Here is a 137596-nt window from a genome sequence, read left to right as displayed (position 1 = left end):
TACATTTAGTCTACGCTCGTAAAATGAATTAATCAATTTCCTAAAGTGGACCAACATGAATTAATTATTAGGTTTCTAAATAAAAAGTAAAACATTTTTGTTGCATTTTTAGTAATTTTTTCAGTATTCTGAATTTCATGTATTTATTTTGTTACATCTGACAAAAGTAGTAAAAGTATTTACAGTAATTTCAAATTTTAATGAAATAGTGTATTAATAAACAGTACCTTAACTTAAATTTTGAAAGAATAAAAAATTGTAATTTTGGACATTACGTATAGGCAACCAGTAATACACGTTACAATTTAACTTTTTCATGGTTTCCAAAATTCGTATGTAATTTGAGAATCAGATAATGAATGAAAATAATAACGACTAGAAACATTGCTTTACTCTCAATACGTGCCTTTAATCAAAACAAAAAAAAAACGAATTCACAAATAAATACTTTAACCAAACTCCAGCAGCTAATTTGCGCGTATTAAATTTCACTTGTTTCATTGACTTGCGACTTTTGGAAAACGCATGTTTAAACATGTCCAGATAATTTCTAACTTCTTTGATGGCTCAGTAGAAAGATTTTCATAGTCGCCGCCAGTTGTCAAATAAAAACCAATAGCTGTGTTATTGTTATTATTATTATTATCATTGGTGAGGGCAGCAATTCACTGCCTGAGGCTACTGATGTCATGCTCACCCAATAGGATCGGTCCAGAAGCCAGACACCCCTTCCACGAGGTACGCTACTTTTTAGCGCCAAAGTGGCATTTTTCAATGTGATCTGGTGGTGATGTGTCGTGATTTACCAATTAATTAAACATTTAACGAATTAACGAAATTGTGCATTCAGAAGGCTGTTTACTTTTACTGATGATTTGCAAAGGCCGTGGAGTCAAAATTTTCCAAAGATCTTTCCGAAAGAGACGCCGCTTTGAGAAAAAAACGTTTTTTCCAAGGTAAGACTCCAGTTTTCTCTTTGTTTAAACGCTAATTTCATCCCTGAAAACGCTTTTCTTCAATTCAGTTGTTGCTAATTGCCGGTTAATCCCATTTTCTACGCGTTTCCGGAAAAACGAAAAACTCTGCATTTCTCTTCATGTTTGCTTTTTGGACCACATCCGAAATGAAGTTGCATTTAAGTGATCTACCGAATATTGAACGTGTTTCTAATCAAAACAAAGAAGGTGTAGATTCACAAACACCTAACCAATCTCCAGAAACTAATTTGCGCGTATTAAATTTCACTGGTTGTCTTGACTTGAGATTTTTTGAAAATGCTTGCTTAAGCATGTCCAGATAATTTCTAACTTCTTTGATGGCTCAGTAGAAAGATTTTCATAATGGCCGCCATTTGTCAAATAAAATCCAGTAACAGTATCATACTTATTAATATTATTATTATGAGGGCGTTAATTCACTACCTGACGCTACTTGACGTCATGATTATCCAATAGGATCGGTCCAGGAGCCAGACACCCCTTCCACTAGGTACGCGCTTTTAAGCGCCAAAGTGGCATTTTTTAAGGTGATCTGGTCGTGATGTGTCGTGATTTACCAATTAATTAAATAATTAACGAAATTGTGCAGTGACATTCATTAAGAAAGCTGTTTACTCTTGTTGACGATCCGCAAAGACCGAGGAGTCAAAATTTTGCAAAGATCTTTTCGAAAGCGACGCTACTTTAAGAAAAAACAGGTTTTCTTTAAGGTAAGAGTCGTTTTCTTATTGCTTAAACGCTAATTTCATCCCAGAAAACGCTTTTCTTCAATTCAATTGTTGCTAATTGCCGGTTTTCCTATTTCCTACGCGCTTCCGGAAAAACGAAAAACTCTGCATGTCTCTTCATGTTTGCCTTTTGGACCACATCCGAAATAAAGTCGCATTTAATTGATCTGTGCCGAATATTAATACAATTGCTCTAAAAGCAATGATTGATTCCACGAATTGAGCGAGCACTTCCGGCGTATCCAGACATTCTGGAGGTAAAAAAACTGGTTTCTATGTGCGAGACAAGTCGATTTGCGATGAAATTTGCTCAAAGCTAGATTATTTCAAATTAACCGAAAAACGTCTCTGGAAAATTTTCCGTGATTGGATTAATTGTGCTTTTCCTTGTTGGCAGTTTTGTCTGAAGGAATGAAATGGACAGAAATTTCTTTGATTTCCAAAATGTGGATGAAAAAACATCGAAGGGAACAACAAACTCTCAAGGTGGGACTTGAAGCTTTAGCAGTAAAAACGACGAGTTTTCCTTCCAGAAAAGTCTTTGTAGGAAAATTCTAAGCATTCTTTCGTGGGGGTAGTTTTGTTTAAATTTTACAAAGTGTGCTCCAAGTGTGTTAAAAGTTGTTAGTGGTTCCTCATTGTAAGTTTGGAGATGGTCCTTCTGTTCCTGTCCTAAGACGACGCAGCGGAGGGTCGGGATTTGAAGGGTAGGTTCTGAATTTTCTCATAATTATTAAATTATATCTTTTGTATTACAGCAGATTAGTACCTTTGAAAAAGATGTCAACGGTGGACTTCGAGGGATATCAAGAAAACCGGCAAGACGCAAAGTGTTTGTGCAGTGCTCGAAAATGTCTCCAAAAGTGTCAGTTCTCTGCGCTTGTTGTGTAAAAATAATAATTAGTGCCGTTAAATCAAAGTTCTGTGCACACTTGAAGTTGAATCCTGAAGTACATTCCATGAGAATATTGCCGATGGGTAAGCAATTTAACTTATACAGTTTCCCATCATTCTAAGTTAGTCTGATTCCAGTGCGGCGGTGTATTGTTGGTTGCATAAGATGGTATCGCCACGCACACCAATCCAAAGAAAATTGGAAATCTCTTCAGCTTCTTTATAATGTTCAACTCAAAAAGTGAAGAAATTCCATCAGAAATGTTTCATCCAACTTAGCTTTTCTGTCGGCTTTCAACAGTTCCTCTGAGAATGAAAAATTCGTTGATATGCTGGAGACGACAAGAAGAAAACTGGTAATTTTTTCTTTTCAGAATACTCTTCATAACTCGCGTTCGTGGGGTGTTTTTAAAAACGAAAAGTTTCGGAAAGTTTTATGTGTCTTTTAGTGCGGGCAGTTTTTTCAAGTTTTCTACAAAGTAATTTCAAAGTGATTTACAAATAATAATTAATACAGTCGTAAATAATTCAAAGTTGTGAGTGGTTTGTTGGTGAGTGTCTGTTTGGAAATGGTTCCTGTTCCATGACGATACAGCGAAGGGCCGGGATTTAAAGGGTAGGTAATCTTTGTTTTGAATGTTGACATTTACTAATTCGGGTTTTCCTTGTTGCAGTTTGTTCGTATCTTCGAAAAAGATGGCAACGCTGGACCTCTAAGGATATGAAGAACATCATCAAAAAGGTTTGAGATTTTTTTCTGCGCATTTCGAAATTTTCTCAAAGTCGGTTTCGCTTGCGCACTCTGTGTTTAGTGAATTTGTGGAAAATAATGAATTTTAATGGAAAAACAAATTGGTAAGTCTTAAATAGGTAAGTTTTCAAAAATAAAATACTTAACCAAGTACTGCTGAGAAAAAGTGTATAGTGGAGTCGCTAATTATTTTTTTCTGGGAGGAGATGGTTTCTGTCTCATGATGTTACAGCGGAGGGTCGGGATTTAAAAGGTAGATCATCCTCCAAATTGGCAGATGGTAACTTTGGACTTCGAGGGAGATGAAGAAAATCGACCAGAAGCAAAGTGCGTTTATGCAGTGCTATGCTAAATGTCTTAAAAAGTGTCGAATGTGTCAGTGCTGAGTGCGGGTTTTTTAAATTAGTGTGGTGGAAATCTGTGCTTGTGTAAAAATAATCATTAGTGCCGTTAAATCAAAGTTTTGTGTTGGTGTCTGTGTACGCTTGGAGCTGAATCCTGGATTACTTTGATCATATTGTGCAAAGTGCGAAATTCAAGTTGGGGAAGTAGTTGAATGTTTACAATTTTTCAATCATTCTCCAAATTTTTCTTGATTCTAGTTTGGCGCAAAATGGATTGTTGGTTGCCTAAGAATTTATCTCTACGGATATCATCCAACAGAAGATTGGAAATGTCTTCAGCTTCTTCATAATGTTCAACTCAAAAAGTGAAGAAATTCTATCAGAAATACTTCATCCAACTTAGCTTTTCTGGCGGAGTTCAACAGTTCCTCTGAGAATGAAAAATTCGTGGATATGCTGGAGACGACAAGAAGAAAACTGGTAATTTTTTCTTTTCAGAATACTCTTCATAACTCGCGTTCGTGGGGTGTTTTTAAAAACGAAAAGTTTCGGAAAGTTTTATGTGTCTTTTAGTGCGGGCAGTTTTTTCAAGTTTTCTACAAAGTAATTTCAAAGTGATTTACAAATAATAATTAATACAGTCGTAAATAATTCAAAGTTGTGAGTGGTTTGTTTGTGAGTGTCTGTTTGGAAATGATTCCTGTTCCATGACGATTCAGCGAAGGGCCGGGATTTAAAGGGTAGGTTACACTCCTTTTCAATTTTGCCATTTATTAATTTGGGTTTTCCTTATTGCAGTTTGTTCGTATCTTGAAAAAAGATGGCAACGCTGGACCTCTAAGGAAATGAAGAACATCATCAAAAAGGTTTGAGATTTTTTTCTGCGCATTTTGAAATATTCTCAAAGTTGGTTTCGCTTGCGCACTCTGTGTTTAGTGAATTTGTGGGAAATAATGAATTTTAATGGAAGAACAAATTGGTAAGTCTTAAATAGGTAAGTTTTCAAAAATAAAATACTTGACCAAGTAAGTACTCCTGAGAAAAAGTGTATAGTGGAGTCGCTAATTATTTTTTTCTGGTAGGAGATGGTTTCTGTCTCATGATGTTACAGCGAAGGGTCGGGATTTAAAAGGTAGATCATCCTCAATCTGAATTTTATCATATAACAAATTGGCAGATGGCAACCGTGGACTTCGAGGGAGATGAAGAAAATCGACCAGAAGCAAAGTGCGTTTATGCAGTGCTAGAAAATGTCTTAAAAGTGTCGAATGTGTTAGTGCTGAGTGCGGGTTTTTTATATTAGTGTGGTGGAAATCTGTGCTTGTGTAAAAATAATTATTAGTGCCGTTAAATCAAAGTTTTGTTGCCTAAAAATTTATCTCTGCGGATATCATCCAACAGAAGATTGGAAATGTCTTCAGCTTCTTCATAATGTTCAACTCAAAAAGTGAAGAAATTCTATCAGAAATACTTCATCCAACTTAGCTTTTCTGGCGGAGTTCAACAGTTCCTCTGAGAATCAAGAATTCATGGATACGCTGGAGGCGACAACAAGAAAACTGGTAATTTTATCTTTTCAGAATACTCTTCATAGCTCGCGTTCGTGGGGTGTTTTTAAAAACGAAAAGTTTCGGAAAGTTTTATGTATCTTTTAGTGCGGGCAGTTTTTTTAAGTTTTCTACAACGTAATTTCAAAGTGCTTTACAAACAATAATTAATACAGTCGTAAATAATTCAAAGTTGTGAGTGGTTTGTTTGTGAGTGTCTGTTTGGAAATGGTTCCTGTTCCATGACGATTCAGCGAAGGGCTGGGATTTAAAGGGTAGGTAATCTTCGTTTTGAATGTTGACATTTACTAATTTGGGTTTTCCTTTTTGCAGTTTGTTCGTATCTTGGAAAAAGATGGCAACGCTGGACCTCTAAGGAAATGAAGAGCATCATCAAAAAGGTTTGAGATTTTTTTCTGCGCATTTCGAAATATTTTCAAAGTCGGTTTCGCTTCCGCACTCTGTGTTTAGTGAATTTGTGGAAAATAATGAATTTTAATGGAAGAACAAATTGGTAAGTCTTAAATAGGTAAGTTTTCAAAAATAAAACACTTGACCAAGTAAGTACTGCTGAGAAAAAGTGTAAAGTGGAGTCGCTAATTATTTTTTTCTGGTAGGAGATGGTTTCTGTCTCATGATGTTATAGCGAAGGCTCGGGATTTAAAAGGTAGATCATCCTTAATCTGAATTTTAACATATAACAAATTGGCAGATGGCAACAGTGGACTTCGAGGGAGATGAAAAAAATCGACCAGAAGCAAAGTGCGTTTATGCAGTGCTATGCTAAATGTCTTAAAAAGTGTCGAATGTGTCAGTGCTGAGTGCGGGTTTTTTAAATTAGTGCGGTGGAAATCTGTGCTTGTGTAAAAATAATCATTAGTGCCGTTAAATCAAAGTTTTGTGTTGGTGTCTGTGTACGCTTGGAGCTGAATCCTGGATTACTTTGACCATATTGTGCAAAGTGCGAAATTCAAGTTGGGGAAGTAGTTGAATGTTTACAATTTTTCAATCATTCTCCAAATTTTTCTTGATTCTAGTTCGGCGCAAAATGGATTGTTGGTTGCCTAAGAATTTATCTCTACGGATATCATCCAACAGAAGATTGGAAATGTCTTCAGCTTCTTCATAATGTTCAACTCAAAAAGTGAAGAAATTCTATCAGAAACACTTCATCCAACTTAGCTTTTCTGGCGGGGTTCAACAGTTCCTCTGAGAATTAAAAATTCGTGGATATGCTGGAGACGACAAGAAGAAAACTGGTAATTTTTTCTTTTCAGAATACTCTTCATAATTCGCGTTCGTGGGGTGTTTTTAAAAACGAAAAGTTTCGGAAAGTTTTATGTGTCTTTTAGTGCGGGCAGTTTTTTCAAGTTTTCTACAAAGTAATTTCAAAGTGATTTACAAATAATAATTAATACAGTCGTAAATAACTCAAAGTTGTGAGTGGTTTGTTTGTGAGTGTCTGCTTGGAAATGGTTCCTGTTCCATGACGATACAGCGAAGGGCCGGGATTTAAAGGGTAGGTAATCTTCGTTTTGAATGTTGACATTTACTAATTTGGGTTTTCCTTGTTGCAGTTTGTTCGTATCTTCGAAAAAGATGGCAACGCTGGACCTCTAAGGATATGAAGAACATCATCAAAAAGGTTTGAGATTTTTTATGCGCATTTCGAAATATTGGAAAGTCGGTTTCGCTCGTGCACTCTGTGTTTAGTGAATTTGTGGAAAATAATGAATTTTAATGGAAGAACAAATTGGTAAGTCTTAAATAGGTAAGTTTTCAAATATAAAATACTTGACCAAGTAAGTACTCCTGAGAAAAAGTGTATAGTGGAGTCGCTAATTATTTTTTTCTGGTAGGAGATGGTTTCTGTCTCATGATGTTACAGCGGAGGGTCGGGATTTAAAAGGTAGATCATCCTCATTCTGAATTTTACCATATAACAAATTGGCAGATGGTAACTTTGGTCTTCGAGGGAGATGAAGAAAATCGACCAGAAGCAAAGTGCGTTTATGCAGTGCTAGAAAATGTCTTAAAAAGTGTCGAATGTCAGTGCTGAGTGCGGGTTTTTTAAATTAGTGTGGTGGAATTCTGTGCTTGTGTAAAAATAATCATTAGTGCCGTTAAATCAAAGTTTTGTGTTGGTGCCTGTGTACGCTTGGAGCTGAATCCTGGATTACTTTGACCATATTGTGCAAAGTGCGAAATTCAAGTTGGGGAAGTAGTTGAATGTTAACAATTTTTCAATCATTTTCCAAATTTTTCTTGATTCTAGTGTGGCGCAAAATGGATTGTTGGTTGCCTAAGGATTTATCTCTACGGATAGCATCCAACAGAAGATTGGAAATCTCTTCAGCTTCTTCACGATGTTCAACTCAAAAAGTGAAGAAATTCGATCAGAAATGTTTCATCCAACTTAGCTTTTCTGTCGGCTTTCAACAGTTCCTCTGAAAATTAAAAATTCGTGGATATGCTGGAGACGATAACAAGAAAACTGGTAATTTTTTCTTTTCAGAATACTCTTCATAACTCGCGTTCGTGGGGTGTTTTTAAAAACGAAGAGTTTCGGACAGTTTTATGTATCTTTTAGTGCGGACAGTTTTTTTAAGTTTTCTACAAAGTAATTTCAAAGTGATTTGCAAATAATAATAATTAATACAGTCGTAAATAATTCAAAGTTGTGAGTGGTTTGTTTGTGAGTGTCTGTTTGGAAATGGTTCCTGTTCCATGACGATACAGCGAAGGGCCGGGATTTAAAGGGTAGGTAATCTTTGTTTTGAATGCTGACATTTACTAATTTGGGTTTTCCTTGTTGCAGTTTGTTCGTATCTTTGAAAAAGATGGCAACGCTGGACTTCTAAGGATATGAAGAACATCATCAAAAAGGTTTGAGATTTTTTTCTGCGCATTTCGAAATATTTTCAAAGTCGGTTTCGCTTCCGCACTCTGTGTTTAGTGAATTGGTGGAAAATAATGAATTTTAATGGAAAAACAAATTGGTAAGTCTTAAATAGGTAAGTTTTCAAATATAAAATACTTAAACAAGTAAGTACTGTTGAGAAAAAGTGTATAGTGGAGTCGCTAATTATGTTTTTCTGGGAGGAGATGGTTTCTGTCTCATGATGTTACAGCGGAGGGTCGGAATTTAAAAGAATTTTACCATATAACAAATTGGCAGACGGCAACTTTGGACTTCGAGGGAGATGAAGAAAATCGACCAGAAGCAAAGTGCGTTTATGCAGTGCTAGAAAATGTCTTAAAAAGTGTCGAATGTGTCAGTGCTGAGTGCGGGTTTTTTAAATTAGTGTGGTGGAAATCTGTGCTTGTGTAAAAATAATTATTAGTGCCGTTAAATCAAAGTTTTGTGTTGGTGTCTGTGTACGCTTGGAGCTGAATCCTGGATTACTTTGACCATATTGTGCAAAGTGCGAAATTCAAGTTGGGGAAGTAGTTGAATGTTTACAATTTTTCAATCATTTTCCAAATTTTTCTTGATTCTAGTTTGGCGCAAAATGGATTGTTGGTTGCCTAAGAATTTATCTCTACGGATATCATCCAACAGAAGATTGGAAATCTCTTCAGCTTCTTCATAATGTTCAACTCAAAAAGTGAAGAAATTCTATCAGAAATACTTCATCCAACTTAGCTTTTCTGGCGCAGTTCAACAGTTCCTCTAAGAATCAAGAATTCTTGGCTTCGCTGGAGACGACAAGAAGAAAACTGGTAATTTTTTCTTTTCAGAATACTCTGCATAACTCGCGTTCGTGGGGTGTTTTTAAAAACGAAAAGTTTCGGAAAGTTTTATGTATCTTTTAGTGCGGGCAGTTTTTTTAAGTTTTCTACAAAGTAATTTCAAAGTGCTTTACAAATAATAATTAATACAGTCGTAAATAATTCAAAGTTGTGAGTGGTTTGTTGGTGAGTGTCTGTTTGGAAATGGTTCCTGTTCCATGACGATACAGCGAAGGGCCGGGATTTAAAGGGTAGGTAATCTTTGTTTTGAATGTTGACATTTACTAATTCGGGTTTTCCTTGTTGCAGTTTGTTCGTATCTTCGAAAAAGATGGCAACGCTGGACCTCTAAGGATATGAAGAACATCATCAAAAAGGTTTGAGATTTTTTTCTGCGCATTTCGAAATTTTCTCAAAGTCGGTTTCGCTTGCGCACTCTGTGTTTAGTGAATTTGTGGAAAATAATGAATTTTAATGGAAAAACAAATTGGTAAGTCTTAAATAGGTAAGTTTTCAAAAATAAAATACTTAACCAAGTACTGCTGAGAAAAAGTGTATAGTGGAGTCGCTAATTATTTTTTTCTGGGAGGAGATGGTTTCTGTCTCATGATGTTACAGCGGAGGGTCGGGATTTAAAAGGTAGATCATCCTCCAAATTGGCAGATGGTAACTTTGGACTTCGAGGGAGATGAAGAAAATCGACCAGAAGCAAAGTGCGTTTATGCAGTGCTAGAAAATGTCTTAAAAAATGTCGAATGTGTCAGTGCTGAGTGCGGGTTTTTTAAATTAGTGTGGTGGAAATCTGCGCTTGTGTAAAAATAATCATTAGTGCCGTTAAATCAAAGTTTTGTGTTGGTGCCTGTGTACGCTTGGAGCTGAATCCTGGATTACTTTGACCATATTGTGCAAAGTGCGAAATTCAAGTTGGGGAAGTAGTTGAATGTTTACAATTTTTCAATCATTCTCCAAATTTTTCTTGATTCTAGTTCGGCGCAAAATGGATTGTTGGTTGCCTAAGAATTTATCTCTACGGATATCATCCAACAGAAGATTGGAAATGTCTTCAGCTTCTTCATAATGTTCAACTCAAAAAGTGAAGAAATTCTATCAGAAACACTTCATCCAACTTAGCTTTTCTGGCGGGGTTCAACAGTTCCTCTGAGAATTAAAAATTCGTGGATATGCTGGAGACGACAAGAAGAAAACTGGTAATTTTTTCTTTTCAGAATACTCTTCATAATTCGCGTTCGTGGGGTGTTTTTAAAAACGAAAAGTTTCGGAAAGTTTTATGTGTCTTTTAGTGCGGGCAGTTTTTTCAAGTTTTCTACAAAGTAATTTCAAAGTGATTTACAAATAATAATTAATACAGTCGTAAATAACTCAAAGTTGTGAGTGGTTTGTTTGTGAGTGTCTGCTTGGAAATGGTTCCTGTTCCATGACGATACAGCGAAGGGCCGGGATTTAAAGGGTAGGTAATCTTCGTTTTGAATGTTGACATTTACTAATTTGGGTTTTCCTTGTTGCAGTTTGTTCGTATCTTCGAAAAAGATGGCAACGCTGGACCTCTAAGGATATGAAGAACATCATCAAAAAGGTTTGAGATTTTTTATGCGCATTTCGAAATATTGGAAAGTCGGTTTCGCTCGCGCACTCTGTGTTTAGTGAATTTGTGGAAAATATTGAATTTTAATGGAAGAACAAATTGGTAAGTCTTAAATAGGTAAGTTTTCAAATATAAAATACTTGACCAAGTAAGTACTCCTGAGAAAAAGTGTATAGTGGAGTCGCTAATTATTTTTTTCTGGTAGGAGATGGTTTCTGTCTCATGATGTTACAGCGGAGGGTCGGGATTTAAAAGGTAGATCATCCTCATTCTGAATTTTACCATATAACAAATTGGCAGATGGTAACTTTGGTCTTCGAGGGAGATGAAGAAAATCGACCAGAAGCAAAGTGCGTTTATGCAGTGCTAGAAAATGTCTTAAAAAGTGTCGAATGTCAGTGCTGAGTGCGGGTTTTTTAAATTAGTGTGGTGGAAATCTGTGCTTGTGTAAAAATAATCATTAGTGCCGTTAAATCAAAGTTTTGTGTTGGTGCCTGTGTACGCTTGGAGCTGAATCCAGGATTACTTTGACCATATTGTGCAAAGTGCGAAATTCAAGTTGGGGAAGTAGTTGAATGTTTACAATTTTTCAATCATTTTCCAAATTTTTCTTGATTCTAGTGTGGCGCAAAATGGATTGTTGGTTGCCTAAGGATTTATCTCTACGGATAGCATCCAACAGAAGATTGGAAATCTCTTCAGCTTCTTCACGATGTTCAACTCAAAAATTGAAGAAATTCTATCAGAAATACTTCCACCCAACTTAGCTTTTCTGGCGGGGTTCGACAGTTCCTCTGAGAATTAAAAATTCGTGGATATGCTAGAGACGACAAGAAGAAAACTGGTAATTTTTTTTTTTCAGAATACTCTTCATAACTCGCGTTCGTGGGGTGTTTTTAAAAACGAAAAGTTTCGGAAAGTTTTATGTGTCTTTTAGTGCGGGCAGTTTTTTTAAGTTTTTTACAAAGTAATTTCAAAGTGATTTTCAAATAATAATTAATACCGTCGTAAATAATTCAAAGTTGTGAGTGGTTTGTTTGTGAGTGTCTGTTTGGAAATGGTTTCTGTTCCATGACGATACAGCGAAGGGCCGGGATTTAAAGGGTAGGTAATCTTCGTTTTGAATGTTGGCATTTACTAATTTGGGTTTTCCTTGTTGCAGTTTGTTCGTATCTTCGAAAAAGATGGCAACGCTGGACCTCTAAGGATATGAAGAACATCATCAAAAAGGTTTGAGATTTTTTTCTGCGCATTTTGAAATATTCTCAAAGTCGGTTTCGCTTGCGCACTCTGTGTTTAGTGAATTTGTGGAAAATAATGAATTTGAATGGAAGATCAAATTGGTAAGTCTTAAATAGGTAAGTTTACAAATATAAAATACTTGACCAAGTAAGTACTGCTGAGAAAAAGTGTATTGTGGAGTCGCTAATTAATTTTTTCTGGTAGGAGATGGTTTCTATCTCGTGATGTTACAGCGGAGGGTCGGGATTTAAAAGGTAGATCATTTTCATTCAAAATTTTACCATATAACAAATTTGTTTTGTTACGGCAGTTTGTCCATATCTTCGAAACAGATGGCAACTGTGGACTTCGAGGGAGATGAAGAAAATCGACCAGAAGCAAAGTGCGTTTATGCAGTGCTATGCTAAATGTCTTAAAAAGTGTCGAATGTGTCAGTGCTGAGTGCGGGTTTTTTAAATTAGTGCGGTGGAAATCTGTGCTTGTGTAAAAATAATCATTAGTGCCGTTAAATCAAAGTTTTGTGTTGGTGCCTGTGTACGCTTGGAGCTGAATCCTGGATTACTTTGATCATATTGTGCAAAGTGCGAAATTCAAGTTGGGAAAGTAGTTGAATGTTTACAATTTTTCAATCATTCTTCAAATTTTTCTTGATTCTAGTTTGTGGAAATTGGAAATCTCTTCAGCTTCTTCACGATGTTCAACTCAAAAAGTGAAGAAATTCTATCAGAAATACTTCATCCAACTTAGCTTTTCTGGCGGGGTTCAACAGTTCCTCTGAGAAATAAAAATTCGTGGATATGCTAGAGACGACAAGAAGAAAACTGGTAATTTTTTTTTTCAGAATACTCTTCATAACTCGCGTTCGTGGGGTGTTTTTAAAAACGAAAAGTTTCGGAAAGTTTTATGTGTCTTTTAGTGCGGGCAGTTTTTTTAAGTTTTCTACAAAGTAATTTCAAAGTGATTTACAAATAATAATTAATACAGTCGTAAATAATTCAAAGTTGTGAGTGGTTTGTTTGTGAGTGTCTGTTTGGAAATGGTTCCTGTTCCATGACGATACAGCGAAGGGCTGGGATTTAAAGGGTAGGTAATCTTCGTTTTGAATGTTGACATTTACTAATTTGGGTTTTCCTTGTTGCAGTTTGTTCGTAACTTCGAAAAAGATGGCAACGCTGGACCTCTAAGGATATGTAGAACATCATCAAAAAGGTTTGAGATTTTTTATGCGCATTTCGAAATATTCGAAAGTCGGTTTCGCTCGCGCACTCTGTGTTTAGTGAATTTGTGGAAAATAATGAATTTTAATGGAAGAACAAATTGGTAAGTCTTAAATAGGTAAGTTTTCAAATATAAAATACTTGACCAAGTAAGTACTCCTGAGAAAAAGTGTATAGTGAAGTCGCTAATTATTTTTTTCTGGTAGGAGATAGTTTCTGTCTCATGATGTTACAGCGGAGGGTCGGGATTTAAAAGGTAGATCATCCTCAATCTGAATTTTACCATATAACAAATTGGCAGATGGCAACTGTGGACTTCGAGGGAGATGAAGAAAATCGACCAGAAGCAAAGTGCGTTTATGCAGTGCTAGAAAATGTCTTAAAAGTGTCGAATGTGTTAGTGCTGAGTGTGGGTTTTTTAAAATTAGTGTGGTGGAAATCTGTGCTTGTGTAAAAATAATCATTAGTGCCGTTAAATCAAAGTTTTGTGTTGGTGCCTGTGTACGCTTGGAGCTGAATCCTGGATTACTTTGATCATATTGTGCAAAGTGCGAAATTCAAGTTGGGGAAGTAGTTGAATGTTTACAATTTTTCAATCATTTTCCAAATTTTTCTTGATTCTAGTTTGGCGCAAAATGGATTGTTGGTTGCTTAAAAATTTATCTCTACGGATAGCATCCAACAGAAGATTGGAAATCTCTTCAGCTTCTTCACGATGTTCAACTCAAAAAGTGAAGAAATTCGATCAGAAATGTTTTATCCAACTTAGCTTTTCTGTCGGCTTTCAACAGTTCCTCTGAGAATTAAAAATTCGTGGATATGCTGGAGACGACAAGAAGAAAACTGGTAATTTTTTCTTTTCAGAATACTCTTCATAACTCGCGTTCGTGGGGTGTTTTTAAAAACGAAAAGTTTCGGAAAGTTTTATGTGTCTTTTAGTGCGGGCAGTTTTTTTAAGTTTTCTACAAAGTAATTTCAAAGTGCTTTACAAATAATAATTAATACAGTCGTAAATAATTCAAAGTTGTGAGTGGTTTGTTTGTGAGTGTCCGTTTGGAAATGGTTCCTGTTCCATGACGATACAGCGAAGGGCCGGGTTTTAAAGGGTAAGTAATCTTCGTTTTGAATGTTGACATATACTAATTTGGGTTTTCCTTGTTGTAGTTTGTTCGTATCTTTGAAAAAGATGGCAACGCTGGACTTCTAAGGATATGAAGAACATCATCAAAAAGGTTTGAGATTTTTTTCTGCGCATTTCGAAATTTTCTCAAAGTCGGTTTCGCTTGCGCTCTCTGTGTTTAGTGAATCTTTGGAATTGAATGAATTTGAATGGAAGAACAAATTGTTAAGTTTTAAATAGGTAAGTTTACAAATATAAAATACTTGACCAAGTAAGTGCTGTTGAGAAAAAGTGTATTGTGGAGTCCCTAATTATTTTTTAGGAGATGGTTCGTGTCTTGTGACGTTACAGCGGAGGGTCGGAAAGATGGCAACTTTGGACTTCGAGGGAGATGAAGAAAATCGACCAGAAGCAAAGTGCGTTTATGCAGTGCTAGAAAATGTCTTAAAAAGTGTCGAATGTGTTAGTGCTGAGTGCGGGTTATTTAAATTAGTGCTGTGGAAATCTGTGCTTGTGGTAAAAATAATGATTTGTGCCGTTAAATTAAAGATGTGTGTTGAAGTTAGTGTAACCTTGGATTAAATCCTGGATTACTTACCATGACCATGTTGCGGAGGGTGCGGAATTCAAGATGGGTTAAGTAGTTTTATTTTTGCAGTTTTTCAATCATTTTAATTTATTCTTATTTCAACCCGCTAACATGCATTGAAGAATGAAGAATATACATCCCGGACATTAATCAAAAATTTGGAAATATCTTCGGCATTCTTGATGATGTTCAACTCTAAAAGCGAAGCCATTCTGCTAGAAATGATCCATAAAACTCAATTTGCCAATCAACTTTCAACAGTTTGGTGTCTGTTTCGTTTGAAAAGTGCTAACGTTGACGTGTATAATATGTTTTGTGGGATTTACAGGGTAAGTTATCATCGTTTTGAATTTTGATATTTAATAATTTAATTTTTTCTTATTGCAGTTTCTTTGTATTTCCGAAAAAGATGGCAACGGTGGACTTCGAGGGAAATGAAGAAAATCGACCAAAAGCAAAATGCGTTTGTGCAGTGCAGTGAGATAAAGAAAATCCACCAGAAGCAAAGTGTTGGTGCAGTGCTCGAAAATCTCTCAAAATGGGTCGAATGTGTTAGTGCTGAGTGCGCGTTTTTTAAATTAGTGTGGTGGAAATCTGTGCTTGTGGTAAAAATTATGATTAGTGCCGTTAAATCAAAGTTTTGTATTGGTGTTTGTGTACGCTTAAAGCTGAATCCTGGATTACTTTGATCGCATTGTGCAGGGTGGAAAATTTAAGATGTGTAGGAAGTTTAATGTTTACAATTTTTCGATCCTTATTCAAATTTTTCTTGATTCTAGTGCGGCGCAGAGTAGATTTTTGGTTGCCTAAGAATTTATCTCAACGGACATTTTCCAAAAGAAGATTGGATGGAAATCTCTTCAGCAGTCTTCTTAGTGAAGCCATTCAACCAAAAATGATCCATCCATATCAACTTTACTCTCAGCTCTCAACATTTTCTCCAAGAATTAGTTTGTATGTCTCCTTCGAAATGTGCAAGCGTTTGCCGTCCGCAATGTGAATTGCTTCAAATGTAAGTTTTCTAATTAAAAAAAACTTAATTACTAATTTTATTTTTTGTCAGTAATGATGAAAGAACATCTCATGGACGGACCATCAACAAGAAGAACACTGGTAATTCCTTTTTTTCAGATAACTTCATCATAACTCGGTTTCGTGTTCGTGGGGTGTTTTTAAATAAATCGCTGGAAATGTTTTAAAGAGTTTTTCGCATTTTTTAGTGCGGACAGTTTTTTAGTTTTTCTAGAAAATAATTTCAAGTGGTTTAAAAATAATAATGAATTCGAATTTAATTCAAAGTTGTGAGTGGTTCCTGTGTGAGTGTCCGTTTAGAGATGGTTCCTGTTTCATGACGATACAGCGGAGGGTCGGGATTTAAAGGGTAGGTTACTCCCGTTTTGAATTTTACTATTTGCTAATTTGGTTTTATTGCAGTTTGTTCGTGTCTTCGAAAAAGATGGCAACGCTGGATTTCTAAGGAGATGAAGAAGATCATCAAAAAGGTTAGAGATTTTTTTCTGCGCAGTTCAAAATTTCCGAAAATCGGTTTTGTTTACCCAATCTGTGTTTAGTGATTTTGTGAAAAATAGTGAATTTGAATGAAAGATAAAACTGGTAAATCTTAAGCAGGTAAGTTTTTGAAAATACTCGACTACAGTAAGTAAGTAGTATTGAAATAAAGTTTTTGATTGCGCTTTTATTAATTTTTAGTGAGTCCTTAATTAATTGAAAGTTGGAAATGGTTTTAAATAATCTGGATATGCTTGAAACTTCCACATGAAGATTCGGAGAAGGAAGATTTTTAACTCATAAATTATATCGAGCATTTATCTTTCTTTTCTTCCAGTAAGATTGAATGGTTGATGAATATCCAAAGAAGGGACTTCCAAGGACAAGAGAAATTCTTTCAAGGATTCGACGAAAAACCACGGACACCAGACAAGAAGGACTTTAGATTTTTTTCCAGAAAATTCTTCATAACTCAGTTTCGCGTTTGTGGAGTGTTTTTAAATACGTCGCTGAAAAAGTAACGGAAAGTTTTTCGTATTTTTTAGTGCGAGGAGTTTCGTTTACCTTTTTACAATCTAAATTCCTAGTGTTTTAAAGATTTATTCGATAGAGTCGCTTTTAATTTAAACTAGTGAGTAGTGACAGGTTTCTAGTTAGAGATGGTTCCTGTTCCATGACGATACAGCGGAGGGTCGGGATTTAAAGGGTAGGTTACCCCCGTTTTGAATTTTACTATTTTCTATTTTGTTTTTTTTTTATTGTAGTTTGTTCGTGTCTTCGAAAAAGATGGCAACGCTGGATTTCTAAGGAGATGAAGAAGATCATCAAAAAGGTTAGATTTTTTCTGCGCATTTCAAAATTTCAGAAAATCGGTTTTGTTCACCCAATCTGTGTTTAGTGAATCTGTGAAAAATAGTGAATTTCAACGCAAGATGAAACTGGTAAATCTTAAGCAGGTAAGCAATTCTTGAAGAGATGAGATGCTGAAGGATGCTAATCGTTTTTCTTTTTAGAATATTGCTGTTTTCTGAAATGTAAAATGTAATTTCAGATTCAGATGAAAATCATTGATGATTTTTGGGTTCCTTGATTCGAAAATTTCCCGGAAATACCTCGGCGACAGGTTTGAGTTTCTAACAGTTTCTCTTTTAGGTTTGTCCAGTGCTAGCACCCATATGGATCCTTTTTTTTTTAATTTTTGTTGATTTGTTTTTTGTTTCGGTGTGCTGTTTGTTTCAGATAGCAGAGTTCTGCAGAGTTCCCTTGGTCACTTGTGGAGCGCTTGCGCCCACTACACCAGGACCGGCCCGTTTCACTAAGTTAAGTTATTTCCAGAGCAGAAATGGCAGAAGAGCAGTAATCAAAGGAACCGTTCTTGAAGAGACATGATACACAACGATGGTAATACTTTTTCTTTCTATGTGTGCAAACATGATTGTCTCAAACAAATTTGTCCAAGTCAGTCTTGTTCGTAAGGTGAATTTTATCACTTGTGAAAATGGTGGATGCGCCGGGATTTTTTTTAGAATAGAAATCGTTGTGACATCTCCATCAAACATACATAACTTATGTAAGAACAACACAGAGGTCGCCATCATCGACCAATCCTAAAAATCACCTTTGAAGTGCTCACCCCACTTAGACGAAAAAAGAAAGTCTATCTTTGTCTATGCCTCCCCATGATTGTGGAGTTATGTCACTTGTCATGTCTGCTCAAGGTCGTTGGGCAATCTAAAAAAAAATTGAGTGTCGTCATCTAGAAATATGAATCTTTTGAACACAGGCGGGAAATATTTTTGTCCAGAATTTTTATTTATTATTCATTTACCATATGACATGACATGAATCTCCGAAACTCTTAAGACATTAAATTCAGTGCGCTTTTATTTACTCTAAAACTTTCAAGTTCTTTTCTATTTGCAATGCGAAAGCCCAGTTAAAGTACCAACAGATATGACATTACGCAACAGTGTAGACTACGCCAGATTGTAATTTAAGGTTTGGATTGAATTTTTTTAATCCAATAATGAAAAATGTGGCTGGTTGTTTTATGTCATTTTGAATATGGCGCTTCGTTCGCTCAAGGCCATCTTGCTCCATCCATCTTTCTCATTGACATTTGTTTTCAACCAATACCCGTTGAGAAATTCCAGACCAAGGCTGAAGTGTCAAAGTTGAAAGTGATGTATGCCTCTGAGTAAAAATCTAAATAAAAGTGTTACTCATTAGTATCAGTGAAAATGAGCAAAACGGCAGAGTTCGAAATCGCTCCATTGAGATCTTTGGACGATTTCCTTTTAGAATCAGCCCGTTTTCAAATACCAAATGTAAACGACTTGGAAAAATGGGGTAAACGCGTCGCCAGTAATTTGTTGTATTATCAAAGCAACTATTTCTTAATGGCATTCACGATTTTCGTCATCGTGGGGTAAGATTGAATTGATCTCCCAAAACTAGACTAAAAAAGTTATTTCAGTGTGATTCACCCTGTGAAAATGGCATGTGGATTCCTCGTTACAGCTATTATTTTTATGGTATTTTCGTACATCACCAACGAACGTTTCGCAGCTGCTCAATTTAAGAAAAAGCATCCTATTATATCATTGTTGCTCATCATAGCAGGGTGCTACTTTGTGGCTTACATGCTAAAGTCTCTCTTAGTATTTTTATTTGGCATTTTGTTGCCAATGTCGGCCACTTTTATCCACTCTTCTTTACGGCTCAGAAACATCAAAAATAAACTGGTCAACAGAGTTGAAAACCTGGGCCTAACCAGGACCCCAATGGGGATTTTTCTTGAGGAACTGGGATGGGACCAAGAAGGTTTCTAACTACCACTGTAACTTCCTCCACTTCTTGAAAAAGCTTCTATGCAAATTGAAGATACTCATTAAGTTATCAAGTCAAAAAGCACCAAAGTGATGTTTTTTTGCTAGTCTATTGTTATGCATGCTTCAATTAACCTTAGATATAATCAGTATTTGATAGTGTGACCTTTGTCAAAGTTTAATTACATATATTTTTTACAACTCGAACTTATTATATTTATGTAAAATGATTGAATAAAGTACGTAAAAACGTTTATTTAGAAAAATATAAATAATTTGTGAAGTTACAAAGAATGCGACCTGACCTGACTAGACACTTCTCGTAAAAAGACGCTATAAATTATTTGGTTTGATTCCGTTCTTCTCTAGTTCCACGACATGGTCTTCAGACTTTTGAATGAACTTCTTCACTACGTTATAATAATGATGAGTATTATAGCTCCTGATGAAAGATTTTATATGTTCCACGAGGTCAATCTCACAAACGGGGTGGTTCTTCACTAGAACATCCCCATTTGCCATCTCATGGGTGTCGTAATATTTACTCTCGCCCTAAAGAATTTTAAACTTAAAAATCATCCACCAGCGTGTGAAATAACTTACGTCAACTTCATTTAAAAATATTCTGATCAGGCACAAATACAGTTTTTCCAACCCCGTGCACTCCCCAGAAAAAGGCGCTTCTAAACTAATCTGGCAGTCGTTAATCCTGTCATCCTTCTGTGTTAACGAATATTCTATCATTTTACAGATCGCCAATGTTCTACAAACGTATTAAACGTATTAAATATTTCGGTGCTAAAACCTAACTTACATGATGCTCTTTTCGAATTTCTCACAATGGAGCATGTGCATTTGCCACTTGTTGAGGAAGTAAGATAATGCGCTTCGTCCATCAGGTCCAGGAATCCCCGATAAAAAATTGATAATACTCTCAGTCTGCCACATAAACATATATGCAAAAATAAAGCAGTAACTTTTGACTGGTTCTCGTCTTTCTGTTCGTTGTAAGGCACTTAAAAGTGCCTTAAGTATCGCTTCAATGCATGGTTGTATATGTTCAGGTAAAGTTAGAATACTGATGACACATAAACGTCCGAATTTTGACGGGCACACAGTTTCTTGCGGGTAAGGTTCTAACAATTTAAACAGTACGTCAGGTACATATTCTGCTAAAAGCTTGCCTTTGATATCTCTCAACGTTTTTATTTGGTATGACGCTTTCATTAGAATATTGCTAATGAAGATGGTGGCCACCTAAAAAAAACTCACAATCTGTGATAACAAATCGTAAACATACCTCCATTAAACTGCTATCTATAAAATCCAGTATACAGCTACAGGCTGCAAGAAATCCCTGAAGAACCACATTATTGTCTATCGTTTCCGGGTAAAATTTAACAACAGTATTCAGTAAATCAAAGCCTCTTTCAGGAACATCCACTTTCAAATTCAACGGACTCGGGCAGTTTTTATAAATCAACTTAATGGTAAATGGAATAAAACTATTTTGAACTATATCTTTACATCCTGGGATCACCACAATCTTGCTCAAGAGAAATTTCACTTCTTTGATAACACTCGCGTTGGAAATATGTTGCAGAAGCGAATCAATAACCACTTGCATGATTCTCTGGGAGTTCCGACCGGCATTCTCAGGCGAGTGCTAAAAATAACATTGAAAACTAACATTAAACACCAAGAAATTACCTCAAAGAAGTGAGCCATTGCTTCTAAACAAAGGATCGACATGACCGGTGAAAATATAGAAATACTAAATAAACACTCGCTCATATCTCCGAGCATGTTCGACAACACCATTCGATTGGGGTTCACTTTAAGAGTCAATAGATGTCCACGCATTGCACTGAAAAATTCGCTCATAAAAAGGATAATTGAGCAGCAAACTCACTTACTCAAGACACGCGATCCTCAATGAATTATTCTGCGAGTTATAATTAGCCAAGATGCAATTCACATGGTGACTTAACGTCACTGGAGTCAGAAATACGCTGAATTTGCTTCCCAGCCACAGTAACCTGCCTAGAAGTAACCAATGCGGTGGTTGCTGGTTTACTAACATGGAAGACCAGTGTTCTATGTAATAAAGAAAAATTGGTTCCGGTTCCTCGAAAACGTAGCTCAGCAAACCAGTTCCATACATTAAGGCTTCTAAAATTCTATAGTAATAAAGGTCGGAGTTGGCTCGAGCTAGATTGGCTTCAGTTATGTGCTTTTGGAGCACGTTGTGGAACGCGGTGCAGAATTTAGAGTAGTCGCATCTATCCATGAAAACCTACAAAAAATGAATGAAGATAATGGTAAAAAAAGTGGTCGTTACCAGAAGCGTGTGGCTGCAGCGTCCTCTTAACGTGTAGTCGATTTCAGGACTAACATCTATACTATCCTCAGTAAATAAGGTTTCTTCAACATTATTATAAACACACATGAGAATAAACAGTAAATACATAAAGTCGTTTAGGCCGTCAGTTAAAAGTGAGGAATAGTTTGGCAGTACAAAAATATTATTGATCAAGATAAGTATATTCATGATCAACTGATTGAAGTTCTCAAGCTCAGTTTCATGGGCATCTCTAGGTGTCTGTTTATGACCCATCACTATCTCCTTATATTCTAAACAACAATTGAACATGATCTGACCGATTGCCGGTAAACAGCACGTCACAAGTTCTAGAGCTCCATCTGATAATGAAATGACAGCGTGTGAAATCTGGACAATGATTTCACCTCTGAGTTTAAAATCATTTGAGCAACTATAAGGCTCACTGAGCAGTTTTTGGAAAACTTCAATCACTCGGACGTTCGTCGCAGTGAAAAGTGGCGTCTTCTTACAACTTATTAGAATATGGATCATACAGGAGATGGTGTCTGAGCGCAAATCCATGGGGAAGTTCTACGGAAAAACGTAAGAATAGTTAAGAAAACTTCACTGAAATTACCTCGTTCTGCAGGACGTTTAATAAAGGTTCTATGTACTCAGGTGAGAAGTACATGTTCTCATTACAAAACAGTTTGTGGTTGTACCCTAAGCCCTTCATAAATTGTATAGCCCCAGTAACTTCCAAAAGGTTCTCACTCAGTAAAAATGACATGATCTTGTTGTTGATGACACTGAACAAATTTGGGTACTCATTGACCACCAACAGCTGAAGAGAGGAGAGTATCATCTGTCTGATAACATCTTTCTCATGTGATAACAGCTCAACCAATGCCAAGCTCAATTTCTGTCTTAAATTACGACTTAACGCAACGTATTCTTTAGAGCCGTAACTGTCCACGATGTAATTTTTCAAAAATGTTGCTGCCATTAGTTTCTCAGCATATGCTTCTTCTTTGCTGTGGATTATCTCCAAGAGAATGAAGGGATAATCTACAAATTTAATTTGAAGACAATTAATTAGACAGTGGACGTACCTTCGGTCATTTCGAGGGCCTTTTTCCGTTCTTCTGTTAACCTCTGAATCTCGGAATGGGGCTGTAGAGCACAGCTCAAAATCTGTGTGATTGCATTTTTTAAAGCAGGCTTTTGTGGTGACATCTGTTAAAACTTGAAATGTAAACATGCCCCAACAACTATTGACACAGACTTACCTTTCATAATCCTGTTTTTTCTAAAGTTCCCGATATTTTTCTTATCAAAATTGATCCACATTCACGTGCCTTGATGAATTTTCAAAATAAACATAACAGTGTCAAAGCTGTCAAATTTTATTACTGCCAACCTAAGAACATGAAAATCCCAAAGTGGCGGTAAATTTAAAGTTTTCGAAAATGAAGCTCCGGTTTTAATAAACACAGTGAGATAAACAAAGTGACGTTTTGGTAATTGGAATCTTTTTTAACGGTACAGTATGAGTGAAACGAACTGGAATTTATATGAATCATAATAATCTTTGGTTAGATTGTGAATGCAAAATATTGATATTGATAAAAAAATTCCGTTCATAACGCGGTTATCATTCCACCTTGACTCGTCTAGTTCCAGTTATTTATTTAAAGACGAAACGTGAAAACGTGCAATTAACGTCCAACAGAGGTAAGAATTATTATAATGTTTTATATTTTCGGGTGTGATAATTACGACGAAGATAATGTCTTATATAAGGGAATTGATAAGATTAGATTTACTCTAAATCCTTTCAAATAGTAGTGCTTCTTGATTTCTTAAAAAAAAATTCAATTAATTTTGATTCAAAAGGATTGCAATGAATTATTTAACAAGGACGTTCTCACCAAATGTGGGTCAGAAAAATAACTTTTTATTAATTTGCCAAATGACTAATTGTTCGTCGATTTATTTTAAAAATATGAAGGAATTCCTCTTAAAATTGGTTTGCATAAAAATTTTGATTAACATTTGCGTATTAACGGCATTGGGATTATGCAATTCACGTGAACTATTGCATATTTTCATTTTTTTACATTTATTAAAAGAAATAACTCGAATAAAGGAATCCAATGAGGTTTTATTGAAAAAATGCTATGCAAATTAGCTACACAATGAGTAGTAACTTGAATACAAAAAGTGAGTCATAAATATCATATTAATTTAGTAATAATAAACTAAGACAACATCACTACTGATAAATATTTTTGTTTTTAATTAAACTAGCTCAGTTTTATCTGAAATTCATTATACAGCCTGTAATACGATAGCTGTATTATTCGTTGCATAACTGGCTGTATTTTTTTAACACGATACTTATTATCATATACTATTACATGGAATATTACGTATATGTGTTTTACACTCCAGTCCATCATGTCGATTGCTCCCGAACCCAATTTCGAGGAAATCGAAGCATATTTAAAATGCTTCAAAGGTGGAGATATCGTGTTATCAAACAAATACTTTGACAGAGGCTTGGCTGTGATCTACTTCAACAATCCTGGAAAAAAGAATGCCATCAGCGGTAAAACTCGAACTTCTTACCACTTAAAATTCAAACTTTGATCTAGGTACGATGATGGTACAATTACGTAAATGTGTCCTCCAACTAGAGCAATGGAAAGAAGGAAAAGCCGTCCTTCTATGTGGTTTAGGAGGAAACTTTTGTTCCGGGGGTGATTTAGCCTTCGCAAAGGCTTCAGGCACCCAAAAAGAAGCCCTCCAGATGAGCAACTGGATGCATGACACTTTAAAACGTTTACAGAATCTCCCTATGTTCAGCGTGTGTTTGATCCAAGGACCCACTCTTGGAGGAGGAGCGGAAATCACGACGTTTTGCGATTTTATTGTTGCAGCAGACGATGTTAAATACGGTTTTGTTCAAGGAAAAATGGGAATAATAACAGCCTGGGGTGGAACAACGCGGTAATAAACTAACACGCTTTTACGAAAGTAAAACATTTTTTCCAGACTCGTGCAAAAAATCGGGCCAAAGAGAGCACTGAATTTGTTTTTAACATCACAGATTCTTACAGCCCAAGATTGTATTGCTAATGAAATTGCTGACTACATTGTTCCTGCTCAAGACGCCTTCCCGAAGACATTGGAATGGATTGATTTTCGCCTCCAGCATCATTATCGAATCGTTCGATCTTTCAAGAACGTGGTGAATAATGCTGTTAAAGATTCTTTCGAAAATTCTCTAGACTACGAGAAGATTCTGTTTTCGGTTACTTGGGGTAGCGATCTCAATAAGGAAGCGTTGTCGAAGAACTTAAAACATGTCGTCAATGGGACCAACTCCAAGATTTAACCTCAAGATTATAGAAATATTTATACTTATTTTTTTCGGGGATTTATACAAGAAAGACTTTTTGAATATTTTATTAGCAGTATCAAAATCATTAGAGTAATATACATAAAACGCTTATATTAATGTAGTCTTTGGAATATAACTGAGAATAAATTGCTCAAGCAACTCTATCACGCGGTTTTTTGGCAACGCGACGTCCAATGTGTAGAAGCACTTGGCCTTGACGGATTTGTTTAAAAACATTGATAGCTTCTTGGTGGGAAGCTCCATGGAGGGGTTTACTGTTAACAGCCAAAATTTCGTCGCCTGAAAAGAAAATTTCACTGAGAAAATTAAACAATTACAGTAGTGTAGTTATGCGATGGAAGAATATATCGCGCTAATTGTCCGTTGCCTAGTTTAATTCTATTTTTTCTTCGATCGCACGATCCTAATCTACTACATGTTTCCCCACGAATAAAAACAATGGTCACAGTAAGGTTGGTTAGTGTGTTAATTGACAACCGTTAACCAGACAACGATTGTCACTTATCTGTCCATTTGTCAATTAGTCAAAATTGCTTGTAAACAAAAAATGCCAACCAACCTTCTTTCAAAGTTCCGCTATCCGCAGCCTGACCGTTAGGAAAAATCGTCTTCACGTAAATTCCCATGCTGCCTTTTGGCGAGTCTCTTCCGCCAACGATGCTAAAGCCTAGGGCTTTATATCCGGGGCCTTTTTGGAAAACGACTTGTCGAATCGTAAATGTGCTGCCGCCTCCTCGAGGTAAGGTACAGAATTTACTTTCTTCTTCCTCTTCGATTTCCTCGAGTTCTTCAATCCAGTCCTGGGAGGAAATAATTGTTTATATTTAGCTTTGGAAAGGCAAGACGTACTAAGTATTATTTTTATTTTTACGTCATTGTTTTGCCGGCTTTTACTGTTGTGTAATAGGAGCTAAGAATTGTTAAGTACGTACCTGTTTATGTTCGCTACTCATCCGTTCACATTCACCATTCTGGGCAACTTCCGGTCTTTGTTTACCACTCATAAGTTCGTAATGGCTTTTAGAGGTAACTACTTTTGAATTAAAATTTTTGTGGTCCGATTCGATTTTAACAGGTTTCGTTTGGTATTTGTTCTTACTGGGAGAATGCGACCTTGCTCTCTCAAAATGCTTGTGATTGAGCTTCGTCTTCGGAATTTTAATATTTACATTTTCTAACTTAATTACGTTCTTCGTTTTGTTATTATCTTTATGTAAAATACTCCCAACAACAGACCATCTTCTTGTCGTTGTGCTGTCATCCAAATCATAATCGGGCGGCGGTTCATATGGCAATGAATCATAACCTTGACTTTCACTATGATAGCCATAATCCTGTGAGGTACTCAAAACCGACGTCACACTATTTCTTTGGCGAGATCGACCCCTTCTCGTCTCCGATCCCACATCGATTAGGGGTAGCGAACTCGATCCCGAATCGGGAGAAACGGGAGACGGGACATAGAAAGTCGGTTGAGGGGGTTGCGGGGGCTGCTCATGAGTCGGGCTATGGAAGAATTCTTGAACGGACAAAGCTCTTCGTTTTCTTAATCCCACGTGGATTCTACTTAATTTCGCACGGAGCACATCTTGAACACTGTTCTTTTTTGCTCCGGGCAAACGAAGAGAAGAAGTTGCATGAGGGGTACTGACTAGAATTCGAGGACTAGGAGTATTCAGGAGAGAGTCTCGAGATGCTTCGGGGCTGCTCTGAGTACTGAGACCTCTCAGGGAGGCGCAGCAATTACGTAACCGACGCCATTTCTGAGAGATGCTGCCGTTTAGGTCTGAAAAAAAAATTGAAAATAATTAAAAGTGTTTACAAAATCCTGGAAACCACTTTAACAATTTTAATAAGAAGAATTGAAAAATACACACAGCCGTACCCTTTAAAGCCTTATTTGGAGTTGTAAATTGGTTGCACATTTTAACACGATCAACCAACGCGACTACAATACTACTGATAAAGAGAGTGTCATTAGTCTGCAGAAGATGGTCGTCAACAACGACGTCATCTCTTGCGGTTAATTGCTTAATACCACCGCCTCATATACTTAACATTTAACATACTACTGAACCTGTCGTTCGTGTCTGTGGAAGATTCACGAATTATTCTTCAGAAGTTAAAACACGTTGTTATTACCATCGTTGATGCGGATGTAATTAAAAAAATACGATAAAGCGGAATAATGCATTCATCATGTTAGAAACAAGAAAATAGTTCAACAACCGGCAATTGAGATATGAATCGCCACCAAACATGGAAATTAAGTATTGAAAAAAAAATTTTTACTTAGCTCAAACATAAACCAGATGTCTAAGTAGTCTAAGCTTTTTCTAATCCAAAAAGGAAACAGTTTCTTCTGAGACCAAGACTTTTGCATAGAAAGTGTGAAAGGGAAACAATTCTGTGAGTTTTATCATTGAAGATTCTTTGTCATTCCGAGTCTATTATTATATCGTGCAAAACAATTGCGGCGTCTTCTCAGATACATAAAATTAGATATCAGTGCTAACGCCCGAGATTCAGTGGTGTAAACTATTGATACCTAACCAGAAATGTGTCATATTTAATAACAGCGAAATTAGGAAATTTGATGTTGCACGTATTTGTGTCGAGGATAAGGTTAACAACAAATTCCGCAGATAATATCGGCGGTAATAATAATAATCATCATTAGCGTTTTTGTGCATAAGAACTAACAATTGTTTTTAGAATTAGTCCTAGGTACTGTTATTGGTGACTAATTGTAAAAAATATCAATACAAAAGTAGGCACGTCATTGTTACTCTGACAAAATATGCAAATACCTCATTATAAAGTTATAGAAACGTAGTTACTGCAAAACAGTATAAACCCACACCTACAATTTCACCAGAAAGGATAAGGTCACTCCAATATTTATGATTTTTAAACTTACAACAATAACAAAGTTATCTTTCTAGCTTATTATGATAACTCACCGAAATCGGGAAAATCATTGAAAAGCGCTTTGGAACACATAAATACCGACGCATTCACGTTGCTGACTATTTGTCGAAATACGCAGGAGACTCATGGATACGCCTGTTGAGCGTGAACAGTAACTCAGGACCGTACCAAGACAATTGTACAACCAGTACCTACTCAATTTAAATATCTGACAATGTCAGTTTTGAAATGACACTACTAGAAACTTATTAGTATGGCGACGTGGTAAAAACTTTTGCAAATGCTCTGAGTTGCGGAACTTGAAGAACCTTGAAGAAAGGAAATGGATCTGTCACTGACCCTACACATTACAGTGGCGCAAATAAAGAACTAGACTGAATTTAATCATCCTTAACTCGCAACATTTCAAACAAATTGAATATTTGCATTTCTACCCTTTGACCTCATGTGAAATCAAGGAACAAAGACGTGAGTTAAATAAAGTTATTAAGTGAAATTTACGACACAACCAAATTTGGTATGACGCCTTTGATTCTTCTGATATAGCGACGTGGAGAAAATTCCTACATAAATATGATAACACTTTAACAAATGTTATCAAAGGACTCAACTATTTCATATATAAAGTCCATCACCCGGAAAACGTTGGTAATCTTGTTGACTTTAATCAAATATTGACACTGCATCGATCATAAAGTAGTTCAACACCTATGACTACAATGATAAAAAATCTTGTTTATTAATATTCCCACCTTTGTGGCAATAAATTGATCTAATAGTCATATTATGCAAATACACATGACGTCATTAATTAGTCCCCGCTAGGAGAATACCATAACAAAACTGCCAACTCTAATTGATTCTACAACAAAGCTCAAAAGTTATTACATTAAACAGTAAACTAAAATTGTAATTTTATTGGTGTGCTATTGCTATTACTGTTCACTTTATTGTCCCACCTGGTATAAACAAACGAGACATTATTGAAATCGGCACAACTTCCTTGTCGGATTTCCGGTCAGGTCAAAATGTACCTACTAAAAGGTGATAAGCGCACTGATAAATAAAAAAATTGATTAAATGAGGTTTATGACTCGGGTTCGGATATTTATTTATTTAATACGTGAAATGTTTATAATTTAAGCTAATGGCTTTTCGTTGTTTAAATAAATAAAATTAGTAAAGCTCAGACGCGTTGCCCTAAAATTGCATTTTTTTCTCGTTTTATGTGAAGATTTGTTCGTTCTCTCGAAAGTTAAGTATTATGTTGAAGCAAAGAAAATCTAAAGAAAATTTATGCGCAATCTAGAGAAAATCCAAGGAGAATATAGAAAATTTAAACAGCACCGGAAAATTGTCTAGAGAATCTGAGACTAAAGCTGCAGAGAAGCTAAAATTAGAGGGAATTTAATAAAGGAATCTCAGAAAAAAAATTCTGAAAAATAAAATATCAGTGCAGAAATTCTGAATCGAAAAAAGGGCTAAACAGAAAATTTGGAGATTCTAATGCGAATGAAGATGAAATGTACAATAAAAAATAATGATCGAATGAAAAAAAATTTCTAGAGAAAATCTAGATTTTAATTAAATGTATCTATTAACACTGAATCATCTAGAGAAAAACGAAAGAACTAAGAGAGAACTTAAAAATTTTAATGAAATAATCTAATGAAATAAATGAATAAATTTGCAGAATTGAAAGAGTATAAAAATAGAATTAAAAAATTCAAAGAAGCCAGAAGACATCGAAAGAACTATTTAGAGAATTTAAAGAGGATGTAGAAAGAAGATAAAAAGAATCTGAAGAAAACACAAGGAAAATCCAGAAAATATAAACAATCAAGACAATTAAGACGGAACCTAAAAATTACAATGTGCCTAAAACAATAAAATCTTTCGAATTTGAACAGTCCAAAAACTTTAAGAAATAGGAAACCCAAAAGCTTGTTCGAGAAACCTCAAGTATTACAAATATTTTGCCTAATCTGAACTTTATATATCAATTTTTTATTGGAAATCTTCCGTATTTGAGTAATGACACACCTTCTCGGAATATCGAAACTATTTATCAAAATCCACACCTTGGCTCTTTCAAATTTTATAACCATCGTAAATCGATTAAAAATTTGTCCAGTTGAAGTACCGAAAAGATTTTTCACCCACAGAAGTGTTGCCTGAAGTTTGTAAATAATACCCACTTTCTACATTTTTCAGGTAAAAGACAGGTAATGACCTTTATTTCACAGGTACAAAAATTACCTTACAGACGTAAACAAACAAGTTAGTGGGAGGTGTTAAATAATGGCCACACAAAAAGACAAAACTAAAAACTCGTCTTGGAAATTAGCGCAATGTTCATCAAAGACTATAAAATTGCTATAATTAGCAGACACGAATTTGGTTTGCTTAACTTTGCACAGGTGGACTTGATTCTACTTTAATGATTGGCAATTCATGATTTTTAGAAGTAGCGTAAGTGCATGTGTGGGCACTTTTGCCTTACCTTTTTCCACAAAAGCAGCTTGTGAAATTATCTGTAACCCTGAAGTAATAGAGAAGCACTGGACCTTGGAATTGGAGGTAATGCAATTTGTTGTCTCGCAAAAATGTAGGAAAAGTGCTGATTTGCTATTCGACGCCTCTTCTCCGAATAGTCGTCTTGGATAATTACCCAGCTACTTTATACTACACCTTAATATTTTAATTAGTGGTCATTTTCAGTATATAGTGACTCATAAATTACATTACTCATTTGATACCTACATGATTATAACAATAAATTTTCTTAAATAACCCAAGTGCGATTTTAATTGTCTAATTGCTCGCAAACTGACTGATTAATTAACCGCCTTTTTCATTGCAAAATAGCACTCGAAGTAAGCAAACCTCTAAAATACTTGAAATCGCGATCGCCATCTGATACGGATGCCTGACCAGTATCATTAATAATATGGAAAACATTCCTGTGGTTAATCACAAATACTGATTACCTGGAAACATCAACCAGAATTTACGATTTCAAGTAATAAAATTTAATTTACACAAAAGAAAAACGAGTCGTCCATATTTTGACTTTGCAGGAAACGCATGAATTTTTTTCTATGAAATTAAAAGTAATGGAAGTGGATCTATAAAACATGATTTGATTGTTATTGAGCTCACTAACAGTAACGAGATTTTAATTCGCCGTTTTAAAGTTTATGATGCCAACAACACGACAAACGAGTTGGTAGACAGCCGCTCGGGAAATTTTTAAAAGCTCGAATTTTTCTATACAAAGCAACTAGTTCTCATAGGGATGTTTTCCTGACGTCAGAACATGTGGTGGGACAAAAAAGATTGCATTTATTAAAAAAACAAGACAACTTTTACCAGATGGAACACAGGAAGTATCGTTGTTACATTACCTTCAATTAATTACTGAGTAATTAGAAATAATTCCACATGAGTCTATAAAGCGAAAGTGTTATTTTCATTATCCGCAATTACTGAAAATTTAAGTGCAATTGGAGTTAATTTTAATTCGCATTCGCAATGATTTGCACAATATTTGGAATATTTAGAGGCGAATTGCAACAGTCGTTTCATAAATCACTGCATAAAAATGTAAACCCACTTAGTAAGCGCCTTTTTTAAGAATTATAATGTGTTACGTGATGACAGAATGAACACCGGAAACTTGGTCTCCTTGATTCACTACTTCCCATTTAAGCGTAAGTTTGTTTAACTGAAAGAAGCCGCCCACATCAAAGAATATTTCAATGAATTAAAGTTTGTTTATTGCGAGCGAAAAGGACCTGTGAATTTACCTCAAAACAGCCCTTGAATTAATTTCATTTCACCGTTTTTGGACGACACTTGTAATATAATTTTCTGACCCTGACTAAAAGCGCCCCAAATAATTTAATTTTGTCCCCTCAATTGTTGGCATGTTTACACCGATTCGCTCGTTTTCTACATTTCGAAGAACCACTAAAGGAATTATTTATTGGGAGTAATAAAAAAGGCAGAAACCCTAACAAGGGCAGGTAGTTTTGAGAGGGTGGTTTTCTATGCAAACTATCAAAGCTACACGGGCTTATTGGCTATTTGTCACTTCAAAAGAATTTCACTCAAAGAGCTTTTTTACAAACAAAACCGTGGAAATGGAAGTGGAGATGATAACTTTTATTGAACAGTTTGCTTGTTTTATGCTCGTGTCAAATATCAGAGCAGATTTTCTAACAACGTTTGATGAAAACCGCGCAATGGTGTCAAATTTCGCTGATATGTTCTTTGATTTAATGCGAAAATAAGTGGCGGAATTTCATTACTCTGACATAATTTGGTTTTAAGTACATAAAAAATTTCTTAATGAATTTTAATTTGGTGAGTTTAACACACTCTAATTGCGCTGGAGTTACATCATTTCTGATAAAATGATAAAACTATATTTAGTGTAGTAATATGCATTTTCCACAATGACTCGGCTTTACATATAGACACTTCTGATTTACACATCTGACGGGATAATACCTACAGACATAATATGCAAATTAAATAATATCGATCCTCAATGCAGGCGCCTCAGATATTAAATTCCTCTCTCAAGAAACCCAAAATTATTTGCAGCTTCGCTAAACACCGCTAAGTCCAAAATTAGATCAGAAATATGGTTCTAAATTTACTCTGAAAATTATGTAAATATTTCCCTAATAACAAACTTAACTTATCGTGGTGGGTACAAGAATTTAATAGCCGAGCGCCTATTAATGGATGTTAATCGAGTTAGAAACCCATCAGTTTTAAATTTTCTGACCTGAAGTAAACAACAATAACCAGATTCGGCTCAAGCTAAAAGAACGCAACAAATTCAATCAATTTAATGGATTTACAAAATAGAATTATCGAACCTTATAAAATTGGCCGTAGTGTTTATACCCTTTATCGATTCGTGGAGTGGTTGAATAAAAAGGGCAATATTGTCAATGGGACTTAAGGGGTGGTGAGTGCTGTGTAATCCTTTCAAAAATATTTTTTATCCTAAGCAGGCTTTGGAGGTTGAAATATGGTGGCAGCTTTGCTTGTTGACACTTCAAGATCCAAAGATCGAACGAAAAAAAAAATTCAAGGCTTAGTAGAGTGTCGTTTCATGCGTTATTTACAGTACACGAATTTGATAATGATTATCTTGTCAATAGTGACGCCATTAAAACTTTCGTTTTTGAATATTATCCTATAAAAGTACATGTTGCTCTTGATAATAAAAACAAGAAAAAGAGATTGGGTTAGAAAGGGTCTCTGAAGGAAAAAAAATAGAGTGGTTTGAGAACATGTTTTTGAACTTTGACCTTCCAATCAATCACATCAGTGTCTGGCGTAATTAATACATGAAAATTAATATTAATCTGTGCCCGAGAATACTAATTTAACTGAAGTACTGAAATGAACAGCAGCTTTGTGTGGAATTGAAGAACAAAAACTGTCGAATTTATCCGAAAAAGTTTACATCGTAAATGTTACAGCTTTCAACATGATGGTACTAATTTTATTGACCATTAAGGCACGAAACGAATCTTCAATTAAACAATTTGGGGTCTAATGACATGAAAATACAAAGCCGATCCAAATTATTTCTGTTAGACGGAAAAGGGGTGAAGTCCTGTTTGTGTTAAGAGCGCAATTAAACTAACAAACGGCAATGAAAAGCAAGTTTTTATCTATAAAATGTATTAATTACAGCAACAACTGGGACATCGTTTTATGATAATGTGTGCAAAAGTAAGAGTTAATTTGTCTTCTCAGAAAATTCCGTTAGTGTGGGAACCACGGAAAATAAGTAGGTGAAATATCCCAATCGTGCACAATTTTTTTATTCAAATCCGCAGATAACGGTGGTTTGACATTTAGGCAAAAGTTGGACAAAAGTAGGAAACGGCCTGCGAGGCCAAGATGCGTTCATTCTTTGAACTGAATTTAATTACTATTGAGAAACGATTTTACAATTTCTGTAGCAAAATTAACTTTATTTTCAATTATAGTCAACTGATTTCAATCAATTTGAAGTTTGAGTCATTGAGATTACAGAAATTCATTATTATAGAAGTGGTCATTAAAAGGAATTTCTTTGTTCTTTACCTTAAAAACAAGCGTGACTAAAGAAATTTGATTTTAGGGGGAGTTTCAATTTTTTTACCATTTCATTTTCGCACCTAGTTGAAGTTCACTGTCACTAACGGACTTTTACTGAAATGTTGTTTATAACGTGATTAAACGGACATCCGCTTCCCTTAGATGGCCCGTTAACTGTTTTAAAAACAACAAATTTGGAATTTCGCGAAAAAAAAATCGAAGTAAAATCCAGAACCAATTAGAAGAAGATTAAAAGAATTCCAGCGTTATACAATATTTAAATTATGTTTGCACATTAATAATAAAAATGTTTACTTGTTTATTTGCAATTTTGTTATGTCTAACCTATTAATAAACCGTGACATATTTATAAAAGGACTGGATGTAAATACGTTTGAAAAATTATCAAATAAATAATATGAAAGACTTTTGTGCTTAATGCAATATTGTTTGTTGTTTTTCTGCTTACCTTTATTGAATGTTTTTCCGGCGCTGTCATGGTCCGCTTTGAGAAGGCAGTTATCGTCCAAATTCTGAGTCGGGGATGGGATAGTGATTAACGAGGAAACATTTTCAGTATCGGTCGCACCCTCGGCACTAAGCATGTTATGTGCAGACTCCGAATGTCGGAAAAGTACCATGATAAAATTTAAGTTCGTATTCAGGTAAAACGAATCGCACTATTCCACACAAGAACCATCCACATCGTGACTTAACTCGCCGACACGACGACGGCCAATGCGCACATGCTCCCACAATTGCAGATGAATGATGCTGCACATCGCACTGGAGAAGGAGGGATATGGAATAAAAGACTCCCGAAATAAGCGACGGGGAGAGTTTTAAGGGGCGCAAACATTTTTATTTCCGACTCTGTCTTGTTTTGATTCACGGGGGGAACGTATGTCGGCGCTCGTTTGCCAGATCCAAAGGGGAACGGATATTAGGGTGTGGATAAAGGATGTCTACCCTCGTATAGAGACAATGATATCTCCTCGTATGTAATCCAGGAATCGAATTTCCGAAGCGCATTTAAATTTTACCCGGGACAACACCCACAATTTTCTAAAAGAGCGGCTTTTTCACTCAAAAATTCAGTTTTTTAAAGTCATAAATCTTATGTGTTGGCACTAACTAAAAACTCGATCGATAGTTTTTTCTGTTGTCCTCTCCCTAATACGTCAACGGGCATACAGATTTATATTGTTTTTGCAGCAATAACAAATATTTTAATTAAAATAACAGTAATGGGGCCATCGCAATTATAGGGGACTGTAACCGTTATGAGCACCCATTTTAGCTGGAGCAGATAAACAATGCGGGTGATAGAATGTAAAAAGTCGAAAATGTGGTCTCTCTCTTCCTCTTCCTCTATCGGTTTCCTTTTAAAATGAAAATCTTTCACCCCTCAAAGACCTCTTGAAAACCTATTTTAGTCAATATCTTGTTAGCTTGTGAAGGAAACTTTGACCAATTTGACGCAAAATTTCACGCAGAATCCAAAACTGTGCCAATTTTTCTCGTACCTCAAAGAAATGACCGAGTTATGCCCGATCAAAGTTTCGGATAGTTGATTTTCATTTTTCAAATATCTTGTAAATTATTACAGATATAAAGAAACGGTTTGCGCCATCGTTTTTTTGCTAAGAATTCGCTCTTAGATTTTCCAAAAGTCGAAAGTTGCAGTTTTTCGCGAAAATTCATGACTAAAACTATGCCAAATTATTATTTTTAGAGTAAACTTAAGTTATTATACATCAGTCTACGCAGAATTTTCCGCAGATTCCAAATCTGGGATTGAAATTCAGATGCGACCACAAATAACTGAGTTATCGCCGATCAAAATTTTGGATAGTTGATTTTCGTTTTTCCTAATTTTTCCTAATTTTTAAAGTGAAATATCTCCGAAACTATTTGAGATATGGAAATACGGTTTGCGCCATTGTTTTTCTCGGCTCATTTTACGTTGGAAAATGTTCTCAAAAGCCCATAATTCAATAGTCGATTTTTCGCGAAAAAAAAATCCGACTCAAACGATAAAAATTTTTCAATTTTTTGTTTTTTAGCGATAACTCATAAACTATTTGTCTGATCGATCTCCATTTTGGCCAGTAGATAGATTTTGAACTACTCTTTCGATTGATGTAAACACAAAGGTATTAAACGCCGTTTTCACCTTGAAAACAGTGATTGAAAATCACCCAAAAATGACCTCTTTAAAACAGTTTTTGGCCAATGCCTCCTTTATTTATTAAGCAAACTTAACAAATTTGGGTCTCATTTTACGCAGAATGTCACGCTGAATCCAAAAACATGAGAATTTTTGAATTTTCGTCAATAAATAACTGAGTTATGGCCGATTGAATTTTTGGATTGTCGCCAGAGGGCCAAATTTGTGAAGGTTCAAAACAGTTCGTGCTCGATATCTCGGAAACTATTTCAGATATTGAGATGCGGTTTGCGCCATCGTTTTTCTAGCGATTTTTTATATAAGAAATAGTTCTTTGATTTCTATACAGTCGAAATTTGCAAATTTTCGCAAAAATTCATGGCTAAAACTATGCCAAACGTCTCATATCAATATCTCGCTTATTTTTTAGAGTAAACTTGAGTTATTATACATCAGTGTACGCAGAATTTTCCGCAGATTCCAAATCTGGGACTTAAATTCAGATCCGACAACAGATAACCGAGTCATGGCCGATCAAAGTTTTGAAATGTTGATTTTCATTTTTTCTCATTTTTCTCAATTTTTGAAGTCAAATATCTCGGAAACTATTAGAGATATTGAGATGCGGTTTGCGCCATCGTTTTTCTCGGCTCATTTTACGTTAGAAAAAGTGCTTAAAAGCCCAAAATTCGATAGTCGATTTTTCGCGAAAAAAAATTACGACTCAAACGATGAAAATTTTTCATTTTTTTTATTTTTGGCCATAGCTTGTAAACTATTTGTCCGATCGATCTCAAATTTAGCCAGTAGATAGATTTTGAGCTCCTCTTTCGACTGATGTATAATTCAATGCTATTAAACGTCATTTTCATTGTGAAAACATTGATTGAAAATCACCCTAAAATGATGTTTTCAAAACAGTTTTTGGCCAATATCTCGTTTCTTTATTAAGCAAACTCAACAAGTTTGGGTCTCATTTTACGCAGAATTTCACGCTGAATCCAAAAACATGATAATTTTTTAATATTTGTCAATAAATAACCGAGTTATGGCCGTTTGAAATTTTGGGTTGTCGCCAGAGGGTCAAATTTTCGAAGGTTCGAAACAATTCATGCTCGATATCTCGGAAACTATTTCAGATATTGAGATTCGGTTTGCGCCATTGTTTTTCTCGCGATTTTTTACATAAGAAATAGTTTTTAGACTTTCCAATAGTCGAAAGTTACAAATTTTTGCTAAAATTCATGACTAAAACTATGGCCAAACTTCTCATATCGATATCTCGCTTATTTTTTAGAGTAAACTTGAGTTATTATACATCAGTGTACGCAGAATTTTCCGCAGATTCCAAATCTGGGATTTAAATTCAGATTCGACTACAAATAACCGAGTTATGGCTGATTAAAGTTTTGAAAAGTTGATTTTCATTTTTTCTCGTTTTTCCCAATTTTTAAAGTTAAATATCTTGGAAACTATTAGAGATATTGAGATGCGGTTTGCGCCATCGTTTTTCTCGGCTCATTTTACGTTAGAAAAAGTGCTTAAAAGCCCAAAATTCGATAGTCGATTTTTTGCAAAAAAAAAATCCGACTCAAACGATAAAAAATTTTCATTTTTTTTATTTTTGACCATAACTCGTAAACTATTTGTCTGATCGATCTCAAATTTGGCCAGTAAATAGACCTCGAGCTCCTCTTTCGAATGATATATAATACAAAGGTATTAAACGTCGTTTTTACATTGAAAACAGTGATTGAAAATTACCCCAAAATGTCCACTTCCAGACAGTTTTTGGTCAATGCCTTGTTTATTTCTTAGGCAAACTCAACAAATTTCGACTCATTTTACGCAGAATGTCACGCTGAATCCAAATCTGGCATTGAAATTCAAATCCGACAACAAATAACTGAGTTATGGCCGTTTGAATTTTTGGGTTGTCGCCAGAGGGCCAAATTTTTGAAGGTTTGAAACAATCTGGGCTCAATATCTCGGAAACTACGACAAATCGAAACACACGGTTTTCGCCATCGTTTTTCTCGCGATTTTTTAACTAAGAATTTGTTCTTAGATTTTTTAAAAGTCGAAAGTTAGAGTTTTTCGCAAAAATTCATGACTAAAACTGTCCAACTTTTGCGGCCGATATTTCGTTAATTTTTAGAGCAAACTTACGTTATTAGGGCTCAATTTACGCAGAATTTCCAAATCTGGGCTCAAAATCCGATCTGAGATTTGACGAGACATCGAGTTTGCAATTTAGCAAGAGAAAATTTTTCGTACAAATTTATTGTTACGAGAAGATTCTGGAAGCTTCGAGCGCCAGCGCTGGAATGTTCCGTGCGTTTCGAGAATCGCCGTTTCTAGAAGGTCGCTGAGTCATAGGCGGAACTCCCGAATATTCTCGCAGCGCTCCAGCATTAGGCTAGTAGTAGGGGAATATCTGTATATAGGGGAGTAGCGATAGGATTGTAGATAGTCTAGTATTTGGAAGTCCTGTAAAGTGAATAATTGTGAAGTACGAGAGTGTTCATAGTGCACAATAAAATTGTTATTGTTACAAGCGAGACTTTTGATTTTTCGGCCAACGTGACAACTGGTGTCAGAAAGTGGGATCCCGTCCAGCATTGTGATCGAGAAAATTCTGGAATTTTCGATCGGAAAATTCGTGACATTACCGGACTGTGACATTGTTACCTGATTGTGGACAATTTTTATGCCTGTTCAAACCAGACAGCAAGCCGCAGAAATGGAGGGGCTACAAGAATTGATGACCACTATGATGGCAAAATTGGAGACAAATTTAGAAGAAAGAAGACAAAGAGAGAAACTAGAAGAAGAAGAAAGAAGACAAAGAGAAAAACTGGAAGAAGAAGAAAGAAGACAAAAAGAAGAAGAAAGAAGACAAACAGAGAATGCAGCAATCCTGAACCAGCTTAAAGACATGGAACAAAACATGAACGTAACCATTATGGTTAAGGTCGATGAAATTCAAAAAGAAGTAGAAGAGTGCATAGGAGGCGTTAAAGAAGAACTGCAAAGCGTCAAAGACGAAGTGCAAGTACATGTCAAAGATCTGGAGCGATTTAAACAGCACGTGGAAAATGAGTTGCTACGCGTAAGGCGTCAAGTTCCAAATAGGACCGGCCTGACCACAACGAAAGAAATGAAACCTCCGACTTACGATGGGTCGACCTCACTGGACAATTACAAGCTGCAATTTGAAGTGGCGGCCAAACAAAATGGATGGTCGGAAGAAGAAAAGTCCTCATTTCTGATAGTTTCCTTGAGAGGGGCGGCTCTGGACCTGCTAGAGACAATTCCAGGTCGAGACAAAGAGCAGTACGACCAGCTGATGGCAGCGTTAGAGGCCAGATTTGGAAACCAACACCTGCAGCAAGTATACGTCTCAGAGCTCAAGACGCGGCGGCAGAGAACTGGAGAGTCTCTGCAGGAATTCGAGGCAAGTGTCAAGCGCCTTGTTTTGCTCGCCTACCCTTCGGCTCCGGCGAATTTTGTGGAACAACTAGCTGTGGATACGTTCCTGCAAGGGATTCGAGATCCAGAAATACAAAGAACCGTCCGACTGGGTAGCTATCACTCCGCAAAAGAAGCTCTGGTGCGCGCTCTAGAGGTGGAAGCCGTTTTCAAGAGCTCTGTGAATGTCCCCGATTACCGACGAATTCGAGGTGTGGGTATTGACGAAGAAGAGGCAACACCTACCGCTTCCGTCACGAAAGCCGAACTAAACGACATCCTCAAGGAAAACAGGGAGCTACGGATGGCACTGAAGCAGCGAACTAGCCAGACCTGCTATCGTTGCGGAAAACCAGGCCATTTTAAACGTGACTGTAGGGTTGTTCTTAGGAACGACCAGAACGGTCTCCAGTCACGTCCTCAGCAGTCGGAAAACTAAAGCCCAGCAGTGTCAAGGGGCACACACTGGCTGGGGAGAGCACAAGCCCCAAAGTTATTTCCGTTATGCGTTTGAAGAGGAATTTTGAGAGTTTGATAATTGAAGGAAGTGTGAATGGGAGAAAAGTGAAGATGACGGTCGACACCGGAGCCATGGTTTCCCTTGTGAGAAAGGACATGTTGGACAACAGGACATCTCTGGAAACAACGAGTGCTATTTTAAAAACAGTCACGGGAGATGTCGCCACAGTAAGTGCCGAGGCAGAGGTCACGGTCCAGTTGGGAGGTATGAAGTTTCGGCATCGGGTGCTGGTGGCAGGAATTGAGGATGAGATGATCCTGGGAATGGATGTTATTGGACGACATGGGATTTCCTTTAATCACAACGAGAAGATCCTCAAGATTGGAACCGAAAGCTTTGTGTTATCGACCCCAGAAGTAAAAGAAGATGGAGTGAAAGCGTTCGCCTGTGAAAATACTTGTGTGGATGGGAACAGCGAGAAAGTGATAAGTGTGCGTTTAGGAAGTAACTTTGGGAGCTGCGTTGGAATGATTGAACCGACTAGAGACATGACAAAACCAATTCTTGTTGGAAAGACACTAGTAAAAGTGACGAAAGAAATACCTGTGCGGGTGGCGAATATCAACCCTACTCCAGTCACGATCAAGAAGGGCGATCTAGTTGCTGTGTGTGTTCCGATCTCCAGAATAAGTGACGCACAGCCATCAAAGAAAAACGTGAAGACCGTGAAAAAGTTAAAGCTGGAGGTAGACACGAGTGACCTTTCTGAAGAAGAGGCTCTTAAAGCGCAGGCTTTCATCAAGAAGAATAAGGACGTGTTCGCCGTTGAGAATGAACCATTAGGAAGAACGAACATCGTTCAACACAGAATCAATACGGGCGACCATCAACCCATCAGACAGGCACCGAGAAGGTTACCGTGGGCGAAGCAAGAGCAGGCCGAACAGTTGGTAAAATCCATGCAAGAAGAAGGGATTATTGAAGAATCCAACAGTCCTTGGTCTTCGCCGGTTGTGCTCGTCACCAAGAAAGACGGTAGTACAAGATTCTGTGTGGATTACCGAAAACTCAACGATGTTACCAAGAAAGACAGTTTTCCATTACCCCGGATTGACGACACTCTCACAACTCTGTCAGGGTCGACGTGGTTCTCAACCTTAGACCTGAAGAGTGGATATTGGCAAGTGGGACTTCATCCCGAAGACAAGGAGAAGACAGCGTTTTCCACGGGAAGTGGCCTGTACCACTTTACGGTTATGCCTTTTGGGCTTTGCAGCGCACCCGCTACATTCGAAAGACTAATGGAATGTGTGTTGCGTGGATTGACGTGGAAAACTTGTCTGGTTTATTTAGACGACGTTATGGTCATGGGTAAAAGCTTCGATGAACACCTGAAGAACCTTCAAGAAGTAGTAGACCGGTTTAGGGGTGCCAATTTGAAACTTAATCCGAAAAAGTGCCATCTATTTCGGAAGAAAGTGGAGTTTCTGGGACATACGGTGTCATCTGAAGGAATCAAGACCTGTGAAGATAAGATTCAGGCGATTAAGGAATGGCCCAGACCCAAGGACAAGCACGATGTGAGGAGTTTTATTGGACTTTGCACGTATTATCGGCGGTTTGTAGAAGGTTTCTCCAACATTGCTGCACCTCTGCACAAACTAACGGAAGCAAAGGCATCATTCAACTGGACATCAGACTGCGAAAGCAGTTTCAAGCGACTGAAGTTAGCTTTGTGCACTAGCCCGATTTTGAGCTACCCCAGGACTCATGGAAAGTTCGTCTTGGACACAGATGCCAGTAACATCGGCATTGGAGCGGTGTTATCGCAGGTGCAGGATGGAGAAGAGAGAGTGATCGAGTATTACAGCAAAGTGTTGAGCAAGCAAGAGAGAAATTATTGCGCTACAAGAAAGGAATTGCTGGCCGTTGTAAAATCTGTAGAGCATTTCCACAAATACTTGTTTGGCCACGAGTTCTTGATAAGGACTGATCATGCTGCCCTCACGTGGTTACTACAGATGAAAGACGCCGAAGGACAAGTGGCTAGGTGGATTGAGCGGCTGCAGCAATACCACTTCAAAATCAAACATCGACCAGGAAAGCAACACAATAACGCTGACGCTCTCTCTAGAAGACCTTGCAAGGATTGCAAGCAGTGCGCGAAGATTGAAGGGCCATTGCCGATAAACAGGATGGTTATCGGTTGTGATGATGACTGGACTACGGAGAATCTTCGGAAGGATCAACAAGCAGACCAGGAAATTGGGCCACTGCTGGAGTGGAAAGAAACGGATAATGGAAGGCCGCGTTGGGAAGATGTCTCGGAAAAGAGTCCAGGGTTGAAGGCGATGTGGGCGCAGTGGGACTCACTGCGAGTAGAAAATGGGGTACTGAAAAGGGCTTGGGAAAGCGCAGACGGGAAGAAAGTAACCTCCCAGTTACTAGTGCCCAAGAATAGAGTCCCCCAAGTACTCAAGGAGGTCCATGACGGAACATCAGGCGCTCACTTCGGAGTGAACAAAACCTTAAGTAAGATTAGGCAGCGGTATTACTGGGTTGGCTGCCGGGAAGATGTCGAACGATGGTGTAGGAGATGTTCAGTTTGTGGGGCGAGCAAGGGACCTCGAACGCGAACTAAAGGAGGCATGAAACAATACAACGTGGGAGCCCCGTTCGAGAGAATCGCTCTAGATGTGGCCGGGCCATTTCCAAAAACTGATGACGGCAACAAGTACATCTTGGTTGTGCAGGATTATTTCAGTAAATGGCCGGAAGCGTATGCTCTTCCCAACCAAGAAGCCACAACAGTAGCTCGAGTCCTGGTGGATAATTTCTTCAGCAGGTTTGGAGTTCCACTCGAAATGCATTCCGATCAAGGAAGGAATTTTGAGTCTGGCGTTTTTCAAGAGATGTGTAAGCTGCTGGGAATTAGGAAGACTCGAACCACACCCTTGCACCCGCAATCCGACGGCATGGTCGAGAGATTCAACCAGACGATGGAGGAACATCTGTCCAAGGTAGTGGAAGAGCACCAGAGGGATTGGGATCGTCGACTGCCCTTGTTTATGATGGCCTACAGAGCTGCCATTCATGAAACCACGGGGGAAACACCAGCGAAGATTGTGTTTGGAAGAGAGCTGCGTCTCCCTTGTGATCTTCTGCTTGGTTCGCCTGGGGCCGAACGAAAGGAAGTACCGGAATTCGTCGACAATCTGAGAGAGACCCTACTGGATACACACCACCTTGTGAGGCAGAGGATCAAAATGGCTAGTGACAGAATGCGGTCCAGATATAATGTGACGGCTAATCATGAAGGATTCAACGAAGGAGACTTGGTGTGGTTATTCAACCCTCGGCGAAAGAAGGGCCTATCTCCGAAGTTGACACCTACATGGGAGGGACCGTATAAGGTGATCAAGAGGATCAACGACGTGGTGTATCGGATCCAACGCAGCGCCCGTTCAAAGATGAAAGTGGTTCATCTAAATAGACTTTGTAAATATCACGGAGAATCAGGTGCTTGGTCTGATCGGGACGATCAGAACTAAGAGGGGGGCAGTGTTACGAGAAGATTCTGGAAGCTTCGAGCGCCAGCGCTGGAATGTTCCGTGCGTTTCGAGAATCGCCGTTTCTAGAAGGTCGCTGAGTCATAGGCGGAACTCCCGAATATTCTCGCAGCGCTCCAGCATTAGGCTAGTAGTAGGGGAATATCTGTATATAGGGGAGTAGCGATAGGATTGTAGATAGTCTAGTATTTGGAAGTCCTGTAAAGTGAATAATTGTGAAGTACGAGAGTGTTCATAGTGCACAATAAAATTGTTATTGTTACAAGCGAGACTTTTGATTTTTCGGCCAACGTGACATTATTATAAAAATCGCTACGCAGGTCCACCCACACAGTGAAGATTTTCTCCCCGCTTTTAAATATTTGATTCCACTTTCACCCTGTCAGCCCTTATTTTTTATTTACATCCTTAAATGCACAGTCACACTATAAATAAAAATTTTCTGAGAATGTTACCCCAGTGAACCCACGCTAAAAATAGAATACGTAACTTTTGAATGTCATTTTCACATGAACTACTTTGATTTACGTTAGAAATGTACTTATTTAAAAGTATTGTAAATTATGCGTTTGTGGCTGAAACTGCAATTATTTATATGCGTAACAATTTATTTCGTGCCTTCCGGCTCTGTATGTGGCATTAGTTATTATATTAATAATCTGTTTATTAGACAAGATAAACATAATAAGCAATTACTAGACATACCGATAATTCATTCCTAGAAATGTGGTTTCACTTTTTGTCGGCGAACTGCATCTTCAAGTATAAAAAATTCAACTTCGTAACTCCACGAATTACATTTTCCAAGGTTACAAATTTATCCGACAGGAAATAACGGTGAAAAAGATGGACGAGCTGTTTCAAAGTTTTAATTAATTAATTGAGTTTCTAACAAAATCATAACTTTCAAGTAAAAAATGGAGAGAGGTATTCCACCCTTTCTTAATTAAATATCTAAAATTAAGAAAATTTTTCGAATGATTTTCATCTACATGAGTTTGTATACCTTCAAAAACAGGACAGAATCATTGAAATAACTGCTTTTAAAATATATCTTTAAAACAGGGGAAAATGATTAAAAAAGAAAGTGTTTTAGTAATATTTTCTTTGCCTTTAAAGTGAACATTTTAATTGAAATCCATCAAATATGGAGGAGACAAAGTAGTAGTAATTTTGCAACCTTGTCAAGTTTACGATGCTAATAATTCCTTTGATTTATTCCTCACAATATATGGAAATCATTAAAACTATTTCGCAACGGTCTGAGTTAATTGAAAACAGTCAATGATTGATTCTACCAAGTTGACTGTGTTTCCTCCGGAACTAAATCATTCTATTCCCACGACTAGATATCTTGAGTCTGAATAACACCGATAACGGACGGATATCATTTTTTCGCGTCTGATTAATTGCGGAACTGTAGTCAGCAATTTTGCACGGTGATGACGTAGAACGGAAGTAGAGCAATGACGACACTATTACGATATACATAACTGCTTCCGTTTTAAGATCATCTTTTATTTATAAACACGATGTCCTGTTGCTTGTTTATAGCTACACAACATAGTTATTATGCTAAAAATGGCTTTTTAAGATCCGGGTCGCCCATATTCGCACTCTTGTCAAAAATTGCATTATAAATGACCTCTTCTACCAAAAAAAGATTAAACACACGGAAGAAGAACCATCAGCATTAATTTCATGGTCGAATCCGTGGTAATTTAAATAAAATTAGATAGAGAGATGTGGCTTCGCCATCGTACGAATTCTCGCATTTCATGACTATATTTGATTTATCGCTTATTTTTTGGAGTAAACTTGCGATTTTTGGGCTGATTTTACGCAGAATTTCGTGCAGATTCCGAATCCGAGCTCGAAATCCACGAACGACAATAGATAACAGAGTTATGGCCGATTAAAGTTTGGGATAGTGAATTTTCAGTTCCGAAATTTTTAATGCTAAATACCTTCGAAACTACATATTTCAACAGAAATTACGATAGATTTTGCAGAAGTCAAAAATTAGTTTTTTTCGAAAAAATGTATTTGCTGAAAACTTCACAATAAAGCAGTGTCGAACTACAAATCAGACTTGAAAAAATCATTTATGGAAATTATTTTTTTTAAATTCGTAAAATAAATTTTAAAAGCGTTACTGTTACTTACGAAACGACAATTAAATGGGTTTTTGAACGACCAAAAAAAGCCATTTATGTTTATGCTAATAAGGGGCACAAATGGTGTTAATATCCAATATAACATTGAAGGGCCACTACAGCTCTTGAGGTCAACGAGATAAGTTTAAAAATTGCATCTTAATTTTGTGAAAATTTGTTAAATTCCCCAGTTCTATCATTGACTTTTAAATGTGTGTTTTCACGCTTTAATTCGTGTCTGTTGCACCAAAAAAAAAGTGTAATTAAATTCCTGTATTGATTTCCTGCTACATAATTCAAGTATGAGAGACAGGATATGCAAGCAACAATACACCCCATTATCTACCTTTATTGACAACCGCGAAATTACAAACTTCGAGCACTGCCTGACTCAAACTATTTTCATTTTCACAACAGTGACAGCTACTCTGACTAACTATTAGTTAACTTAACAAGAACACAGCTATCTTCAATCTCAACTAGCTGTTTGTGTCGTGGCAACTTGATTATTGTCCATTTGTTCAACTTCCTTCATTCTTTTCGTCATAATATCGCTCTGTCTCCTCACGAAATTCATCATCAACTTATGGTTGAATTTGATAAATTTAGTTGCACACTTCTCAGCACAATCAATCTCACTTGGTGATAACTTTCTTGAATTAGTTGATTCTATACATTTATAGAAGCAGCGTTCAGTCATTTGATTGTAGAGTTGTAGAAAATCTTTGAACTGCAACAAAAAGTTAAAAATGTTGGAAATTATGAAAGATATTTACATTTCTCAGACCAGACTCATCTAGGCTCATTTTGAGGTTATGTTGCAAAAATTGTCGAATTAAGAGCACTTGGTAAAAAAATCCAAAAGAAGATAAAAATTTTACGAAAATAAAAACTTGAAACGCCCTCCTAGTAGGAATTAGGGCATTAAATAAAAATTTGTTACCGGCAGCGGTGGTTGTAGATACGACTTTGTCGTAGTTGCCTTAATCTTCACCACCAAGTCTGTTGCACACAGGCGAAAGAACCATTTTTAGCGACTTGTTGTATAGCTGGTGGTCTAGCTCAAACGTTAAAAATGTGTGCTAACAATAATTTTTATTAATATTATAAATACACTAATATTAAGTAGCTACCTTGTGCTTTTAGGCTTTTGTTTAAATTTTTTACAAATTATCCTTGGAACTACAACAGACATAAAGTTCCGGTTTGCGCCATCGTTTTTCTCACGTTTTTTTTGCTAAGAATTCGCTCTTAGATTTCCCAATAGTCGAAAGTTGCAAATTTTCGCAAAAATTCATGACTAAAACTATGGCCAAACTTCTCACATCGATATCTCGCTTAGTTTTTAGAGTGAACTTGAGTTATTATACATCAGTGTACGCAGAATTTTATGCAGATTTCAAATCTGAGATTTAAATTCAGATCCGACGACAGATAACATAGTTATGGCCGATCAAAGTTTTGAAATGTTGATTTTCATTTTTTCTCATTTTTCTCAATTTTTGAAGTTAAATATCTCAGAAACTATTAGAGATATTAAGATGCGGTTTGCGCCATCGTTTTTCTGGGCTCATTTTACGTTAGAAAAAATGCTTAAAAGCCCAAAATTCGATAGTCGATTTTTCGCGAAAAAAAATTACGATTCAAACGATGAAAATTTTTCATTTTTTTTATTTTTGGCCATAGCTTGTAAACTATTTGTCCGATCGATCTCAAATTTAGCCAGTAGATAGATTTTGAGCTCCTCTTTCGACTGATGTATAATTCAATGCTATTAAACGTCATTTTCATTGTGAAAACATTGATTGAATATCACCCTAAAATGATGTTTTCAAAACAGTTTTTGGCCAATACCTCGTTTATTTATTAAGCAAACTCAACAAATTTGGTCTCATTTTACGTAGAATTTTACGCTGAATCCAAAAATATGATAATTTTTTAAAATTTGTCAATAAATAACCGAGTTATGGCCATTTGAAATTTTGGGTTGTCGCCAGAGGGTCAAATTTTCGAAGGTTCGAAACAATTCATGCTCGATATCTCGGAAACTATTCCAGATATTGGAATGCGGTTTGCGGCATCGTTTTTCTCGCGATTTTTTACATAAGAAATCGTTTTTAGATTTTCCAAAAGTCGAAATTTGCAAATTTTCGCGAAAATTCATGATCAAAACTATACCAAATTTCTCATATCGATATCTCGCTTATTTTTAAGAGTAAACTTGAGTTATTCTACATCAGTGAACGCAGAATTTTACGCAGATTTCAAATCTGGGATTTAAATTCAGATCCGACAACAGATAACCGAGTTATGGCCGATCAAAGTTTTGAAATGTTGATTTTCATTTTTTTCTCATTTTTCTCAATTTTTGAAGTTAAATATCTCAGAAACTATTAGAGATATTAAGATGCGGTTTGCGCCATCGTTTTTCTCGCCTCATTTTACGTTAGAAAAAGTGCTTAAAAGCCCAAAATTCGATAGTCGATTTTTCGCGAAAAAAAATTACGACTCAAACGATGAAAATTTTTCATTTTTTTTAATTTTGGCCACAGCTTGTAAACTATTTGTCCGATCGATCTCAAATTTAGCCAGTAGATAGATTTTGAGCTCCTCTTTCGACTGATGTATAATTCAATGCTATTAAACGTCATTTTCATTGTGAAAACATTGATTGAAAATCACCCTAAAATGATGTTTTCAAAACAGTTTTTGGCCAATACCTCGTTTATTTATTAAGCAAACTCAACAAATTTGGTCTCATTTTACGTAGAATTTTACGCTGAATCCAAAAATATGATAATTTTTTAAAATTTGTCAATAAATAACCGAGTTATGGCCATTTGAAATTTTGGGTTGTCGCCAGAGGGTCAAATTTTCGAAGGTTCGAAACAATTCATGCTCGATATCTCGGAAACTATTCCAGATATTGGAATGCGGTTTGCGGCATCGTTTTTCTCGCGATTTTTTACATTAGAAATCGTTTTTAGATTTTCCAAAAGTCGAAATTTGCAAATTTTCGCGAAAATTCATGATTAAAACTATACCCAATTTCTCATATCGATATCTCGCTTATTTTTAATAGTAAACTTGAGTTATTCTACATCAGTGAACGCAGAATTTTACGCAGATTTCAAATCTGGGATTTAAATTCAGATCCGACAACAGATAACATAGTTATGGCCGATCAAAGTTTTGAAATGTTGATTTTCATTTTTTTCTCATTTTTCTCAATTTTTGAAGTTAAATATCTCAGAAACTATTAGAGATATTAAGATGCGGTTTGCGCCATCGTTTTTCTCGGCTCATTTTACGTTAGAAAAAGTGCTTAAAAGCCCAAAATTCGATAGTCGATTTTTCGCGAAAAAAAATTACGACTCAAACGATGAAAATTTTTCATTTTTTTTATTTTTGGCCACAGCTTGTAAACTATTTGTCCGATCGATCTCAAATTTAGCCAGTAGATAGATTTTGAGCTCCTCTTTCGACTGATGTATAATTCAATGCTATTAAACGTCATTTTCATTGTGAAAACATTGATTGAATATCACCCTAAAATGATGTTTTCAAAACAGTTTTTGGCCAATACCTCGTTTATTTATTAAGCAAACTCAACAAATTTGGTCTCATTTTACGTAGAATTTTACGCTGAATCCAAAAATATGATAATTTTTTAAAATTTGTCAATAAATAACCGAGTTATGGCCATTTGAAATTTTGGGTTGTCGCCAGAGGGTCAAATTTTCGAAGGTTCGAAACAATTCATGCTCGATATCTCGGAAACTATTCCAGATATTGGAATGCGGTTTGCGGCATCGTTTTTCTCGCGATTTTTTACATAAGAAATCGTTTTTAGATTTTCCAAAAGTCGAAATTTGCAAATTTTCGCGAAAATTCATGATCAAAACTATACCAAATTTCTCATATCGATATCTCGCTTATTTTTAAGAGTAAACTTGAGTTATTCTACATCAGTGAACGCAGAATTTTACGCAGATTTCAAATCTGGGATTTAAATTCAGATCCGACAGCAGATAACCGAGTTATGGCCGATCAAAGTTTTGAAATGTTGATTTTCATTTTTTTCTCATTTTTCTCAATTTTTGAAGTTAAATATCTCAGAAACTATTAGAGATATTAAGATGCGGTTTGCGCCATCGTTTTTCTCGGCTCATTTTACGTTAGAAAAAGTGCTTAAAAGCCCAAAATTCGATAGTCGATTTTTCGCGAAAAAAAATTACGACTCAAACGATGAAAATTTTTCATTTTTTTTAATTTTGGCCACAGCTTGTAAACTATTTGTCCGATCGATCTCAAATTTAGCCAGTAGATAGATTTTGAGCTCCTCTTTCGACTGATGTATAATTCAATGCTATTAAACGTCATTTTCATTGTGAAAACATTGATTGAAAATCACCCTAAAATGATGTTTTCAAAACAGTTTTTGGCCAATACCTCGATTATTTATTAAGCAAACTCAACAAGTTTGGGTCTCATTTTACGCAGAATTTCACGCTGAATCCAAAAACATGATAATTTTTTAATATTTGTCAATAAATAACCGAGTTATGGCCGTTTGAAATTTTGGGTTGTCGCCAGAGGGTCAAATTTTCGAAGGTTTGAAACAATTCATGCTCGATATCTCGGAAACTATTTCAGATATTGAGATGCGGTTTGCGCCATTGTTTTTCTCGCGATTTTTTACATAAGAAATAGTTTTTAGACTTTCCAATAGTCGAAAGTTACAAATTTTCGCAAAAATTCATGACTAAAACTATGGCCAAACTTCTCACATCGATATCTCGCTTAGTTTTTAGAGTGAACTTGAGTTATTATACATCAGTGTACGCAGAATTTTATGCAGATTTCAAATCTGAGATTTAAATTCAGATCCGACGACAGATAACATAGTTATGGCCGATCAAAGTTTTGAAATGTTGATTTTCATTTTTTCTCATTTTTCTCAATTTTTGAAGTTAAATATCTCAGAAACTATTAGAGATATTAAGATGCGGTTTGCGCCATCGTTTTTCTGGGCTCATTTTACGTTAGAAAAAATGCTTAAAAGCCCAAAATTCGATAGTCGATTTTTCGCGAAAAAAAATTACGATTCAAACGATGAAAATTTTTCATTTTTTTTATTTTTGGCCATAGCTTGTAAACTATTTGTCCGATCGATCTCAAATTTAGCCAGTAGATAGATTTTGAGCTCCTCTTTCGACTGATGTATAATTCAATGCTATTAAACGTCATTTTCATTGTGAAAACATTGATTGAATATCACCCTAAAATGATGTTTTCAAAACAGTTTTTGGCCAATACCTCGTTTATTTATTAAGCAAACTCAACAAATTTGGTCTCATTTTACGTAGAATTTTACGCTGAATCCAAAAATATGATAATTTTTTAAAATTTGTCAATAAATAACCGAGTTATGGCCATTTGAAATTTTGGGTTGTCGCCAGAGGGTCAAATTTTCGAAGGTTCGAAACAATTCATGCTCGATATCTCGGAAACTATTCCAGATATTGGAATGCGGTTTGCGGCATCGTTTTTCTCGCGATTTTTTACATAAGAAATCGTTTTTAGATTTTCCAAAAGTCGAAATTTGCAAATTTTCGCGAAAATTCATGATCAAAACTATACCAAATTTCTCATATCGATATCTCGCTTATTTTTAAGAGTAAACTTGAGTTATTCTACATCAGTGAACGCAGAATTTTACGCAGATTTCAAATCTGGGATTTAAATTCAGATCCGACAACAGATAACCGAGTTATGGCCGATCAAAGTTTTGAAATGTTGATTTTCATTTTTTTCTCATTTTTCTCAATTTTTGAAGTTAAATATCTCAGAAACTATTAGAGATATTAAGATGCGGTTTGCGCCATCGTTTTTCTCGCCTCATTTTACGTTAGAAAAAGTGCTTAAAAGCCCAAAATTCGATAGTCGATTTTTCGCGAAAAAAAATTACGACTCAAACGATGAAAATTTTTCATTTTTTTTAATTTTGGCCACAGCTTGTAAACTATTTGTCCGATCGATCTCAAATTTAGCCAGTAGATAGATTTTGAGCTCCTCTTTCGACTGATGTATAATTCAATGCTATTAAACGTCATTTTCATTGTGAAAACATTGATTGAAAATCACCCTAAAATGATGTTTTCAAAACAGTTTTTGGCCAATACCTCGTTTATTTATTAAGCAAACTCAACAAATTTGGTCTCATTTTACGTAGAATTTTACGCTGAATCCAAAAATATGATAATTTTTTAAAATTTGTCAATAAATAACCGAGTTATGGCCATTTGAAATTTTGGGTTGTCGCCAGAGGGTCAAATTTTCGAAGGTTCGAAACAATTCATGCTCGATATCTCGGAAACTATTCCAGATATTGGAATGCGGTTTGCGGCATCGTTTTTCTCGCGATTTTTTACATAAGAAATCGTTTTTAGATTTTCCAAAAGTCGAAATTTGCAAATTTTCGCGAAAATTCATGATCAAAACTATACCAAATTTCTCATATCGATATCTCGCTTATTTTTAAGAGTAAACTTGAGTTATTCTACATCAGTGAACGCAGAATTTTACGCAGATTTCAAATCTGGGATTTAAATTCAGATCCGACAACAGATAACCGAGTTATGGCCGATCAAAGTTTTGAAATGTTGATTTTCATTTTTTTCTCATTTTTCTCAATTTTTGAAGTTAAATATCTCAGAAACTATTAGAGATATTAAGATGCGGTTTGCGACATCGTTTTTCTCGCCTCATTTTACGTTAGAAAAAGTGCTTAAAAGCCCAAAATTCGATAGTCGATTTTTCGCGAAAAAAAATTACGACTCAAACGATGAAAATTTTTCATTTTTTTTATTTTTGGCCACAGCTTGTAAACTATTTGTCCGATCGATCTCAAATTTAGCCAGTAGATAGATTTTGAGCTCCTCTTTCGACTGATGTATAATTCAATGCTATTAAACGTCATTTTCATTTTGAAAACATTGATTGAAAATCACCCTAAAATGATGTTTTCAAAACAGTTTTTGGCCAATACCTCGTTTATTTATTAAGCAAACTCAACAAATTTGGTCTCATTTTACGCAGAATTTTACGCTGAATCCAAAAATATGATAATTTTTTAAAATTTGTCAATAAATAACCGAGTTATGGCCATTTGAAATTTTGGGTTGTCGCCAGAGGGTCAAATTTTCGAAGGTTCGAAACAATTCATGCTCGATATCTCGGAAACTATTCCAGATATTGGAATGCGGTTTGCGGCATCGTTTTTCTCGCGATTTTTTACATTAGAAATCGTTTTTAGATTTTCTAAAGTCGAAATTTGCAAATTTTCGCGAAAATTCATGATTAAAACTATACCCAATTTCTCATATCGATATCTCGCTTATTTTTAATAGTAAACTTGAGTTATTCTACATCAGTGAACGCAGAATTTTACGCAGATTTCAAATCTGGGATTTAAATTCAGATCCGACAACAGATAACATAGTTATGGCCGATCAAAGTTTTGAAATGTTGATTTTCATTTTTTTCTCATTTTTCTCAATTTTTGAAGTTAAATATCTCAGAAACTATTAGAGATATTAAGATGCGGTTTGCGCCATCGTTTTTCTCGGCTCATTTTACGTTAGAAAAAGTGCTTAAAAGCCCAAAATTCGATAGTCGATTTTTCGCGAAAAAAAATTACGATTCAAACGATGAAAATTTTTCATTTTTTTTATTTTTGGCCATAGCTTGTAAACTATTTGTCCGATCGATCTCAAATTTAGCCAGTAGATAGATTTTGAGCTCCTCTTTCGACTGATGTATAATTCAATGCTATTAAACGTCATTTTCATTGTGAAAACATTGATTGAATATCACCCTAAAATGATGTTTTCAAAACAGTTTTTGGCCAATACCTCGTTTATTTATTAAGCAAACTCAACAAATTTGGTCTCATTTTACGTAGAATTTTACGCTGAATCCAAAAATATGATAATTTTTTAAAATTTGTCAATAAATAACCGAGTTATGGCCATTTGAAATTTTGGGTTGTCGCCAGAGGGTCAAATTTTCGAAGGTTCGAAACAATTCATGCTCGATATCTCGGAAACTATTCCAGATATTGGAATGCGGTTTGCGGCATCGTTTTTCTCGCGATTTTTTACATAAGAAATCGTTTTTAGATTTTCCAAAAGTCGAAATTTGCAAATTTTCGCGAAAATTCATGATCAAAACTATACCAAATTTCTCATATCGATATCTCGCTTATTTTTAAGAGTAAACTTGAGTTATTCTACATCAGTGAACGCAGAATTTTACGCAGATTTCAAATCTGGGATTTAAATTCAGATCCGACAACAGATAACCGAGTTATGGCCGATCAAAGTTTTGAAATGTTGATTTTCATTTTTTTCTCATTTTTCTCAATTTTTGAAGTTAAATATCTCAGAAACTATTAGAGATATTAAGATGCGGTTTGCGCCATCGTTTTTCTCGCCTCATTTTACGTTAGAAAAAGTGCTTAAAAGCCCAAAATTCGATAGTCGATTTTTCGCGAAAAAAAATTACGACTCAAACGATGAAAATTTTTCATTTTTTTTAATTTTGGCCACAGCTTGTAAACTATTTGTCCGATCGATCTCAAATTTAGCCAGTAGATAGATTTTGAGCTCCTCTTTCGACTGATGTATAATTCAATGCTATTAAACGTCATTTTCATTGTGAAAACATTGATTGAAAATCACCCTAAAATGATGTTTTCAAAACAGTTTTTGGCCAATACCTCGTTTATTTATTAAGCAAACTCAACAAATTTGGTCTCATTTTACGTAGAATTTTACGCTGAATCCAAAAATATGATAATTTTTTAAAATTTGTCAATAAATAACCGAGTTATGGCCATTTGAAATTTTGGGTTGTCGCCAGAGGGTCAAATTTTCGAAGGTTCGAAACAATTCATGCTCGATATCTCGGAAACTATTCCAGATATTGGAATGCGGTTTGCGGCATCGTTTTTCTCGCGATTTTTTACATAAGAAATCGTTTTTAGATTTTCCAAAAGTCGAAATTTGCAAATTTTCGCGAAAATTCATGATCAAAACTATACCAAATTTCTCATATCGATATCTCGCTTATTTTTAAGAGTAAACTTGAGTTATTCTACATCAGTGAACGCAGAATTTTACGCAGATTTCAAATCTGGGATTTAAATTCAGATCCGACAACAGATAACCGAGTTATGGCCGATCAAAGTTTTGAAATGTTGATTTTCATTTTTTTCTCATTTTTCTCAATTTTTGAAGTTAAATATCTCAGAAACTATTAGAGATATTAAGATGCGGTTTGCGACATCGTTTTTCTCGCCTCATTTTACGTTAGAAAAAGTGCTTAAAAGCCCAAAATTCGATAGTCGATTTTTCGCGAAAAAAAATTACGACTCAAACGATGAAAATTTTTCATTTTTTTTATTTTTGGCCACAGCTTGTAAACTATTTGTCCGATCGATCTCAAATTTAGCCAGTAGATAGATTTTGAGCTCCTCTTTCGACTGATGTATAATTCAATGCTATTAAACGTCATTTTCATTTTGAAAACATTGATTGAAAATCACCCTAAAATGATGTTTTCAAAACAGTTTTTGGCCAATACCTCGTTTATTTATTAAGCAAACTCAACAAATTTGGTCTCATTTTACGCAGAATTTTACGCTGAATCCAAAAATATGATAATTTTTTAAAATTTGTCAATAAATAACCGAGTTATGGCCATTTGAAATTTTGGGTTGTCGCCAGAGGGTCAAATTTTCGAAGGTTCGAAACAATTCATGCTCGATATCTCGGAAACTATTCCAGATATTGGAATGCGGTTTGCGGCATCGTTTTTCTCGCGATTTTTTACATTAGAAATCGTTTTTAGATTTTCTAAAGTCGAAATTTGCAAATTTTCGCGAAAATTCATGATTAAAACTATACCCAATTTCTCATATCGATATCTCGCTTATTTTTAATAGTAAACTTGAGTTATTCTACATCAGTGAACGCAGAATTTTACGCAGATTTCAAATCTGGGATTTAAATTCAGATCCGACAACAGATAACATAGTTATGGCCGATCAAAGTTTTGAAATGTTGATTTTCATTTTTTTCTCATTTTTCTCAATTTTTGAAGTTAAATATCTCAGAAACTATTAGAGATATTAAGATGCGGTTTGCGCCATCGTTTTTCTCGGCTCATTTTACGTTAGAAAAAGTGCTTAAAAGCCCAAAATTCGATAGTCGATTTTTCGCGAAAAAAAATTACGATTCAAACGATGAAAATTTTTCATTTTTTTTATTTTTGGCCATAGCTTGTAAACTATTTGTCCGATCGATCTCAAATTTAGCCAGTAGATAGATTTTGAGCTCCTCTTTCGACTGATGTATAATTCAATGCTATTAAACGTCATTTTCATTGTGAAAACATTGATTGAATATCACCCTAAAATGATGTTTTCAAAACAGTTTTTGGCCAATACCTCGTTTATTTATTAAGCAAACTCAACAAATTTGGTCTCATTTTACGTAGAATTTTACGCTGAATCCAAAAATATGATAATTTTTTAAAATTTGTCAATAAATAACCGAGTTATGGCCATTTGAAATTTTGGGTTGTCGCCAGAGGGTCAAATTTTCGAAGGTTCGAAACAATTCATGCTCGATATCTCGGAAACTATTCCAGATATTGGAATGCGGTTTGCGGCATCGTTTTTCTCGCGATTTTTTACATAAGAAATCGTTTTTAGATTTTCCAAAAGTCGAAATTTGCAAATTTTCGCGAAAATTCATGATCAAAACTATACCAAATTTCTCATATCGATATCTCGCTTATTTTTAAGAGTAAACTTGAGTTATTCTACATCAGTGAACGCAGAATTTTACGCAGATTTCAAATCTGGGATTTAAATTCAGATCCGACAACAGATAACCGAGTTATGGCCGATCAAAGTTTTGAAATGTTGATTTTCATTTTTTTCTCATTTTTCTCAATTTTTGAAGTTAAATATCTCAGAAACTATTAGAGATATTAAGATGCGGTTTGCGCCATCGTTTTTCTCGCCTCATTTTACGTTAGAAAAAGTGCTTAAAAGCCCAAAATTCGATAGTCGATTTTTCGCGAAAAAAAATTACGACTCAAACGATGAAAATTTTTCATTTTTTTTAATTTTGGCCACAGCTTGTAAACTATTTGTCCGATCGATCTCAAATTTAGCCAGTAGATAGATTTTGAGCTCCTCTTTCGACTGATGTATAATTCAATGCTATTAAACGTCATTTTCATTGTGAAAACATTGATTGAAAATCACCCTAAAATGATGTTTTCAAAACAGTTTTTGGCCAATACCTCGTTTATTTATTAAGCAAACTCAACAAATTTGGTCTCATTTTACGTAGAATTTTACGCTGAATCCAAAAATATGATAATTTTTTAAAATTTGTCAATAAATAACCGAGTTATGGCCATTTGAAATTTTGGGTTGTCGCCAGAGGGTCAAATTTTCGAAGGTTCGAAACAATTCATGCTCGATATCTCGGAAACTATTCCAGATATTGGAATGCGGTTTGCGGCATCGTTTTTCTCGCGATTTTTTACATAAGAAATCGTTTTTAGATTTTCCAAAAGTCGAAATTTGCAAATTTTCGCGAAAATTCATGATCAAAACTATACCAAATTTCTCATATCGATATCTCGCTTATTTTTAAGAGTAAACTTGAGTTATTCTACATCAGTGAACGCAGAATTTTACGCAGATTTCAAATCTGGGATTTAAATTCAGATCCGACAACAGATAACCGAGTTATGGCCGATCAAAGTTTTGAAATGTTGATTTTCATTTTTTTCTCATTTTTCTCAATTTTTGAAGTTAAATATCTCAGAAACTATTAGAGATATTAAGATGCGGTTTGCGACATCGTTTTTCTCGCCTCATTTTACGTTAGAAAAAGTGCTTAAAAGCCCAAAATTCGATAGTCGATTTTTCGCGAAAAAAAATTACGACTCAAACGATGAAAATTTTTCATTTTTTTTATTTTTGGCCACAGCTTGTAAACTATTTGTCCGATCGATCTCAAATTTAGCCAGTAGATAGATTTTGAGCTCCTCTTTCGACTGATGTATAATTCAATGCTATTAAACGTCATTTTCATTTTGAAAACATTGATTGAAAATCACCCTAAAATGATGTTTTCAAAACAGTTTTTGGCCAATACCTCGTTTATTTATTAAGCAAACTCAACAAATTTGGTCTCATTTTACGCAGAATTTTACGCTGAATCCAAAAATATGATAATTTTTTAAAATTTGTCAATAAATAACCGAGTTATGGCCATTTGAAATTTTGGGTTGTCGCCAGAGGGTCAAATTTTCGAAGGTTCGAAACAATTCATGCTCGATATCTCGGAAACTATTCCAGATATTGGAATGCGGTTTGCGGCATCGTTTTTCTCGCGATTTTTTACATTAGAAATCGTTTTTAGATTTTCTAAAGTCGAAATTTGCAAATTTTCGCGAAAATTCATGATTAAAACTATACCCAATTTCTCATATCGATATCTCGCTTATTTTTAATAGTAAACTTGAGTTATTCTACATCAGTGAACGCAGAATTTTACGCAGATTTCAAATCTGGGATTTAAATTCAGATCCGACAACAGATAACATAGTTATGGCCGATCAAAGTTTTGAAATGTTGATTTTCATTTTTTTCTCATTTTTCTCAATTTTTGAAGTTAAATATCTCAGAAACTATTAGAGATATTAAGATGCGGTTTGCGCCATCGTTTTTCTCGGCTCATTTTACGTTAGAAAAAGTGCTTAAAAGCCCAAAATTCGATAGTCGATTTTTCGCGAAAAAAAATTACGACTCAAACGATGAAAATTTTTCATTTTTTTTATTTTTGGCCACAGCTTGTAAACTATTTGTCCGATCGATCTCAAATTTAGCCAGTAGATAGATTTTGAGCTCCTCTTTCGACTGATGTATAATTCAATGCTATTAAACGTCATTTTCATTTTGAAAACATTGATTGAAAATCACCCTAAAATGATGTTTTCAAAACAGTTTTTGGCCAATACCTCGTTTATTTATTAAGCAAACTCAACAAATTTGGTCTCATTTTACGCAGAATTTTACGCTGAATCCAAAAATATGATAATTTTTTAAAATTTGTCAATAAATAACCGAGTTATGGCCATTTGAAATTTTGGGTTGTCGCCAGAGGGTCAAATTTTCGAAGGTTCGAAACAATTCATGCTCGATATCTCGGAAACTATTCCAGATATTGGAATGCGGTTTGCGGCATCGTTTTTCTCGCGATTTTTTACATTAGAAATCGTTTTTAGATTTTCTAAAGTCGAAATTTGCAAATTTTCGCGAAAATTCATGATTAAAACTATACCCAATTTCTCATATCGATATCTCGCTTATTTTTAATAGTAAACTTGAGTTATTCTACATCAGTGAACGCAGAATTTTACGCAGATTTCAAATCTGGGATTTAAATTCAGATCCGACAACAGATAACATAGTTATGGCCGATCAAAGTTTTGAAATGTTGATTTTCATTTTTTTCTCATTTTTCTCAATTTTTGAAGTTAAATATCTCAGAAACTATTAGAGATATTAAGATGCGGTTTGCGCCATCGTTTTTCTCGGCTCATTTTACGTTAGAAAAAGTGCTTAAAAGCCCAAAATTCGATAGTCGATTTTTCGCGAAAAAAAATTACGACTCAAACGATGAAAATTTTTCATTTTTTTTATTTTTGGCCACAGCTTGTAAACTATTTGTCCGATCGATCTCAAATTTAGCCAGTAGATAGATTTTGAGCTCCTCTTTCGACTGATGTATAATTCAATGCTATTAAACGTCATTTTCATTTTGAAAACATTGATTGAAAATCACCCTAAAATGATGTTTTCAAAACAGTTTTTGGCCAATACCTCGTTTATTTATTAAGCAAACTCAACAAATTTGGTCTCATTTTACGCAGAATTTTACGCTGAATCCAAAAATATGATAATTTTTTAAAATTTGTCAATAAATAACCGAGTTATGGCCATTTGAAATTTTGGGTTGTCGCCAGAGGGTCAAATTTTCGAAGGTTCGAAACAATTCATGCTCGATATCTCGGAAACTATTCCAGATATTGGAATGCGGTTTGCGGCATCGTTTTTCTCGCGATTTTTTACATTAGAAATCGTTTTTAGATTTTCCAAAAGTCGAAATTTGCAAATTTTCGCGAAAATTCATGATTAAAACTATACCCAATTTCTCATATCGATATCTCGCTTATTTTTAATAGTAAACTTGAGTTATTCTACATCAGTGAACGCAGAATTTTACGCAGATTTCAAATCTGGGATTTAAATTCAGATCCGACAACAGATAACATAGTTATGGCCGATCAAAGTTTTGAAATGTTGATTTTCATTTTTTTCTCATTTTTCTCAATTTTTGAAGTTAAATATCTCAGAAACTATTAGAGATATTAAGATGCGGTTTGCGCCATCGTTTTTCTCGGCTCATTTTACGTTAGAAAAAGTGCTTAAAAGCCCAAAATTCGATAGTCGATTTTTCGCGAAAAAAAATTACGACTCAAACGATGAAAATTTTTCATTTTTTTTATTTTTGGCCACAGCTTGTAAACTATTTGTCCGATCGATCTCAAATTTAGCCAGTAGATAGATTTTGAGCTCCTCTTTCGACTGATGTATAATTCAATGCTATTAAACGTCATTTTCATTGTGAAAACATTGATTGAATATCACCCTAAAATGATGTTTTCAAAACAGTTTTTGGCCAATACCTCGTTTATTTATTAAGCAAACTCAACAGGTTTGGGTCTCATTTTACGCAGAATGTCACGCTGAATCCAAAGCTTTAAGAATTTTTAATTTTCGTGAACAAATAACTGAGTTATGGTCGTTTGAATTTTTGGGTCCTCGCCAGAAGGCCAAATTTTTGAAGGTTTGAAACAATTCGTGCTCGATATCTCGGAAACTATTCCAGATATTGAAATGCGGTTTACGCCATCGTTTTTCTCGCGATTTTTTACATAAGAAATAGTTCTTTGATTTTTCTATAGTCGAAATTTGCAAATTTTCGCGAAAAATCATGACTTAAACTCTATCAAAGTTTTGAAATCGATATCTCGCTCTTTTATGTAAGAGACAGTAGCGCTACAAATTGACATCTTCTAATTCTGACCCTTAAGTGAAGATACAATAAGGTCAACTTTTTTCACGAAACTTTGCATAAGGAAAACGGTTTAAAGTTGGCGCTTTCTGCAACGTCACACTATTGGACTTATTAATTTAATACATTTAATCATCTTTAGATGTGTACAGTGTGGGTAATCACAATGGAAGGTTTTAATCAGTAGTCGCCACTACTGTTCTTGTGTAATAAGCAAGAATTCTGAAGGGTGTGTTGTTGTCGGTTGGTACTGTTTAGGGTCCCCAGCTCAGCTTTTGTGACGTTTTTCCCTGAAAAGTCTGAAAACACGTCTGAAAAATGTCGGTGACATTTCAGGTTGCCTAACGATTTCGGTTTTCTGCTCATTTTCCATAACCCGAGTTGTGAATTTGTGAGTATTAAGTTTTAGTGTTGCTAGAAAACCAATTGAACCTATTTTCAGTAGTGTAAATTGTGTAATCAGAAGAAATGGCCCAAATAAAAACTTCAACTAGTTTAGAAAGAACCAGTATACACGATATGTTAAAAGAGACTTCTCCGAATGAAAGCCGTGGTAATGTTGTACCTGCTGTACAAACAAACACAGTGTGTCCATATTCCCGTTCCGTTCCAACCGCATTATCGTCCTGCACAAGTTCCCCTGCAATTTTAACACCAACGACTCCCACACAAAATGACGACTCGACGATCCTCAAGACCAATTCTCGAATTGAGAATCTCAAAAACTGGTCCATATCAACATATAAATGTACCAAGCAATTAATGTTTGAGAAATTAGGGAAATCGTCACGGACTGTGGACGCAGGTACGATTATTTATCGTTTTTATATAAACTAAATACGTGTTTTAGAGCTGGAATCTCAGATAGAGCAGTTGAGGGAAACTCAGAAGAAGTACTGCAATATTCTTCGCTTGGCTAGAGCTTTAACTAGCCATTTTTACCATGTAGTTCAAACACAACATGATTTAGGGGAAGCTTTTTCAGAACTAGCTCAGAAATCTCCTGAGTTACAGGAGGAATTTTTATACAACTCAGAAACACAACGAAACTTGACAAAAAACGGGGAAACACTCTTAGGAGCATTAAATTTTTTTATATCTTCAGTGAATACACTCTGTAATAAAACCATTGAAGATACTTTGCAGAGTATTAGACAATATGAGGCATCCAGGATTGAGTATGATGCTTATCGCACAGATCTTGAATCCATGTCGACGAAACCTGATGGGGCTATTGGGTTAGAAGAGGCCCAACAAGGGTACGAACTTCACAGGCAACAGTTTATGAAACTTAGAGCTGAAGTTACAATCAAAATGAAATTTTTGGACGAAAATAGAGTAAGTTTTTGCGGAGGACTAAGAGTGAAGTTTGATTTTCTTGTTGTAGATAAAAGTGATGCATAAGCAGTTGCTTTTGTTTCATAACGCCATTTCCGCTTATTTTTCTGGGAACCAACAAGCCCTGGAAGCCACTCTGAAGCAGTTCAATATAAAAGTGAAGACACCAAATTCCACTTACCCGTCTTGGTTGGAGCAGTAGTATAAATTGCACTTTGTATTAATCTAGTCATTATCTTTTTATATGTTACGCTTATTAATTCCTAATTTTCATTCCACTATGTTTGAGAGAAATAGCAGCAGTGACTGACTGAATGCATTTTAAACTAATTTCCAGATTATTTTTCTATCTTTTTTGAAATGGATGAGTGTTTAACACAGTATTGGACTTTAGTTACGCAATAAAATCACGTACGTACTTAAAACTTATTTTCCTTTTTTCCCACGACCCCATGAGAAAGCGCGCGTTTTTTTGAATATAATTCCAAACTGCGCCGCAGCGCTAGTAGTTTCCTCCCGCTCTCCACTCGGGACGAGCAACGCCAACTGAGTTCGTTTGTTTCTCTCGTAGTTCAGATTTCATGTTATTTTGATCAGTTTGTGTGAATTGTGTTGCTCTCAAATAAATTAGACTTTTATCTATCTCGAGATGGCAAATCCCAAGACTGAACCTCAAGAGCAGGAGGAAAATGGTGGTGAAGGTCCACGCGATCAACCTGAAACCCAACAAGGACCGCCGAATTTTGGGGGCCCTAAACGAGGGGGCTTCAACAGATTTGGCAACCGGCGACAAGCACCATATGTAAGTTCAGTTTAATTTTTTAAGGGATTTTACGAGTTACAAGATGGCTGTTTTGAATCCTGACATTGTTTTTATTTTTTAATGACAATAAATTTGGCGGTGTCAAAATTCAGGGGGTGGAAAATCCCCTAATTGACAATGCTAGTAAAGGGAGAGTCGGGTTTTGTATATTTCATTTAAAAAAAATCGATGACACCTTTTCCTAAATGCAATTCAAATCAATAGCTTTTATAAATTTAACAGTAGAATTTTATGTTAAGCCGCGTCTGAAAAAATCGTTAATTTGTTTTTATTTCAAAAGATTCGTAAAATGACATTATTGTCATTATTATTATTATTATTATGTAGTATTTTAAACACGTGCATGTGCATACTAATTTGTAATAAAAGCATAAAAGATTTCTTGGGTTGGCGTCCTGAATAGTAATTAGTGGGTCTAAATACATATGATTTTTTCCTACTTTTAATTTTTACAAATTTTATTGTCAATTTTTAGTCGCATTTATAGTATTTTTGTTATTAGGTAAAAAATTTAATCGACTTTTCGTTTCATACATTTGCAAATTGAAATTACGGCCAAAAGTACACTTTTTATATTTGTAGAACGGCTTAAAAACTAATTTATTAAACTACTAATAACACGTCATTAAAACTACTAATACTATTCCAGTAGACGTAATTAAAGGTGCTGATACATTCAAAACTACTACAAACTAATAAGACACGTAATTTCAGCTACCAGAAAAAAGCATTGTCAATTTTTTTATTTGTTTTATTAACGTCATTATTGAGCCTACCGTAATAATAATCAAAATAATTAATTATGCCTACTTCGCTCATGCTTGAAATTCATATTTACACAACTAAATTTTCGAGAAAATAGCGTTGAAATATCAAGATTCATCTTGTGACGTGATAATGTGATATTAATAAATATCATTTACATGGCAACTTTAGATCTAGATTATGTTTTTATCGATTAGAAATCTGCATTACAGATAATTATATGTTGAAAAAAATTATCACATGTGCCTTTTCCTCTGTTTACTTCCAATTCTTTGTCTTCGCGTTTCTCGAATCCTCACACGTGTCGCTTGTAGTATTGTGTTCTTCCAAGAAATGCACTTCTTTTGTTCCGCTTCTTTTTAAGATTGCTCCAAAACCACACGTGCAGCCCGACAACATTTTAAATTTGAGCCACCTTCCTAGAAATTTGCGTATTTTTTTCGTCAGTTATGTAATTTTTTCGTGATACTAATTTTTTCATTAATTCCCTTTCGGATCTGTTATTGTTTTTTTCCTAATTTATTTGTGTGTTTTTCGCAATCATTTCGCGGAAACGTGTCCACACGTGTCGCTCCTTCTCCTCACCCCTTCCCTCTCTTCCGACTCTTTGTCGGTGCAGAAACTAGAATAAAATGTCAACAAAAGATTCTTAATTCAAATAATTTTAATCTCAAATCTTGATCTTGAATAATCGAATAACGGATTTGTTTCTTTGATTAGCCCCCACGAGGCGGCGGTCACGGCGGCGACAACTTCAATAGAAGACGAGGTGGTGGCGCCGGTGGGGGTGGTCATCATGGCGGTCCTCACGGTCCTCATGGTGGTCCAAATCATAACGATCAAGGAGGACCAATGGGGCCCCGAGGTCCTGTCGATAAAATCAACGACAAGCTTTCTAACATGGGGGGCCCAACTTACGATTTACCTCCACTGGAGTTAGAGGAAAAGAAGTTTTCGGGAAGGACCCGTCTATACGTTGGCAATATTGGGAATGATGTTGAGGAGAATCATCTGAAGGAATTGTTTAGCCCGTATGGCGAAAGCAGTGAATATTTTATAAACAAAGAGAAGAATTTCGCGTTTGTTAGACTGGTAAGTTTAGTTATTTGTTTGATTCAACCAGTTTATTATGTTTGGTTTAGGACTATCGTATCAATGCTGAGAAGGCCAAGCGAGAGCTCGATGGGATTCTTTTTAAAGGCAAGAACTTGAAAATCCGATTCGCTCCAAATGGATCAACTATCAAAGTCAAGAATCTGACGAATTTCGTGTCAAATGAACTACTGTACTATTCTTTCTCGGTTTTTGGAGAGGTGGGTAGTTCGTTTTACATAGAGAAATTACTTATACTGTATTTTTCCAGGTTGAACGTGCTTACATCGTTGTGGACGAACGTGGAAAACCGACAGGTGAAGGAATTGTAGAATTTGCTCGTAAAGGCTGCGCTTTAAATGCGGCTAGAAAGTGTGCAGAGGGTTGCTTCTTCCTCACTTCTTCACTCAGACCATGCATCGTTGAGAGCTTCGAGCCTACCGATGATGTTGACGGCTACCCGGAGAAATATCTTCCAAAGAAGAATCCCGAATACGCAAAATCGCGAGAAGTAAGTAACAACAGAAACCACAGAACAATACTAATTTTTAAATTTCCAGGTCGGCCCAAGATTCGCTAATGGCAACAGTTTCGAGCATGAATACGGAACTCGTTGGAAGCAACTCCATGAGCTCTTCGCTCAAAAAGAGTTAGGCCTGAAGAAAGAGTTTGAAATGGAGAAAGAGAAACTGGAAGCCCAAATGGAGTTCGCAAGATACGAACATGAGACTGAGATGTTGCGTGACCAGTTACGTGCTCGCGAAATGGATAGAGATCGTCAGAAGCACGAATGGGAAATGAAAGAAAGAATGGCTGAAGAACAACGCCAAAGAACTGAAGAGCAAATGCGTCGTCAACAGGAAGAAATGCAGAATCGTATGATTCACCAAGAAGAAGAGTTGCGCCGCCGCCAACAGGAAAATAATCTCTTTATGCAAGCTCATCAACTGGATAATATGTTGGATCAACAAGAACAGGCTTATGAGCAGCCTGGTGCTATGTACAACAACAGTAAGTTAAACTCGTGTTTGCACTAGAATTGTTACTAATTAAATTTGTTTTTTGCAGTTAACCAAGATGGCGAACCTCCTGTTGTGGTAAGTGTCGTATTGTTTATTATTTTACTCTCTTTTGGTTCGCTTCAATCTGTTAGTTACTTGGAAAAATTTAAAGCATTTTATAAAAAAAATCTCTTTTGTTCTGTTCAAAATGTAGTTATATGTTTTGGATTTATATTGACTTACGTGCAAGAATTATTGAGGTTTTTATTGTCTTCTATGGTCGGGATCAACCAAATGATCGAATATGAATCGATAAGTGTTGAAAACAGGCGAATCATTTGTTTTTCTTTCGATTGTTATGATTGATGGACGAAAGTAAGTATGGTTTGTCATATGAAATTTACTGATTGAATATAGACTGCGTTAAATTGAAAGTTTGTCTGCTTAGAACTGTTTTTCTTTTGATAAACATGCCTTTCTACATTCTAGGTGTAATATAAATTTACGTCAACAGTGGGCTTTCATAAATCATCCAAAATTATTACAGCGTTTGTCTTTATGAGAATTCAAAAGCCTTTAAAATCATTGCGTAGTCTTTTTATCTTTGTTCCGTTTGGTGCATCACTTTTACGTCGGTGTTACGAGAATTATATGTAACGGAAAAACTACATGAACGGTTTTAATATATTGTATGTTGGTAGTTCTGCTTGATACTTCAGAGCTGTCATGAACACAACCGGTCACCGAATTAACGGCTTAAATTTACCGAAATCTCCGGTTAGCTTGCAGATTAAATAGATATCAAATTTCCGCCAACGAAACATTGATATCACGATCAATGCTGCCACCTTTTTGTTGTTTAAATAAACGTGTGAGTAACGTGACAAAAAATCAACTACTGAGGTTTGCGCTCGTTATAAATTCGCTTGACTGTTACACAATGCCTAATCTTAAAAGTAAAACACCATCGCTATCATCTACATAGTTAGGAGTTTTCTTATTCGGTTCAAACGGCATTAGATCTTGATAGTTGCTTTTTGTATTTATTGAAATTTAAGACAAAAACGCTAATTTTTAATTATATTCTGATATTCTTATACATAGATTTCATTAAAAACATAAAGTAGAGAGATTAGGATGCCAGAGCTACCAACAAACTTAAAATTTCAAATAATTTCCGGCTAATTAATCTTCGAACCTTGTCGCCGTTGTGTAATGCTAAACAACTCCTCGTGAAAGCCAAATTTAATTGAAATGAGTTTTTATGTATTCTATATCTGCGAATAATTAGGATTAAACTCACTTAAATTTATTTTTTTATTTCCTGCACTTAAGGTAATATAAGTTTGTACGTGTAGCTATGTATTGAACAGATACGCAGTTATTTTAATATTGTCGCAATATTCTGATGTTTTATTAGAAGAACTACTTCTATGGTTTGGTCGCTTTCTGTTGGGACGAGTATAAACTACTTATGCAGAAGTGTATGCATAAGTTTTTTTAATTTATTATTGGTCTGATTTTCGCGAAATGACAATATGAAGCGCTGAATATATTCTAATAGATACCCGTACCAAAACAATCGAAAATAGTAAGATTGCGTACTGCGATATCGGAATTAAAAACACGCCACTGTTATGTATTAATCTTCTAGTTTCAATCGTTTTTAGGTTATTGCATAAAACTTAAATTAAAAACCTTTTTCTAATTCAGTTATAAAATATTAACTTTTTGTCGCTTGTTACATAATGTCTATAAAAAGACTTTAATGCGCTTTTATTGCTGAATTAAAAAAAGATGAAAGACTAGGCAGAAGTGTCTATCACTCGACGTGTGATGAAATGAATCACTTCTGTTTCTTGTTGCATAAATAGCTATTTTGTAGGGTTTTCTTCACAAGTTTTCCGACATATAATTCATTTTTCTGACACCCGCACTGTCAACAAGTTTCAGTTTCAGCTTCAGCTCAATTCTCATAAATATTGTAATTATAATATTTTCTAAACATGATAAAAATCGAACATAATTTCAATATTTTTTTTGATGTTGACACTGACAGTGCGGATGTGAGAAAAATGGATAATTCGCACAAAAAATGATAATTTAAGCCGTTCTAACTTCGGTTATTTAGTGGTTTGAACAACATCCCGCTCTGCAGTTAAAAAAATATTTTGTGCCACATGCATTGGGGTTGTATGGTGCTCTGTTTTTAGTTGTGCATAAGTTTTGATTATTCCCAACTTGTTCAGTGACAAAAACTCTCTCAATTTTGGAACTCAGGCTGTTGTTAGTGGAGTTTGAAACAGTCTTCCATTTCCAGGAATACGTTTCGATATTTGTCTAGGTGTTTCGTATTGATTTTGTCCATTTCTGTGCCCTTCTAGTTTCGTCATTTCTCAATAGCGAATAAACATTCTGAGCTTGTCCTGTTGTCAGGGATGTCGTCTCGAATTTAGAGATTTTTAGTACCGCGCGTGATCGTAAAATTGTATAGAATACCGAACTAATCAAACAGATCAATAATAAATTATTTTGCGATCGTTCGAAATTTATAAACGAAGTAGTCTTCTAATTAATAACTTGATCGTATGTATGCGTTGCTTTTTTTATGACTGTACTATTATTATATTAGGAACCAAAAGCTTTCATGAATTCTTACAAGCGCAACAACCACCGTTTCGAGGGACGTGGTGACATGGGCCCAACTGGGCCACGAAATGGTGGCGGTGGTGGTAGAGGCCACTGGGTGAACAACGATAATCGTCGTGATGATTTTCCACCTAAAAGGCGACGTTACTAAGTTACTACAGCATTCATTCTCAAGACATTAATCTCCAAAATTTTTATTAACGTTCAGCGTTTAATTTACGTGGAATTTAGATGTCCTCATGAAATTTTTTTTTATTATATTTTTATTAGATGAAGTGTAGAGTGCGAATTGTTTCTTTTTTTATATCGCACACTAAAATCTAGTTTCACATAACGACCATAAACAAAAAATTCTGTTCAGCGAGGATTTAATGTAAGTTTTTAAAATCTGAAAAAATTTCGTTTAATTCTGACATGTGTACATGTGGACGGAATTTTGATGTTGGTGATTGAGTTTAATTTTAAGAATATCCTCAGACTTTAGAGTATAAATTGTCAGTTTTAATATGTAAAATTAAAGAAAATAATCAAAGTTGTGTTTATATCTTACTATTCACCCGATCGTTCTCTGTTTAATACGAATGACCAACTTAAACAGTAAGTTCAAATTTGTTCATTTCTATCGGTGTCGCGTTATTCGATTAAATATCAATTAGTAAAACTAGTTCTGGGTGGGTTAAAGCTTTTAAATGCATGCTATTATTAATTATAATATTTTGCAAGTAAATTTTCAATTGTCACTAAAGTGATTTCACAAAGCCATTTACGCATTGTACAAAGTAGGCATCGAAAACGTAAAACATTGTACTTATAAAAACCGGCGTTTAATAAATCACAAGCGACAAGCGTTTAGATTTTTATTTCTACAGTGTAAACTCGATAACTCGAACCATCGCTTGAAACGAGTTATCGAATTTTCACTGCACATTTAAATTCTTCGGCGGTAAATTCAAATTTTACGGATTGTTGAAACGATTTAAAATTACCACAAAAGTTGTGCAAAGTGGCTCGTGCATTTGTTTGTTAGAACTCGTTTAAATGTTTAAATGTTTAAATGTCTTAAACTCGTTCGTGAAATTGTGTTTCTCGTGTCAAATTGATTTCTGGTATTGAATGTCATAACCATTATCATAACCAATCTTCCTCCGCCTATTCTCTTCACCTTTTTATTTTTTTATTTATTTTATTTACTTATCTTGTCAAGGTTCTGGAACTATGTATATTAAATTATAAACACTACTACTAATAACTAAAATAGTAAAATTATAGAAGTAGAATTTTGACCTTTCCATCTTTCTTTCATTCTATTAATTGTGGGAACGTAGTATTTGATCCTTCCATCTTCCTTTCATTCTATCAACTATGAAGAAACTCAAATTTCCGCACACGTAAGGTAAGAAACAAAATTAAGTGTCTTTGGATTAAATTTCCGCTCTTCCTTTCTATTAACTGAAAATTGAATTGAACTACTAAAACATTTCCAATGTTGTTTTACGAATAATTTGAAGGAATATGTTTTAGTGGTTTCATTGTGATCATTGCGATCTCCCGTATTTTACTTTACTTTAGATTTCCCGAATATTCTACGTTTGTTGATCTTTTGTTTTATCACTGTTGAATCTTTTGTTTCAGCGTCAAGTAATAAAAAGCGAATTTATTGAAGACGTAATAAATAACGATGTTGGACACAGACAATTGCTAGCGCGTTTTGTGTACCTGCCGCCAAATTCGCCAATTCGTTACTTACGTGTGTACACTACCGTTGAGTACATGAGGGTGGCTCTTGAATTTTTACAAAATGAAAATATTGATGGTTATGTGAATTTCGTAGGAAATTCAACTTTGATTTAGATTTTTGTTCTCTTTTTATAATTTTGTTTTTGGATTTTATTGAGAATGATCAAAACGTAAGTTTTGTAAGACATTCGACGTTTCAAATTTCGATTTTATATTTTGTTTTTCGTTTTTTTCCTTCGGGAACAAGTTACTTTCGTTTATTGCATGCTTTGTTCATTTTTGTATTTTTAATAAACATTTATTGAGAATGATCTTACTAGTTACTTCAATTTCGTAAGACATTCGACGTTTCAAATTTCTATTTTATATTTTGTTTTTTGTTTTTTTTCCTTCGGGAACAAGTTACTTTCGGTTTTTTTTTGTATGTTTTGTTCATTTTTGTATTTTGAATAAACATATAGCAATAACTGCCTAGTTTGAATCATTTCGCAAAAAAATTGCTCTCATATATTTTTTTTTTTTTTCAAACTGGATGATGCCGTCTTTTCTCCAGAAATATTCCGGACAATATCTCATTTTATGAGGATTACTACCTTTTATACGACTGGACTGAATACAAAATTCGATCTGCCATTTTTATGGCCCGTTATTCTTATTCCACTTGTGTCCTCGACACGATATAAATTACAAGAGGATTTCTTAACCTCAAACCGTTTTGGCTTTGATTTTCTCAGAACGATTCAAGGGATGATAAACCAGGATCTTGTCCCTTTAAACTCATTTTAGGTCCCATGAAACATGAAGATATTGTGCCCTAATTATAAATGTCGACAGCCTAAAGGAAAGAAGATTTTTAATTCCTTGAACAAAAATTTATTTAAAGTCTTTATTGCTCGAGGACAGGACTAAGTTTCACTGTATTATAAAATAACCAGAAGTACGTTAGGAAACTTTGTTTAAAACCAACAGGTTTGTATTTTTTTGATCAATATTTTCCTAAGTTACATGTAGAATGTTGCGCTTACTTTGGTTGAAAGGTATCGTCGTGCACCAATAATGCAATAACTGTGCTAATCTGTATCTATAAACTTACAGAATAGCAGTATAATCAAATACCACGCGAATAATAAGTATGCTGTTCTGTATCTGTAAAGTTAGCCCGAAATTATGGGTTCCAATCTTTACAAAATTGCACAATAAACGGGTTGAAGCGAAGTGTTCAAAGTGTTATAATAAGCAGAGTCCACTTTCATTTCGTTTTGTATTTTTTTCTTATTCACACAGTATACTTCTTTTATAGCGAACCCTTTATATCGAGTAAAAGCATCTTTGTCCACGGCAAGGCGATTATAAAAATAAAACAAGCATATAATTCATGTTGAATAAGCGAGCCTGCGACGGTTATAATGAAACATTTCGCCCCTCAAACATTTCGTTATAAAAGAAATCTACTGCACCACTTGTGTGCTTCTGCTGTGTCGTAAACAATAGGTTTTAAGTATTGAATTAAACAATTATATTATAAAACTAAATTGGCAGTTATCTTTTCGTGTGCTATAAGATATAATCCACCTGTACTATAGAATTGTTATTTTAAGTAGAAACTCGATCGGATATATCGCATTTAGATACTTCATCTCTGAAAGGATTAGTACGAATTAAACTGACTTAGTAGTAAACACCATAAATAATTCACTGATAATATATTTTCAACCAAGTATCCTTACAGTCCATAATCTTTATGTTAATTCTGTTTTTTTCAACAAATATTTTAATGTTCGCAGATGTCCTGTCTTTCTGGCGTACGAACAAGATCGAGAGGATGAAGAACCCGACTTTGTGACCATGGCTGTGTTTCTACTGTGATATTTTGAAAACATGTACCTGAATATGAATAAATTTTTTCATAATGTAGCGTTTTATTTGAATTGGGCGCTTTTTTCATTACAACCAATGAGAGTGGAGTGGGTTGATTTTACACCAATTGGACGTCACGGTAAAAATTTCTCGATAGATGGCGCAGTGTCTTTTGTGTCATGTGAAGCAGGTTTAATGCGATCGAGTCGTCAAAAATTTGTTTTCCTAACCAAATGAGCTTGATTTTTCTGTTTTTGTTTCGTTTAAAAATAATTTTGGGTTATTTTCGGCTCCAAAAAGCGAAAAACTACAGGCAGGAATTTTGTGTTTTGAACTAGATAAAAATATTTAACGCATGCGCTCTTGCAATGAGGTCTGGGACGTGCATGCGTATTGTATGATTTCCATGAAAAGTGTTGTCTATTTTAGCAACAACTGATATTAAAATTGATTGATTAGTTTGATTTCAAGTTCAACATAGCAAGTCACGAGAAAATGCCTGTAAGAAAAGCAATACATGCTGGTAGCTGGTACACGGATTCTGGTAAGTGTTGTCAAACATTGATCAGCTGTTTGCAGCTTTATTGTTCACTTGAACAAGATGCCAATGACCTCTGTTGTTCTTAGGCCCCGAATTGTCCAGACAATTAGAATACTGGCTACACCAAGCTGACTTGATCCATGGGCCTGCGAGGGCCATCATTGCTCCGTAAGAGATTTTAAAATCACAGAAAACTTTTTTAAGGACCTCTTTTAGACATGCTGGTTATCAGTACTGCGGAGCCTGTGGGGGCCACGCTTATAGGCAAGTTAGTCCTGTCGTGGTAAGGCGTATATTTATTTTAGGACCTTCTCACCATGTCCGTTTATCAGGATGTGCCTTGTCTACTGCAAGAAAGTATAAAACTCCTCTTTATGACTTACATGTAGATTCACAAGGTAATCATTCATTTTATCAATTGACGGGATTTTCGGCTTCAATTTTGTTATCTTTTTATAGTCCTATAAAGTCATTGCGGAGCTTGTAAAAATTGTTCTTTTTCAGTAAACGGCGAACTAGAAATGACCGGTCAATTCGAGTGGATGGACTTAGATACTGATGAAAACGAACACAGTATTGAAATGCATCTGCCCTATATAGCGAAAGTTATGGAAAAGTGAGAGGGTTTCCCCATTTTTCCACATTCACTATTAGTTTCTTGTAGTTACAAACACCAATTCACCATAGTACCTATACTCGTCGGATCTCTTAGTCCAGAGCGCGAAGCTTGCTATGGAAGAATACTATCAAGTTATTTAGGAGACCCTCAAAATCTGTTTATAATATCATCGGATTTCTGCCACTGGGGCCACCGGTTTCGCTATACATATTACGATCGCTCTTATGGTAATATCTATCAGTCAATAGAAGAGTTGGATCGTTTGGTAAGGTAAATCAATAATGGATCAATTTGTATTGATCGGGGTATTTCTAGGGCATGAATATTATCGAAAATTTGAATCCTACCGACTTTACGAATTATCTGAAGAAGTTTGGAAACACGATTTGTGGTAGACATCCTATTGGAATACTTCTGCAGGTAATTATTGCGGAAGTATTACCAGTTTCTAGTTTGTTTTTTTTTAAGGCGGTGCAGGAGCTTCTGAGAAACGACAGTAGGCGAAATGCGAATTTAAAATTCCTAAAATATGCTCAGTCAAGTCAGTGTCGTAACATGAATGATTCATCAGTGAGTTACGCGTCAGCTGCCCTTGTGTTTGAGTAGTCAGTGGCCTTACATCACATGCATTGACTGTTATTAAAAGGAACACCTTCAATTTTCATTAATAACAATAATTGTGCAGAGCGATATTGGTATCTGTAGTATTCCAGTTGAGTTATTTCCCAAGAATATTTTACTCATTTGGTTATTTTTGCAAATAGTGTTAAGGGAACACCTAGCTTTATTTTCTAGATTGTAGAGATTGAGAAATGAATTGAAATTCGTTCTCTGTAAAGCTAAATTCTAAAAATGATTAGTTTAGTTGGTTGTTTTTTTACGCTTACCCGCAGTTTGTATTAGTATTAAGATTTTTTATTGTACGAGAATGAACTTTGGGTGTATTGTAATGCTAATTTAAGTTGATATTACTTTTCGCGCAAGTAAAATTCAAAGTTTTATTTGGGAAAGAGAACCAAGGACGTGCACGTTGTAGTTGATAATTTTCACATGTGATACATTCATTTTTCAATGTTCTATTTGTTAAATGTGGTGATCGTTACTTTGTGCATTTTCAGTAAAAATTTCAGTGTAGAACTACGGAAGGTTGTGACGTCACAGTTTTTTGCTTGCTTGCAACTGGATGTATTTACAAGTTCCAAACTATAATTTGGAACTTGGGAGTTAGATGTATTGTTGACGTTGCTAAGAATTGTTCTCTGGAACTACAAACTGAAATTTTCGTTTGTAGTAACCAACGATGTTAGTGCAAGAATGAATTTTAAGTTAATGTCTAGGTATTGTTTTCATGGAATTAGCTTACAGGTCTAGGAATTCAAAAAAAGCGAATTTTGTATATGGTTAATTTTTACCTTTATATTAATAGATTATATGCTAATGTTAGGAATATAAAGATATACAATAAATTGTCCTGCTGTAGGCCTACTGTTTGTAAGCCTAAAGACTGTAAATTTACAATATGAAATACATATGCCTTTAATCAATCAATCTATTGGATGTATAAACTGTGAATGCAATTTTATATCATTCTTGTAACACAAATAAATGTGAAAAATATTTTCAACAGTGTTTTTTTTCATGACGTCATCCCGGTTATTGACATGAGCGTACGTCATTAACGAAGTGACGTCATATGTCCGCGTCTTTGCAAAAACAGAACTCCTAATTCCGCTCTTTGTAACAAAAAAACATAATTTTACAATTCTGCATATTTTGCCAAACTGGAAACTGTCATTTTTGCATATTCCGTGTGCTACTTGATTTTTCTTAAATATTTCGTAACCATATTTTTATGACTAGAAAATGACAGTTGGATATTTTCCTCCATCCTGTGGTAATAAAACCGTGAAAATAACTTCATAAACGGAATAATCAAATTTTGTTGCAAATATTGACATGAATGATTGTGGCGAGTGGCGACCCAGTTTGGAGTTTGTGTAGCCGGTGTCAATGTAGGTGAAATGAAGTTGCTCCAAACAAGAGAAATCGTCGTTTGTGTTTCCCTATGTCTTAAGAAAACCGTAAATACAAAGTGATTTCTGTGATAAAAAAGTGAGTGTTGGACTTTTTAAAGACGTGCAAGATGTAGGAAGTGCTGTTTTCGGTCAGGATAAAACGTTCCAATGTTTATGTGGCACAGATAATTGTTTTCCACTTGGACGATATAAACATGGCTACTGCTCAGACTCTTGGAACTCTTTCGGTTTAAATTATCCTCGTATGGACGTTAATGGTACAAATACACAAGAATACACGAGAATCAGTATGATTATGACATGCCCAGGTAAACCACAGTAGTGACTTTGGTAGCCCCCTTATATAACCTCACTTACCTCCCACAAATCCGCTGCATGCAACTCTTGTTTACAATACCCCATTTCTCAACAATCTCAGAATTTTGCACCCAAAAAAGGGCGTTTTTCGCCCCCACGTTTTACTATTGACATTTTGCAGCCACAGCACCCTCAGATGTATCTCCCCAAAATTGATAATCATACAAAATTCATCGTGAGAAGTAGCCCTAATCTATTTTACAACCACAATCTAGTGCAAATTTGCTTAATTCCGCCGTTATTATCAAATTTCATTATCGCATGCTACCAAAATAGTGTCTTCGCTTCTGTTATGTTGTAACCTCATTTGTTTATAGTGAGAAAACAAATGATAAAGTGTCATTTGACACACTTTTAATGACTGTCAGAAACTTTTAAACATGCTAAGCTTGAAAGTGACTAAATCTTGAAGCATTTAATCAGTTGGGGGCTGTGCATGACGAAGCGTGTTGAAATGTTTGGTGGCGATTTTTACAAGCAAAATCAATGTTTGTTTTCACACCTGTGGCCATTGGTTGCTGGTAAGTGTTGTACACAATCAAAGACAAATTTGCTTAATATAAGGCTACAAACTTTATAAATGTCACACTAAATGGAAGCCCCATTAACGGTCCTGCGACCAACATAAGAGCTGCGGACGTGGGTAATATCAAAAAATTGTTTTCATTGTCATTCGTCATGTAATCAGCAGGCCTTGGATTGCATTTACAAGTTGGTAGCACTGTCTTGACCTTTTAGAACTGTCACGGCCAATGGCATTTCACTTATTCACAATTCCACACATTCTGGAGAATTGTCACGTTTTTACTGATTTCTTCACAAAATCCGTTGTTTTTGTAAAAGTTGCCCAATAGCAACATTTTGCATACCAGACATGGAATTTGCTGATCAGTTTCTGAGTGACATGGCTTGTTTATATACAGGGTGATTCATTTCAAAGGCGGGTTGCGAATTGTAATTTGAGCGTCGGAATAACTGGTGCCATGAGGCAAGCATGAAAGACTATATCTGCGGGAATCACAGGCGTCTTATCAATTTTTTTGTTTAACGTTAAACTCAGTTATTGTTTGATATCTGCCAGAGTTGGTTCGTACTTGCAAACGTGAACTTCTTGTGCGCACGATAAAGGTAAATATAGGTAATATAGTCGAACTTCCACAACTCGAAACCTGAAGGGAAGCCACAATTGGTTCGAGTTAAAGAAAAAATGAAAATTTCATAGAAGTACATAATCCGTTATTGAATTTTAGCGCAAATGTTTGTTCTTTCATAAAATTGTTTTTTAATGAACTATAAAAGTCAATATAGCAGAGTTTCAATATTTCAAACACATTTTTCACTTGTAAATCTACACTTCAAAATCTACATCGTGTCGAGTTGTAATTTTTATAATTTTGTGAAATTTTGTTAAAGATCTGTTTTTTTTAGGATATTCTTCTTGCACTTAGAAATTTGTTTTCTGGCTCAATTCTTCTAGTGAGATATCGTTGTCAGAATCACTTACCAAAACCAGATTTTCGAAATAATATTCTGAATAGTTTTTTCGCAAAATTTAATTTGATTTATAGAAATTTTCGAGTTATAGAGATGAAATCACATGTAAAATTTAAGGAAAACGCAAGGGAATAAAATACGTTTGAGTTGTAGAAGTTTGAGTTGTGGAAGTTCGACTGTACATATATACAATTTGTTCGGATAATTTAATTTTCTCTACACCGAAAATTATGTTTTATTTACCTTTTTTCGATTCGTCATTAGTTTATGATCGCAACATTACCTAACATCCTGTATATTTTTTTGTGTTAACACGAAATTTCGAACAAATGTTTTTGTATTATTAATTGACACTAAAAACGTACACCAAAACCACGATTTCTTTTCGCCAGTTATTCTTGTTTGAGGTCTTGAAATTTTCGCCTTCATGATTACTAACGCAGCACCACCAACAATGTTTATATTAAAGTTTGCTAGTTTAATTGCATGTTTAGGATTCCTGTGTTTTAATTGCATTTGAAGAAGTGCGGGATTAATACCAAAAAAACGTGTTTATGAGAGGCTAATAATAATGCGAATGTTGTAAAAAAGAGTCATCACATCAGGAAAAGTTGAATTCGGGCTGACACTATACAGATTGTCATAAAAAGCACATGTGTCGCGGTCATTCTGAGTTAATTAAGTAATTTATATTCATATTAAATCTGAGAGTAAAATCGATGCAAAGTAAAGTTTTTTGTTTTATTTAATTGCGATTCTTTGTGTTTGTAACCCGCCGGAGGGGACAAGTTTGTCGATTTCGAGAATTTCGAATAATTCGTATTTGAGAATTGTGGACTGGAGTGCAACACCACTGTTGGATATTGAATACTAATTAAAAATTATTTTGTTTAGGCTGTGTCTGCATGTCAGGCTGTAGTCTGGGCAAAATATGAACTTATTTGGTTGCCTCTTTCCGTGTGCACTGCAGCACAGTTGGTGGAGTGTTGGAAACGAGCAGTGCATGACTGAGGAGTTCGTACACAGGATGGGCGTGAACGCTTCCACGGCACCCGGTGTCGAGGCCGTTCCTGTGCCAAACAGCATGGGAGTCGCGGACCCATGCACGCCACCTTTTAGAGACACAATCGGAGTTATCGTCAGGTTGGTCTTCAATCCAAACTTGACTTCTTGACTTGTTTGCGTTTCCAGAGAGAGGAAGAAGAAGGTGACGGGCTTCGCAACGTTGAAGAAGAAGTTCATCCGGCGAAGGCGGTCGTCAAAGGCTTGTGACCATGGTAGAATGCTGCGTGAGCTTGTGGCTGATTGGAGTCCTCTAGAAGTGGCGGCCTTGCTAGAGGAATACGAAGCCTTAGCCGCCCTGAAGGACCTTTGTGTTCAGGCAGAGTTGGCGCGGCCGCCTGCTGCCACCTTTAAACAGGACCTTTCAGCTTTGTACGATTTTAAGTATTGCACTGATGCAGATTTAGTGTATCGAGGAGCTTGTTTTCCCATCCATCGTGCCCTCCTCTCAGCTAGGTGCCCTTATTTTAGAGACTTACTTGCTGGTTGTCCCGGCTATGGGGCTCGAATATGTCTCGAATTGAGAACAGCAACCGTCGACGTACAGCTGTTCTCTGCTCTTTTACGTTATTTGTACACCGGCGATATATGTCCACACGATACGAACATAGACATTAACTTGCTGAGGCGACTACGCGAAGAATTCGGAACACCCAATGCCTTGGAAGCGGACTTGCGTTATTTACTCGAAAGTGGTGACTACGGGGATGCTGCCCTTGTTTTTACCTCTGATGGTTCTGACTGCCAACGGCCAGATTCCGGAAGTTCAGAATACGGATTTCGGCCGAAACTCGAACTACCATGCCATAAAGCTATTTTGTCAGCAAGATCGCCGTTCTTCCGTAATTTACTACAAAGGCGATCTCGTAGCGGTGAAGAACACACTGAAAGGGCCTTACATATACCCACTAGGATCGTTCTCGACGAATCCGTCATTCCCAAGCGGTAAGTCATCATCTTAAGACTTCAAGTCACGTTCGCTTAATAACTACCGATGAAAGCGCGGCTTTTTGCTTCTTTAATTACTCGATTAAGCATTAAATCTTTTATCACCTAATGATTGTAGGCGTAATGTTTCAAACGTGCACTCGAGTTTAGGTTTTAGCTCATCTTGGCTTCTATTTCAGGTACGCTCGGGTTCTCCTCCACGCAATCTACTTAGATCAAGTGGATTTGTCTTTGATATCTCGTGGTGGCTGTGGTGGAGGCTTAGGAGAAGCCCAAGCTTTAACCCACACAGGGCGCGCACGTCCTTCACCTCTCGAAGAAGCAATGGAGCTTTATCAGATAGGACGATTTTTGGAATTAGATATTCTGTCGCAAGGCTGTGAAGATTTAATTTTAGAATGGTTGTCTTTAGAAACACTTCCAACTGTACTTCAATGGGCCAAACAACCACATGGATCCGCTTGGGTCTATCGACAAGCGTTGCACTTTTTAAGGGAGGAGTTCCAACCAGTCACGCAGTCACCGGTTTTACATCATTTGGATAAAGCTCATCTAATTGAAGTCTTGAAGAGTCCGTTTCTTCAGGCGAGTGAACTGGAGATTTTACATGCGGTGTTGAAGTGGGGGGAAAACGAGTTAGTGAGAAGGATGGAAGATAGAGGTAAGAATATGGTGGAGAGTTTAAAATGGAATTTAGTTTTGTTTTTATTGCAGAGCCTAATATAGTCAGCCATACAGCCCACTCAGTGGCACGCAAGGGTGTGAAGAAACGTGATTTGAGCGACGTGGAACTTCGCGAGATTCTCTCAGATTTGCTTCCATTGGTCCGGATGGACCATGTCCTGCCTCCTAACAGTGACATACTAAATCAAGCTATCCGTCGTGGTTTGGTTAGTACTCCTCCAAGTCACATGATTGGGGGTGACCGAGAGAACTTGCGAGTGAATGCCTGGATAAGAGGCGATAAGAACAACGGCCTTTTCGTGCAACCAAGACTTTTCATGCCATATTACGATGAAGTGAAAGTGTTAGTGGAGGACCAGTTGGTCCAAGAAGTAGAGATGATGCGTATGAGAAGGGCGCGGTACATGCCCGACATCCCAGATACGTTATACATGGTTGAAGATAAGCCGCGTGTGCACGGACCCGCTGGAGTGGACGTCTTAGCTTCCGTTTTACCAGTTCCAGATCCAGCAGTGATGAATGCCATGTTGAAACGGGAACAAAAACTGCGCCAATCGCCGAGTTGTCAACGTGCCCTTAACATGCCTTTATCGTCACGTCATGAAATTAACCGTCAAATCAGGTTAAGAGTAGTCAGGGAGTTTAATCTTCCCGATCCTGTTGCGGACATGCTCGAGAACTGCTATTGCGTACCGGATCAGGGCGATAACGAAATTGGAAACGTAAATGAAAACATACAAATTTCTCCAAATAAAGGCCTAGGTCGGGCTTGTTACGGCCGCAATATGACTTTTCCAAGACCTGGAGCGTATTCGCAACGTCACGAACTCCCAGCTGTGATTCCCGAAGGAGAATTCCGTTTTTCAAACGAACCAGAGAGCAGTTCTTGCAGCGACGGGCATTTGTCCGATATTATGCCGGATGTCGCAATGGCCACAGCAACACTGGGACAAATGCAGCTGCAAGAACAGCAGGAAATGGAGCTGGATTTGGGCGACGGCGCCACCCATTTACATGGGTCGATGGGCACCGCCCAAGGACTTTCAGGTTCCTTACACCATCCACTTTCTTATCGCCGTTATCAACCTTCTACTTATCCTCATCTAAGGTCTGATTCGCAATCTTACCACTCTCCTATGCCGCGATTTTTATAGTTTTAATTTTATTTCTTTGTTTCGCTTTCGTGTCTTGTACATAAAAATGGAAAAGCATTCTTATCGGGAATAATATACATCTGTGATTTTCTGTGACGAGACATCTCTAGTTTTAAAATATTTATTAGATCTTTTTCCGAGACTGATTCGAGATTTTGTTTTCGATTGCAGATGATTAATGCCCGAATAACTAACGGTTGATTTCATTGATCAACAAATTCCGTTAATTCTGTATTCATGTACCTGTGCGTGTCTTGTCGTAGATGTTGCTGTGTTGCTGTTACATGTAAATATATTTAGAGTCGAAGTGGCAACTCTTATACGGTGCGATTTTATCCACTACTAAGTGCAATGTGTACTTAAACACCCTCATAACGACTATCATTAACTGTTTCAACAACGAACATTTCATTCTACAGTTTGCTTTTATTATTGTATCGCGACGACAGTCAAGTTGGTTTATGTTCATGCAACGCTAAGATTTTATCTCTTTCGGTAACTTAACGGAACTAAATTTATTTAAATCCAGTTTTTTACTGCATGTCATCTTCTCGAGAGAGCCAACATGGGGTTGGTCAAGTCTCTCTTTTAGTTCATAAATTGTCTGTGATTGTTTCTTTGAAGTTGCTATATAACATTTCTTGATTGGTTGATGTTGCAGATCACCATTTTGTGATATGTATTGTAATCTACGTTGATGTAATCACATTATTGTTATACATACATGTTAGCTTAGAACTGTATGGTTTATAGGCTTCTATGGGTAACTATTATTTAATAGAATCCTAAATGTACTCAATCGGATAATTCATGCGATTCAGGGTATCCACATAAACATAACAAATGTTTATTTGTGATATGTACTTTGTATTTATTATTTTGATTACGTTGCTACGTTTTTAAAATACTTTTTGCAAACTGCAGTATGTTATTTCAATATAAATATTAACACAAATACGAAAGACATTATAGCTTATTACATAATTTATTTGAAAATGTAAATATATTAAATAAAAAAAATTATAATGACAGGTTGTTTCAATAAAATCACATCCAGGTATCTTCAGTTTGGGTGGCTTTATCAGCAAATCGTGGTTTAATAAGACGAATTGTGGACAACTGGCTTGTGTCTCTCAGAGGTCTTCGGCATCGTAGATCCGTCAGTTTTATTCTTTTCACAGCAGGTACGTAAGAATCCTCAGACTGAGACCTCTTTACACTGACACTCGCTACAAAAAGTCATTACAAAACGAACAAACCGATTCATTAACGTACAAAAACTGTTTTGTGCTGTTGTTGAAATGTTGCTGACAACCGACTTTACCATGTTTGTCATTGAAGACCACAAACTCATCGACTTGTTGTCGATAGAATCAGTCTGATTGTTTAAAACGTTGATTTGAACAGAAATATTGAAGTGATTGGGTTTCGTAATTTCGGAGACGCTGGAGCCATCGAACTTCGTCAAAGCACTTTCCCACAATGTCGAATTGGTTTTATCCACGTTTATCGTTTCGTTGTTGAAGTTTTCTTTTTCTTCAAAGTGGGTGTCAACCGACGGGGCTGTTTTAAACTCTTCAAGACTGGCGGAGGAGTCATCTAAAAGAGAGGATTAGTGGTGGAAAATTATTATTTTCATTATTATTTCAAACGCACCTGTGGAATTTTCAGACTCTTCACATAACATATCTGAAAAAAAAACTGTTAGGATTTCAACGAGGTGCTACTTTTTCTTACGTTTAGGCACCGGAAGACACTTCGGTTTCTTGTAGTACTCGCTCACGGATGGCGTTTCCGAAAAAGTCACTTTCCTCTCGCTCTTCTTCGAGTCGCTTAAATTAGACGACTCTGTTAACTTCAAGTTGGATTTGTGAGGGTGACTTAGATTCTGGTAAATTGGGGTGATCTTCTCGTTGATTTCCACTTCTTCCTTCGGGAGTAAAGGAGTACTGGTTATTACAATCGCCGCAACTTTGCACCCAACTTCTTGTGCCACTTCCAGAGCTTTGTAAAACGGCGTAACTTCAATTGATTGTCCGTGATCACCGTTTGATGTGACTGGAGTTTTTGGGGTAGTTTGCATTTTGAAATGGTCTTGTTTTAAAGGACACTTCTCGTGAGGAAGTAGTTCGTCAAGTGTGGTAAAAGTTTTCTTACAAAAGACGCAGTGGACAGGCCAATGGGCACTTTTAATATGAGCCAGTAGTTGAGCTGACGCGTTTTTTACAGACGCACGACCGTAAATGCAGATTTCACACTCTGGATTCACGTTATGACACTGTTCTTCGTGGTACCACCGACAGTCTTTGCAACAAAACGTTTTCGGGCACAAGCGACAATGGTTCTGGAAAAAAAAAAACTGGTAAAAACTAACTTTTGGGGTAAAAACGAATTATTACCTCATAGAAGTCTTGCATTGTACCGTCAAATGTATTTAATTACATATCGGGAGTTAAACACACGTACAGAAATTTTACAGACACGTTTTTTTCACTTTTGAATGTTGTTTTTACGCGCCAACGTCATTTACCGCCATGTTTGTTTTTATGCGCTGTCGGTAATCTGGAATTTTTTTAAGTTTTCTTCGTAAAATAAATCTTTCCGCGGCGATATGTATTAATTTCCGGGGTTTTTTGGTATTTTGAATAAGTGAGCGATGAGTGGGGCTGTTTATGGGGGAGGTAAACCATGCGCGGTGGAACTTGGATTGTTTGGTAAACATAACCTGTTTTAGATGAAGTTGGGGCCCTTGTCTTTGACATCGGTCACAACTCGACTAGGGCTGGTTTTGGGGGTGAGGATAGCCCTAAGTTGGATATACCATCCACTATAGGCGAGTGGTTGGATTCTCATGATGATGTTACTCAAAAGAGGTATAATATTGGAGTTACTTCCATCAATGTCAGGAGATCTGGTAAGGATTTTTCTTGTATGATTGGGGGGCCTTTTTGTGTTGTGATATGTTGGTAGCACTGTCATTGATTTACAGAGATGGAACTGACAACGTTCCTGAAAGATGGCATGGTGGAAAATTGGGAGATTTTTGAAAACTTTTTGGATTATATATACACAAATGCTTTGAGGGCAATTCCAAATGATCACCCTTTGCTTATCACAGAGCCGCCATGGGTAACTCTTCCTAAAAGGGAGCAATTGACTGAGTTAATGTTTGAGAAGTACAATGTTCCTGCTCTTTATTTAGCTAAGAACGCATCCCTCGCTGCCTTCGCCAATGGGCGTCCGACTTGCCTTGTTGTTGATAGTGGAGCCACTCATACATCCGCTGTTCCTGTACATGACGGGTACCCATTCCACCACTAATTATTCCATTGCTTGCCCATTGTGATTGTGTTGCTGCTTGTATAATTTTTGTTCGCTTTTTTCGCTTGTAGTTGCCTTGTTTTTGTGATGTCACTGTTAATAATCAAAGATAAACCCCCTCACAGTTTTGTGCTGACACAAGCTGTGGTTAAGTCTCCAGCAGGTGGAGACTATTTGAGCACACAATGTCGCAATTATTTAAATGAAAAAGGAATTGAAATTGTCCCTCCTTGCATGGTAGCATCGAAAGAACTCACCAAAGCTGAAGAAGCGGCTATTTTCAAGCGGAGGACTTTTCAAGCGAAACTTACTGATTCTTGGCACAATTACATGGTCAAAGTAAGTCAACCAACACGTTACCCCAATCCCTTCAATCTTCACTTCCAGCAAGTGATGCAAGACTTCCAAGCATCGGTTCTACAGGTTTCTGACAATTTATATGACGAAGAAGTTGTCAAAACCATGCCGGCTATACATTACGAATTTCCTAACGGATTTCACAAGGATTTCGGTGTTGAACGCTTCAAAGTCCCTGAGCCTCTCTTCAATCCTATTGCAGGAATCAAATCAGGGATACAACCGACTCTGGGGGTCGGACCTTTGGTCACTACCAGCGTCGGAATGTGCGATATAGACATCAGACCGGTCAGTCTTCAGACAGTTGTACGAATAAATGACAATTTTTTATCCCGCAGGCTATGTATGGCAGCGTGGTTGTGACCGGAGGCAATTCAAACCTGCAGGGTTTTACTGAACGTCTCAATCGCGATCTCGCAGCTAAAACACCCCCGGTAAGTCATTTTTTGTACTTTTCCCTAATGATAAGTTTTTTCCAGAGCATGAGATTGAAAATAATCAGTGCCCCTGGAGCAACCGAGAGAAAATTCGGCGCTTGGTCTGGAGGCTCCATTTTAACATCCTTAGGCTCATTCCAACAACTCTGGTGTTCTAAGCAAGAGTATGATGATGGTGGCAAAGCCATTGTGCAATCAAAATGTTTGTAACTCGCCTATTTACATGTTCTTCACAGTATTATTTTTATATCGTTTATTAGTTATGTGATAAAATTAACAGTATTTAAGGCCTAAGTTAAGTTGGCGATGACGTCTTTTGGAGATTTTTTTAATTAGTTGTGATAATATTTGTGGCAATATTTTTGTACTGTAATGTTCCTATCAGTGTTCATTTGGTTAAGTTTTTGTAAGTCTGAGTGATTAGTTATACTAATCTATAATAATTGATACAAATTGTTTGTGATTTTTTCTCGATGTGCCAATAAAATTTGCCAAATTAGAAAAGTTTATTTTGAGTAATAATTACAAACGATTGGGTTTTGGGAGGTCACAAATTGCATTATGAGCGTAAATAGCTGCAATTCCAGCGATAGTAATTCCGATAGTGTCTGAAAAACTTGTAATAGCCATCGAAAACTGCTTCTTTTCCTCTTTGATCTACGAAGTAAAATTATCAAACAATTCCACAAGTCGAAATTATTACCTCTGAAGAAATCCTGTAAAAAGTGTTGACGTAAGCCGCCCCTCCTAACAGTCCTTCCCACAAGGTTATCGTTACAATTACCCAATAACTTGGCATATAATAATAAACCACTTCCGTGGTGAAAATGACCACGTTGACAGCCTAGAAAAATGGTATAAAAGTGCCACAACATACCATGGTACTACCTGTAATACCGACATTAACCATATATGCTTGATATGGAAAACATTCACGGAAGATCTCGAGACAAACACCCCAACTTGGTAAGCCACCTGAAGCCACCGATACTGATCGGCGGGCTTCAAAAACGTGTTCTCAAAATTAATTAATTCGAACTGTAACCGAAAAATTATTCCTAATATCGAAAAAAGTACAAAAACTCACAGTTCCTTGGTTTATAAAATACTCTAGAAGGTAGACTAAAGCGAGAGGAATCATATATTTTAACAGAGATGGTATTTGTTTGATTTTTTTTCCCAGAGCTTTCTTGGGGTTTCCAATTTCTTCCTCATTGACGGTATTTTGGACTTCGTTTTGGATATGTTCACCGGGTTTCGGGAGAATTATGTAGAAACTGGAAATTAGTTTTAAAAATGGTGAATGCGCCGGGTAAAATTATTGAAAAACGGCTTTGAATCAAAACTATTTTAAATTTTTTATGTCTAATCAGCTAAAATTTGGACTTCTGAGAAGGCTTTTAAACAATTACGTCTGAAACTGATAAATTTCTTAAATTAATAGAAAGTATATAAATTTCGAAACAAGAATTTGTTGTTTCTCACTAAAATCAATTAATGTAATTGTAGAGTCGACTGTGATTATTAATTAAGTAAATAATTGGGGAATCTAATAATACAATGAACCAATAAAATATCGATCGACTGCGTGTATTGTTTGCTGCCTATACTTCACAATGAAAATCGTAGAATTGCGTCTGCAGCGGATTTTAGATATTATTTTCTATATTATAGCTATTATTTCGAATTTTTCTAAAAAAGACAAGCTAGCATGCAAGTTAGTTAAAAACCTTCATTTCTAAACGATTTTTAGCGACTACAAAATCAAATTTCAGAGACAAAAGTCATCACTGAGCTAATTAGCCCATGCCAAATTTTTAAATTTTTAAACCATCCATTAAATGTCCCGAAATAAATTTTCCATTTTATTTAATTACGTTCAACGAAAAACTTTGGTAATTAACTCGTTTGATAATAGGCGCCTTCATTAACCAACTTGTTCATTAAATAACTATTGAATTTGAATCCAGGAACTTCGCGGCTCGCAAGTTCTCCCACATTCTTAACTAAACTAAACGCTTCTTTATTTTTATTTATTTACAGCATATAACACGTCGATTGTCTACCTGACGGCTATTTCCAGTGATAATGCTCTATTAATAGTCCATGACATTTATCACTCAATTACTGTGACACTCGTAATTATTCATAACAGTCCCGGAATCTGTCGCGCTAATTTATCCGGTCCCCAATTTTACTTACGAAACAGCCATCGCTCCAGGCACAACAAGCATCACCAATAACGTAGTTTTGAATCCTAAATTTTGTAAAACTGAGTAAGACAGAGCTCCGATGATACCAGCGCCTCCGGTACCAGAACTCCACGTTGAAACAACATTCCTGAGGAAAGAAATTAGTACAAGAAGGAATAAATAATAAAAGGACGCACTTATCAAAAAAGGAACTGTACTGAAGATACGTAACTTCGCCAAGACCGGAAGCTAGTGATGTTAGTACGACTCCTAGCAATGAAATTGTAATACTTCCACTGAAGGCGACTAGGAGAAACCCTCCGGAGGCCAAAAGTACACAAATTGCCACTCTAATACTAAAAAAAAACGGTAAAAGATTGTCGGATTGGGGTTGGGGGTTGGTGACGTGACTTACTTCACAAAAAATGGAAAAAAAGGAGCTAGGAATTTTACTAAAAGACTTGGAATGATATCAGCTAATAAAATAGCGCCTGTTGACATATACGTGCAATTTCTTTCCTTGCTTTTGGCTCCCTGTAATTATAACAGTCTGAAGAAATCGGTCATTTTATTCCCATTTCTTACTTCATTTTCTCCAATTATATCTCCAGCGGCGGTCAACATAACAACATATCCGTAATTATTACAAAGTCCTAAAATCCAATAAGCTATTAACGCTCTCCATGGTTTTTTATTTGGATCTAAATTCTCCTTCGTCGGTTTTTTGTCATTTTCCTTCGATGCGACTTTCTCATTATCACTCATTCCCTCAATCGTGCTGTAGTTATACGTAGGTTTTACCTTATTCGCTCCTGTAATGATAGTCATCGTCAAATGACTTTAATTGACTAAAATGGCATTGATTATCGGTGCATCTACCTGGCGCAGGCTGGCTTATAATTTATTAATTTACATAGAGCAACCACTAGCAGGAACAAGCAAATCGCATTTGGTTCGTTATCTATTCATATCAACAGAGAAATTTTGCATGTGCGTTGATATTAACTCGATTTATGCCTCGGCACGCCAATAAATATATAAGAAGGGTTACTTAAATACAATTGTCTAAATTAATATTGAATTCATTATTGAAACATTTGATGAATTGGGAAAGCAACCCATTTGCAGGATTGTCACGACCACGAATAATACACTGATTAAATAATAGGTATCACTTGACGTCAACACATTACAAAATCAATCAAGTCATGTACACTCTAATAGTCACAATTTGTTTGCTAGAGACATAACAAGAGGCGCCAGAATATCTCGAATCATAAATCTACCGAAAAAATGAGCAATTTTCGCAAACTAAACATCAAATTACAACCACAACATTATTTATCTTCGGATTTTTATTCTTACTTTGATAGCCCCATTTTAACCTCTCGGATTCTCGATCTACGTTAGCTAACATTTTGGTTGGCCCCTAAAAAATGAACGCACAGAAAATGACTGAGATTGTTGACCGGGTGCCCCATTAGTACAACTGAGACGTGTGTACTTTGGTAAGAACTTGAAAAGAGTGATAAGAGGCTACGATAAAGCCGTGGAAGAGCTCACCCAGTCTAAAATGTGTTTTCCACATGCTAAAACTCTGTTTAGTCCACGTTTTGTTAAGTGCATTGTATAGAACTGAAATGCCGAGAATTACCTGTTATCAATTTGTAATTTCCCTGTGATAAGGAAAATAATTAATACATTTATGGCAGTGTATAAATCTTTGTAAACTTTCAACCAACTAAATACAGTAGAAGTCACTTATAATGAAGTCGCTTATAACGCCGAAACCACCAAGGTTGGTTGGTTCCCATATAAGTGCTCTTATTACGACGAAGTCTGCACAGATCCATGGAGTCGGGGTATAACGACGGACCCTTGAATGTCGTTATAAGCGACTTCTACTGTATTAATAATTTTAATGGAACGTGCTCAACTTGAAATAAAAACAACATATATAAACAGACTTTGGAATTTGAGCTATGTTGGCACCTCTGTCTACCCGATCTTAATATCAGAGCTACCAACTAAAAAATGCGTCGTTATAATTATTGTCACTTACCCGACGAGTTGGTTCGTGTGCACACTTTCAGACTTTAAATCAATCTGATTTTGCAATGGCACCAACAAAAGTTATGAATAAAGCGTCTCTAAATGACTTATAAACAAACTATTTCATCAATTTGCGATTTCTTAAACTGCGTCATCGAACGGTGTATTCATAATATGTTATCTTTATCAAAAACATACCTTAAGATTGAGCAATTCAAATTCTATTTCCCGCACTAGTGAGGTTCAAAAATAGAAGACTGGACTAAAAATCAATGAAATGCTCCCGACGATTTCTACGTTTCCGCAAATATCACGAAATATTTTTAAATCCTCTTTGATTGTTTTTCGAGCAAAGTGCGTGAATTAAACTATTGTCATAGTTAAGGACATCGATACTTGATTAGTGATTGATTATTAAACACTAAAAGATAAAAGCGATTAAAAATTTACAAACACGGTCATTGCCAATCTTGACATTTTTTTTAAATCCCGCGAAGGCCTAAAATGAAAGTTGCCCTAATTTAATTCGAGGATGAGTATTCTTGGTTGCATAACTAGCAATCTCACAAGTGAATACATATTACGTAAATGAGTCGACCAAATCACTGAAAATATAAATATTCATGAAATTTATTAAATGATTTAAGTTGTCAGAGTTTTCCATTTAATGGAAAAGCGGTTGCACATGTCACATCGAACTGTAGATTACCCTTAATTGACTTTCCGCTAATCAAATTATACATTTAGAGCAGCTCGCTGATGAATTTTGACCAGCATAGATGCACCGCCCATGCTGACACAGTTAGTTTTCAACCCGAGATAATAAAAAGGCACTTAATTAACTGTAATTACTGCTAATTTTAGCAGAGCTTTATCGATCAATTGGAGATAATTAAATTGTACGAAATGAGCAGCAGAAGAAAACTAACGCTCTAAAAAAAGCTGTGCATGGAAGCTAATTAAGTGCAAGGGAAGTGGTGGTACTATACCAAATGTTTCAGACAAAAGTTCTAATTCAATCCGGTCCATCTTCACCTAGAAAGAAGAAGTTTTGTAAAGTAGCACATTGCTTATTGGTGGTGACTTTAGTAAGGTTGGCAATACATGTAAAGTTTTGTGTTGGTGGTACCGACTTTTAAAAATCAGTACCTTGTACTTTGTACGGCCCGAAATATAAGTACCTGTTCGCTTTACGCGTCATTCTTATCAACCAAATTCTTTACAACTATGATAATTGTTATTTAAATTATGTAAATCTTAGTAAGCCCGTATAATTGCTACGTAAATATAACATATTAGTACCACATCAGTACCAAATCTGAGAATCAAAACCGATCTATCTAAGATGCGTTGAAGTGTCTGTTGCAAAATCGCCGCTTTTTGCTCTGAAATAGATAGAGGGGTAGCTACCCAGAGACAGACGGTGGATTCTATCCCGGTGACGGTTAGAAGCTGATTGCAGCATCATCGCGTATGAAAAGGGTGAGTTAGGGGTAGGTCGGCGCGTCTCAGATTCCATTATTCTACCCCATTGACAAAGGCTCCCCAAATATCCTATTCGAGCCGGTTTTTTACGGAACGGATGCGTGAGAGGGGTGAGGCCCAGGTGCGACATTGAACGCATTTGATGCACGGCGATTCTTGCAAACAAAGATCGCAATCAGCAGCCTACGGCAATGGGTTGCAACCCGAAAGTACTGACAGTATCGTGCCGCGCTTCCGAAGTCTTAGATATCTCGTGGACACGCGACATCCACACGTGGTATTTTACACTTGTTCTACGCCCACTTGTTTTGGACTTACCCCCAACTTCCACAAAAATGCTCGTAAGGTCTAAATTATTTTTTTTTACCATTATTATGTTGATTTTGGTTTAGTTTTTCGAAGTTTGGACTCAAAATTTTCAGTCCTATCTGTTGTAAAGACCTAAATATCGTGTGATTTCCATTTTAGCCCACGCAATTTGAACGTATGTCGGCGTCCCGCTCAAAAACTGTCAAATTTGTCAAATATCCAATTTTTATAAGTCAAAACTGCTGCGGTGGTGTAAGTTACGACATATACAGACGTTTTTTCTCAAAGCCAACTGCGAATGGAAATTTAAATGGATCACACGATATAATAAAATTTCTGGACCGCGTTATTTGTGTTGGTACTGAGAGAAGCCGTAAAAATGTCGGAAAACGTAAAATCAAACATTTCATCTTCAGTTATCACCAAAAAGCGTGAAATTTTCCTTTCGTCGGATTTAATTTTTTTTAAATATAAGTAACTTACCGGATTCAAGTGCACTAAAATGTAATTTCACTTCTAATACAACAAAAGTAACCCAATTTTAATTTTTTTCGGTTGATTTGACACATACTCTGTTCACTAAATGTCAAAACAGTGCCAACCCAACAAAAAAATGTGTTGCCATGACAACAGACAGTTAAAATTAGCAATAACCCAACTTTTTCAAACAAAAAAATATTCGCTCATCCGTCTATAGGAAATTAAATACTCAGTAAATTGACAACTCTTCAGGTAAAAAGTTTTAGTGGGTATCGCAACACAATTGATTCCCCCAGGCTCTAAACAACCCTACTCTATATTGTGAAATTCTAAAAAAATAGATCAAGGGAAACGTTTTCGCATACTTTTTTTCTATGGGATTAATTATTGTGGAGGTTATGTACCCCAAAACGAGCACAAATTTTGTGGTGGGTAATGAAAATAATAACATGTTTAAAGAGCAGCTGATGAAATGAAGCGATTTAAAATAAAGAAATCTGTGTGGGGTAATTTTATCAAATCTGTAACATTTTCGTGAAGCGAAGACACCAAAGTTTAAGTTATTAATTTTTATTTGAATTTTCTTCTTTACATTGTAACAAGTTTGTAACTTTAATTTAATTAGTCAAATTAGGCCAAGAGTAGTTGGTACAAGTCTTGGACGCTTCTTAAAAATTTAGTTGTGTAAATCTGGATTTCAAACATGAACGAAGTTGATTATCACGGTAGGCTTAACAATGACATTAAAAAAACAAATGAAAACATTGACAGTGTGAGAAGTGCTCATGTGACAATGGCATAGTAGGCTATTTATCATGTTAATTCTTTGCCAGTAGGTCTAGTGTCCTATTAGTAGTTCAATAAATTAATTTTTAACCCGTTCTACATTGACAAAAAAGTGTACCAGTTACTTTTGGCTGTCAGTGTATCAGACACTTTAATATTTCAATGGGACAAAAATCTATTTAAAAAAAAGTATAGAGGTAAATTAGGTACTATAATAATCAGTATTTTGTGATTACCTAATATTTTTCAAATTGTTTTCTACAAAAAATCTAGGTCATATTATAATGGAAACTAAAATTAATAAGATATATGACCCGTCCGAGCGTTCAATAAATGATTTGTCTGGAATAAATTTATTCAAAACTTGTCAAAACTTCAAAATTTGCAAATATTGTTGAAAGAAAACTCACCAAGCAAAAAAAAGACACAAAGGAAACCAAACAGGCTCAAGTATAAGCGAAAACTAATGCGTTTGCAAATAATCACTCAGAGCTCACCGTCGAGGAATGTGATGTATAGTCAGCTTCAGACCAATAATTTTCTATAGGTAACACTGGAAAACAATATCAGTGTAAACAGAATATTATTACGTCATTGGTAACAATACGTGAAGTTATGCCAAAATTCTTTTCGAAACAGCGCAAAATATTTTTAATTGTTTCCACTCTACAGACCTACACTGTATAATTTAGTGACCTTAAAAATTATTAAATAATAGTTTATATTGTATTGTATTGTAATGAAGCAGTAAATTTTCGTTTCCCAAACTGTATAAACAGACGACACTCATTAATTTGATATTAAAGGTAAAACAACAAAAATTGTTCCAACAATCGAAAATCCCATTTTCCTATCTGTATCCAGGTCGTAAAATATTCTAGTTGAACATGTACTTGTGAACTTCCAACTTTATAAATGGAACAGTTTAAATTATTCACACCGATAAAAGTTTCAATTTTGCACTAAACTGAAAATTAAAAAATCAATTGGCGCGCCGAGGTGCCAATAAATTGGATTTAATGTAGCTGCGCTTTAATTAAATGCATCATCAATAAATGAATATATTTAAATTTTAAGTTTATTTGGTGCTGTTTTGATTATTTTAATAAGTCCGAGTTTTGCAAATGTTGTGAAATCCATAAATAGACAGATAATATAATTAACGTAAAGCGAAATGGCATGTCAAAAATTATGGGTTTTACCAACTGCTGAAGTCTACCAACCCACGAAATTTGGTGCAATTTGAATTATCGATGAAAACTTTTTATCAAATAATTTGCTTACAATATTCAATCGTCTGTAGTTTTCATTTCTCTTTATTTGTACAAAAAACTCGGAGAAACTAGGTAATACTCTTTCGGGGATTTCCCATACGTTCAGATATCAGAAATGTGTTAAAACTGATTATTTTTTTCATGACTTTGAGAGAGTGTGCTCGGCAAGTTTTGATGAATCCTGGAAGTTAATTCGAGATGATAATAACGATTTTTGTCTAGATCTAAATAATGCAACTGGTGCAGTGCAGACATCCTAAAATAACGATGCAACCCCCTGTCAGCTGTTCGTTTAGACATTTTGATGGTGAAGAAGTGTCAAGAAACGAGGCAAATTAAAAATGACTGGGGATACGGAAGGGTAAATATTTTGATATGGGTGTGATTCCTTAATTAATATTTAATGGTCATAGGTCTCCATTTTGGTGTAGGTGTCAAAGGGAGGAGCTTCGAAGGGTAAATGGAGGGAACGGCCAGTCAGGAGGGTTAAAAGCCAGACTAACGCCCTTTTGTCGCGCACATCCACACCGAGTGCCGAAAGCGCAATTACCCTCCTGTACCATCGCACCACAACGAAGTCTTCACTTGAACATCGAAAAGTCAACAGTTCAGTGTTCAGTAACAGTGCTAACAACAAGTGATAGAATCTCGTGACATCGAGAGAAATCGAGAAACACTTTAAGATCTCTCGGAAGGGTGCGTTCGATGTTTGAATTTTTCAAAATCTCTAATGAAAACTGACACGTGCATTAGCCTTTATGTATAATTAAACAGCGCGGAGTTTCAAAGTTAACGCGGTTAAATTGGAGCTGATAGAAAACGGACAGGTGACAACGGTCTGGGTATTATATATTCACGATTTGCATTTGTGAATATTTAAAGATTGGCACGTCAACAGACGTATTATCCACTTTTCAAACAGACCGTGTCTCCAACGATTCTTTGATAGTTGTAATTTTTTTGAAGACTTAAATGATAACACCAGCGACGAACTTGCAGATCTTTTTGTTTTTGATTGTTGCTCAGAAAGCCGTACAATCAAAAGGCTTTCGGGCAATAATCATTTCCAAAGAGGACTCAATGCTTCTTCTGCGGGATCTCTTTTGTAAAAAAAAAAACAAATAAACTCATTTTACTTACTCAGGCTTTTATTTTGAACTACCTTCTATTCTGTGGACAATTCATAATTCACAGTAATACGGAAGTTAAACAAACTGGTTTATTGGGAACTTGTTTAACTGCTAGCTATGAGAATCGGAACTGACCACTTTTGAGCGACGACAATAGTTGTTGTCAAATTGTTGTGGCAGGGATAAACACCTTCAAAACAATTATTCTACTATGTACCTACGTGCAAATGAATATTATTTCGCTTGCGTTTGCTTTATAGAAATGTTTTGTTCTTGTGTTTCGGTTTTATCTACAGTTTCTATTTTTGTATCTCCTGATAGGTATTTGCAAATTTGCTTGTTGGTTACAACTTCAAAATTTTATTTGTTTAGGTAGGTACACAACCACTCATCTCATTAGGGTTAATTTAAATGTTGGTTTAACTAGAAGCAGCACATTTGTTACTGTTCTATTGATAACATCTGCATTAATTAGAAAAGAGGGTGCTAACACACATTGTGACAGTTATTTTTGCATCAAAATGTCATCAGTGGTCTTTAATTTCAGGAATCCCACAATTCTTCTCGTTTTTTTTTTAAAGTTGAAATTATTTAAACTAAACTTTCGTTTTAAACCAACTTCACCTTACTAGAAATTTGTTTTGTAAATCAGGATTTTAAACATAAACCAAATTAGCATAACGTGTAGCTCTTGAATGCATAGACATTAATCAGTAATTAAATTACACTGATTGGTTTTAGTAGTTTTGATGACAACTTTTAGTAGTTCAAATGAATAATTTTGGCCCGTTCATTTTAGTTTATCTGTTGAACAAATTAATAAATACAAGACTTTTTATTGACATTTCGTTTCTCATCAACCAAGTGAAGGTAAAAAAACGGAGCGTTGTTGTGATTGGCTATTATAAAGGTGTACTCACCATAACTTTGAACCAGCCAATCAGAGTACGGAATTTTAATTGACGTTTGAAATGGATGATTATAATTCGGAACAATGCACAATGACTAACTAGTCGAGTTATTCTGTAATTGTTCCAAGAGATTTTGCAACTTTTCGTCCAGGAGAAATTAATTTCAGAATAATAAAAACAACCAAACACGACGGCGGAACAGTCCACCCAAATCCAGCAAGTTTTTCTGGGAAATTGCGGTTTTGAAAAAAGAAGCGCTGTTTTGATGGTAAGGAGTATGAAGACACCCAATAGAAAGAAGGAACTGAGGAAGGCAATACTTGTAGTTTCTTTAATTTTCAAATTACGTTTTTTAATACATAAGTTTAACTTTGTGTAAGGGAACCAATAACATACCATTAAATTATTAAATAAAGTTTTGTAATAAAACGGTTAGGTGCCACCTAGGAACTAACCCTGCAACCACTTACAGAAAACTGTAAAACAGATTTTTTTACACAGCCAACTTGGATAAAAAAAGCGCTGATCCCAGCGGCGGCGTTGATTCAAAAACTGCTGTTGACGAAAAAGTCGCTTTTAAAAAGATTTTTAATTTTGTCTTAAATCTCAAACCTACTCCTTTGCTCATGTTTTATCGGAACATAGAGATCAACATGAAATAAAAGTCATCAAATGAACCCGAAACTGAATCCATTAGAAGTATTATAGGCAACCAAGAACTCTTACCCTTACGACAACCAATCAGAAAATGGATTATTTCAAACTCAAAATAACCAATCAAAAGGTTTTTTAAACACAAAACAACCAATCAAAAAAAACTCTGTGGAAAATGAACAAAAAGGAATCAAATTACAGGCAGTTCTCATGGATGGCGTCATATATTTATTATTTTACAATGTTTAGGTACACGATTAAATAGTGTTTATTTGATCCATGGTTTACGTAAATCTGTTTGTACTTACACAGTTCGGAATGTCGCAAATGTATAAATACCCAACAGACTCATAAGTTACTGATAAAGAACATATAAAAATACAAAAAATAAGTCTTTAATAGAGCAAATAAGTTTGTGCCAACTAGTTAACAATAACACTAAAGCTATATTTAAACTACATCCAATATGAAAACAATGCGTAAATTGGTAGTACTGAGTTAACTTACGCACTAAATTTTTCATGATGAATATAGCTTCACCAAGATGATTCATGCGTAAATTTCCGTAAACCAAAGTACGTGGTCAAATTAAGAGTTTACGTTAATTTGCGCACGAATCTCCGTAAATACAGCACTTTTACGTAAATTAACGCATTAATTTTCAAAGGTAAGATATATTCATTGTCATTATGAATATACCTAACGTTGACTTACAGTACTTGATGCCAATTTTTATATCAAAATTATATGAATGAATATTGCCGTTGCAATTTGGCCGTGAGGCAGATTTTCTCGTAGAAAAAATGTTTAGAAAAATATTGTATAAAAATATCTTACTATACATATGGCATGAGCATCTTTTGGCAATACGTAGAGAGACATATACATATAGTTGATTCCCCTATTTGATCAACGCAAATTTCGGCAGTATAGGTACGCCATTTTTTCGTTTACAACGTTAAATTCGTGACTTGTGTTAAAATATTGCATACAAATATGTAGGCTTACGTTAAAAATAAATAGACAATATCTATAAGACAACATCAAAAGAGAAGCTGCTTGTAAATGCACATACACAATACTGAAACAGTTATTCGAATTATCACTTTCGAAAGTGGAAGGAATGAACGAAAAGAGATCAGTGCTGTTGCAAACTTACCACCAGCTTCACTTCCATTTATACATAATTTAGACTTATTGTAACAACAGTAAGGCCATTACATCAGAAGGCCACAATCTTTTAAATTATTTTTTATAATTACATCTGTTACAGCATCAAAAACAAACTGAATGTTGTTCGTGTCTGTGGCACATGTGAAATGAGTGTAAATTTCTTTCTGATCTTTTCTCTTATTCAAATTCTCAAACTTCATTCGAATGTAAGCCGACGCATCTTCGTAAGTATTCAAGCCTGTATATTCGGGGAAACAAATTGTCAACGGACTTCGCACAATTTTCTCTTCAAACAAATCTTTCTTGTTCAAAAACAAAATTATCGAAGTCGACACAAACCATTTACTATTACAAATCGAATCAAATAGTTTCATCGACTCCACCATTCGATTCATTTCTTCATCTTCAGCCAAAACCAAGTCGTATCCTGATAATGCCACACAGAAAATAATTGCAGTCACACCCTCAAAACAATGAATCCATTTTTTCCGCTCTGAACGCTGACCTCCTACGTCAAACATTCTAAAAACAAGATATTTACTAAAATGCTTCAGATCATAATAAATAATTACTTGAAATGCAGTCCTTTGAAAGAGAAATTTGTTTCAACAATTCCAGTGGTTTTTACTCGCGTTCTTAGAACGTCCTGTTGAGATGGAATGTAGTTGGGTTGTGAAATTCTGTCTAAAGCGTTTAAGTAATAAGCTGCTGAGTCGTTTAATAGGTATTCTCTAGAACGAGCGAAACACAACTGGACTCCGGGATCTTGCCAGAGTTTTTTCATGAGCATAACAAGGTCTGTTGTCAATTCGCCTTCTTCTGTCGCGCTGGCATATGTGAAGAACTGTCGAGCGATATCCTACAAAATTAATCAAAAACTAAGCTACAAGTTTCTATGCAATTTTGAAGTTTAACGTACTAAATTAAAGCGAAAAATTGCCAAAAAACTAGATTTCTCACCTAATTTTCTTTAGCTAGATCTACACCAAACTGTTTCTGAACACTTACACAAAGAAAGTGATTCACAGCCTGATTCAGGAACAAATGTAGATTGTGAGGAATTTAATCAAAAAGTGCATTTTTTTAAGCAGTGTTTTCCCGGTACACTGCTAGGTGGCGGAAACACCGCCAACTTTGTCATTGTCAAAAAATTTGAATTTTTAACAAGAAAACAAACAATTCTTACCGCACGGCTGGGGTCAGCGAAATCAATTCGTAGTTGCCCCATCGCTCTAATTATCGCCATTAAACTCTGAATGGTATTGCTGTAAACAACTGGTCTATATTGCTCGCATTCCTCTTTAGAATATCCAGTTTCGTGTATAATTTTCATCTGTTTAACAATCGTGCTCTTCCCTGACTCGCCGGCGCCTGAAATCGATGAAAAACCATATCAATAACAAGAAATTTTGATTTGATGAATAATAGAAAACAAAATGAGCTGTTCTATCGTGAATAAATTAAAACTATATTTCTGGGATGTCTATAAACAAAGTTATGGGCGTCTCGTTGGTATTTCCGGGTGGGAATGGTTTCCTAATTTGAAATATCGGCCTGTTTTCTATTACTCATAACTTACCAAGGAGCAACAGCTTGACTTCACTGGCTGAACGTTCTCCATCAGCACGAAGATCTCTGTCAATTTTCTTAGACCGCTCTGTGGCTTCTTTATCACCTGTTGTACTGACCGCACAACCCATATTATGTTTAAAATCAGTTTTATTTTGACACTTGTTGCTGTAACTGATCACAAACGACTCCACCCGCTGGAGAAAAACTGTCGGTTAGGCTGTCAAATACAAACACCCTAAAACTACACGGTTGGCGACACTTATCAACAGCGCGCTAAACTCAAATGCTGAGATAACACCGACATGACCGACATCCTCAGAATCTCGATGATTACTAAACGTTTTTGTCCTCCAGACCTTAGAATTATTTTTACTTTTTAGTTGCGAAATAAAGGGAAGTTATTATTTTTCCAGGTTAACCATAATAACTTAAAAACAAAACGGAATGTCTTGAAATTTCAATATTTGCAACTGGGATTTGATATTTACAAGAAGCTAAAAATGCTCAATTAAAATCAATTAAAATTTTGACGGTCCCGGACTCTATAAAAGTACTTTATATGCCGGAACCTACTCAACGCGAACACGGAAGCCAAAAAACGGATCATCGGATTTTTAAAACGGAATTTTTATACTTATTGCTTCAAATTTTCTTAGAAACAATTAGGAATTATTCGAAAAAAATGTTCGCGAACTGTTTTGTTTATATTTTTTGCCTCATATTGTATTTCCTTCCGAATAAAAATTAGATTTCAAGAACTCAAAGACAATGGACGAATGGATCAAAATCACATTGACTTTAAAAGAATAAAAAAAGTTAAACCGAGTTGAAGAATGTGATAATTTAAGTGTTAAACAATTAATAACTCAATTTAAACACATACGGAACAAAGCAAGTTTATCATTTCTTAAAAAGTTAAAATCGGATTAATGAAGAATTGGTAAATGGATAGAAAATCTAAGTTGTAAACGGACAATTCGTATTACCAAGAACAAAGAAGTAAAGAAACTAGTGTATAAGTTTCAGGTTTATCGCCGAACGTCTTGAACATCAAAATTTCAAAACTTCAAATTGTTGGCTGGAAATTTTTCGCGGAAGACATCTCATTTCTTTCAATAAAAAGTGTGTGGAGAAGCCGACAAATAATTAGCATCTGATATTAGAATTAAAAAATAAAAATTGCCTACAACGGAAACATCGGTGCGATTCCGTTTTATACAGGTTTCACTGTAGTAGTTTCAAAAACAAGTCAAAATTCTTAAAAAAAGTGTGTTGTGTAATAAACAGACCCATAAAGTAGTTGTATATAATTAATTAACATTTATATAAAAATAGTATATTAAAACGAGCACTTATCGCCGAATTCTCTTCCTTGCACTCTTCTCATAACAATTATTGTACAACAAATAAGGGGCGTACTTCTGCGCTATTGGTCTGTACACCCATTCAAAAAGTAGATACTATGTCTTCTTCACAAACCCAGTCATTGGGGGTGGCCCTAAATTAACATCCCGATGGATAGGAACAGTCGGATCCATTCCTTCTTCTGGTTGCTGATACCTCAAAGACGTTGGTGATGGTGGTGGCCTTTCAATGCTCATAGTCTGTTGAGGAATCTTATCATCGGCAGTAACATCCTTACTACTATAGATTTCTTTTAGAATCAACAACATGGTGTCTTCTGATTCCCAATAACAAACATGACTAGTCAAAGCAAAGATGTATTCATTGAAGAACTCGAACGGGGCTTCTTGTAACACGTAATCAATCCTCCTGTTGTTATTCAAGAGACCCAAGTTCAAATCTGTGGGCGGTTGCTCTGGTTCTTCAGTTTCGATGTCCTCAGTTTCGCGGATTTGTTCTTGGAACGCTTTATCCACTTCTGCTTCCAAAGATTTCTGGTCTTGGCGATGGAACATCGCGAGTTGATAAAACGAGTTCCATGTGGTCTTCATCGAGTCGAAAACGCGCTGTTTTAGATCAGCACCCACTCTTGCCATCGTTTCTTTCAGTTCTACAAAAAAAAATGAGTGCTGGTGAAAACAAATAGCGAGTTTTTACCTAAATGCATTCTTTTGCGGCCTTTGTGGTGTGGAATCAAAACAGGTTTTAAGTTCGCCAACTCGGAATTAATAAGTGATTCTATCCTGTAGGCTACAGGATCATACGGATGGAAAATATTGAAGAACGCTGGACAAGTCGGAAGAACAAACTGTTCACCTAAAGTGTCCAAACCTCGCACTGTGACAAACATCCCGATTGGGGACCCCAACGCAAATAAAGCTTTAGGTTGGAACAACAGATGGGGGTAGTTGATTTGGGGCTGCCCCGTTCCCACAGCCCCCATCATGTAACTGATTCTTTTACTCATTCTTCGTTGCATCGGGGGAGGTTTTTCAATCAATGGAGCAATTGTATCCTCGTCTATAATTAACAATTAACTTTCGATTGTAAGGAAAGGCAGTATTACCTTCTACCGGGACTTCCGGTTCGGGCTCCGGATGTTGGTGACACAGCAAATCGAACAAAATCAAAGACCCCAAACTATGTCCACCTAGCGATACCCCACCATCAAAATCCGGATTTCTCTGCTTAAAAAGCTCATAAACTTTGTTTAACTGATTACCAACTGTCGAAATGATCGTCTGACAATAAATCGGACTAGTATAGAAAAATATATCCAGAAGGGTGTCATTGGTGAAGTCGCGCAATCGCGGAATGCTCTCAAGCGTGATACTCTTCATTTTTCGATCAATTCCTGTATCCTCCGAATGGAGTTCTTCATGCCAACTGATTGGAAGCACCTCAACTCGGTTCGCTAGACCTCTTTCACAAGATGACTTATAGTGAGACTGAACCAACTGTAAAGAAATGCTGCGGAATTCGTCCACTGGAAGACCGTGTTAGCGAAAAGTTAAAAAAGTGACAGGAAGACGTACCCACTTCTTCAACTGTTCGAAATTTGAGATCACAAACTGATCCTATTCCGTGTACTAAAAACAAAAGATGGTCCACTTTCGCTGGTTCGCCCTCGTCGATGTCGAACTCGTCCATTCCGCGCTTAACCACCCGCGGACGGAGTTGATTCTACAAAAATTGATTAAGTTCTTTTAGTTTGAACAGTTTGGGACATACAGGGGTGTTCCCCCAAGCGTCTGGGGATTGAGTCGGAGGAAACAGCACAAGAACGTCAGAAGCGTGGAAAACCACAGTTTCACCATTGGCGAGTTCTACTTTTCGGTGCCATTCATTTAACTCGAAGGCGATTTTGAATTCTTCCTCCAGCTTCGTTGCGATGTTTTCTTCGTACGGGATGTACTTTCCATCGGAGTTGCCTTTATGGAACCAAGAGCATCTTCGAACTTCTGTTGAAGAGCCTTTCCAGTACACTGGAGTTCTCTGTCTTCGTAAAATATTCACGTCATAGCGACCTCCATCAGTAGCCACCACCTTATCTGGATCTATATCATCTAGAATTGACATTGGATGACTGGTAAAACAACACTCTCACTTACTAGAAGTGAAGGCTTGTTCTAAATTAAGAGAGTCAAGCATGGAGAAGGGCTGCCACAGTACTTTACCCTCGACTTCTCGCTTGTGGAACCAGTGGTTGTACACGGGGCGGTAGATTTGATTAGAACCCTAAAAATCATCCGTTAAAATTATACCTCGTTCACCCCCACAATGTTACATTAGTTGCAGATACGGTCTCCCCATTAACTTCAGGAGAGAGCGTCGGAACTCCGTTGTTTCCAGGCTGCAGAAACTCATTGGCAGGAATCGCATCCATGACAGGACTTTGAAAGTTTGAAGAAAACGAAGTAACAGGCGGATTATAAAAAGTTTGTTGAGTTGGCACGGGAATTGGAGTGATGCTTGGGGTTGTTACCACATTCACAACAGGTTGGGGTGAAATCGGTTTGAAATAACTAGGATTCGCGGTATCCTGAGGTACCGGGGGTTGAAAATAATTGTAAGTTTCCGGCGGCGGGGGCGGCTGACTCGCGTTCGACAATCCCGGAATCTGGGCGTAAACTGGTCTCTTCAAACCACTTCTTCTGTATGTATTAGCCGGAGCTTGGGTAGTTTGCGGGGGTTGGTTAGGAACGGCACTAGCTGGAAACAACGGAACTGGTGGGACATTTGTTGGGGGTTGTTCTAGAATGCTTTCAATTCCAGCCGCGCTCGCAAAGAAATCATTCGCTGGAGGTGGAGGAGGATCACGGTTCAATTTCAAAATGTTAGAAAATGAAGAGAACACCGACGAGATGTTCGAGTTTCGTTGAGGATCGGATTCTTCGGGCACTTGGGGTTCGTTTTGAAACGAATCGATGTTTGTTGGGATCGTTTCGAAGAAATCTGGTTCAACAGGTGGAGCTTGCTCTGAAAAAATACGATTATTAAGACAGGAACTATGCGCAATTATTATTTTATCGCACGCGTAAAAATGAAGGTAGAATAAACAAGTGTCTGTCAATATTGGATCGAGATACAATGGGGGATTTCGAGAGTTCGTCGATTATCGACTGGACGCACCTTGATATGATTATTTTAACGCGCGAGACCTTCAACCTTCAGAAAAAACAATCAAGGGATTTAGGAGTGGTAGCCCTGTCCGTCAATAACATTACCACAAAACAGAACTACCAACAGATTCCAAATTTTAAAGCTCTGAAAGAAAAACCACGACGTACTTCGACTGACACATACTCGGAAATACTTATCGATTTTAGTCACGGAATTTCTGGAGCGTCACTGCCTTTAATATCACAAAAAACTGGTGGTTTTATACCCTGCAGCTTAGACAGATCATCCGTTGTCATTATCAGATTCAAAACTAATCGAATCCACGCGCGTAAACAAGTTGCATAATAACAATTTCTTATCAACATGTTTACTATTGAACTCTCGAACGATTTTCTCTATTTCCAAAAAAAGACTTAAGGGACGCTGCTCTACTAACCAAAATTTTAAGCAATAACACGTGTCGTTATTAGTAGAATATTGGTGTAATAATCTACATAGTGACTGATAATTGTTAAGGTTGAACAATATCCGCTCCTACCCACAATTTGTCACTACAAAAGCCAACGACTTTTTTGGAAGTCTCCCAGTCAATCTTTATCACTTTTTGTGTCTTCAAGTGTTAAGATGTTCCAATTAAAATTTTTATTCCTTTTGATACAAATCTACCAAATTCAAAGTATAACTCACGAAAATATCCTCCTCCCCGCGTCTTTTGACTCTGCGGGAGCTGGAAAAAACGCGCGAAAGTTCTTACAAAAGTACACTTCTTCCAACCCTGTGGTGCTACTAGTAGACGATGTCCAACAAAGCCACGACGAAGCGTTAAGTTTTTTGAAAAATGTCCGCAGACTCTCACCAAGACCCGATATCAATTTCATGTTAATGAAGTTTAATACCACAGGTAATTTTTTTTATTATAACCACATCTAATTAAGACCAACAGGTGCGAGTGAGATTTTGGAAACCACCAACAATAACATGCAGCGATTTGAGCAGCTTTTGGGTACAAAAACCGAAAGCTCGTCGAGTTTGGGTGTTGGTGAGAGCAAAAGTGAGGTGTTTTTCGGAATTTTGAAAGCTGCTCACGTTGTTCCACAAAAAAGCGGAATTGTGGTGTTTATAAAAAGAGAAATTGTGGACGATGCGTTGGTACAACACGCGCGACTAGAAGTGGCAAAGAGGGAAATTCAGGTAAGGTGAAAATGTAATGCTTCCACGGTTTGATTAATTTTCTTTAGGTTTTTGTGATTTCGGGTAGTAACCACGAAGAGTCCTTGTTGAAGGAGTTGGCAGTGCGGTCTTACGGCGCGTTTTTGCCGTTTGGTAATATGTCCACACTTCGTTATGAAAATTTTTTGGAAAATATCGAAACAGTTAAATCCGCGGTAAGTGAGATGAGTCATTTACCAAAGCTCAATGTTCGTTTTTCAGTCGGTGTTGTTATCGCAGAAAAACCTTCGAGGTAATCACGATCTGGAGTTTCCAGTAGATTCCGATGTAACTGGGATTTATATTACAACAATCCCTTTTGTAACGCGGGGAATTGTAACGACACCCAGAGGTAAGAAGGTTACAGAAAGTTACATGACTAAACGTACTTCTTTAGGTTACCACATCAACGTCCTGGATGATAAGGAAGTGTCCCAGTTTTCGTCCGGATCGTTTATAAACAGAGAAAACAGAATACACGAAGTGCACTTGAATACTACGGCGAGTCCGGAAGTCGGAATTTGGCGTTTACGGGTTGGAAACGCGCGCACACTTTACAACATTACAATATTCGCACACACGAAGTTAACAACAAACGCTTTGGTCACTACTACAAATCTAACGGGTAAAAAGTACAGAAAATCGCTACTGATACTGGCAATCACACGCTAACCGTTTATAAATATTTCAAATAGACTTTGTACATGATGCTGGATGCGTCATGATTGTAGTTGCGTAAAAGCAGCAATTAAAAAAGACGACCTCATGGATTACAAACAGAATGTTTTTATAGCTCGCTTAGCACGAGCAAAAATCAGTTAAACTTCATCGTGGACCACATTGTTACACTGACCTTGTTGATTTCCACTATTTTCACTCGTGTACGAAAGTACGTAATAACTGCAAGAAAGATGTTTGCGCAGTAAAGAAACAAACAAGTTGAAAGGTTGCGAGTTTTATTACTTGCTTCATATTACTCTTTTTACAGGTACCAATGAAGAAAAACGTAAAATTGTCACACTACGACTCACCGGGGATGTTGGTTCGATCAACAACATCAGTTTTGTCACCGAAGACGGCAAACCTCTATTCAAAAATGTTAAGTTTACACTGGACAAAAACTGGGAGAACCACCTTACAGAAAATATCAAAAAACAAGTCAATGTCACGGTCGCGACAGTACCAAAAGAACCATTCTATGCTGTTGTTAACGGGAAGGATTCGCAAGGTATTAATCACAGAACAAGGTCAAGAAGTTTATGTTTTTTTGCTAGGCAACGACTTTCGGAGGATGTCGTACGTGCGACATGAAGAACGAAAGGATTTTTATCTACCCCCTTTAACAATTGAATTGGGGGTAGGATCAGAACTTATCACACAACCATACCAACAACCACAGCTCTTGTTTGAAGTTACCAACAATGGGTATTCTCCAATTCTGGCGAGATTCTTATGTAGAGACGATAAGAGCCTCCTGAGGTCCATGGATCCTTGGTAGTGAGTATTTTCGATTCGAGCATCGTATTATTTCATCATTACTAAAAATTTGTAGCCGGTGGATCAGCCCCCACGAAACCGCAACTGTTAGAGTAACTCTTAGTCCACGACCAGGCGCCTATCAGGACTTCATCACCTTCACAGCTTCGGGAACTGATACAGCTTCCAAGAAAGTGATTGTCGATGTTGGAAGAACAAGAGAAGACAGAAGAGAGCCTGATTTAGAGTACCATTTTCAAACGGATTGTATTGGGATTCCTTCCTGGTCCTGCGAGACTGGAATTTGGACTGTTGAAGTCAAAGCTCGAGATAGAGACTCAGGTAAAAGCAGTTCCTTCCCAGAACCCCCAATTGTTTGTCAGGTAGACATCAAAACAGTATCGCCCCCATTTCCCACATGACAACCGCAAATTAACTTTGTAGCCGCCTAATTTACAATTCAAAGACACCGCTTATGTGTTATGATTCAGGGCTCCTCCAAGTCACGTCTCATCCTAGAGGCATGTATTTTCCTAATGGTTTTACCTCCGGAAGTACCGAGGAAGTGATTGGATTCTTCACCGAATCGTGCTGCAATCCAGACTTGAAGTTGATAGCTATTGATAGGCAAAACAACAGAAGAGTTCGTCACATAAATGCTTATCGTGAGTTTTTCCAAGAAGGACCAAGCAGATAAAACTCAATTTTCTTATAGATGCTGCGTTGGGACCTGGTGCTATTGCTGCGATAGTTCTGGGAGTCATTTTACTGATTTTGATCATAATTGGATTGATCTTTTTGTACAGACACTGCTCCTTGAAACGGAAACAGACAGGCAGTTTTGATCTACCTGTGTATAGAGGACCACGAAGGACGTAATTTTATCGAAAAACAATAGAATAGTGAAACCAAAAAACATTATATCTTATTAATAAACATAAACAACCCCAAAACTGCGTTTTTTGGGCGCACGATGGCGTCCCTGTGAAGGGTAGAAAACTTTAATTCTCCAAAAGGTCATAACGTGCTCCTTTTTTGGGTTTTTCTCACCTGTGGATATATCAAGGACTGGCGCAGGAGGAGGCGGTGGTTTTTCCTTAGCCGGAAGTAACAACGCATTTTGTGAAAAATCCTCCAAAGTCCCTCCAGTAATAGCACTATTAAATAATGGATTATTCACTTTTTTATTAAAATCAGTCATGATTTTCCGCGAACTTGACTCAAACAGCTGTTACGTTACAAATGTCAGTGTGACAGGTAAACTAGTGACATTTAAAACGTCAGTTGTGTGAAACTAGGGAGAGAAAATTGAGCTACTCTCTCCTAGATGGCGCTTGAAACAAAATGTTTACCGCGCTATAGCAGGTTTAAAACTTTTCTTTTTACGATGATTCAATCGAAAAACATTTATTTGTTACGTAAAATCCTTTGTTCTCGTTAATTCGAAATTAAAGTTTTTGTTGTTATCAAATAATTAGGTGAGCTTAAAATTAGTTTATAATTATAAAAACGATTTAGCAGGAATATTCCAACCAGGAGGATTCTTGTAAGTTCGGTTGCGCCGTACAAAAATAATACTGGACCGCCGTGGTTCCTGGAAGTCGGATGATGCGCAGATTTCCCTCTGGAGTAATCTGAAGGGAATTATACAAAGGTGTCGTGGTAGTCCTCGGTTTTCCCCATTTATCGTACGTAATTGTGGTTAAAGAACTCGTCTGGCGTTGACCACTGATCGGGTTAATGGAAGCACAGCGCGTCCTTGCCAGAATACAAGAAGTTATATTTTTCACTAAAGTGACTCGTTCTTCTTCAACTCCCGCGTCGTTGTCTGCAGAGGCTTGGTCGTAACACTGCGCTATCTACAAAACCATTGAAATTGTAATTGTTGTACGTTGAACTGTCTTACCAATAAATCGGAATTGATTCTTCTTATGCAACTTACGAACCTGCAGTAACCCGTAACGCACGCTCCAGTTCCTGGACTATCCTAAAAAAAATTGTTGCTTCTCAAAATAAGTAATCACGTTGTGATAATTTTGTTTATTTATTCTTTAATGTTTATAACAACGTTGTTGTTATTATGTACGTTATTAAATTACGTCGGGGATTGTTTAAACAAACAACCAGAATGAATCGAAGAAATTTGATCATTTCTCTCATCAATGCTTACGTCTATTTGTCCGGAACATTCCTCGTAACGCGTATCGCTCATGTAATTTTCTGCACAAGCACGCAGATCTGTTAATGATGGCTGATTATTATTGGCAGTCGATGCTTGCTGGAAGCAACCGATACAGGCGTCTCTGACAACTTCATCTTCCACGTTTGCTGCGATGTTGATGCACATTAAGGTGAGGAGACTCGCCAATTGCGATCTTCAACAAATAAGAGTTAAAAAATCGCAATAAATCGATATTAATTAGTTCAAATAAAACACAGATAGCATCGTCCACGTGTAGACTACACGTTTCGCAAGAATGTTATCGCAAATATATTTATATTCGTGCTCTTCCTTGATTTCGTCGATTGGGTCAAGCTTCCCGCGATAACAAATTCTTGAGGCGGTGTTGTCTCGTGGCGGCAACAAAATTGCGTTTTTATTTTTAGTTTGAATAGTGACTAACCTAGTAAATCCCCAATCGTTGAGGTTGATCAACTTTATAAACGTGGTCCATAAAAAGAATATGCAATGAAGCTATTGACTTGTAGAAACACCGTTAAAACTTAAATTCTAATTTTAAAGTTTGAGTTCGAGATTTAAATTTCAGATCTAAATTTTCCATAGGTTCGATCACGCGTGATTAAAACAAAAAGTGAAATTTTGAAATTGTAATAAAATTAGAGTTGTTGGCATTGACAATACAAACACGTTTACTCATAGACTTACGTGTACGATTCACAATTCGGTACTTTTTGTGCTTTTTTGACCAGGGGCAAATCCATCTAGAAAATTCGTGAGAAAATGATGCATAGGATTCAAACTGACTCACTTTTACTACGGAAACTATTACTAGAAGTACGTAGATTGATTTACTCATCGTTAATGATGGGGCAGCTCTTCCGATCTGGAGTATGCAGTAATTATTTATAACGAGAAACCCCACTTGTTGTTACATAATGAACATGTTTCCGAGCGACATTTCACAACGTCCGCGTAATTCGTATTGTTGCGAAATAGTTCTGGAAAATATGATGTTTGGAGGGTCGGAGGCCCCAGTCCTGAGGTCGCGAAACTCACCAAATCCCAGTCCATTCACCCACGACAGAAAGAAATGGTAAAGAATCAATTGCTACGCAGAATTCTAAATCCACACTTGTTTTTTTGCCCTGTTTACATTCGAAATCATCAAGTTTACCAATTTTTGTTGAGTGACTCATTAAAATATAACCCGTTGCGCCTTTGATTTTTTCCTGGCATTGTCCTGACAGGTCTTAATTTTTCTGGGGAGAAATTATCGATAATTGGTAAAAAGCTGCGTCACAGGACTTCGCTGCGCGTCGCAAGAGGTGACTTTCGGCGAGCGTTCGCATGAATCGCACCGGCATCGTAAATACCCATGACGCAGTGAAGCCATGTTGAGTCTCAAATCTAGAATTAAGTATTGCGCAACGTTGAGCGTGGTCATGGTCGGAGCGCGTGGAACTCGCGCCCGTCACAGATAAACAACCGAACGCAATAACAGAGGCCGACGAGATGTGGTTCACCAATTTATGCAACAACCAATAAAAAAGACACCGAAGGATCCCAGTTTGAATTTTTAAGAACTGGAAGATTTCACCAAAAGATCTGTGTTTAAAATACCTGCGAATTATGCACCGGCGTGTTTACATTGGGATGGTTTATTTTTAAAACAGAGGCAGTTCTTTAAATATTGTTGCTTATATTAGAGGATAGTAGTACCATAACCGTCATACCGATTTAATGCCTTCATTTTACATATAATGTCTTTTAGTTTTGACAATTTGCGAACATTTTTGTGCATATATGGAAGCGCCATTCTCTTTGTCATTGTCCGCTATAAATTCACTTTACATAATTAATCAGAAGTTGAAGTTTCAAATAAACGCGCACTTTCATTCGGTTTTAGTCTGAACTCGACATTGAATTAAAGTGACTTTCATTTTTGAAGAAATTACAAAATGAGACGTAAACAAAAACACGACAATTCTATTTATTACATCTACGTCACGAGTAGAGATAAGCAAGAAAAACGACAGTGTTTTGTAAAAACCAACAAAGGTGGTTTGAATGAGAGCAACCCTGGTGCCTCTCGGTATCAATAAAATCGATGGGATTAATGAATTTCACCACAAAGGTGCAAACTCAATTGAAATGGGATAAAAGTATTAAAATTTTTTCGTGGTTTTATTATACATAGTTAGTAGAGAATTGGGTAAAAACAGTCATTTGAAAAACGATGCAAATATATTTAATACATAGTTAGAGGGATACATGCTTGGTAATATGAAAATATATCGTTACTTTCTTTGCTATGAAGATATCGATGAATATTCATGCCGGACGAAATCGGTTACAGATTCAATCAATTGCATCAGTTGAGGTAAGGTCCAGCATTAGTCTTATTGATACATAAATATACAATAATGAGATAACATAACGTAAATAGCGGACTTTCCGCTGCTTGTAACAAAAATACATACATATTATACATAAATAATGGTATCTTCTTAGAATAATAGTCTACAAAAAAAATCACACATTTCCAGTTAAAAATAAAAGGTACAATATTCCCTATGAGATGAAGAAACGAAACCAGATACAGTACAGTTGACGTAAATAATAACAAAGTCATAGCGATATAAGCGCTAACAATGCATTACAATAAGATTATGTTAAATAAATCGGGATAACCATAGGAATATATCGGCAAATGAAAGCAAGTCCACTAAGATACGAAAGTTGTGCAAGTGGAGATGTCCTCCAAACTTACTAAAGAATAAATACTTAAACACTAGAATAAATAGCTCACGGTTGAGCGTTGATATGTCCGATCCATCACAAATACGCGCACGACGAGCATAGCGGGTCACCCCAAATTCCTAATTCCACTAATGTCGCACAGGATCTTTCTCCTTTCCGATCATCATGGACTTGAGGTGTTCAACTTCAGACGATAACCTGACCAGTTCTGAATGAAGTCTTTGCTTGGTCTCTGAGTCAGCACCGCCGGCCTCTTGTATAGCCTGCAGCTGTGACTGCTTCTGCAACGTTTGCAGGGTAGCAGCCGCTTGTTGCGCAGCTTGTGACGACCACTCAGCGCCCAAAGAGATGCCAGAGTCGCGCTCATCGCTGGAACCTTCAGCATCCCATGGCGGACTGGCGCGAGGGCCAGGTTCTTGCTTGATGTTTTGGAGGGAAAGGAGAGCGTTGGCGGCGTCTTTGTCGCCGAGATGCAATTTGTGGCGGAGTTTCAACGGGAGACTGTTGTTAGCCTCGGAGGTGAGAGCCACAGGGGTGCTTTCATCTCCTGAATTACTGGAGACCTCGAAGGGAGATTGACCTCTCGAGCGAGACCTCGACGACAAATTGAGGGCGTCGTTGGAATCATAATGTACGGCCTGATGGTGGTAGTTTGGGAAAGGGAAAGGATGAGGGTATTCGGGGTGGTCTCTGTATGGGGGCTCGTGGTGAGACGTTGGCGGGTGAAGGATGTGAGTCGGGAGGGGTTGTGGCGGTGGTGAACCCAAAACAGGTTGATGTATCACTGGTGTCGGGATAGGGCTATGGGGGCTGAACATCAAGGGATTGGCAGGATGGGTGAGTTTCTGCCTCTTCGTCAAACTGAGCACTTGTTCGTTTGTGGGCAAGTTTGCTAGGACTTTTTCAACACAGACGACGTTTTCTGGGCAGATCCCGTACTCTTCCTTGATAGCTTCCAATTGCGCTTTCAGGATTGCATTCTCTTTTGTTAGTTCAACCACCCGTTGCTCCAACACCATATCATTAAAGCGTCTTTTTTCACGAGATCTTTTTGCTGCTTCGTTGTTACGACGCCGTCTGTCCCAATAACTGTCATCTTTTTTGTTGTCGGGGGTGAATTCGCGTTGTTTTCTTTGCGAGAACAGTTCTTTGTGTTTTACGGCGGACATGTTATACGGCGGCGCGTACTCGGCGCCTGGAGACGTCGAAGGCGCTAGAAGCTCCCGTCCGTGACTGGCAGGCATACTGGAGTTTAACTGCGGAATTTCACCATTTACTGGGGATCCACTTTGACCTCGGCCTACGAATTCGGCAACCATTATACGCTGCTTTAATACATCTGAAAAAAAAAAGAAAAAAAACATGAGTTTCAGATTTTCTCTTCAAGTTTTGGTTTTGACTTGAAACATGGACGTTTAATCGGATTAATGGAAAAATGCGGACCGGTTTTTGCCACAAGTGCAGTCAAGGCCGTCGCGATTCACTTGCCACTGATGGTTATATACCTGCATAACTTAAACCCTACATGTCTAGGTAATAGTTAAACGGAGCCGATCGGAATTAACCGCAAAAGCCTTGGAGAGGTCGTTGCCTAAATACGAATACCCTTCGTTACGAGTGAATTCCGGAACGGAAATGATTCAGAAGCCATGTGGTGGATATAGAACACTCTAAACTTAGGCGTCCACTTATCATCCAAGAAGTGATTCTCTCTGGTCGGCCGTTACAATTGTTCAGGGAGCGTTAAATTAGAAGTGAGAGGTTGTTGCCACGTGATTAAGTTCGAAGGTGGCAACGCGAGATTTCACAATGCCATAAGTATAAATATGTAATAAATGTCCGGAAACGCTAGCTTGATCGAACGTGATCTACTTCACGCGTGGACCTTGAGGGATGGTTAAAAAAAACAATCAACCCTCATTTCGGTGAAATTCTCGTATACGCAATGTACCGTTTTCAGGAAAGCACGCGCTTTGGTAATTATATTTTCATGCGAAAACAAAAACATCGTCATAAATTTTGAAACAAAGAATCTACTTCCTGAAAAATATGACGCATGGGTTTAGCGAATTAGTGGGATGATGTTAGAATTTATGAAATCGGTGTTACTCGATGACGTGGCCATAAATACGTCGCCAAATATCTTCCAAAACAAATTGTTATGAAACTGTGCTAAATATACCAAATCGACCGACTTATTAAATAGGTACGTTAAAAAAGACGTTGTTTATTAAAAGTGATCCATAAATCGGTGCCACGGTGTCATTTTCTAACGGTTGATTCGAATAAAAATCATCGACCCGTGGAAACATCTCCAAGTGTGTACAATTGTTTTATTTTTAACCGCACGTGGACTTGGTACTGATCTTTTCGATTTGTGACGCGCTTTACTGACACCGCCCACGCAATGGTCGTATTTATTAGCTCTGATAAGCCCATTTAAAACGTTACCGCAAGATAGGTACGTATTTGATTTCGTTACGCAATTTTATTATGGTTCCGCTACAATGAGCATAATCGAGAAACAAAAACGTTGCAACAAGTAGAGCGCATTTTCTGACCGAACAAATACGAGTCTGGAAAATATTCAGATTTTCAGCCAAATCCGACCTCTGCGTTAGTGGAGAAGTAGGCTAGTGGAACTACCGAGTTCAAGAATGCTCTGCAATGCCGAGCTACACACTTATCTCTTTCTTATTACATAATGTAATTGCAAAATCATTATTCGAGACATGGCATCAACTGAGTCTTTGTCGGAGATTGTTGGCTCGTTAATCTCTTTGTTTGCTCAAAATGTTAACGTGTTAATCGGGACTATGCGAAGATCTCCCGAAGAACACGATTCAAAATAACCAGCAACACACACAAACATCGTTGCATCAGAAAATACAAAACACCTAGAAATGATTCACTCTACCCGAATGAGTTATTGGAAATGGCTTACTCAATGTTACATCACGTTGAGAGAAATTCTAATGACTCGAAACTGATAACGCTGATTTTTTTCTGATCATTGAACTTTGGCGGGAAGTTCGGAATCCGGGAGCGCGGACAATTTTGCAATCAAATTGATTATGGATATAGATCAAGACTAACTTAAGGTATCTGAGACGGCGCCAATAATATTATTATTAGACCGTATCTGTCACCTAAAAGCATGCGACCGTAACGAGGAAAAACAATAGGATTTGTTTAAAACACGAAATAATCGACACTCACCAACTGTCAACGTTGACGTGTAAAGTTCCTTCAATGTCGGAAAAAAAAACACTTTGAGCGATCGACGAACAATAACAATGTACACAAACAGTTGCGCGACACTGGAAGCACGTCCGACCTCCACGTGAGACTGATGAGAACTGAGCGTTATTACACTGACTACACTGAGCGCTTTGACAGTGGCCGCGTGCTGATCATGATCAGTCGCGACGGGTGGGGAGGGGGTGGTGGGGGTTTCGGAGGACAACACCCTCAGTGACTCACCAATCAGAGCAGTGACAGGTCACCTTCGTAAGTTACGTAACCTGCTCGTGCCCTGTCGTATCTTAATTTTGGGACCGCATGTGCTTCGGGAATTTTGGTTGCGTTATGCAATTCGCAGGAATTGATCAGGAGCGCGTGGTACTACGCGTTAAATAAACAAAAAGCCGAGCTTTCGAGCTTTTTCCATAATTGCAATTTAAAATTTGACGTCGCGAGAATCGAATTAAAATCCCATTATGGTCTTGAGTAAACATGATTGAATGATCGATTTCACAACGTGTCTTAATAACGTGTGATTCCCCAATTAGATTTAGGGGGGATGACAATGATTGTTGTACTCATGGTGGTTAATCTCAGGTTTTTGGGTCCTCGTGAATGATTTAAATGGAAAGAGCTTTTGAGCTTTCGGTAATAAAGTTGAAATGAGCGCCAGACATATCGATCCGTAGTTACCAGTTCAAATCACTATCAAATTGTTTTTAAGCAGTTATCACGAAAAAATAAAATTATATAGATCTGGCCAATGTCATCAAAAAAATAACAGAAATAAGAAGAGATTACGTTGACATAGGTTAGGGATACTGCAACTGCATAAATATCATATTTACAAGTAAAGTTCATGGTTTCCTAGATAGCTCACAATAAACGGCGAGATACTGTTTGAAAAACACGACGATTTTAAAAGGTTAATACCCTACTAAATCGCCATTGTTTTCCACAAACTCCCCAAAAACTCAAGTTTTTTTAAACATTGCGCAATCAACAAACCTTCACCGGTATTCTATATAAAGGACCTACTTTTTCTATTGATCCGTCATGTTTTTATGTTTTGTCTTGGAGAAAGCAGCAGGAAAGTTCCCATTACTATCACTAATTATTTGCTAGAACAATTTTTGCATTTACATTACAAATTGTGGTACCGTTTCTCCGTTAACCAAGCACACACTCAAATTCAGTACAGTTACACCGCTTTATCGATTATGACATAAATTAGGCTACCAGACGCCAAAAAAACCAACTCCTGCAGATTTATTTTACTACCTTTGCTAATTTCCGCGCTTCTTTGTCGCAAAACATAACAAAGGAAACGAGCTCGCCTTGACTCTCTAAAGGCGCGTGTACACAGCACGCGGTTGACGCGCTGCGCACGGGTTCAGTACACAATTTTCGCTCAGTGACACATGACTAAAAATAATCAACAAACAGCAACTGGGGAATTTTGACAACAAACTCCATTGCATAACAGAACAATAGATTTAGCAATCTTATCTAAAGGAAGTGTTTAAACGATACACTTATCACGTCTTTATATTCTAGAAATAAATTTTGTAAAATAATAAAACCGCTGTTTCGTAACATTACATTAATTACCGAAGAGAATTTCCCGTCGCGGGTTTGAATTTCCTGTTTTCAGGTGAATCTGAGTAATATAAAAAAATTCCAAATGTGTACAAGTATGCGTATTAAACGTCGTAAGAGGTTGACCTCTGAACAAGAGAAGACAAGGTCATCAAAATGACCTCTTGTCAGGCGAGTTTTCCGGTAACGTTTTTTCACTGTAAATCAGTTTACGAATATTGCAACCTTCAGTTATGTATCGCCCATGATTAATAATTATTACGAAATAACCGAATTTGCATCGGCTTTTACCTTAATGTAACACACAACCTTCTAAGAAAGTCAAGAACACCGATTATGTCATATAATTTCAGCAGAGCGATTCTGATTTCATTGCTAATTCGCGGCAAAGTCAATCGACGGGAAACTACTTCTGCTGTCGATTCTGAGAATTGTGTTACTTTCTCATTATTCTGACTAGAAAGCTGACATTGACTGAACCGCAAAGCGCAACTTTTCAAGAGCACATCGCGGATTCACCACGATAAAATCACCCTTGGGCCTCCGTTGATAAAATGATGTGACCGATAAAATGAATAGGAAAACAAATGTTTTAGATAACTCCTTCAACAAAACTGTTGTAATCCAATAAACAATGCAATAAAATAATACTAAATTATTGAAATTAAAAATGACGTAGCAGTTTGATAGCTATTGTTCTGTAATCTGACTAATTAAAAAAAATGAAAGCATGATGAAAAACGTATGACGCGTACTGTTAAATATTTTGGAAAAGTCATCGAGACCTTCACTTCATCAAAACAAAATCGTTAAATCAATATGCAAAATTAATTCCATCTTCGGTATAGTCATTTTCGAAGTAAAAAGTGAAGCCAATGTAGAGCCTTGAGGGACACCACCACATTTCTGATATTCTGATATTTAAAATGACCTTTGGGAATTTAAAAATCAATCAATGTCATTTGTGTAATTTGACACGTCATTTTAGATCACATATTGTCTTGTTGAAGATTAGAACAAAGCGATGCTCCCGAAATCCGTAAAAGGTGAATCAGGTATCTATGGTCAAATATAGATAAAGATATTGGCAATGCGTGACAATATGGTTAGTGGTATAACCTCGATGTTAAGAAAAGTGGGCCAAGTTTTCTTCCCGCGAACATTCCATATTTGATCTGCTCATTGATCGGAAAGATGTTTTGGCAAAAACAGAGGAAAAAATAGCCCAGACTTATAACCATGTGCAAGGGAGTACTTTTAAAAATAAATCGGCGCAACGTGCAGTAGCATTTTATCATTAACCCCATTAGTCTCCCCACTCTTTCTTTTTTCGTCGAAAAATTCGCTTTGCAGTTTTAAAAATAATATTTACGGCTAGTCCTGCACCGACATACATAAAAATAAGCAGATTCAAGGCTCACGGAGTCAGCAGCCGCGTTAAGTCACAATTGTTTGTTTTTCTCTTTGTATGCACAAAAGTTATCGAGCCAAATTATAAAGTAAAATTTGGACGTATTACATTTAGGACAGATAAAAATACCCGAAATGAGAACAACTCAGTTTGAGCTTTTTTGACAAAACAAAAGCTTTATTTATAACTACACTTTTGAGACACAGAACTTTCCATGCAGTCACTTTTTAAGTTCCCGTGTAAATTTTTTTTTGGACGCCCTTAACTCACCTGGGGGTGTTGAAAACATTAATCCATTATCTGGGTGCATGGCGGGTAATGTTGGCATCGTCAACGGCCCAAGTGGTCCAGGACCCATGGACCTGGTGCTGTGCAATGACGCAATGATGGAGCTTTGTAATCACCACAACACAACACATAGAGTTCGAAGCACACACGTCTTCACCGATCAGAAGTCGAGTAGGGTATAGCGCTTTGCAGCAAGTGCAAGCCGGCCGCGAGGATGTAAAAGTACGAGATAGTGACCTACATGGCCGCGAAGTAGTGGCAAAACGAAGAAAGCGGAGAAAGGTACACCAAAAGGAAATGCGGCCGTTACAAGTAATACGTAGTTACGTGAGATTACCACGACATAATATGTTTGTGGCCTCAATTAGACCGACTTTCGGCCGTACTGCATTCTCGAATAAAAATGAAATCAACTGCTTAGAAAAGCTAAATAGGGTTAACCAGAGAGAGTTACACTAATTCTTATTATGAGACCAATTAAAACGCGCCGTGATTCACTTCTAACACCACGCGCAACAACTAATCTGAATGAAATTTTTTCAATTTTCCGGAAAATTGCATCAAAATAACTCTTCACGAATTGAAAGTGGCTGAAATGATATTTTCTGGGAATATCTGTCGACGCCTAGTCATTAATATAGTAGTCGATACGAGTTAATCAACATTTTTAGACAACAAAGGTTAGGCTAATGGTACCATGAATAACCAAATGGTTACGTAATGAAAATATAGACGAAAAGATTTCAATTATTTAGCGATAACCTCAAGAAGTTTAATTAGTGATGTCGCCTTGTGGCTAGAATTTTTTCACGGTTACTCCTAGCAAATTTCAAAGAATATTTTTATGTGGTGAAAAGCCAACAATGCCGGAGTCAATGTTACCGCCATGATTTTATTATGTCACTGTCAATTAGTAATGATTTTCTGAGACAGGAAACATTTCTGCATTTCTGGGGTCCAAGGATTTTCGTCAAGGTTGTATAATATAATTTAAATATGTTAACCGTTACTTCGTCAAACAAAAATTGACAAGTAAGAATTTGAAGGTTGGCGCGTTTTCAGCTTCTTGTGATGTTTTTCACTTTCGGTATTGTTTATTTGGTGACACAATGGAATGATTAGCTTATCGTCGACAAATACAAAACAATTTTGTTTACTGTGTCTACCGCGAATGATAATGGACTTGTACAGTCTGGTCTAATAAAATTAACCTGTGACGATTGATTCGAAAGTAAAAAACGAAACAAGTACACACTTCAAGTGCATTACTTTATTTAAAAGCCACGAACCGGGAGTTATTTGCACAACATTGTAGTAAACAAAATCAAGGCCATCACTGCATGAAATGGTGTCTGATAAAAAGCCGATGCACTTCTTTGTACGATGAATGACCCAAAAAGCAACAAATATGATGCATTGTCTGTCATGCAAGGCCATTGTTGATGTTGGACATGGCTCAGAACCGGACCTACCGCTGCTTGCATCATACGCAAATTAACAGGCCCAAACATCAGCACGTCATGCTTGTGTTGGGCTTCACCGAACAAAAGAAGCAGGAAAATCTTCCTAGTCTTCCAACGCATTTTCTGACGATCATAGATAAAGATTGAATCAACAGGAAAATGTTGCATCTGAGAGATTACACGATTTTAATCCTTTTTTATGACCGCAATTACTTGCGAACTTTATTGTTTCAACCACACCATTTAAATATTCTATATCTTTAAAGGGGTGCGTGATTTTTTTTAATACTGTCCTGAAAGATATCAGATACGTATTAGTTATATTCGTCTGGCCTTGCAACGCGAAGGTTTTGGCCGCGCTCGGCCGTTCAACTGGCGACCTTTTCGCAGTCAACTTCTGCCGCCCCTAACCGACGTCGGCGAACAGACACGGGCGGCGTCGCACAAAAAATTTCCATCACCACCCCATTCTCTCATTATATTACGTATAGTGTCAACGCACCGACGGACATACCGGGAATACTTAATATATCTTCACACCCCTTTTTCACTTTCACCGCGCCGCCACCATTCTTTCATTCTGGTACTGAAAACTCACGCGCTAAATCATCATTTTGATCTGCCCTTCGTCCATATTCCGGCATTTCTACACTAAATCACCTCAATTAGCAGAAATTTATGCTACGCGTTTATTTCAATGATTTACATGTTGGTTATTTTTGTTGTGACCTGAAACAAAGAGCATCTCGATTCGAATTTCTGGAAAAATTCGTGCAACAATGTCCTCTTGATGTACAGAGGTTTTAATGTGCTCGTAAATTTCTAACACCACTAATGTAATCAATTTGCAGAAGTTATAATGATAAGGATGGTAATTATTATCCCATTAAATTAATTGTGATGAAAATTTGTCTGTATCACCATCTGTTTTATTCAGAGTTCAGAGAAAAGTTTTTTGGGATTGTTTTTTCCTTTTTTGAATTCTTGCCAGCTTGTTCTCGAGATATGATTCATTTTGGAATGACTAGATATTCAATTCACAAATTCCGAAACGCCCGCGTGAAACCCGCCCAAAAATGCACACTTTTCAAAAGTCTCCCAACTCCAGAGCTCGAAAATTTAAAAATTTTCGGACGAAATCGTTTCCAAAGTAGGTCGTCTGACGTATTATTGGGTTGTTAGAAATGGTCAAATCGCGCTGATCCCGTTTTTTGCGGTCTTCTATTAATTGGGAATCGTTGAAACGTGTATAATATATGTGTCTGGCTGTTGTCCTGAAATATAATTAATCCTTTTTATATCTATTGCTTACCTTGAAATAAGGTAATCGCTTTGGCTAATTTTCGGGTTAGTGAAACGGAGGAATGTTAAATGTGGGTGGTTCGCAAATAACAAAACACTGACATAGCAGACATCATAACATCCGTTACGACTAGCGACTTAAAAAATTGCTCTTTAATGGAGATTGAATTAACGCAAATAAATCGGATAAACCGTTTCGTCCGGTTTGGAAATTTTGAAAACTGTGATAAAAAGTGTGATTTTTTTGAGGAAATCTTTCAAACATCACATAATCATAGGAAAGAATGAATGCAATACACTTATCTCTTATCAGTATTAAATAACATGAGTCAGTGAAGTGATATATTGGAGTTTGATTCTTCCCCCGGCCGGGGCCTCTGCAATCGTTTGGTGCAGGACGATGCACTTGTTTTCGCAGGATTTAAAATTGCACTCTCGAACCAAAAAAATACACCAACTAAAAATAATTTCTTTTCGAGATTATCGAACTCGCGACGCATAATATTTTCTTGAGCAAAACAGGATTTTTGTTTTCCTCGATATGTTATCAAGCTTTGTTTTATTTTTTATGCAAGCAATGCAATTTATTATTATTATGCAAATGGATGTGCCCTATTTTGTGTTGGAAAACAAGCAGATAAAGCGACTAACCCACTTTAGGGAGGTTACCCCATAATTTCCCCATTATCATATTTTTACGGTTTAAAAGGATAATGAACCAATTCGGGTTATTTTAGAACAATAAAGTAGATAAAGATTGACGTAACATTGCGAAATTTTTTATTATTGAAATAGGCATTGTTTTTTTGTTATACATGTGCTGTGTGTACAATAAGTCGCCAGACGATACATGTTTGTTCATTTGATGTTCGACCTTCGCGAAAGTGCATCGCACGGGTCCAGGGTCTGCTTCTCTTTCTATTCGATTTTCACCCATCTTTGTTTAAATACACATGCACAAAAGATGTTTATAAGTCTGATTGCTTTTTTCCCTGAACTGATTCTATTTTCTCACCCTTGCCAGGCCCCCACACTTGCAACTATCTCCAAATAAATAAAAAATATATCTAATTATATCTATTCTTTGTCAAGACGGGAGAATCACACTTGTGATTTTTATCGATAATTACCTTTTTGGACAACCCTAATTTTGACTCATGCCTTTGTTACATTGTTCTCTCTGTGATGGTTCTTTTTATCTCCTTTTTGGGCCGGTCGAATTTTGAAGAGGATTGACACAAACTTTTGATGGTATATATATATTCTTTAATTCTACAGACTAACTTCGTGATCGACTAACTACTAACTACTGACTACTGAATATCGAATATGGAATATGGAATGCTGAATACTGAATACTGAATACTGAATGATTGATACTGAATGATTGATTGATACTGAATGATGTTGGGGGTACAATTATATAGCTTCTGTTATCACTTAGACCCATGGACCTTCGTCATGCAAAGCATACATTATTAGCCATAATGATCAGTGATGGGTCCATGAATCATCGGTGGGATCATAACACTCCTCCCTCCTAAGTTTTTTGATATATGTGTGAATACAAATATATAAAAAGTAAAAAACAATAAAGATAACATGGAGATATAAAAAAGGGAGAACTACTTAATAAATGCTTCTGAAATTTACATTATGAGTTTCGTTACTAGTTTGTTGAGGTATTTCAATCGAAAATTCATTTTGTGGAACAGTCTGCTGCACAGTTTGGGTATTCTGCAAACTTGACACTTCACTTTTGCGTTTTGAACACTTCGGCACCAATTTGTTTCTGTAGATGAAAGTGATCATGGCACCAAAGATTACGAAAATGAGCGACGAAAATATTATCACGGAGTGGTCGACGTAAGTTCCTAGGATAGGTTTGTTGATTTGGTCCTGTAGTACATCTGAAAACATCTGGAGTTGATGTTTGGCATCATGGAGTTGGTCTAAATCGACGGTTCGGAACATCACGGGTTTGGTTTCCATTCTGCTTAACTCCTTGATTTTCCCTGGGTATTTGACATTTCTCGTTATGTCGAAATTAGGGATGTAGTGATGAACGATGACGGTTTGGTTATAACTTGGTTTAAGGGATGAAGACATAGTGCGACCTACACAACCTGTGCTTAATCGAATTATTCCGACGTTTTCTATGGTTTTGTCCGTAGAGTCCTGTTTATCGAATTTGCAGTTGATGGTGAGGCTCGTTGGCTTCGAAACAATGTACAACCATTCGTTGGGTCCAATTTTGTGATAAACTTCGAATTGTGCTTTAATTACGTTGAGATGACAATTTGTTGGTACTTCATTCGAATGTTCTACTTTAGGTGTAACTTCACAACTTGGATTTGAGGTGGTGGCGTATGTCATAACATCAGAACATAGTGTTATCCTTTCTTCCAGTGGTTGGCAGTTGGAAAGATCTTTCAATCCAGCGAATTCGTCCTTTTCTATGCTGATAGTCAAGTAAGGATAGGAAGGCGTTATAAAGGAATATATGTTAGAGTTGTAATGTTGAATAGGTAGAGGGATGACTTTAAAAAGATTATAATTTTTATGATCAACTAATGGAATTTTGAGAGAAAAGATTAATAATTCGTTGTTATAAATTGCATTAAGTTTACACAGTGAATATAGTTTGTAGATATCACTATAGTCATTCAAAGTGACTGGAAAAATAAAATCTGTACTAATTTTTATAGTTGAAAGTTCTGACCATAGGTCTTGAGGATTGATTACCTTTGGATATATGATGTTTAGTTTAGCAAACATTATTGACGTTATGAGGGAATCGTACTCATTACTAAGTTCTACTATGATTTCGTTTAAGAGATCGAAATGTTTTGTGATAGAGTCTAGTTGTTCTAACTGAGTAACTCGATCTAAGACATTATTTGAAAATTGTTGAAATTTTCTAAAATTATTATTAATGTTTTCTTCGTTCGCTTTGAGGGTAGTAACTGATTTATTATAATTGTCGATTGTGGAAGACATGATTCGAATTTGTTGTTGCATGAGAATCGCTGTTTGTTTTTCGTTGTTTGCTAGTGACTTTATAGCATTATCATATCTTTGAGCATCCGTTGCATCGGGGGTACCAAAAAGAAATTTTAAAACTGTTGATGCTCCGTTAATTAATCCACGGCGTTGTCTATTAAATTTATTCGTTAGAGTGTGTCCGACTAGATGTCTGATTGTATCTGATTTTTCTAGCAAATGTTTGATTTGATTTTTCATAATTCGAATTGAGTTAACGCAGTAAGCTGAAGGGAATTTGATCGACGTGATTGTTTCGCATAGATTTTGAGAGTTGTTAAAAATTAAATGGATATAAGCGAGTTTGTTAGAGAGAAATGAAATGTTTTTGAAAGTGAGAAGAGTGAAATGGTCGTTGCTTATGCGAATTTGGCCTAAATCTTGATAAAAAAGTCCTGACTTTTGTTCTATCGGCGTTATTTCGAAGTTATTCGTCGGAAGAGACGTTGATGTCTTTGCGAGTGCAAGGAGTAGTATTATTTGGATTCGTATCATCTGAAACAATGGTTGGTTTTAATAAATTTTTGTGGTACGTTTGTTCTTTATTTTTGATTTTTAGGACTACGGTTTCGTTAGCGTTTACTCTGATTATTTTAAATGGTCCTTTATAATGTGGTGAGAGTTTTTGAGAAGTTCCTGGAGTTGTTGATTTGCTTTTTAAGTAAGCATAGTCACCGATTTTGAATTTATAGTCGTTTGTTCTTTTGTCATAACGGATTTTAGATGTTTCTTTAGAGTGATTTGCATTTAATTTAGCGGTCTCGAATGATTTGTTGAGTCTCAGTTGTAATTGTTTATGGTAGTCTTCATATGTGTAACGAAATTCTGGTGTACGGGTGATTGAGTTTGGTAGTAGTGGTTTGTGTCCGAATAACAATTCGTAAGGAGAAAAATGTGTAGTTGAATGAATTTGACAATTGTATGAAAACATAGCTGTTTGTATGAATTGATCCCAGTTATTCTGTTCTTTGTTGACGAAATGTTTGAGGTAGTCTTTAAGAGTAGCGTGTGATCTTTCTAAGGCACCGTTACTTTGGGGATGGTAAGGACTTGTCGTAATATGTTTTATTTTGAAAAGTTTATTGATCTCTTTAATTAAATTTGATGTGAATTCGGTTCCATTGTCGGTTACTATACTCTCGGGTGTTCCAAATATTAGTATAAATTCACAAAATTTATCTGCGATTGTTTTAGATTCATGGTTCGGTAATGGGTATGCATAAGAAAATTTTGTTAAATCATCTTGTAAGGTGAGAATAAATTTATTTCCGTTTTCCGTTATTGGTAAAGGTCCTACTATATCCAAAAATAGCTTTTCGAATGGTCTGGATGAAGTCGTAGTAATTTGCATTGGGGCTTTAGTGGGATGTCTATTAATTTTGTTTATCTGGCAATTTCTGCAATTTTTTATGAATTTTTTGATGTCGTGTTTCATACCGTTCCACTTGTAGTGTTCTTTTATTCGTTTGTAAGTTTTGCTAAACCCGGTATGTCCTGAAATTGAAGTTGAGTGGTTTTCGGTTAAAATTTTGATTTTCTCGTTTTCAGATGTTGGCGTTAGTTTTTCGGATTGAATTATCGTAAGTTTGATTACATCGCTAAAGAGGAACGAAAGCATGCTGTTAAAGTTTGTCATTTTAATTTTTGTATTGTAGTAAGAAGGATCTTTGATGAAGAGTTGCCTTTCCTTTTCTAAATTAGCTTTATCGCAGAGGTTGATAAGAGAATAGTAAATGTCTTGGTAGGTGGGTTGATCAAAATGATTTAAATGTGTGATTAATATGTAAGTTTTAGAACTGTTGTTTTGTAAAACAATAACATCGTGAAGATTAATATTATCTGCATTCAATACATTTAGATCGTATTTTTCATTTAGAGTTTCGTAATTTTTGTTGTCTGGATGTAGATCTTTGGCTATAAATAAGACATTAGGACTTACGTTAAAGATATTTTCTTTTATTGAGGAAAATTCAATTGTTTTGTCGTTTTTGTAGTGATATTCGAGAAATTTCGAATACTGTCTGTCGTCAGTGGTTATGGGTAAAACTGGATTTCGTGACAGTGCGTCAGCATTTGCGTTTAGACGACCAGGCTTGTACACAATTTCATAATCAAATTCACTGAGTTTTAATTTCCATCTTAAAAGTCTAGATGATTGATCTGAACAATTGAATAACCATTGGAGAGGACGGTGGTCTGTGATTATTCTGAATTTTTGACCATATAAGTACGGACGATATCGCTTGACAGCAAATAAAATAGCGAGAAGTTCTTTTTCAGTTGTTGAATAGTTGATTTCTGATTGATTCAATGTGCGTGAAGCATAAGAGATAGCTAAGTCTTTGCCTATTTCGCCTTGGGATAAAATAGCACCAATTGCAAAATTTGAACTATCGGTTGTTACGATAAAAGTTTTCTCAAAGTCTGGATACTGAAGTATGGGTTCTGTTGTTAGTATTTGTTTCAATTGATCGAATGATTTTTGTTGTTCTTCTTTCCATTCAAATGGATGATTTTTCTTTAAAAGGTTTGTGAGTGGTTTAGCAATTTTTGCGAAATTTTTAATAAATTTCCGATAATAACCTGCTAGGCCCAGAAATTGTTTAACATTTTGAACTTTGGTCGGAATGGGAAATTTAGTAACAGCTTGAATTTTCATAGGGTCAGGTTTCACACCTTCTGCAGATATAACATGTCCTAGATATGTTATTTCTTTTTTCATGAACTCGCATTTGTCGGGTTGAAGCTTTAAATTATTTTCGCGAAGTCTCCTGAATATAGCCTTTAGTTTTTGTTCGTGCTGCTCAATTGATGAAGCATAAATGACAATATCATCAAGGTACACAAAACACTGTGAGCCTTGTAATCCGGTTAAAACTGTATTCATCATTCTTTGGAATGTTGATGGAGCATTTTTCAAACCGAATGGCATACGAGTGAATTGATAATGTCCAGTGTGTGTCGAGAATGCTGTCTTATAAGCATCGTTTTCATCCATTTTGATCTGATGAAACCCATTAGCTAAATCAAGAGTTGAAAAATAACATGAATGACCTAATTGATCCAAAATTTCTTCGATGTTAGGAATTGGAAATGAATCACCGACTGTAACTGAATTTAATTTGCGATAATCCACAACAATGCGCCACTTTGGTTTACCAGAGCTATCTACCTTTTTGGGGACGATCCATAGTGGTGCGTTGAATGGTGAAGTTGAGGGTTCTATAATCTTTTGATCGAGCATTTTATCAATTTGGTTAGATAATTCTACTTGATGTACTTTTGGAAAGCGATAGATTTTTGAACTGATTGGTTCTGAATTTGTTGTAATGATTTTATGACGAATTGCATCTGTGTGCGTTAAATGATCTCCTGGTAGTTGAAAAATATCGTTATAGTTGTGACAGATTTTAATTACAGATTGTTTTTCTTCGTCGTTTAAGTGCTCAAGTCGAAGATTGGCATCAAGAGTTTCCAATCTTGTTTTAATGTATTGTTTTTGATTCGTGATATTTGACTCGGATGTATTAAGAAAAATGTTACTTCGGTCCTCACTGAATTCTTCCAGAAGTAAATTTATATGATTTACTTTTACAAATTTGTCTGTAGTGTTAACTATTGTTGTTAAAGCTTTCTTGTCTTTGTTTACAAATAGGATAGCTTTTGCCAAAAAAACACCATCGTGAACTTTAATTTCCGGTGAGAGTCCAACATTTAAATTTCCTTCGTTAACTATATTGACTTCAATAACAGTTTCAGAACGCGGTTTTAAAATTGTTGGTACGGAAGTGTTGATCGAATTGGAACAATGCGGATACAGTTTTAGTGGGAATGGCAAAGATTTTAATTTTAATTCAGAATTACTCAAATCAATTACTGCTTCTTGTTCGGTTAGGAAATCGTTACCGATAATACCATCGTAAGGAATAGCGTTATCACCTTGGACAATTTGGAATTTGATCTTTAAATCGTGATTCTCGAAATGAGGTTCTAAGGAAACACTGCCTGCAGTTAAAATTGCATTATTAGAGTCAATACCAGTTATCATGGTGGTATCGTTAGGATTATAATTTAATGATGTTGTCTTCAACTTATCGGTTTTTATCAGAGAGACATTTGCACCAGTGTCAACAAGAAATTTGAAATTGATTATTTGTTTTTGATTGTTGAAATGAGGAAGATTTACAAATGTAAGATTTGACTTGGATAAATCAATATGATAAGAGGATTGTTTATTTAAAAATTCTCTGTCGATATTCTGCATACGAATTTGATTTGATTTTTTGAAATTATGATTTCTTGAATGCGTATCGCTTTTTAGTAATGTGGGATGTCCAACAACGCGACACTGATTGCGGACATTTTGGCGTTTAAATTTACCGAATTTGATGAAGATGATGTGGAAGGTAAATTGTGTGAACTTGATTGATTTTTGTTATTATTATATTGTCGTTTTCGACATTCTGAAATCATATGTCCTTTATGTTTGCAATAGTTGCAGAATTTTGAGTTTTGATTTGTATTTTGATTTTGGCGATTAGAGTTAGTCGTACTATGGGAATTAGAGTTAGAATTAGAGTTAGTTTGTCTTTGTGAGTTTGAATAATGGAACTTAGATTGATCACGAGAAGAGTTTCGACATTCTTGAGTTTTATGACCTTTTTTCTTACAGTAGGAACAAAATAATGTAGAAGTGTTACCGTTGCAATGTGGATTTCGGGCTAAGAGATATTTTTCTTCTGATAATGCTTCGCGTAACGCATCATTTAGTGTTTGCGGTTTTGATCTACGTAAACAATTCGAAATAGCATCATTTGAATGTAAAATAAATCGTTGAAGTGCAATTTCCATTATCATAGCTGTTCTACCTGGATTTTGGATTGCATCCTGTAAAGCTGATGTGTTTAGGGCGATAGTTTGTAGATTTTCAATACGATTAAAATAATTTTGGACTGACTCATTTTTATTTTGTTTAATTGAATTTAGTTCTTCTAAAATTTGAGATAAATCGCGACGATCACCGAATAATTGAAGTAAATAGAGATTTAATTCTTGCAAGTCTTTGAATCGTCTGTTTCTTGTTTGAGCACGAGCTGAACCTTTTAGTTTCGATTCAATGTAAGGAAGTAGTAATTGCTTCTGTTGATCATTGCATAATGACCATGCTTGTGTACAATCTTGAACAAAATCATAGAGTTTTTCTCGATTTCCATCAAAGTCGTCAGAAATGATTGCTCTTATATCAGATAGATTGAAGGTTTGGACAGAACTTTCATTTTGATTTTGATTTTGATTTTGATTTTGATTTTGATTTTGATTTTGATTTTGGTTTTGGTTTTGATTTTGGTTTTGGTTTTGGTTGGATCGTGTATCGACCATCGTATAGATAAGTTAGAAATTCGTGGTCAAAAGAATAATTCCACTTACCGTGAAGATGACTCGGATCTAGAAGTTTGTTTCTTCCTTTTCTTTTTCGATCAGTAGACTTGAAATCAGGTTGCGGATTTTCAACAAAGTTGACCGTATCTTCCCTTTTTCACAAGTTTTTCTGCTCCCGGTTGGAAATCCTTAACGACTGCGCCAGTTTGTGATGGTTCTTTTTATCTCCTTTTTGGGCCGGTCGAATTTTGAAGAGGATTGACACAAACTTTTGATGGTATATATATATTCTTTAATTCTACAGACTAACTTCGTGATCGACTAACTACTAACTACTGACTACTGAATATCGAATATGGAATATGGAATGCTGAATACTGAATACTGAATACTGAATGATTGATACTGAATGATTGATTGATACTGAATGATGTTGGGGGTACAATTATATAGCTTCTGTTATCACTTAGACCCATGGACCTTCGTCATGCAAAGCATACATTATTAGCCATAATGATCAGTGATGGGTCCATGAATCATCGGTGGGATCATAACATCTCAAAACAAAGCGCAAAACGAGTTTCAACACGATTTATGCGTATTTTGTCTAACGCCAAGCAGCCACAAAAGCTAAAACGGTCGATTTTTTTACTTCCTTGTGTTTGTACTACACATTGAATTATTTGTAATCTTTTTATTGCAAAGATTAAGTATTAATTATCACATTTTATTCAACAAGGAAGTTGTTTGTTGTTAGATGACTCGTTTACATTACTAAGCAAAATTTTTGACTACCATCATAATCCGGTTGATTCATATCTACACCAACGTATTTTAGTTTGATATCAATTTTCCTATGCTTGCTCCTCCTTTCTACATTTTTCCTGCTTTATAATCTTTGAGTAAACATCGCTCGTTGTTCGACAACAGAATCGTCAAAAGTACCTACTTAATTTTGACAAAGATATAGATTTTTTTTAATTAATTACAGCACTAGAAATATTAGCTATTAATTTTGAAAGTTACTTAACGTTAATAAAGTAAATTACTATTTTGATTGAGACTGCGTCCTTTTGCAGTAGAATTCTAAGCCGTTTTCCCCGAAGAAGCTGTTAACGGTGAGAAAATTCGAAAGGAAACACTGAAAAGTTCTGACAGTCTAAAATCTCAAAGTTTAGGTACATTAAGAGGATGAGATTTTTAGTGCTTATTTACGGTGTGAGCTTGGAGAGGCTTATAATGTAATATTGATTCGCGGTTTGGTGGATTTTCAAAGGTAGATTGTGCAGCAAAAACCCGTTGGACGTATTGTTCATTGTTAGATGAAAGTAAATATAATTAGTCCGGAATATATTCGGGGTATAGAGTGTGAGTCACAGGAAAATTGTTTTAAAATAACGTCAAAAAGCGTCTTTGTTTAACCGCGTCACGTCTGAGCTTAAATCAATAGTTACTAAACGTCAAAATGACATTTACCGCCGCCGGAAGTTCAGTACACTTTGATCGCGTTTTTTTCATCAACTGGAAATTGGAAGAGAATATGAATAATGGGGAGGCGATAAAATTACACAAGGGCGGATGTAAACGCAATCGTCGGCTTGGGATGTTGACACCGGAGGCTTCGGAAAATTAGAAAAAGTGAAATATCAGTTCTTTTGTGCATGAGACTCAAAGTTTAGCCGCCAAATCGATATGTCGACGTCTTGCTTTGTTTTGTTTTGGTCCTTCCGAGCCGGACACGCTGTCAATAATGAAGAGTGACAGTTGTCATTATTGGATTTTTCAGTTCGCTAACGCTGCCAGCGATACAGCGTTCGAACTTACGCAGGTGTATGTTGACTGCAAATAAAGCGTTGGGCGTTTTTAGAAGGCCAAATACCCGAATTTGGGGTCACAGACATTAGACGATGCAGACGAAGTGCATGTGCAAAACCTAGGGCCAATGGACTATTCAAGGCAGTCGGCCAGTCGGCCTGTAGTCTGTAGTCTGTAAAGCCGACAACGCGCGACCCGCTCGCTACCATCGTCCCGACACAAAACCTGCGAAAAACTCTGACTATGCAATACAAGGAGACTGTTCCTCCCGATTTTAAACCACAAAAAAGGCGACTAACCCTGACTCCGCCCACATATACACTGTCCGGAAAGTGATCGACAGGTTCTGATTGACGTAGATCCAAACAGACTATAATATTATAGACCACAACAATAACCCTCAATTTAGGGGCGTTGGGGCTCAACTGATACGAAAATCTGATACTGACTACAGTTCCGCAAACGCGTTCGTGCGATTATGGTCATGACCTTTTAGATTGTCTACAGCAGCCTTACCTCAAAAAAATATTTACTGCGATTCAACTCTATTTGAGGGGTTTGCAGTGAGGCTGCTGTAAACAGATTAAAAAGTCAAGATCATAATCGTACAAAAGTGTTACTGAACTGTTTCAAGTATCTTAAGTTTGTTGGGTTTTTAACCTCGAGATTGAAAATACTTAGCGATGTAACTATTATCGCAAAATGACAGTGCCAAATGTTGATTGATAACTGGCCATTGACATTAGCTCCATTGTTATCGTGGTACAGATCTCCATCAAGTTAGGTCAGAGCACCTCCAACAAAGCTATTTTTCTTCTAGATTATGTTCTATTGAACCCTGGTTTTATACCTGTCGCAAAATAACCTCGCGACTATATAAAAAATTCGGGATGCCAGTTGAACTTGCCGAGATTATAAGTAGAGGTAATTATCCGTCCTTGTCTGAGGCATTTCCTCCGTCATTGTTTGTAAAATCCTCAAGTCTTTAATGTTAAGGGCATGACAGACCTATAAGATTTCGCCAGATTGGATAGAAGGCGTCGCAAATCGCGACGTTCAACTGTTCGTCGACTTGATAGCTATATTCGCTCAGGGCCAGTGCAAGGCTGCAGGCAGTGCAGCCTGCATCTAGCGGGCCCGTGCTTTGCCCTCCCCCCAACTTGCGATGTCCGTCAAGGTTAACTAGGTGCGTCGCTATAGACCGTCTGGCCAGGCGTTAGCATGAGTGCCTTACCATCATTATTACCATTACCTAATCACAATAACGCCCCTGTGTGCGTTTACACAACGCTCATGTAACGCGACAAGACGTGCAAGGTCGACGTTCACTTTTCGGCGCATCTACTATACCTAGACTTTTTTTTCTAGTCGCACTATACCACACCCTGAAGCAGAGTTAAATGAACTACCGACTCGATGATCCCCAGTCTGGAAATTCAAAATTCCAGGCGAGGAAATGTTTTAGTTATTTTAATTCGACCAATGATTCACCATAATTACACCGCATTGTGTAATCATTAATTAAACAGTTTTTAAAGAGTACAAATATCGGAAAACGTACTAATCGATATAAAACGCATTTTTTGTTTTCAAACATCCTCCTTTTCTTTGTTTACAATCAACCAAACCTGTGTCAACAGTGATAAGCAAAAATCACGTCCACGTGTCCCAATTACGCATTTTTTGATTAATTCGTCGTTTACTCATAGGAAAAATGAATCAGACTTCTTTTAAAAGCTCACCTAATCTTGCAGCAACACGTGGAGTAATTAGTCACAGTTTTTATGCCTATCAAAATTAGATTTTTATCAAATCGATCGGTATTGTTTGTAGTCGCAGTTTAAAATAACCGAGCAAGGTTTATAAGCCGTTAATTAAAATAATCCGCGCTTTGAAAATATGTTTACGTGGCTAGTTTTTAGCACGCAATTGTCAAATATCTCCGTGCTCAACAAGCTATAACACCTTGTTAGTTTATTTTGTCCGTAATAATATTATTGTTTATGATATAGTTGTATCATAAAGCTGTTAAGCGACAATAAAAATGTCTCAAAGTGCTACTTGTCTGTTTTTTTTTTTTTGGTTTTCAGAATTTGTCGCCATTTTGTCAATACCGCCGTCATCCTCAACAAAGAGTTTGATGTTCTTGTTGTAATAAATATTTGTCGAGAGAAAAATGAGAACTGTTGCTTAATGTAAAGTAAGCGAATTCCAGTGCTTTAAAAATTGCCACAGTCAATGTTAATGACATTAAGTCATGTTTGAAATGCATCAGGTCATTGCTTGGATGAAATGTTGAAGGTACTGCTGAATCACGGGACAGATTCGCAAATTATTACAGTGGGACTAAAATAACGTCCAAGGTGACTTCACTGCATATATCTCAATTATTACCTCTTTATCCATTTAGCCATTGTTGTCGCTGAGTTAATTACGTGTATATTTAAGCAGAAAAACGAGATGGATTTATAACTGTGTATTTACAGTTGCTACAAAAATGTATGAATTTTTTCCAACAATGCAGTGCTAAAATAGGTTTGTCCTAAAAGCTCGCAAGAATTTAACGGAATCGACGCCTTTTACATATTTCTAAGTTATCAAGCACATGCAGTATTAATTTTATTAACGGCAAGTGACCTGTTAATCCTTTAATTTTATTTTGGTTATCTCAAATTGGTATCACTGCACGTGTGTGTTTTTATGAAACATTTTTTCCCAGAAGTGTTACGAAATCGGTGGAGTTAATTACGAATAGCTGGTAAAAAGCGAAATTTAACGGTGAAGCTAAGGCTGCATTGCTATGTGCATCAAGCAGGCGAGAAGTGCAGTCTGTATGACGTCATCGCCGACCTTGACGAAATAACTATTTGTCAATCAGCCGTTGACCCTGTTATTGCCGCTTATAGCAGACAACTGCGCTGCTGCCCTCTACGCATGCGTAGAGGGCATATACTAACCTTGCCTACATGCACTTGTTCTCATATATCTAAAAATACTTGTTATTTTTATGAAATAAAATTACTGGTATTTACGTCAAAAAAACCCAAAGGTTTTCGGAACAACGAAACAATCCCCAATCGGCCTAATTTTAACAATCGGGACAAAGTCTGACCGTTTTTTAAAATTGGACCAGCGGGTTATTTTTGGGAGACTATACACTGTTTATGACAGTGTAGACTGTTGAACAATAAACAATAAACACAAAGCGTTTTTCGTTGATATTTTGGCGTTTGCTTAAAGATTATTCTAGGAAAGTAGCAAACAAGCCGCGATTATTTTTAGAGATGCACTTTCGCTAAATGAAGGTCAAAAACATTATTTAGCCGGCTCAAATGGGCTGTAATTGCATTTGAGTGAAGTAACTGAAATAAGGTACACGACAGGAATTGAGATGTTTTTGGGAATATTCTAAATCCCAGACTTTGGACGATGCATTTTCGGCGATCTAAAAATACAAACTGCGTTTGCAATTTCTTCACAAGTTTAATGGCCTCGTATTTTTTCTACGACGCCGGTCATATGCATACTTCTGTTTATAATTTGTAAGCACAAAAGCTAATTCACTAACACTATTAAATAATGCTACACATAAACAACATTCGTACAACGACCTTATTAACAAACTGCAGACAGTATAAACAAAAATTTTAACATGCATTTTTATTAGCAGACGAGGTCTGATACATATTTACGCCATAAACACCACCAAAACAAGGAAAATTCTAATAATAAAAGTTAAGGGCGACGTAAACAATTCCATTTTCGTTCAATTACGAATTATTTTGGGTGCCGTACCTCACACTGTTATCACATAAATATTCAAATTTCGCGCCAATCTAGGTTAATTTTGAATTATTAATCGTACAGGAAACGACCAGCTTATCACAAGTGAATTTATTTATAAAACGACCTTTCCATACAATACTGAAGAACGCGTGTTAAACTTCAAGGATGTAACTTTAGTCACACTACAATTAAAAGATTAAATTAGTGATCACGATTTCTTTCACAGGTACGCAAAAACTAGAATGTGATCATTTTTATATTTGGAAGAACATGATTATATCATCAAAAATTAGAACGACTTGTTCACTTTATTTAAAACCTATAAATATTAATAGGAATAATTTAACGGTTATTATTGTTTAATACCATGCGGACGAATATCATTGATATATTGACGCCTTATTAACTTATTAATCTTCAATTTTTATTTAATTTCTTGTAACTTTCTAATCTTTTCGGTTTTCGGGGCCAGTTATGACGCAACTTGGAATCGGCAAAAACCAGCGTTATTTTATTAATTGAGTAAGAGATAAGCGCTTGTAATTTTGCCAACTCGTCACAATTTTCAATAATCTCAAAGTTCTTCAAAAATTGTCGTAGGTCAAACAGTCAGATCAAAATTCGCTGAGAAGGTTCATTGATTATAAACTGCATGAATGAAACTAATTTAGATACAGACGTCAGAAAATTGGGAAATTTTACCAGTTTTTCGATCACTGACTCGGCATAATGTTCGCATTGAAACCACTAATTCAAAGAATGTAATTAATTTTGTTCAATACTGCATTTTTTTCAAAATAATGACACGAGAAATGAAAGGGAGGTTAAACACGTTATAAATACCAATTACACCAAAAGTAATAAAATGGCGTCTAATAATCTCAGCGATTTTTTTTGAAAGTTATTTTTCTGGGATATGGGCGTAAGTGACTATTAATAGTGAAAAAGACAATCGTTGGCGGCGTCATCGCGTGGTAACTTAGGTCAGGAATAGACAGTTAGGTATTCTCTGTCTGTGACAATGAACGCTTAGTTGATTTGCCAACCGCAGCGAGAGAAATGCATCTATCTCTATCTCCGAGTGTGACTATGACCTAGTTTTCCTATTCAGGTCACTATTCGCTTCTTGACTCGTTCAGCTACACTGATTTGTCCCAGAAAACTTACTGAACACTTCGCTAATTTTTAATACGTAACTATTACGAGACACTTTGGCTATCAATCGTTGTTGGTAACCCTGCGAGCTGGGAGAAAAATTCGCAAAAACTTTTCCTGTCATTTGCTGACATACTGCACGTTGATTTCAATGTATTTATAAGTACTGAGATGTAGGCGGTTGGCAGCACTGATTCTTTGTTGAAATTGTATTTTTGGCACCACTGACAGGATCTGTGGTTGGTTTAGACCGCACCACGTGACAGGGTCTTCTATTGTCTTTATTGAAACTTATCTCGTTGGATTGAGCAAAATCGAAAAAGGAAGTTGAGGGATTTGGTAACCGAGTCACATGTTGCGACGATTCGTAATCAGTAAGAAAACACAATGACGACTGTCCTAAATCTAAATTAATCAGTAATATGTATAGTTAAAGACGCACGTACTTTTCTGTAAAAAAATATTGAAATAACCTGATTACTCTCCCGGATTATGAAATCATTAAAATCTGATTCATTGTGGATGACTTCATTTATTATTCTAACTGTTTGTAGTTATCAGAACAATTAAATTACCGTATGTATACATGTAAGCTCAAGGAAACTATTAGGTAATTATTATTTTTGTGTTATTACTTGATTGAAGGTTAGAAAATTTCTTGTAAACGGTTAAATGTTTAAATATAACAGTAATGGAAACTTTGAGCTAATACCGGAAACCTAATATGTAAAGTTCAATATTGAATGTCGATAGACAAGAAAGAAATGGTTTTCCATCGGCATGAGTAAAATATTAAACGAAACTATTTAGGAGAAGGAAGTTTTATTGGGGCGATAAATTACCGATTGGACTAAATTTGGAGAAACTTTCCCGTTAATAAGATGACTTAATAACAATTGGTAGTAAAAATTTAATGAAATAACCAATAAGAAACGTAATAAATCTGGTAAACAGTGAATAGTTATTTTCACTTTAAAATAAAACTACAAAACAAATAAAACGATTCTGCACTATTGTTAGTTTCTCCGCAAACTAGGCCAAAGAAAGAGGGACATATTGCAGAGTCGCGCGATGACAGAGATAATAGAGTGAAATGTGTGTCAGAAATTGCGGTCGCACTTTCTCGACCGTCTCCCCTCTCCCCTACCTCTTTCTCCAATCGCGGCCAATGGTAAAATACAAATAACTTCATTTTAGGCATTAGTATTACCGAATCTGGGTCAAATTCAACAAAAAACAAATTTCGCCTCGTTATCAACTCCGTAATTGCTTCGTTTTCATGTAATAAACATTTTAAATTTGACGGAATGAAACATTTCCATTACAATATTTTGTATAGTATAGTATAACAACATCCCACGCAGCCTTGACCTTATTCACTTCCGCTTTTCAGCGAAGAAAATTCGACAAGAAGTCCTTTCCCGAATACAAATAAGATCGAAAAGTGAATCCATGACAATGGACAAATATTTGGGTAAATCCTTATCGTGTCCTAATTGTGTCCACAATGACAGCCAAAGTCCCTAATGTGATTACGTGTTAAAAATTAGCAGTATTGGATCCGTTTGACAAGAATAAACTTGGCAGTGCGACCAAGTGTGCGCTACATCAAAAATGACAAATCTCCAATTCTTTGAAAAATTTTAACACACTTTACAAAGTTTGACCGTTTTAGGAAATACACGAGACACAAATATTTTGTTGTTTATAACACCACCC

At 36.3% G+C, this 137596-nt stretch overlaps 18 protein-coding genes across 30 annotated transcripts; 8 read left to right on the top strand and 10 right to left on the bottom strand.

Annotated features, from left to right (window-relative positions):
- The first annotated feature begins 18370 nt into the window (after positions 1–18370).
- Jwa (PRA1 family protein Jwa) lies at positions 18371–19377 on the top strand. The gene is made up of 2 exons (XM_088047832.1): positions 18371–18702; positions 18751–19377. Exons 1-2 carry the CDS (start codon positions 18515–18517, stop codon positions 19103–19105), a joined length of 543 nt encoding a protein of 180 aa, XP_087903958.1. The 5' UTR covers positions 18371–18514; the 3' UTR covers positions 19106–19377.
- Ipo9 (Importin 9) lies at positions 19349–22836 on the bottom strand. The gene is made up of 10 exons (XM_088047831.1): positions 22715–22836; positions 22538–22661; positions 22063–22493; positions 21444–22016; positions 21019–21398; positions 20813–20969; positions 20403–20768; positions 19917–20359; positions 19706–19865; positions 19349–19654 (listed from the first exon to the last, which is right to left on the bottom strand). Exons 2-10 carry the CDS (start codon positions 22659–22661, stop codon positions 19436–19438), a joined length of 2853 nt encoding a protein of 950 aa, XP_087903957.1. The 5' UTR covers positions 22715–22836; the 3' UTR covers positions 19349–19435.
- A 175-nt stretch (positions 22837–23011) lies between these two features.
- On the top strand, positions 23012–24995 carry LOC148166961 (ethylmalonyl-CoA decarboxylase-like). The gene is made up of 4 exons (XM_088047829.1): positions 23012–23159; positions 23880–24036; positions 24083–24437; positions 24483–24995. Exons 2-4 carry the CDS (start codon positions 23886–23888, stop codon positions 24823–24825), a joined length of 849 nt encoding a protein of 282 aa, XP_087903955.1. The 5' UTR covers positions 23012–23159; positions 23880–23885; the 3' UTR covers positions 24826–24995.
- On the bottom strand, positions 24882–34673 carry LOC148166960 (uncharacterized). Of its 3 annotated transcripts, none has more exons than XM_088047825.1 (4): positions 34364–34673; positions 25785–26638; positions 25412–25652; positions 24882–25131 (listed from the first exon to the last, which is right to left on the bottom strand). In XM_088047825.1, exons 1-4 carry the CDS (start codon positions 34533–34535, stop codon positions 24983–24985), a joined length of 1416 nt encoding a protein of 471 aa, XP_087903951.1. In that variant the 5' UTR covers positions 34536–34673; the 3' UTR covers positions 24882–24982. The 3 variants fall into 3 exon arrangements, with proteins under 3 accessions (XP_087903951.1, XP_087903952.1, XP_087903953.1); XM_088047826.1 differs by lacking the exon at positions 34364–34673 and adding an exon at positions 27816–28039; XM_088047827.1 differs by lacking the exon at positions 34364–34673 and adding an exon at positions 26738–26848.
- Positions 34674–46051: 11378 nt separating this feature from the next.
- Tim9b (Translocase of inner membrane 9b) lies at positions 46052–46737 on the bottom strand. The gene is made up of 2 exons (XM_088047674.1): positions 46497–46737; positions 46052–46450 (listed from the first exon to the last, which is right to left on the bottom strand). Exons 1-2 carry the CDS (start codon positions 46524–46526, stop codon positions 46196–46198), a joined length of 285 nt encoding a protein of 94 aa, XP_087903800.1. The 5' UTR covers positions 46527–46737; the 3' UTR covers positions 46052–46195.
- A 14009-nt stretch (positions 46738–60746) lies between these two features.
- Arfip (ADP ribosylation factor interacting protein arfaptin) lies at positions 60747–62713 on the top strand. Of its 2 annotated transcripts, none has more exons than XM_088047141.1 (4): positions 60747–61341; positions 61396–61755; positions 61801–62288; positions 62338–62713. In XM_088047141.1, the coding sequence occupies exons 2-4, from the start codon at positions 61419–61421 to the stop codon at positions 62488–62490; spliced, it is 978 nt and encodes a 325-aa protein (XP_087903267.1). In that variant the 5' UTR covers positions 60747–61341; positions 61396–61418; the 3' UTR covers positions 62491–62713. The 2 variants fall into 2 exon arrangements, with proteins under 2 accessions (XP_087903267.1, XP_087903265.1); XM_088047139.1 differs by having other exon boundaries at positions 60753–61341; positions 61393–61755.
- A 60-nt stretch (positions 62714–62773) lies between these two features.
- Positions 62774–72269, top strand: LOC148166957 (protein no-on-transient A-like). Of its 3 annotated transcripts, none has more exons than XM_088047128.1 (7): positions 62774–63090; positions 64597–64968; positions 65019–65189; positions 65240–65479; positions 65529–65979; positions 66037–66065; positions 72140–72269. In XM_088047128.1, exons 1-7 carry the CDS (start codon positions 62938–62940, stop codon positions 72179–72181), a joined length of 1458 nt encoding a protein of 485 aa, XP_087903254.1. In that variant the 5' UTR covers positions 62774–62937; the 3' UTR covers positions 72182–72269. The 3 variants fall into 3 exon arrangements, with proteins under 3 accessions (XP_087903254.1, XP_087903253.1, XP_087903252.1); XM_088047127.1 differs by lacking the exon at positions 72140–72269 and adding an exon at positions 68632–69150; XM_088047126.1 differs by lacking the exon at positions 72140–72269 and adding an exon at positions 68602–69150.
- Positions 72270–72559: 290 nt separating this feature from the next.
- On the top strand, positions 72560–74996 carry LOC148166956 (protein MEMO1). The gene is made up of 7 exons (XM_088047142.1): positions 72560–72756; positions 72840–72921; positions 72970–73151; positions 73258–73369; positions 73418–73637; positions 73688–73792; positions 73841–74996. Exons 1-7 carry the CDS (start codon positions 72708–72710, stop codon positions 73976–73978), a joined length of 888 nt encoding a protein of 295 aa, XP_087903268.1. The 5' UTR covers positions 72560–72707; the 3' UTR covers positions 73979–74996.
- A 629-nt stretch (positions 74997–75625) lies between these two features.
- LOC148166955 (BTB/POZ domain-containing protein 7) lies at positions 75626–82028 on the top strand. Its single transcript, XM_088047125.1, has 5 exons — positions 75626–75716; positions 78154–78402; positions 78451–79266; positions 79449–79930; positions 79984–82028. Exons 2-5 carry the CDS (start codon positions 78191–78193, stop codon positions 81105–81107), a joined length of 2634 nt encoding a protein of 877 aa, XP_087903251.1. The 5' UTR covers positions 75626–75716; positions 78154–78190; the 3' UTR covers positions 81108–82028.
- A 45-nt stretch (positions 82029–82073) lies between these two features.
- Positions 82074–83599, bottom strand: fs(1)Ya (female sterile (1) Young arrest). The gene is given in 5 exon segments (XM_088047138.1): positions 82074–82344; positions 82346–82706; positions 82764–82796; positions 82845–83451; positions 83507–83599. Coding segments are annotated over 5 exon segments (1209 nt in total). The 5' UTR covers positions 83525–83599; the 3' UTR covers positions 82074–82154.
- Positions 83600–83623: 24 nt separating this feature from the next.
- Positions 83624–85729, top strand: LOC148166953 (actin-like protein 6B). 2 transcript variants are annotated; one of them, XM_088047137.1, is made up of 7 exons: positions 83626–83788; positions 83842–84021; positions 84097–84409; positions 84554–84767; positions 84816–85073; positions 85124–85219; positions 85265–85729. In XM_088047137.1, the coding sequence occupies exons 1-7, from the start codon at positions 83764–83766 to the stop codon at positions 85430–85432; spliced, it is 1254 nt and encodes a 417-aa protein (XP_087903263.1). In that variant the 5' UTR covers positions 83626–83763; the 3' UTR covers positions 85433–85729. The 2 variants fall into 2 exon arrangements, with proteins under 2 accessions (XP_087903262.1, XP_087903263.1); XM_088047136.1 differs by having other exon boundaries at positions 83624–83788; positions 85124–85729.
- On the bottom strand, positions 85719–95008 carry Cln3 (CLN3 lysosomal/endosomal transmembrane protein, battenin). 6 transcript variants are annotated; one of them, XM_088047129.1, is made up of 10 exons: positions 88978–89069; positions 88780–88843; positions 88000–88226; positions 87830–87948; positions 87612–87770; positions 87425–87562; positions 86310–86499; positions 86111–86260; positions 85926–86066; positions 85719–85879 (listed from the first exon to the last, which is right to left on the bottom strand). In XM_088047129.1, exons 1-10 carry the CDS (start codon positions 89038–89040, stop codon positions 85745–85747), a joined length of 1386 nt encoding a protein of 461 aa, XP_087903255.1. In that variant the 5' UTR covers positions 89041–89069; the 3' UTR covers positions 85719–85744. The 6 variants fall into 6 exon arrangements, with proteins under 6 accessions (XP_087903255.1, XP_087903261.1, XP_087903257.1 ...); XM_088047135.1 differs by lacking the exons at positions 88780–88843; positions 88978–89069 and adding an exon at positions 94941–95008; XM_088047131.1 differs by lacking the exons at positions 88780–88843; positions 88978–89069 and adding an exon at positions 90456–90510.
- Positions 95009–96700: 1692 nt separating this feature from the next.
- Galphai (G protein alpha i subunit) lies at positions 96701–99495 on the bottom strand. Its single transcript, XM_088047899.1, has 4 exons — positions 99248–99495; positions 98855–99039; positions 98241–98527; positions 96701–98190 (listed from the first exon to the last, which is right to left on the bottom strand). The coding sequence occupies exons 1-4, from the start codon at positions 99366–99368 to the stop codon at positions 97713–97715; spliced, it is 1071 nt and encodes a 356-aa protein (XP_087904025.1). The 5' UTR covers positions 99369–99495; the 3' UTR covers positions 96701–97712.
- Positions 99496–100495: 1000 nt separating this feature from the next.
- Positions 100496–107730, bottom strand: PAPLA1 (Phosphatidic Acid Phospholipase A1). The gene is made up of 8 exons (XM_088047309.1): positions 107503–107730; positions 102932–103623; positions 102756–102882; positions 102376–102710; positions 102180–102327; positions 101711–102130; positions 101302–101664; positions 100496–101254 (listed from the first exon to the last, which is right to left on the bottom strand). The coding sequence occupies exons 1-8, from the start codon at positions 107651–107653 to the stop codon at positions 100701–100703; spliced, it is 2790 nt and encodes a 929-aa protein (XP_087903435.1). The 5' UTR covers positions 107654–107730; the 3' UTR covers positions 100496–100700.
- LOC148166950 (uncharacterized) lies at positions 104210–107395 on the top strand. The gene is made up of 10 exons (XM_088047311.1): positions 104210–104668; positions 104711–104958; positions 105006–105152; positions 105199–105328; positions 105374–105601; positions 105965–106204; positions 106251–106473; positions 106529–106794; positions 106944–107117; positions 107168–107395. Exons 1-10 carry the CDS (start codon positions 104392–104394, stop codon positions 107329–107331), a joined length of 2097 nt encoding a protein of 698 aa, XP_087903437.1. The 5' UTR covers positions 104210–104391; the 3' UTR covers positions 107332–107395.
- A 122-nt stretch (positions 107731–107852) lies between the features above and the next one.
- Positions 107853–109687, bottom strand: LOC148166948 (uncharacterized). Its single transcript, XM_088047310.1, has 5 exons — positions 109443–109687; positions 109340–109395; positions 108623–108827; positions 108359–108439; positions 107853–108311 (listed from the first exon to the last, which is right to left on the bottom strand). The coding sequence occupies exons 1-5, from the start codon at positions 109488–109490 to the stop codon at positions 107967–107969; spliced, it is 735 nt and encodes a 244-aa protein (XP_087903436.1). The 5' UTR covers positions 109491–109687; the 3' UTR covers positions 107853–107966.
- A 1592-nt stretch (positions 109688–111279) lies between these two features.
- vri (nuclear factor interleukin-3-regulated vrille) lies at positions 111280–118096 on the bottom strand. 2 transcript variants are annotated; one of them, XM_088047649.1, is made up of 2 exons: positions 117918–118096; positions 111280–112733 (listed from the first exon to the last, which is right to left on the bottom strand). In XM_088047649.1, the coding sequence occupies exons 1-2, from the start codon at positions 118003–118005 to the stop codon at positions 111523–111525; spliced, it is 1299 nt and encodes a 432-aa protein (XP_087903775.1). In that variant the 5' UTR covers positions 118006–118096; the 3' UTR covers positions 111280–111522. The 2 variants fall into 2 exon arrangements, with proteins under 2 accessions (XP_087903775.1, XP_087903776.1); XM_088047650.1 differs by lacking the exon at positions 117918–118096 and adding an exon at positions 114614–114813 and having other exon boundaries at positions 111282–112733.
- A 9963-nt stretch (positions 118097–128059) lies between these two features.
- On the bottom strand, positions 128060–129649 carry LOC148166946 (uncharacterized). Its single transcript, XM_088048054.1, has one exon. The coding sequence runs from the start codon at positions 129119–129121 to the stop codon at positions 128060–128062; it is 1062 nt and encodes a 353-aa protein (XP_087904180.1). The 5' UTR covers positions 129122–129649.
- Positions 129650–137596: the final 7947 nt, after the last annotated feature.

This window comes from Gnatocerus cornutus, chromosome 10 (genome assembly GCF_029298725.1).
Source record: "Gnatocerus cornutus isolate USDA-ARS CGAHR chromosome 10, icGnaCorn1.1, whole genome shotgun sequence".
Taxonomy (NCBI): Eukaryota; Metazoa; Arthropoda; class Insecta; order Coleoptera; family Tenebrionidae; genus Gnatocerus; species Gnatocerus cornutus.
The sequence above is the reverse complement of the archived record's forward strand: the minus strand, read 5'-3'. Positions and strand labels throughout refer to the sequence as shown.

What these genes read in the sequence shown, in the direction of transcription:
- Jwa (XM_088047832.1), top strand. Translation starts at nt 18,515, where the DNA reads ATGAGCAAAACGGCAGAGTTCGAAATCGCTCCATTGAGATCTTTGGAC. An exon ending in ACGATTTTCGTCATCGTGGG is followed by an intron (nt 18,703 to 18,750) that starts GTAAGATTGAAT and finishes AAGTTATTTCAG; the next exon opens with TGTGATTCACCCTGTGAAAA.
- Ipo9 (XM_088047831.1), bottom strand. Translation starts at nt 22,661, where the DNA reads ATGTCACCACAAAAGCCTGCTTTAAAAAATGCAATCACACAGATTTTG. An exon ending in TAAACGTCCTGCAGAACGAG is followed by an intron (nt 22,017 to 22,062) that starts GTAATTTCAGTG and finishes GTTTTTCCGTAG; the next exon opens with AACTTCCCCATGGATTTGCG. An exon ending in TAGATAGCAGTTTAATGGAG is followed by an intron (nt 20,360 to 20,402) that starts GTATGTTTACGA and finishes AGTTTTTTTTAG; the next exon opens with GTGGCCACCATCTTCATTAG.
- LOC148166961 (XM_088047829.1), top strand. Translation starts at nt 23,886, where the DNA reads ATGTCGATTGCTCCCGAACCCAATTTCGAGGAAATCGAAGCATATTTA. An exon ending in AAAAAAGAATGCCATCAGCG is followed by an intron (nt 24,037 to 24,082) that starts GTAAAACTCGAA and finishes ACTTTGATCTAG; the next exon opens with GTACGATGATGGTACAATTA. An exon ending in GCCTGGGGTGGAACAACGCG is followed by an intron (nt 24,438 to 24,482) that starts GTAATAAACTAA and finishes CATTTTTTCCAG; the next exon opens with ACTCGTGCAAAAAATCGGGC.
- LOC148166960 (XM_088047825.1), bottom strand. Translation starts at nt 34,535, where the DNA reads ATGGTACTTTTCCGACATTCGGAGTCTGCACATAACATGCTTAGTGCC. An exon ending in CGGAAAAACATTCAATAAAG is followed by an intron (nt 26,639 to 34,363) that starts GTAAGCAGAAAA and finishes TTTTTTTTTCAG; the next exon opens with ACCTAAACGGCAGCATCTCT. An exon ending in TGAGTAGCGAACATAAACAG is followed by an intron (nt 25,653 to 25,784) that starts GTACGTACTTAA and finishes ATTTCCTCCCAG; the next exon opens with GACTGGATTGAAGAACTCGA.
- Tim9b (XM_088047674.1), bottom strand. Translation starts at nt 46,526, where the DNA reads ATGAGCCTAGATGAGTCTGGTCTGAGAAAT. An exon ending in ATGAGTCTGGTCTGAGAAAT is followed by an intron (nt 46,451 to 46,496) that starts GTAAATATCTTT and finishes TTTTTGTTGCAG; the next exon opens with TTCAAAGATTTTCTACAACT.
- Arfip (XM_088047141.1), top strand. Translation starts at nt 61,419, where the DNA reads ATGGCCCAAATAAAAACTTCAACTAGTTTAGAAAGAACCAGTATACAC. An exon ending in GTCACGGACTGTGGACGCAG is followed by an intron (nt 61,756 to 61,800) that starts GTACGATTATTT and finishes TACGTGTTTTAG; the next exon opens with AGCTGGAATCTCAGATAGAG. An exon ending in AATTTTTGGACGAAAATAGA is followed by an intron (nt 62,289 to 62,337) that starts GTAAGTTTTTGC and finishes TTCTTGTTGTAG; the next exon opens with ATAAAAGTGATGCATAAGCA.
- LOC148166957 (XM_088047126.1), top strand. Translation starts at nt 62,938, where the DNA reads ATGGCAAATCCCAAGACTGAACCTCAAGAGCAGGAGGAAAATGGTGGT. An exon ending in AATACGCAAAATCGCGAGAA is followed by an intron (nt 65,480 to 65,528) that starts GTAAGTAACAAC and finishes TTAAATTTCCAG; the next exon opens with GTCGGCCCAAGATTCGCTAA. An exon ending in TGGTGCTATGTACAACAACA is followed by an intron (nt 65,980 to 66,036) that starts GTAAGTTAAACT and finishes TGTTTTTTGCAG; the next exon opens with TTAACCAAGATGGCGAACCT.
- LOC148166956 (XM_088047142.1), top strand. Translation starts at nt 72,708, where the DNA reads ATGCCTGTAAGAAAAGCAATACATGCTGGTAGCTGGTACACGGATTCT. An exon ending in TAGCTGGTACACGGATTCTG is followed by an intron (nt 72,757 to 72,839) that starts GTAAGTGTTGTC and finishes TGTTGTTCTTAG; the next exon opens with GCCCCGAATTGTCCAGACAA. An exon ending in TAGAAGAGTTGGATCGTTTG is followed by an intron (nt 73,638 to 73,687) that starts GTAAGGTAAATC and finishes GGGTATTTCTAG; the next exon opens with GGCATGAATATTATCGAAAA.
- LOC148166955 (XM_088047125.1), top strand. Translation starts at nt 78,191, where the DNA reads ATGAACTTATTTGGTTGCCTCTTTCCGTGTGCACTGCAGCACAGTTGG. An exon ending in ACAATCGGAGTTATCGTCAG is followed by an intron (nt 78,403 to 78,450) that starts GTTGGTCTTCAA and finishes TTGCGTTTCCAG; the next exon opens with AGAGAGGAAGAAGAAGGTGA. An exon ending in GAGAAGGATGGAAGATAGAG is followed by an intron (nt 79,931 to 79,983) that starts GTAAGAATATGG and finishes TTTTTATTGCAG; the next exon opens with AGCCTAATATAGTCAGCCAT.
- LOC148166953 (XM_088047136.1), top strand. Translation starts at nt 83,764, where the DNA reads ATGAGTGGGGCTGTTTATGGGGGAG. An exon ending in GCTGTTCCTGTACATGACGG is followed by an intron (nt 84,410 to 84,553) that starts GTACCCATTCCA and finishes ACCCCCTCACAG; the next exon opens with TTTTGTGCTGACACAAGCTG. An exon ending in GCGATATAGACATCAGACCG is followed by an intron (nt 85,074 to 85,123) that starts GTCAGTCTTCAG and finishes TTTATCCCGCAG; the next exon opens with GCTATGTATGGCAGCGTGGT.
- Cln3 (XM_088047129.1), bottom strand. Translation starts at nt 89,040, where the DNA reads ATGCACTTAACAAAACGTGGACTAAACAGAGTTTTAGCATGTGGAAAA. An exon ending in TACAGTTCCTTTTTTGATAA is followed by an intron (nt 87,563 to 87,611) that starts GTGCGTCCTTTT and finishes TTCTTTCCTCAG; the next exon opens with GAATGTTGTTTCAACGTGGA. An exon ending in CCTGGAGCGATGGCTGTTTC is followed by an intron (nt 86,500 to 87,424) that starts GTAAGTAAAATT and finishes ACTAATTTCCAG; the next exon opens with TTTCTACATAATTCTCCCGA.
- Galphai (XM_088047899.1), bottom strand. Translation starts at nt 99,368, where the DNA reads ATGGGTTGTGCGGTCAGTACAACAGGTGATAAAGAAGCCACAGAGCGG. An exon ending in TCGCTGACCCCAGCCGTGCG is followed by an intron (nt 98,528 to 98,854) that starts GTAAGAATTGTT and finishes TTAATTTTGTAG; the next exon opens with GATATCGCTCGACAGTTCTT. An exon ending in TTCAAAGGACTGCATTTCAA is followed by an intron (nt 98,191 to 98,240) that starts GTAATTATTTAT and finishes TCTTGTTTTTAG; the next exon opens with AATGTTTGACGTAGGAGGTC.
- LOC148166950 (XM_088047311.1), top strand. Translation starts at nt 104,392, where the DNA reads ATGTTCCAATTAAAATTTTTATTCCTTTTGATACAAATCTACCAAATT. An exon ending in AATTGTAACGACACCCAGAG is followed by an intron (nt 105,329 to 105,373) that starts GTAAGAAGGTTA and finishes GTACTTCTTTAG; the next exon opens with GTTACCACATCAACGTCCTG. An exon ending in TCGTCACATAAATGCTTATC is followed by an intron (nt 107,118 to 107,167) that starts GTGAGTTTTTCC and finishes ATTTTCTTATAG; the next exon opens with ATGCTGCGTTGGGACCTGGT.
- PAPLA1 (XM_088047309.1), bottom strand. Translation starts at nt 107,653, where the DNA reads ATGACTGATTTTAATAAAAAAGTGAATAATCCATTATTTAATAGTGCT. An exon ending in AGTCCTTGATATATCCACAG is followed by an intron (nt 103,624 to 107,502) that starts GTGAGAAAAACC and finishes GTATTTTTTCAG; the next exon opens with AGCAAGCTCCACCTGTTGAA. An exon ending in AGACCGTATCTGCAACTAAT is followed by an intron (nt 102,883 to 102,931) that starts GTAACATTGTGG and finishes GATGATTTTTAG; the next exon opens with GGTTCTAATCAAATCTACCG.
- LOC148166948 (XM_088047310.1), bottom strand. Translation starts at nt 109,490, where the DNA reads ATGAGTAAATCAATCTACGTACTTCTAGTAATAGTTTCCGTAGTAAAA. An exon ending in CCGAATTGTGAATCGTACAC is followed by an intron (nt 108,828 to 109,339) that starts GTAAGTCTATGA and finishes TATTTGTTGAAG; the next exon opens with ATCGCAATTGGCGAGTCTCC. An exon ending in AATGTTCCGGACAAATAGAC is followed by an intron (nt 108,440 to 108,622) that starts GTAAGCATTGAT and finishes AATTTTTTTTAG; the next exon opens with GATAGTCCAGGAACTGGAGC.
- vri (XM_088047649.1), bottom strand. Translation starts at nt 118,005, where the DNA reads ATGGGTCCTGGACCACTTGGGCCGTTGACGATGCCAACATTACCCGCC. An exon ending in AATGTTTTCAACACCCCCAG is followed by an intron (nt 112,734 to 117,917) that starts GTGAGTTAAGGG and finishes TTTTTTTTTCAG; the next exon opens with ATGTATTAAAGCAGCGTATA.
- LOC148166946 (XM_088048054.1), bottom strand. Translation starts at nt 129,121, where the DNA reads ATGGTCGATACACGATCCAACCAAAACCAAAACCAAAATCAAAACCAA.